This window comes from Cryptomeria japonica, chromosome 1, assembly GCF_030272615.1.
Source record: "Cryptomeria japonica chromosome 1, Sugi_1.0, whole genome shotgun sequence".
Taxonomy (NCBI): domain Eukaryota; kingdom Viridiplantae; phylum Streptophyta; class Pinopsida; order Cupressales; family Cupressaceae; genus Cryptomeria; species Cryptomeria japonica.
Window position 1 is genome coordinate 564,366,127 of NC_081405.1, and position 144,179 is coordinate 564,510,305.

The following is a 144,179-nucleotide window of genomic DNA, read 5'->3' on the forward strand; positions in this document are numbered from 1 at the left end:
GGTGAAAAGGGGGAGTGGCCTTTGTGGTCTATATGAAAACTATTGTTTTTGTTATTGGGTTATCTTTGGAGTCCTACAAATATGAATTTAAGAGGTTCTTTAAGTCAAGAGAAGGTATCTCGAGACTACATAATGAGCATAACATAGAAGACATACCCGAGGTTTGAAAGGATTCAAGAATCATGCTTATGAAGTACTTCATGCTAGATGGTACATTCAAAAGATTCCACACCCAACTATTTCCCATGCTGAATCATCTAAGGTATGACATTAAATAAATTTCCCATTCTAGGTTTGTTCATATCCCAGTCAGTTTCTAAGGATAAATCTAAGAATTATCCCCCCCTCCACCAATAAATAATCATGAGGCTCTACAATTTTTACCTGTCTTTTACCCTGTCTAGTAAGACCCCTTTGTTATCCCCTGACCTCTTGTCGGATTCTAACCTAGTTGTGGAGATTTCTATCTCCCCTTTTTTGAAGTTGGACCCCAATTTGGCTTCCTCATCTAAGACCAAAATTTTCCCTACAAGATTCAACCCTATTCATGGGGCAAAAAGAAAAATCCCCTTGCCCCCCTTCTAAGGATGTTGAGTTAATGGACTATGAAGAGGATGTGGATTTAGAGGATTCTGATTCCTCCTTGGCAACAAGTTCTAATTGGTCCTCTGCTAGGTCTAAGGAGAGAGTTACCCCACTATTAGTGTCCACTTCACTGGCCCATGGTGTTTCTATCCCCAAACTTGACTCCACTGCTCTAGCGGAGAAAGTGTCTAAGCTAGTTGAGGTAGTTGATAGACAAGATGCAGAGGCTCATGGCAACAACTGGGAATTGAGTGAAAGGGATGAGAGCGTTTGGAAGGTCACCAATGATAGGGTTGGGAAATTGGAAAAATGAGAGTATTTGGAGGAAAAGATAAAGGATCTTGATGCAAAAATTTCTTAGAGGGATGAGAGGAGAGATGTGGTTGAGCTAAAGGAAAATCGTGTGGCGCTAAAAATAAAGGTTGAGGAAAAGATTGCTTTGAGTCAAGAAATTGCAAGGAACAAATCAACCTCTCTACATGCTATCTAGGAGGAAATTGAATAAAGGAAGGCAAAGAGGAAGAGACACCTGGAGTCTCCTTCTGTGGTGATGGACCCCCTCACCTCTATTATCAAGGCTACTTTGGATTCAGTCACTCTAGCCTCTAGGAAATATTAAAACAAAAAGTTGTCTTTTTTTTTCCCGATAAAGTTAAAGTTTTGTGCTATGAATGGTAGGATGATAATGCCCCCAATTAGTAGACCATTCCTTTGTGTATTTAGCGGGTGGTTGGACGTTGTTTATTTTTTGGTTTTGTGTTCAGTGGTTCTATCCTGCTCATCTGGTGGGTTTCAACGTGTTTTGGTCTTTTGTGTTTTTTGACTAGTTGTGCACTCCTCATGTGCCCCAAGTAGTTACTCTTTAGTAGATATGTAAAGGTTCAGATCCATCTCGCTTTAATTAATCTGAACAAGCTCAAAGGTGTTCTAGACAAGATGATCTCCCAGAACCAAAAAGGATTTGTTAAGGGAAGACATATCCTTGATGTTGTTCTCACAAAACATAAAATAATACATTCTATGGAGTCTAATAAGAAGCCTAGGATGATGCTAAAACTTGACATATCAAAATTTTATGATAAAGTCTCTTGGTCATTCTTAATTGAGGTGCTTAAGAAATATGGGTTTGAAGGAAGGTTTTTAAAAATGTTAATTGCTTGCTTTACTACTCCCTCCTATTCTATAATGGTCAACAATTCTCCTAGGTGATACTTCTCTTGTGATAGGGGTCTAAGATAGGGTGACTCTCTATCTTCGTATATTTTCATAATTATGGCTAAAGTCCTCAGAATAAATATTAAAAAAAAAGGGATTTAAGACTACTAAAAGGAGTGAAAGCTTCTTTTTATCTTCCTTCATCCTCTCATCAGTAGTTTGTTGATGATACTATGATTTTTGGAGAATCCTCTATTATTGAAGCCAAGTGCTGGAAGGAAATATTAGATGATTATGCTAAGGCTTGAAAACAGTATAACAACTATAATAAGATAAATTTATCTATTCAATGTGGATCCCCTTATCAAATAAAGAGTTATAAATACTCTTGGTTGTTATGCTTTGTTGGCAACAACAATGAAGGAAAACTGAGAGGGGGGAGTAAATCAGCGTTCACCGGATCAACATACTTAACCTAAAATACAAATTTGATTAATTGTAGCAACAACAAAGATAGGCAAATTGATAACACAACACACAACACCAATATTTTGAAATGGAAAACCCGATTAAGGGAAAAAACATGGTGGAAACCTACCCATAATAAGATGATACTCTGCAATAGTATGTGAAAATAATTACAACGAGGAATGCACATGTATTCAGGCTCACTGCTCAAAATACAATAACCCAGAAGGCTACAACCCTCATGGAAGGCTCGCTACCTTACAAGGAAGTCTCACTAACTTACAAAATATTCAGACAACAATCCAGAATCAAATGAACTGGAAGAATAGCATCTGCAAATGCCTGATGACAGTTCCAGTTAAGCACATTTGTCTGCTTTACAACACTTCAATCTCTGCTCAATCACAATGACGAAGGATATATTTTCTTGTTCGCACCTTTACCACTCTCTGATAATGCAAACACACCACTGATACCAAATTTACATGACTATATCGCCTATTTATACAATTCATCAACCTTGACTACGAGGTCGGCCAAACCCTCAACTCACAATTACAAAATTACATCATACGATACAAAGATCGACCACTAGACAACTAATATGATATGCATGACATAACATGGACCTAAACCAAATGCTCAAACACACAACACTGCCATAAATTACGATAAGACCAACTGCAACACGCTACACCACCAAGAATACTGCATAACACAAAGAATATCACAGTTCAACAAAATCACCAAGAACACACACAAGGATCAATTCAAACCACCAAAACAAATAGGACACAATTAGGAAACACCAGCAAACACATTAGAATAATAGCTACACGAATACCACTTATCAAATCTTCATCGATCAACATCTGAAACTCAAGAACATTCAAACAACAACAACTATCACGAGGAAAGATAACCTGCAGAGCACCAAATCACGAACCATCTTAAATGAAGATACACAAGAACATTCCAAACATTGTCCCAAAATCTTAACTAAATATCTAATCACATCGGAAAACACCAAAGGAAATACAAACCAAATTGTAAACTAGATCATATGATATGATCAATTAAGCTTTCGGATCACTGAAACCAATACCAAAAGATATAATGATACTAGAAATACTCCATACACCGAACCATGATCTCAATAAACCAATCGACAACCATCGAAGCAATAAATCATAGGAATATGTTGACATCAATGACAACAACATATCCTAGTAGCAACAATGTCCAACATGCTCTTGATTTATCGACTTCTTATCCGGGTCTATCACTTATTTCAAAGAGACTAAGCAGTAACTACTAGAACCACATAATAGAAATGATACAGAAGAAATTGGCTGGATGGAATGGTAAGCTCCTTAGTCAGGCAAGAAAACTACAACTTTTGAAATTTTCTTTGCAGAATATCCCTATATATTATCTCTCACTCTTTAAGATCCCTGCTTTCCTTGGTGACCAGATTGAGCAATTTAGAAGGAAATTTTTATGGACCAAAATAGATGAAAGGACAAGAATTGATTTGGTTAATTGGGATAAAGCGTGCATGCCTAAGAAGAATGGTGGACTTGGGATAAGAAAAATAAAGCTTTTCAATAAAGCCCTGTTGGCTAAAGTTGGATGGAAATTTGTGGAAGGAACTAGAGATTAGGTCAACATTATGAAAGCTAAATACCTAAGAAATGATCACTCTAGTCAGTTCATTTTTTACTTGGATTTATGTTATAGGTTAGTTGTTTGGAATAAACTTGCTTAAAATCATAAATATTGTTAGGCAAGGAGGAATGAAGTTGGTTGGAAATGTCAAGAACACATTGTTCTAGGCAGATGTGTGGAATAAGGAAGTTGCCTTATCTTCAATAAATAGTTTGAGCCTTTTACAAGATAATCTAATAAGGAGGAATGACACATTTCTTTGTAATTATGTGAATTGGGAAGGGATCAACCTAAATGTAAGGATTTTGGAGATTAATTTTCCCAAATTAAAGGCATGTGCAATGGAAGGCAACATAGATGGGAGAATGATCTTCAAGTTCTTCATCAGAGATTACAGAACTGATGCTTCTTCTCTGAAGATAAAGAGGATGAGTGGATCTGGAGGTATCTCCCCTTGGGGAAATTTTTAGTTAAGTCTGCTTACTATTCTCTATAGTATGCTACCCAAGATAAATTGGATTGCTAAACTTATACCTAAATTTAACTGTTTCTAGTGGGTTGGTGTCCATAATAATATTCTTACTATTGATAACCTGAATACAAGAGGTTTTCTCTTTGTCAATGGATACTTGTTGTATTGTGAAAAATCTTAAAGCATTGATCGCTTGTTGTTTCATTGTCCTTATGTATGGGGAGTTTGGTTTATTGTTATGTCATCCTTATCTATTAGTTGTGTTTTTTCAGGCAATAAAGGCAATTATGAAAAATTGGAGTTTCTACTCATTTAACCACCCTATTATAGTGGACTTATGGAGACAAGTTCCAGATTTGTGTCTTCGAAGTTATGGAAAAAGTGAAATAACTACATCTTTCAGGATCAAATGAGGAACATTTTGGAGCTCTTCATGACTCTAAAACAACAAATATAAGAGAATAGTAATGTTGCTTCATATGGTTATTCCAAAAAAATGCCAAAGTACCAGGAGTTGAGGAATAAACAAGTATGGGGGATCAAACAAGAGTTAACTAGAATAAATTGGTCTAATATCTTGAATAGAAAATCATGAAGATGGCACCCCCTTGATGAAGGATGGGTTAAATTCAATTTTGATAGATGTTCTAAGGGCAACCCTGGTCTCTTTGGAGTTTGCAGAGTCATAAGGGACAACAATGGGAGGCTTTTAGAATGTTGTGGTAACAATCTTGGAGTATGCTCTAATAACAAGGTAGAAGCCACGACTGCTTGGTGGAGCATAGAGAGACTTAAAGCTCTAAATAACTAGAAAATAATTTTAGAAGGGGGCTCAAAATTAATTGTGAATATTTTAAATGGCAAAGTTGAAAGTCCTTGGGAAATTAGGAGGGTGATGGATGAGATAAGGCTACTCTTAGGATTTTCCTTCAATCCAAAGTGGTGCATATATTTATAGAGAAACTAATCAATGACTGACCTCATGTCGAACTTAGCCTTAAATCATCATGATTGAAATTATTTGATCTATAGTCAATTTCCAAGGAAGGTAAAGGAAAATTTGACTGACAAAATATTGAGGGCTTATCAATCTTAAAATTTAAAGACCAAAGTTTAAACCTGTTCTTGGGTTATAATGATGACAATTGCAAGGATGTTTTATTTTACTTTTACTTACCTCATAATGATGAATCGGCTCGGTGATTTATTTGATTGTCATCTTGACACAAGTTCTAAGGACACATTGATGATGACAACACACACTTTGAAAGCCTAGTTTGACAACTTTTTTAATGCTAATTTAAATAAGTTGATATGAGATGAAGGCAAAATGGTTATAGCTTGTGGTGGCAGCAAAAAATTATTGTTTCTTGTGACAATTGGGTTTTTCATACTAGAGAAATCAATCATCGAAAAGGGAGAAGATGGTATAATCTAAAAACATAACAACAATTCTTTTCTATTGTTGTTATTTCTCCTATGTGTCATAGAGTTATTTGGGTAAGTATAGTTCAAGAACAAGGTAAAAAAGTGAGATGGGTGGTGCAAGGAAGAATTGTGAGCCTCAAACCTTTGATACTTTGAGGTAGAATGAGGAACTGTGGAACCTGTTTGATAGGGTTGTTTTGGTTCCTTGCTTCCATTGCATGCAAAAGTATAATGTTGTCTCAACTTCCAAATTATACAACTCCAGGAAGAAGGGAGAAGTCACCATTGGTAGCATTCAATTCGGGGATTATTACCAGTTCATTAAGAAATTATTTGAGAAAGGTGAAAAGGATATGAAACCTTAAAATGGGTATGATGGCTCTATTATACCTCCTTCTCGTGCTTTATTTAGTTAGCATTTTATGAGGTATTTTACCCTAGAAGGAAGGAACACGACCGTGCATGGCTACCACTTTCCCATTTTAAATTATATTGGGCATGTAGAATGCACTAATGTTCCTTTCTACTTATTCCCCTCACTTTGCATCAATATTGAGAAAGGGGTGTCAACTTCCCTACACCTCAGCCTAGTCATGGCTATGTACAAGATTGTGTTTGTGCAAAGCCCATGTGCCAGTAGGATGCTTATCTAGAATAATTCCCCTACTAAACCTAGTATTTATGTAAAAATTAAACTCATTGAAAGAAAACCCAATTCTCATGATAAATCCAAAGCCTCTGGGAGTAAAAAAAATAAAGCTAAGAAAAACCCTACCATTATAGCAGAAGAAATTGATCTCCTATAAGCTACCCCTAAAAAATAAAAATATTTTGCTACTAAACTGGGGCCTTCAAAAGCTAGGAAGGTGGACTCTAGAGCTACGAAGAGCAAAAACATCACTATCAATTTAGAGGACCCAAACATGGTCGACAAAGATGAGGAGAAAAACAAGTAGGGAAAAGTTAAACAAGAGGTTAGCCTTGGTGGTCGCAAGTCGACTCGACTAAAGAAAAAGATAACAAGGATAAAGAACCTTTGATTGAAGACAAGGAAGTTGAGATTTACTCTGACGAAGAGTATACTCCTGGAACTAAGTATAACAGTGAGGATTTAGAGTATAAGGAGTGTGGTAAATAGGAAGAGGAGATAGAGAAAGTTAGTGGGGATAATGTAATAGTGGAAGAAGAGGACAAAGCTATTTCAAGGAACAAGCACAAAAAGATATAAAGATCTTTAGAGAAAAGGATTTTAATACCAGTGATATTAACAAGGTTATCCTCGAGATAACTAATGTTAATGACATGGATAATGACTTGGTAGTCAATCTGAAAGTGCAAGTGATAGACCCATAAATTAAGATGATGGATGTGGAGGAGAAGGTGGAGGACTCCAGAGTAAATAAGAAGCATTTTGAAAATGATATAAAAGTCCTCACCTCTATCATTGATGATGTCTGCCTTCCCAATTGGAACAATAACTTGACTTAAAACCTAAACTCAGGGATTGGACATCTATCATGAATAGATATCATTTCTATGGTGGAGGTTTCATTTACATGTCAACCCAAGGACGTATTACTTGAAATGGGCCAACACAGTTTATGCACTACGTTCCAATAAAAGCCATTCTATTCTATTGCAATAAAGGAAATTACTGAAATTAACCTGGAAAAATGTAATGACTAAAATACTATAGGAAATCTTAATGCTGAAAGGTAATTCAAGCAACTAACTACCACTAATGTTCTAAGCTGACAAACAAGAACTACTCTATTCGCCTTTGGCTGCAGGAACAGTCATAGGTTTTGGTTCTAGTGGTTGTACGAATAGTCAAATGCTAGAACAATAAGTACAAAAAAATAAAACTAACGTAACAAAAGACACAAGATTTCTCACCAAGTGGGCCCCCTTGGATGAGCATGTCTAGAATTCAAGTAGTCTTATATGCTTAAAACACCATCACTTTATTTCGCATTTCATAAGCTATTACATACCATGGAAACAAAGAGAATAATGTCTAACTCTGAAAACTCTGTCTAACCCCCGCGAGGATGTCCAAATCTTTATTTATAGGAAAGTTGTAACAAACTACTAACTACCTAACCACGCCCAAGAGAATAGGTGGAAGTTTTATTACAACAAAGAAAGAGTCGACCACAAAGATTGTGGGACTTTCATCATTCATAACCAAGAATTATTCCGCTATTCTTCAGTTGCTTGGTTACCACCTTTCTCATTGCTTTTAATGGTTACAACTGCCTTGACTCTGGCTTTAATTGGCTTGAATGTCATGATCCTCCTTTCTGGCATGGTTTGATCGCTTCTGCAACTACCTAAATGTTCATGCATCATGAGTTAAAGAACACAAACACATACGTATCCGTTTCCTATCAACCATAAGATTCATTCATCCACATATAAAATTATCATAGTAATTTGCATAACTGCAGGAATATATTTAGCCAAAACAATACAAAGTTTGAAAGGTTCGGTTAATGTTCATCATGCATAGGATCAAAAACTTCTAACACATCCTATACTCTAAACATTGTCTAATTACACAACTTAAACCATGAAAAACATAACAAACATGGATACAAAAAGAGTTATTATTTCAATGCATTAGATGGTATAGTGAGAAAGGTAGTTATGGGTATGTTGACTGACCAAACTAAAAACAAAAAACAAAAAACTTAGAATAAATAAGGGGACTAGCAAGGATTAGATGAAAGATGCTAAAGGAAACACTTTTTATCAAGGAGACTGGAAAGAGAACCTGCAAGATATTGCTAAGAACTGGGGCTTCATCTTGGATCCCAACCACTAAATCTTTATGTTCTCTATGTCATTTTTGTTGTTCCTTGGTTGGTGGCGGCTAGTGTGCCATCTCAGTATCTAAGGCAAGTTTTATCTTTTTGTTTAAATATAGACTGTGACGTTTTTAAGACCTTATTCAAGCCTGGGTGCCCTAACTTATATAGTTCAAGTAGGTATTTTGATAGTTTATATATGATGTTAAAAGACATGTTGGCTACGGTGGTTATCTTGCTTAGGTTAATCATGATGGTTTTTATCATGTAAGGGCGGGTTATGTTGTGTTTATTGTCTGAACAATTTGTTTCCTTTTTGTGGTTGTTTTTTCTCTTGGGTGTTAATTTGATTTGTTGTTTCTTGTAATATATTAGGGCCCTCTCCCTACTTATATAATAAAAAATAATCAATATTATGTTATTTACATAGATAAATTTACAATATAACATTATTTATTATATTTATATTTACACTATTATTATATATTATACTATACATTATACAAATAATATATGTGTAGATCAAATCTTTTCTCCCAATTGGGAACCTCATTGAAGGATCCCAACCCAAAAAGAACCTCGATAAGGTTTCCTATCCATTAAAGATCTACAATAGGAGGGGAAAATGCTCTTAAAGAAAGAACCCATTAGAGATTTTCAAGGTTTTGGGTTGGAAACTGTGACCTAATTCCTAAGGAACCCTTGAACTTCAACAAATTAAAGAGTTTAGAGGGCCAAGATAAGAGAAAGGTGACAGCGGTGCAAGGAAGATAAGAATAAGATGTTGGGGTTTAGAGGTTCTTAATTCCTAAGGTAACTCTAATGTTTGGCAAAATAGAAGAGATTGGCAAGAGGATAAAGAGAAGGAGTATTCAAGGAAGAAAATAAAACATCATTCCTAAAGAACCCCTAGCCTTTGACAAGATAAAAATAGTTGATAAAGGGAGAATAAGATAAAAGAAATTAAAGAAAATAAGTTAGAGGGTTCCTATGTTTTGGGAACCTAAGGAACTTTTGATAGGTTTTGAGTTCCTCTCCAAGCCTTGATGATTTTATCTAGCAACTGTTTGGGGTTTCCCAATCCATCGAGAACTTTTCAATCCTCAGTAACTCACAAACTTTTAAGTGTCATATATAGTTTTTTCATAATAGGAAGTTGAACAAGAACTATCAAGAACCTACATATATTTGTCTTTTATTGGTGCTTCCATCCTCATTTGGAACTTCATAATTTATCTTCATTTATTTGTTTCTTGTCAAAATTCCACCTTGAATAGGAACTAAAAGCTCTTTAGCATTATCAAGGGTTCTAAAGGAATTCCAAACTCTTTGTTGGCGCTTCCTAAACCATTAGGAATTTTGTGGTTTTTTTCCAAATGTAACTTCATCAAAGCTTTATTTGGAACTAATCATCTATTTACAAGTTTTGATGTTCCGTGAAATTCTTATGGTTCTAACTTCCTTTATATTGAGACTCCATCGACAATTTGAGTATTATTCAAAACCAGGTTATAATAGAGGTAGGAACTAAAACTTGTTGGGTACCTGATTAGGAACTAGGAATTGTATCGATTTCGATGGTTCACGAAAGTGGGTCCAAACCTTTTACTAGTTGATGATGATGCCTAAACCTCTGATTGGTCACAACTTAGACAATTTTGGTTCAAGTTTCACCAAATTGAAGCATGCATACCCATTAAGCCCTTTAGTAAGGTTCCATAAAAATTTGTGTAAAATTTTAATCTAAAAGTTACATCTCAAAGAAAACACCAAATCAATTATAAATACAACAAAATTGAACCATAAGAAAAAATATAACCTAATTTTTTTTGGGCAATGTAGGATCACCAATGGACTTAGATGCTTCATAATCATGTGAAATCTCAATGTTATAAATAAGCATTAATACCAACACTCTCATCATCATCTTGTTACAAGTTTGATACTTGACTGTTATAACAATACTAGATATTTTATACTTGATTCTTAATAATGAAACTATAAGTCTCACCTTGTCTTCCTTGCTTGATTTGTCTGACAATTAATTTCAACTTGAAAAATAGATATTTTCAATGGATAAATACCAGTCATTAATTTGTTGTCACTTGTATCATCAGATTCTCATAAAACTAATACTTTAATGTAATGTTTAATAATGAAACTCAAATTCTCTCTTATCTTTGCTCATTTCTTTTTGTGACAATGAATTCTAGTCCATGACCAAATATTTATAAGGAATACATGTTAGGATTAAGGTGAAATCAACCTTGTAAATCCTATGTTATGTTAAATAATCTTCCAAATGCTAGATATCATAAGATCTATAAGCAATTGTCGGGTTTCCACAAACAATGAGCACATAATAACTCCAAATAGTATTATGCAAGAGATAATTGTATGAACATAGAAGGCTTGCTTATTGCAATGGACGAAAAAATAGGAACTAGGGTTTCACTAAGTAAATCCACTAAATATCCCAATTAACTCAATTAAATTAAAAGAGGGTTGAACCCAATAGATCTAGGCTCAATCCCAATGGGAAAGAGACTAAAATTCTGATTGGAATAAAATGGTTGGTTACGATTGTTGGCAAGGGACACTACATAGATGATCTAATGTTGTCATTGATGGCAAATAATGTTAATGCACCCATCCACATAGCTCAATTTTTTCATACCAGACGAGTGATTAATTTTGGTTAAGTCAGACAAACTGAAAAACAAAGTATTTGACAGAGAATAGTTTGATCGATTTGTACTTCAATACAAGTTTATATATTGTGTTGTGTATCTTAGGGAAGCATTATGGATGTGTTATCTACCATATTCCAGGTTTGTGGCATCCGATGTTGACTCATGGTTGAGTTAGATAATCTGGTGTGTTGGTTCTTAGTTTGATAAAGCAATTTAGCAGTATTATGTAAATAATCTTTGTGCGAATTATGTGGATTGATTTTGGTGCTCAGTTATGTGATCATGGCGTGTTGTTAGACAATTTTGGTAGTGTGTAGACAATTATTTTTGGTCCACGTATGCATTGGAGTTCGAATTGAGCCGACTTGGTATACACGGTTCATTATTTGGATAGTGTTCTTGAAGTCAACATGTAGAAGATCTAATTTCATGTTGTGGATATAAAATATCATTGAATATGATCATTTTTATATCGATGTGTGTGTGTGTGTGTGTGTGTGTGTGTGTGTGTGTGTGTGTGTGTGTGTGTGTGTGTGTGTGTGTGTGTGTGTGTGTGTGTGTGTGTGTGTGTGTGTGTGTGTGTGTGTGTGTGTGTGTGTGAAAAGTGTTTGTGATCGATTGTACGCAGTTTCACATGTGCAAGTGAAAGATTTCTGCTCCAGAATATTGAAGAACAATGTAACAGAGCAGCAGAGAAGAGCAGTGTGAGATCAAGAGTTTTGTGCTTAATCGGAACTATACCCTGACATTTGTAGATGCTATTTTTCCATTTAGACATGTTCCAATTATCTTTTGTAAAAGAAATGGTAACACAGTGAGCGTTCCGGGGTTGTAGCCCTTATTATTTTGAGCAATGAGCTCTAGGCAGTGTGCCTGAATGCATGTGCATTCCCCTATGTAATATTTTTTATACTTTTGCATAGTATATTTATATTGTGGGTCTCATCCCCACCATGGTTTTTCCCTTAACCAGGTTTTCCATGTATAAAATTTGGTGTTATGGTGTTGTTGTTGATTATTTTGTGTTCCTACATCTTTCATTCATTCATTTGCATTAAGTGGTTATCAAGACAAGTTAATAAGGTTTAAAACTGTGGAACACTGATTCACCCCCTCCCTCTCAGTGTTACTTGATTCCAACAATTAGCATCGGAGCCCGGTTCCTCAAAAGAAGCCTAATAGCTTGACGAGGATCTGGGAAGGTGAATTGATGGATTCTAGTAGTGTTCAACATTAGCTTATTATGGCACTTGAGGATCTTGATAAATCCCAAGATGAGGTCCGACGTATGAAAGCGAATCTTAGTGATGCTGAAAACTTCATCCAATTATTGAAAGATTAGTTGAACAAGTAAAGAGAAAAGAGAAAGGAACTTGTTGATAAGCTAAAGAAGAAAGAAAGCCAAAGCATTGATGACCAAGCCTTGAAAGATAATATAGAGGAATGTGAGAAGCTTGCAAGAGAGAATGCAACCCCAAAACATGAAATGGAATCTATAGTGATGAAATTGACCAAGGAGATTGAGGAAAGAAAGAAGAATGACAAGAATATTAATCAGTCCTTGAAATAAAGATCTGATGAATGCAACAGACTTGGTTGTGAGAATGGTCCACTAGAGCATGATTTGCATGAAACCAAAGAAAAACTTGGAAAGCAGATTCTTCTTCTTAGATATGATCTTGAAGTTGCGAATGAGTACAAGGAGAAGTTCAGGATCAACAAAGCCAAACTTAATGAGATGCTTGAAAGCCAAAAGGATGTTGATGACAAAAGAGGTCTTGGATTTGAGATAGGTGAAAGCTCTAGATTTGTTCAAAGCGATCCTAAGTCTCGAACTCAGAAGAACAAAGCTAAAAGGTCTCAAACTCAAAAGAACAAAGCAACAAATTTGGTCATATGGCTAGTCAATGTAGAAATAGAATGAATAAGAATGGTCTATCGTTCTCTAGTCAATGTTTTAAATACAACGAGTATAGGCACAAGACAAATGAATGTACAAGTATGATAAATAACTTTCAAAATAGAAGAAATGTCAGATGTTATGCATGTGGTAGGTTTGGACATGTTTCTAATCAGTGTAGATCAAGAGGAAATCAAGGGAATTTCAGGCCTAGATAAGGAAATGTGGTAATGCTATAATTGCAATAAATCTTATCATATTGTAAGATTCTACAAAATTAGAAATGTGAATATGAATGGTTTGGTAGACAAGAATAAGAATGTGTTGTAAGATGAGAAAGGGAAACTAAAAGCGGAGGAGATCAAAGATCAGATGAAGAAGACATGGGTTAAGAAGAGTGACTTAGATACTAGAAACGAGCCTGCACCTGATTCTGGTGTTGGAACTTCATCTGGTAACTAAGCTAAGGCATCCAACCTTGGGGGAGTTTTCATGAAAATATTATTACCCCCTGTTTGAGATCAGTGCCTGATTTCGACAGGTTGCAGAAGTTGTATTTGATGATTAATGATCTATTGAAAGGATTTCCAAAAGTGCTTGAGTAATGTTGAAGGTTCACAGAAGATTTTTGTGGAGCAAGTCTATGTATATAGGGTATCCTGAAGTATTAGGGAAAAGTGCATTTATTATACCTAAAAGTTAGGTATCTAGAAGATTAAAAGCGACTTAGTCACTTCATTTCCCACTTTGCATTCGAGAGAAGAAGAGAAGAGAGGTCTCTAAGCAAAATTTTTAGAGATCAAAGCGTGAAGAAGATTTGTCGCTCAAATTTCCTAATCCAATGGTCAATGTATTTTTTGATGAAACCTTTTAAGTTTGAAGTTTGAATTTATGAAATGGCTGCTTCTAGTATGAAAAATCCTCTAGTCGTAGACAAAACTGAAAGAGCTCGACCAAACTTCAAGAAACATCCATTTATATCCATGGAAGACGATCCGAAGAGTGCACTTTCATCAGTTGCACATAGCGTTTTGCATATTGAGGATGTCAGGGTTTTCACACATTGCAATATTGAAGAGCTTGGAAGTGCACAAATGTTGAATTTATACACCAAGCAGATGATAGATGGGGTTGGTAGTTTGAAACCTGAATTTAAAGCTGTGGAGGAAAAGGGTTTTGCGCAGTATGTCAAATTTCTGATATTCGATGAACTCGAATGGGTTTGGTATATACTTAGTAGGATGCATGATGAATTTATGTGGTTGAACAAGTCGTACAAGATCATAAAGAATGCTATTAGGGTTGCTACCAGTCTGTGCTCAACCGATGACTTACCCACATTTAAGGTTGTGAAGAACCAAATGGTTACGAATGCAACCAGATCAAAATTTGGCTAGAGAGCCATGACAATCAACAATATTCTAGAGTATGATGTTAAGTTTTCTTCTATGGTGATAGGGTATAAGATATACGACTCTGACAGGGATAAATCTGTGTCCAAAACAACTATTTATGTTGCATATGAAATGATTAAGGAGAACAAGAAATATGACTTGTGTGAACTACTCCGGAGTGAGTTGATAAAGAACCCGAAGTAGATCAAGTAGGACAAGAAGCACACATTCAAGTATGACACCTTTATCCTATGCCTATACTTTTACTTCATGAATGGAGTTTCGGGAGTAGGTCAGGTCGAATGGGTATATGAGAGACCTCTGACAGTGCAGATCAAAGAGTATTTGTATAACATTGGTGATGCCAAGGTCTGGAATGGTACTCTCTGGGGTTATATCAAAAACTTTCAGAGTGCAATGCATGATAGGAAAAGGATCCCTAAGAAAATAGTTGAGAAATACCAAGATACAATTTGCTTCATGGTAGACACAGTTCAATGCTTAATGGAAGCTATGGAACCTAGAACTTCTTGGATCATGCCCATGGGGTATGAAGTGGAGAAAGAAATTATTGAGCTACATTTGCTTAGCAAACCGGTGGACACTTTTGAAGAGAGGTTTAGAACCTATGCTGAGAAGAGCCTTAAACTGCATAAACAATTCAACAAGCCAGAAATCTAGAAGAGAGTAAGGAAGGAGGTTGAAGCGTATGCTGAAAACATTGGGATCACCAAGGAGGTGGTCCAAGAGGCGAGGAAAAGAAATATCCTATCTGAAGAGAAGATTGTTAAGGAAAATAAAGTTAAATCAAAAGCTTCTGCTCCAAAACCAAGGCAATCAAGGAGCTCTTCACCCTCCTTCGATCCTGCCAAATCATCTAAATCATCAGCCATGCCATCTGACAAAGGAGAGAAGAGGAAGACAGTAAGATTCATGACTGCGAAAGACAATGAGGAGACAGTCCGAGGATGTAGCTAAGGAGGTAAAGGGCAAATTAGCTAAGGCCACTAAAGTTGCTAAGGAGAAGCCATCCAGTGGAGACAAGCCTAGTAAGAAACCAAAAACCTCTGGAATAGATACAATAATTAAGCAAGTAAGATTCACAATCAAACCTCCTATGTCGTTAGATGAAATTGTAGATGAGGTTGTAAAGATTTGAAATTTGAAGCCAATGTTTCAATGGTATGATAATTTTGATGATAATGGAAAAAGGACTTTAGAGGAAGCTATCGTTAACTATTTAAATGTGTATAGTAGATCTCTAATAGAAATAATGTCTGAAATACCTAAGAGCTTGTATGATATTTTGGAAATGAGGAGGAGAACTACAAATAAGGAAGAAGAAAGATTAAGGGAATATGTGTTGGTAGAAATCTGCTCTGTAATTGCAAACGAAGAGATTGCAAGAATTCTCAAGGAGGCCAAGAATGAGTTTAGGAGAAAGACTAGAGTAAATAAGATCATGATTGGCAAGACTGAAGAAGTTATCAAGGATACAAAAAGGATCTTGTGTAAGTATTGTTTCAAGACCAGCATGAGGTTATCCCTGAGAAAATTCAGGATGATGCTCCTAAATCTGGTCTAGAAACTCTTAGCATGCCATCCCAAGGTGATCAATCAAAGGGTGATACTCCATCTATTCCAGAAGTGTAGACAGTTGAGGTGAATGATCCAGAAGATGCTAGAGATGAGGATGTGGTGGATAAGGGTGAATGAGAAGCAGGAAAAGGAAATAAGCGTGACGACACACACAATCCTCTGAATCAACCCATGGATACAAAGCCCTTAGTTGATAATCAAGCTCTGGTGGTTGATGATGCAGGACTCTAAGAGGTCAAGATAGAAATTAATTCAGATGATAAAAAGGATGTAGCAAGAGACACTATAGGGACAGTGAAAGGTAAGTAGATCATTGATGATCCAAATTTTGTCTAAGGGCCAATCAACCTTACCACTTTGTCCCCTACTCAAAAGCTTCAATTAGCTTCATTTTCTTAGGCCAAGGCAAGTGAGGATTTGCTGAAGTCTCACACCGAATACAATGAACTACTTACCCTTGCATCTGGTACTCTTGAAAAGTAATGCCCACATTTCAGAAGACACACATCTGACACTCCATCCAAACATCTAAAGAGTTTGATCAACTCGATGGATACTCATTTTGAGTCTATGGAGAAATTTACTAATGTAAAGCTCCATAATGAATTTAATGCAAAAAGGCTCAGGACATTAAAGAGGATGATTGTTGATGATAGAGCTACATTAAATGCTTGTGTCAAGAATATACAAGATGGATTATTCGAAGGTGGCAACATTTACAAATCACGCCTATCATTGTCAAAGTTCACTAAGGATATTGGGGAGAAGTCCAAGGAGCATGACGATCAATTAGCCCAAATATCTCAATCACTCGATCCTTTGTCAGTTTCTAGGAGTAGTCAAGAAGATCAAGTAATATCCCTAATTGAAAAAATCAGGAGTTTGAACCATGACAGGAAGAGGATTATTGGCAGAGTTGGTGAATTTCGGAGTCATATCACTCCCAAGTAAGACACTATGCTTAATGCTTTAAAGGATGCTCAAGATGTTTAGGTTGCCAATGAACCCTCAAATCTTAAATTAGGAGAGACGCGAGCCTATTTGTTCATTGGTCTCATATCTATCTTGGAGAGTCTCAAGAAGGGCTGGGATAGTTATTTGGATTCATTGAAGAACACTTTTGCAGATATCTTTAAGTTTTTGTAAGTTAGGTCTATGTGTATATATGCCCTTGTATAGAATTTTGTGCAAAATTTTACTTTCTAGAACCCCATCTTTAAAATTAATGTCAAAGGGGGGGTGTAGGACAATGATAAATGTTGATCTTAGGGGGATTTTTTGGCTTTTGGAGTCTGGTTGTTAGATTTTTGGTTGCAGTGTATAGTGTTTTGGTTTTGGTTCTGACACGGTCATTTTTCACTAAGTGTTGCCATCAATGCCAAAGGGGGAGATCGTTAGCAAGAGAGACTGCATAGATGATCCAATATTTTCATTAGTGGCAACTAATGCTAATGCACCAATCCACATAGCTCATTTTGTTCACACCAGAAGAGTGATTGATTTTGGTTAAGTCCGACAAATTGGAAAACAAAGTATTTGACAGAGAATAGGTTGATCGATCCGTACTTCAATACAGGTTTATATCTTGTGTTGTGGATCTTAGGGAAGCATTATGGATGTGTTATCTACCATATTTTAGGTTTGTGGCATCCGATGTTTACTCATAGTTAAGTTAGATAATCTGATGTGTTGGTTCTCAGTTTGTCATAGCAGTTTAGCAATACTATATAAATAATCATTGTGTGGATTATATGGATTGATTTTTCTATTCAGTTATGTAATTGTGGCATGTTGTTAGACAATTTTGGTAGCATGTGGACAATTCTTTTCAGTCTGCATATGCATTGGAGTTCGAATCAAGCCGACTTGGTATACACATTTCATTATTTAGATATTGTTCTTGAAGTCGACATGTAGAAGATCTAGTTTCATGTTGCGGATATAAAAGACCATTGAATATGATCATTTTTTATATGTGTGTGTGTGAGAGAGAGAGAGAAAAGTGTTTGTGATCAATTATGTGCAGTTTCACGTGCGCAAGTGAAAGATTTTTGCTTCAGAATATTGAAGAACAACAGAACAGAGTAGCAGAGCAAAGCAATGTGAGATCAAGAGTTTTGTGCTTAACCAGAACTATACCTTGGCATTTGTAAATGTTATTTTTTAGTTCAGACATTCCAATTATCTTTTGTAAAAGATATTGTAAGGCAGTGAGCCTTTTGGGGTTGTAGCCCTTATTCTTTTTAACAGCGAGCTCTAGGCAGTGTGCATGAATGCATGTGCATTCCCCTATGTAATATTTTTATACTTCTACAAAGTATATTTATATTGTGGGTCTCATTCCCACTGTGGTTTTTCCCTTAATCGAGGATTCCACATATAAAATCTGGTGTTATGGTGTTATTGTTGATTATTTTGTGTTCTTGCATCTTTCTTTCATTCATTTGCATTAAATGATTAAAAGGACAAGTTAATAAGGTTAAAAATTGCAGAACACTGATTCACCCCCCCTCTCAGTGTTCCTTGATTCCAAAAATGATTAGCCTCTTTCTTAATTGAATTGTAATGTGATTTATGAAATTAGGGTAAAATGAGGGATTATTGAAGCATCCTAACAAAAATAATAAGCTACAAATGTCCCATGGAGCCACCAACCTAGATCTGAGCAAAATGAGATGTTTAAAACTTGTCCTCTGAAGTTCGTCCTAATTTTTCAAAACCAGGTAGCACAAATCTGCCTTGGTCCTCCAAATTTTCTGTCGTCAAAAGTTGCCCTGTTCATCACTATGGACTCTACTAGATTCCCCAAGTACACCTCTACACCTATTTCCTGCATATAGAAGTAAAGGGAAAGATGCTGGGAATAGGGGTTTTCCTATGTCAAACTCCAGATTTGGAATTAACCATGAATGAAATAATGCAAATATTGAAATAAATGTTAGGGATATATACTTCAAATCTGCAATTGTTGATGAAGATGTAATGCTCTTTGAATGTAATGAAATGAAAAACATATGAACATGAAAAACCCCAATCACACACACACATGCTTGCATGAACATTGATGTAACTTTGCTCCACAATGATTGAATGATGAATATGTAACCTTGAATCTTCGAAGATCCTTGATGATGAATGCTTCATGGATGCACAAATACTTTAGGTAGCTTATGGATCTCAAAAAAAATTGATAGGATGTCTTTATATAAGGATCCCTAGGTAATTTATTGATTGGGCTGATCTCCAACGATTTGTGTAGCCTTGAGGATCAAATGTCGCCAGGGAGATATAACACCTACCCAATTTTAAATTGGGGCCCCTTTGAGAGGGACCAATATGTTTTGGGGTGCCCTAGTCCTTATACAAATAGGACCAAAACAAGCAGCTAGAGGGGAGGGCATCCCATAGTGGAACCCACCAAAGGGTGTACATGACATTAAAGTTGGATAATCGGGCTTGCACAAAACTAAAGAGGGGATGAGGATAGGACACGCTAAAGTGGGAACACAAACATGAGGTGTAAATTGGAGTGGTGATGATTTACAATGCTACATTTAGCCCCCACTTTAATGGGAGTGTGAGACTATGCACATACTCACAATAAAGTAGAATGACGAGAAATAGGAGCACTTAGGAGCGAAATCACAAGGAGATAAGACATCACTAATTCAGAGGAACCAAGCCCCCAATCTTAAAATCTTAACTCACACAATCTTATACAAGGACACACAAAACAAGACAAAGACAAAAAGGAAAACAAAGGAAAAAGACACACAACACAAAAGCTAAAATAAACAAAACAAGACCTCAAGTCAACTAGTCGAAGAGACCCCGATAATATAAAATGTCTCAACCACTAATATGATTCTTAAAATGCCATCACAAGGACACAAGCAATCAGATAAAAAGAGCAAGATCATGCATCAAACCATGAACCACAAATAGCAAAGTTATGAGCTCATGGGGAGATGAAAGTGGAACATGGATGTCATGAGCTAGTTATATTTTGCTAGGTGATCCTTGAGAAGAAGAGCAAGAGAAGACATGGATACCACAGGCTAGCTGTGTTTTGCTAGGTGATCCATGTTGGGGAGGAGAGTCATAATAGTCTAGCCGTGTTTTACTAGTTCCACTCTTGATGTATATGCAATTGTCTAGTTTTAGGAGTTAAGCATCTTGTATAAGAATTTGTTTTGTTTGGTTTCGAGCATACAATAACCTGTATAAGACATGAAATGAAAATGAAAATGTGTGTTTGGTTTCAAGCATGAAGCATCTCGTGTAAGACTTTGTTTTGTCTAGTTTCGAGAATTGAACACCCCGTGTGAGACAAATATATGCTTCGTTTCGTGAACATCTCATGCAATACTTTGTTTTGTCTGGTTTCAAGAATGTCTAACCCCGTATAAGATATATACAAATGTTGCATCTAGTTTCAAGCACGAAGCATCTCATGTAAGATGTTTTGTCTGATTTGAAGAATGAATAACCCATACAAGACATGCAAAAATATGGTAAAAAGAGGGCGATATGCAATGCCCCCTAGCCCCCACCCCCCTCAGCACACCCTCTCACCCCTTAAGATGTCAACATAGCCCTATGTTGATGTCTTAAGGAAGCTAGAAACAAGGATATGCATCTTCAACACCAAGGAGATATCCTTTTAGGCAACAAGAAAGGATAAGATAGTTGAAAAAGAGATATCTTGCAACAAGTGTAAGGGGAATCCTTGGAGGAGTAGAGATCTTTTCTCAAAGACATCTACCTCCAAGAGGAGTTTCTTGAACAAAAATATCATCATTGGCCAAAAGAAAGGAAGGAGAACAAGAATATATACCTTTCCCCTATTGCTAAGTGAAATGGATTCTTTATGAAGGATGACACACTTTTGACCCAAAGTGAGGGGTTTGTTTATAATAGATATACGTTTCCAATAAAAGAGGTTGTAGTCAAGGATACACACCTCTTGCATAAGAGAGAATCCTTGAGAAAACAACAACTTCACACAAGGAATGACATTGTATTGTAAGCAAACACCACTCAACAAAAGAAAAGTGGATCCTTATTCTAAGAATAGGAGAAAGATCAATGCCCCCTGAGTGTAGGGACAATGAGAAGAATTACACAACATCCCTAGTAAGTGTCTCTAAACACTTATGATGTATTGAGAAAATAACTTGTAATATTTATAGTTGTCATTGCTTGTAGTACATTAATAAGGGATGATGGGTTCTACTAGCAACGATAAAGGTGACTTGTGAACACGAATATTTAATTAATTTTTTCATGCATGTGGATGCCTAAAATGAGATGGTAAAAAACAAGTGAAGTGGACAAATGAGTTACTTTTGGGCTTCTCCAAGTGGGCACTTGGAAAGAGGCAACACATGTCTTTCGGTATTCTATATTTTGTGACATTAAATGTAATGTTTAATTTCCAAGTTTGGGTGCCCAAGTTGGAGGGAAAGTATCAGAACCAAAATTGATATCCATTTGTATTTTGAGGAGGCAATCCAATGGTTGGAAGGCTTGGAATGAAGAGTCATCTTTTGGTACCAAGTTTGGTGCTAAATACCTCTTTACAAATTTATAAAATCAGCACTTTAAATAGTAGAAACTAAGAGGAATAGTTGAATGCAAAGCTACTTTATAGGAACAAAGATAGGTTAAGACATAAAAAGATTGTTCACATAGGTGCTACCATGTTAGAAGCAATTAGGCTAATATAAGTGAATGCATTGTAATCTCATTTATTTGAAAATAATGCATGTTGACATCTTTGTTTGGTGGAGGTTTTTTTTGCAAGGGTTTCTCCACGTAAATCTCATGTTATGTGGTACCTTTTACATTACTAATTATATCTCATTGTTGTTATCTTATGGTGATGTTTTGCTTTATTTATTGCCATTAACTTCACATAAGATAGTGTTATTAAGCATGATATGTTGACTAATTTTTAATATTATAAAAAAAATGAATCTAACCATGATATGTTAAGTGATTTATAAATAAAAAATGAATCTAACCATAATACATTAACTAATTTTTAACATCATAAAGAAGATGAATCTAATCATAATAATTTCATATTAAACTCACTTAATTATAAATTTAAATATAAATTAAAATTTCCCTAACAGTTTGTAATGGTCCTATTCAATTCTTCCATTGGTACAAATATAAATACTTCCCACTAGACACCTAGCATTTATTCAAGATAAAAACAAAGAGAGGCTTTTATTTTCGTAACATTGTAGGTGATTGTAATTTTATTCACTCAAACATTTAATTAACAGAGGCTACTTAGATGGTTAAAAAAAATAAATGATTTCACCCGTTCACAAGATCGAACTCGATATCCAAGAAACAGAGAAGTACATTTTTTTGTCCCCCAACCATTATGGTGGCTTTTAACACGTGCTACAGTTAATCTTCTTCTTTTCCATTTTTTTCTAACGTTTTTATCTCTTCCCCACAAATTCCTTTTCACGGAGTTCTTTGCTGTGGCGTCAAGGTTTTGCGGATCAAATTTTACCGTTTCCCGACGGACTTCCGCAGAGATTTCTCATCGGCGGAGCCCTGAATGCATTTTGAGGTACGTGAAATCTTATTCTCCACATCGTCAAAGTTCGAAGGAGTTGTTGGCGGTGTAAATGAGCAAAATGTGGTTTTTAAAAACTAAAAAACTGTGCAAAATCAGGGGTTTTATCTTGGCAATGCATCGAAATGTGAATATAATGCGGCATGTTGATATCACTTGAAAAACTGCTCTTATTTTGGTAATTATGCTATCTTGAGCTATATATTGTTTGTTGTTTTGAGTGATCTGATCTTTGAGGGTTTTAAGTTTCTGTTTGAATAAAAACAGACTGAATTTTTGTTTGTGTTTTTTTAACGAGTAACGTTGATTTGCTGGGATCCGTTTATTTTCAACGGCAGGGGTTTTGACTTCTAAGATAAATAGGGTAGCAAATTAGTTAAACGTAGTAAATAATATTCTTGTCAAGGGTGTTTGGCTTTGAGGTGACAATTTGTGGCAAATTAAAATACAATGGTATGTATCACTTATCAGTGAGACGTAATTTGCACGGCGTTCTTGTATTGGTAGTACACGTGTTTGGAGAGGCACATATCAATCCCAACAGTTTCTTTTGTTTTTTGAATTATGAGGTGCTGCTGCAACTTTTATAGGGCAATTTGCTTTATTGGATCGAACATATTGAAACATATTGAACTTTTGAAATTCCCCGTGACGAGTTAGTTGCTTTTTACTCTCGAAACATCTAGGGCAGGAGACCTCCAATGAGGTGAAAGACATTTAAGATTGCTTGCCATCCAACGAAGATTGAGATTTTTGCAGCCTGCTGATTTTGTAGGTGGCTGAATACATCTATTATTTTTATAGTTACAGAGATTGCGGACGATTAATAGTGGTGTTGGACTACAATGTAGGGCGTGAATTAGATTTAGGTTGTGGTTTGATGATTGGAAAATGTAAATGATGCCTTAAATTCACCTGGACTGCCACATAAAACACCAAGGGCAGTTGTGGTAGTTGCCAGTGCAAAATTTTGGTTGATGATGTAGGAATAGGTATAAGTGACTGCAAAAAGGTGAGCATGCTTTGACTTTTTATTAGTGTTCCTTGAATTGCAAAAAAAGATTAAATCTCACAGGTCAAGAGAGATTGATATCAGTTGAGAAATGCTTGAGGACTACGCCTGGCTTTGGGTGTGGGATAAATTTCACTAGCACGAAAAGAAGGCCTTAAAAGAAGGGAAAGGTTATTTTAGATTGCATTTGGAGCAGAATCATTGATCAGAATTCTGTACGAGGTAAAGATGGTATTCAACGATTGGTTAGCCTTGTAAATCTCTAAGTACCAATGAGAATCCAGTTTCGATGCAGAAAATGTCGAGTAAAAAATGTGTCAGAGACTAGACATTGTATGGTTGGTGTTTATTGTATGCCTTCTATTGTGAAAAATTTGCCAATAGAAGAGGGTCAAAATTCAGGCAAAAAAGAAACCTCTTATGGTCTAGATATAGATTACATCATGTTAAAGAGTGCATGTTTAAGTTTAATGACAGGAGCAAGCACAATAGATATTGGAACAACTCCAGCAAGCATGTTTTGTGGTATTGAAATTGAAAAGCAATATATAGTTTGAGAAAATAGGAATTTGCATGGGACGTATATGTTTCATGGTTTTGGTATCAGTACTCAAGGTTGTGATCATATTAGATTGAAAACTCAAAATTTTAATTGCTTAAGAACTAATAGAATATTTCTTGGCCAGTTTTTGGAGACATAATTAAAATATCTAGTATTTGTGTTTCTTGATTTTGCATTTTATGCATTTTCTCTTGACAGCTGTCACTACCTATTTCAGCTTACCAAACTCACACTTTGCATTACGTAGCTTAACTTTAATTCCTTTCTTTATTTTCTTACTGAACTCAATGAGCTGAATCGTGTTTGCATTTTTGGTGTGCTGAAAAGAAATTGTGATCTATAAATTTGTGTTGAATCGTGTTTGCATTTTTGGTGTGCTGAAAAGAAATTGTGTTTTTATATAGTGAAAAGGAGTTATTTGTGACAAAGGTCATGTTTTTTATGAGGCCAAGTAAATGTTGCTCTAATTAAATATGTCACGTGGAGACATGCCCACATTGTAGATAGGTTGTGCATGGAACTACTTTTTGTTGTTTGTAATTAGGGCTGGCGGATTCCAATTGCCTTGGGCAACATTGGAATCCGCCCCCCCCTTTATAGGGCCAGGCCCGATACCTCTCGGCCCTCAACTAAAGAAACCTCCACGCTTCACTCAACTCACACGCCTTCTTGATAGGGTTGGCTCCATCAATTAAAAGGAAATTAATACTTAATTGTTTAATGGTAAGGAGGCCGACATGGTTGAGAAGTTATATGTCCCCTATAAATGCAGCGCATACTTCTCATTATCAAACCAAGTTATTAGCTGATGACATTATATTCTGTAAAGAGCGAATTGATACAAAGGCATTTGGAATAGCAAACAGTAGACAGCGAACTCCACAAGAGGCAGCAGACCGAGAGGAAGAAGATCCAAATTGGAGAGGGAACTAGATCAAACAGTTGCAGATCCCAAACAGTAGACAGCGAACTAGGAAGAAGATCCAAATTGGAGAGCGAACTAGATCAAATAGTAGCAGATCCCAAACAGTAGACAGCGAACTCCACAAGAGGCAGCAATCCATCTCCAAAGCATAGAAGACTTCTTTAATGAACTGTGATTAGATGAGGAGGACTGCAAGCTGATTGAAGAGTATTTCATCTCCTTCACATAGTGACTGCAACTCCAGATAAGTGTGTAATGTTCGGTTGTATTCTAAATCATAAATCAGATCTGAGGATCCTTTGGCTGGGTTTTTCCTCTTAGGAGGTTTTCTCAGGGTAACTGTGCATTGTCCTTAGCATTTCATTTCTCTTATTATGCTTAAAAGTATAGAAAACAGTAAATTAATTAACCTAATTCAATCTGAAAGTACCAAAAACAACATGGTATCAGAGCTTATTGGTTAGATCAATCTTCAGATTTAAAATTCAGTACTCCTTTATTTCAGTTTGCTGTAGCTTTTGTAAATCAGGTCAATGGGGCTGAAAGTTGAAGATAGGCTTGATGGGAATCTAAATTTTACTGCATGGAAAGTTAGAATCAAGTTGGCTCTTGAGGAAGAAGACCTTCTTCAATTCATAGAAGAAAAGGAGCAAATTGAGCCTTCAGATGCAGCTGAGTTGAAACAATTCAAAAAGGATGCTATCAAGGCCAGGAAGATTCTTATTGATTCAGTCAAAGACCACCTCATCACCTCTATCGCCTCATTCACCACTGCTAGGGAAATGTTCAACCATCTACAAGGTACATACGAAGTTAATAATCTTAGTAGGGCAATTACATTAAGACAACAACTACTTAATATAAAAATGGCTAAGGAAGATTCTATGATTTCCTACTTCATGAAAATTTCAGAACTAAAGATTCAGCTAGGTTTAATTGGTCATAGCATGGAAGACAAAGACCTTGTCATGATTGCCTTTAATGGTCTACCTCTCTCATGGGAGTCATTTATCCAAACCATAAGTGGTCGGTCTGAGTTACCTTCTCTTGATCGCCTTAAGAATGATTGCATCCAAGAAGAGTCTCGCCTCATATCAAGAGGTCAATCCAAGAGCCCCCATGTAGATGACCATCACATGCTTGCAGCTCAATGCAAGAAAAGGGGAAATTGGAAGCAGCCTTATCCTAAAAGAAATAGGGAATCTAGATCTTTTAGTTCCCAACACCGTTGGAAGAAACCAAGAGATACTTCACGTGTGCGATGTTTTAGATGTGACAAATTCGGTCACTATGCTAAGGAATGTCAGTTTAACCCTAACCAAAGTGAAGCAAACCTAAATGAAGTCTCAGAACAAAATGATGACTTCTTATTCATCTCCGCTCTATCTAGCAGTGTTCCCTCAGATAGCAATACATGGTTGATTGACAGTGGTGCCTCCAGACACATCACAGGTTACTGTGATCATCTTTCAGGCCTAGTAGAAAAGGATACCAGCCTTCACGTGGTAATTGGTGATGACACACGTTATTCGGTAAGAGGTTCTGGCTCTACTTCTCTAAAATTAGATTCTGGTATTTCCTTGCATCTCAGTGATATATTGTTTGTTCTTGGAATTAAAAGAAACCTAATTTCCATTTCTGCTCTAGAAGATAAAGGTTATCAAATTGCATTTTCTGAAGGAAAAGTTCTTGCTTGGTCTAAGAAAGATAGTTTTAAATCTGCTCGTATAATTGGACATAGATATGATAGTCTTTATAAGCTCTCTAATAACCCTATTCAAGCACTCATTAATGAGGCTCCGGAATCCTGTGAGTTATGGCATAGAAGACTTGGACATCTACATTATCAAGCCCTTCCATCTCTTGAAAGGATAGTTAAAGGTATGCCTAAACTTAGTCAAATTCATGATAACACTTGTAAAGGTTGTGCTACTGGTAAGAATGTTAAAAGTCCATTTCATAAAAGTGAAAATAGAGCTAAAGATAAACTAGAACTTGTTCACTCTAATTTATGTGGTCCTATGTCTGTAGCATCTCCTAGTGGATTCCTTTATTATTTTATCTTCATAGATGATTTCTCTAGGAAAACTTGGATCTGCTTCTTGAAATCTAAAGAATCTGATGAAGTCTTAAGTAAATTTAAGGAGTTTAAAGCATTAACTGAAAACTTCTCTGGTAAAAGAATCAAATGTTTAAGATCTGACAATGGAGGTGAGTACACCTCCGGTAGCTTTCATGATTTTTGTGTTGAGTCAGGAATTAAGAGAGAGTTTTGTGTTCCATACAATCCTCAACAAAATGGTGTTGCTGAAAGAAAGAATAGGACCATTGTGGAGGCTGCAAAGGCTATGATCCACGATCAAGACTTGCAGACCTTCCTATGGGCTGAGGCTTCTAGAACAGCAGTATACATACAGAACAGATGTCCTCATCGTGCTCTAAAGAACATGACCCCGGAAGAAGCCTTCACAGGATCCAAACTAGACATTAGTCACCTCAGAATCTTTGGAAGTCCAGTCTATATTCATGTGCCCAAGGAAAAACGATCAAAGTTGGAACCCTCCGGAAAGAAAGGCATGCTAGTCGGATACAGTGAATCCTCCAAGGCATTCAGGATTTACATCCCAAGTCAAAGGTACGTTGAGGTAAGTAGGGATGTTAAATTTGAAGAAGACATTGCTTTTAAGAAATCGAAAGGTTCTTGTGTTATTGATGAATCTAATGATAATCAAAATATAGACGTTGATACTAACCCTGAGATTCAGAGGGAGCAAGTTGAACCTCCACCTCAAGACAATCATGATGATCCTCCAGAACCCATGAATCCCACTGATATTCCTAGTGACATTGTCGTTACCAAAAAGAGGCCTCTCTGGGTAAGAAACACCATTCAAGAAGCTGAGAGATTTGCTGCTCCAAGTGGCACCTTCCGTGAAACTAAGAGACCTCAGGTATTTTCCAACTACGTTTCTTTAATGTGTAATCTCATTGAAACTGAACCTTGCAATGTTGAAGAAGCCTTAAGTCATCATGCCTGGAAGCTTGCTATGGATGAAGAATATCAGTCAATCATCAAGAATGATGTGTGGGACCTTGTGCCCAGACCCAAAGGTAAATCTGTTGTTTCATCTAAATGGTTATTTAAAATTAGACATAATGCTGATGGTAGTGTTGAAAAATATAAGGCTAGATTTGTAGCGCGTGGCTTTTCCCAAAAGGAAGGCATAGACTATGAAGAAACATTTGCTCCTGTTGCTAGATATACTTCCATTAGAACATAATTGCTATTGCTGCCTCTAAGGGTTGGAAACTACATCAGATGGATGTTAAGACTGCCTTTCTCAATGGTGTCATTGAGGAAGAAGTCTATATTGAGCAACCTGAGGGATATGAGATTCATGATAAATTAACCCATGTGTGCAGGTTAAAGAAAGCGTTGTATGGTCTTAAACAAGCTCCTCGTGCTTGGTATGAAAGAATTGATAAATACTTGCTAAGTCTAGGTTTTTTGTAAAAATGATGCTGACCCTAACATTTACTTTAAAGTAGCCAATGATGAAATGCTAATTCTAGTTCTTTATGTGGATGACTTATTTCTTGCTGGTAAAGATGAACTTATTATTAAATGCAAGAAAGAACTAGCTTCAGAATTTGACATGAAAGATTTAGGTCGAATGCATTATTTCCTAGGTCTAGAAGTATGGCAAAGATCTAACGAAATCTTTCTAAGTCAAGGGAAGTATACTATTGACATTTTGAAAAGATTTAGAATGATGGATTGTAAACCAATGGCTACTCCTATGGAATCTAACTTAAAGAAGTTAAGTGTTTCTGCAGCTAACTCTGAATTTGCAGATCCATCCGAGTACCGACAGTTGATTGGATCACTGATGTATCTAGTTAACACTAGACCAGACATATGTTTTGCTGTAAATGCTCTCAGCCAGTTCATGAGCTTGCCCAAGCATGTTCACCTTGTTGCAGCCAAGCATATTCTAAGATACTTGCGAGGCACAGTTGGTTTTGGGCTGAAGTATCCACTTAACACTCCAATAACCTTGGAAGGTTATTCTGATGTAGACTGGGCTGGAAGCGTCAAAGACAGGAAAAGCACCTCTGGTATTTGCTTTAGCTTGGGTTCTGCAGTGATCTCTTGGGCTTGCAGAAAACAATCCTCAGTGGCATTGAGTCCTGCTGAAGCTGAGTATATTGCAGCAAGTTTAGCATCCAGAGAAGCAGTATGGCTTTGTAAGCTTCTTGCTAGATTGTTTGGTCAGCCATGGGATCCTACAGTTATTCACTGTGATAATCAGAGTTGTATTAAAATGTCTATCAATCCAGTGTTTCATGACAGGTCAAAACATGTGGAAACCCATTATCATTTTATTCGGGACATGGTGCAAAGAGGAGCTATTCAGCTGAAGTATGTCAGCACTGATGAGCAGGTTGCAGATATCCTCACCAAGCCTCTATCCAAAGTGAAGTTTGTGTACTTCAGGGATAGACTTGGTATTGTGGAAAATGAAACTCCGATTGAGAGGGAGTCTAAATTTCAGTGATACTTTGTAAGATGGTGTTGTAAATGTTAACCACCCTCTGCGGGCAATGTAAGGTGGTATTGTAAACTTCTCAGGGAGTTGTGTAATTATTAACCATCCTCTGTGGGCAATGTAAGATGGTATTGTAAATATTAAACCACCCTCTGCGGGCAATGTAAGGTGGTATTGTAAACTTCTCAGGGAGAAGTATAATATTAACCATCCTCTGCGGGCAATGTAAGATGGTATTGTAAAAGGAAGTGTAAATTGTTAAACCATCCTCTGCGGGCAAGGTAAGATGGTAGTAAAGGATCCTCTCCACCCTCTGTGAGCAATGCAAGGTGGATCCAGTCTATGCTTGTGTGCAAGCTGGAAGATTATGATTATGATTCTATTCCCTAATTAAGAGGGAGTGTTGTTTGTAATTAGGGCTGGCGGATTCCAATTGCCTTGGGCAACATTGGAATCCGCCCCCCCCCCTTTATAGGGCCAGGCCCAATACCTCTCGGCCCTCAACTAAAGAAACCTCCACGCTTCACTCAACTCACACGCCTCCTTGATAGGGTCGGCTCCATCAATTAAAAGGAAATTAATACTTAATTGTTTAATGGTAAGGAGGCCGACATGGTTGTGAAGTTATATGCCCCCTATAAATGCAGCGCATACTTCTCATTATCAAACCAAGTTATTAGCTGATGACATTATATTCTGTAAAGAGCGAATTGATACAAATGCATTTGGAATAGCAAACAGTAGACATCGAACTCCACAAGAGGCAGCAGACCGAGAGGAAGAAGATCCAAATTGGAGAGCGAACTAGATCAAACAATTGCAGATCCCAAATAGTAGACAGCGAACTAGGAAGAAGATCCAAATTGGAGAGCGAACTAGATCAAACAGTAGCAGATCCCAAACAGTAGACAGCGAACTCCACAAGAGGCAGCAATCCATCTCCAAAGCATAGAAGACTTCTTTAATGAACTGTGATTAGATGAGGAGGACTGCAAGCTGATTGAAGAGTATTTCATCTCCTTCACATAGTGACTGCAACTCCAGATAAGTGTGTAATGTTCGGTTGTATTCTAAATCATAAATCAGATCTGAGGATCCTTTGGTTGGGTTTTTCCTCTTAGGAGGTTTTCCCAGGGTAACTGTGCATTGTCCTTAGCATTTCATTTCTTATTATGCTTAAAAGTATAGAAAACAGTATATTAATTAACCTAATTCAATCTGAAAGTACCAAAAACAACACTTTTAAGTACATTATATCTAGACTCTAGTCAATATGACAATGTAGGTGAGTTGTTTGAGAGGTTAGTCATTTTGTTTTAATCAAAGGTTTATGCCTCTCCATCTAGTAAATCTATTTCAATATCAAAGTCAGTCTTTGTTTGAAAGTTTGAACATGACTGTTGGAAAAGAGTACTTTCTCGCACTCAGGGCTGGCATATGAGTGCACTCTATCTCTTATGGAATAAAAGGATCTACGTGGTGTGGAGGGCAAAAGCATTGCTCAAGCATTGGATGAAGGTGAATTGTTCTTTTGTTGAAAATTTGATTCAATGGTGTTTTCAGTGGATGGTGACCCATGATGGTTTGAACTAGGATATAGCCAACACAAGTTGTTGTTTGGATCACCCTTTAAAATGCTGTAGATTCTAATATACTGTGTTATACAAAGCCCAACTTTCAGCTCAAGCATTCAATTAAGCTTCTGTTTCTGTATTCAATTCATGAAATGTTGAAATACGTGTGTTTCATTACTCTTATGAGTTATTGAGAGGGAATGAAGCTACGGTATTGCTTGCAGTCGTTTTACATCTACAGAACACACAAGTTCAGTTAAAAAATAGAAATGCGGGGCACTTGCACACCAAGAAAAAGAATTGCCCTCACAGTTGCAATCCTTTGAGAAAGCATTTTCCTCCAAGAGTTGTTGAAAAGCATAATGTTAACATTGAAATAGAATGATTAACTAGAGATGGCTTGATGCACATATATAACAAAAAGGGTAGCTTCTTGCGCAAGCCACAACATTAACACATTGACAACAAACGTTTTAAGAGCTTCTCATACAAGATATCTACTAGGAGGGTATGACCCGCACACATAACATATCTGATATGCTGGGTGGTATACAATTCCTTATTTAACATCACAACAAATATGAGTTTTAACTTTTATAGCAAATAACTCATTTATATTGGATGACAAAATTATTGTGTTTAAGTACACGATGATGTTCTATACTTGAATTTGTATTGGGTGGAAGAGGTTGATGAACATTGTTCCTGTTATTGAATCCTCAGTTTCCCTTTGTGAAGATTCAACGTATTGTTAGACCATTCACTCCAAAGTTGAATCTTCTAAGAATTGATAGACATTGGCTCATCAACAGTTTCGCTTTTGTTTGGGTACTTAAATAAAGTATATCATGATTTTCCTTATTTGTCATTACTATTATTTATGTTAATGTTTGTAGCTTCAGTCAAATGATCATTTAGAATACATATAATATATGTTGATTAATGATAATATATTATTATGTTATATTATTATATTATTATTAATCATATAAAATTTAATATTCAATATTAATCTATTATATTATTCTAAATTAATAATTAATTGATGAAACATTATAATATTGATTAAATTATCATAATTAAAGGAGAGACGTGTCCGTTCAAGGACATGCCTCTCCAAAGGAATATATATAGTATAATGTTATTCAATTTGAGAACACATAGAATTCCAAGAATGCAAGTATCAGATCGAATCAGATATATACATTAAAATACATTCCAATAAAACCTGGGAAAATCAACATGGTATCAGAGCTTAGGCCTGTGAAGTTTAATTTGGAGGTTGGAGAGGGTTGGAGAATTCAGTTTTTTTTTAGAATTTTCAGTCTGAAACATGCCATTGTACGGCTCTTGGTTGGCCTCAAAATGAGGACTATAATGTATGGATGGAAAGATCTGTGTTTCTAGTTTTCAAATATGTTTATCTCATCAAATTTGATTCAGTTTTGTGCAAGATATGAGGACTTTGGTGCAGGTAACTTGAAACCCTACCTAGGGTTAGCAGTTTTGGGAAAAATGTCATAACTTTTGTTTTAACTGTTGGATCTGGCTATAACTTGGAGGAAATGTTTGTAATTAGATTTTCTAACATCTCACCGAAGAGATTGGATAAATTTGGTAAATTGCAAAAGTTATTAACGACTGTGTGTGGCAGATCATAATGAAAGTGTTGATCAAAATTATGAAAATGTTCTACATCATTCAAAGGGAATTATGATGAGAGATGATTCATGCGTGATATTTCTTATATGGGCTCACCTTATGAAAGGAAATGTTTTAAACTTAAGATAAGTATTCCATGTTTTATTAAGGCACATGAATTATTGAGTTTGTAATTTATGCTATAATATTGGCTAGTAAAATCTTGTATGCTTCTATCATTGGTATTTCTGTTCGAGATAATTTAGTTTATGAGCTATTTGTAATCTCTCTCTGACATGCCTTCAGGACGGAAGCACAATAAAATTGAATTAAAGGGAGAAATAAATTGATGCTTATAAACGAATTGATGATTGAGATCAGATGCAGAGGGAATTTGACCTTTCAAAAGAGGACAAGAGGTTGATACAAGAACTTGAGCTTCAGAGGGAGCAGATGGTTCACTCAACTTGTGACAATTTCGATCATAGTGATTGAGAGGGATTTTCACTATTGAAGGTGAAACACTTATGAGGTAAAACTTGATTCAATTGATTATTATACTGATGAAATCATTTAATGCCATATGGGCCCTGTGTAAATCATAAGGAAGTGACGACTTCCAAATGATTTCCACTTGTATTTTTGAGGTTATTGGAAGGTGCCGATCTTACAATAACTTGAACTTGTGGATAGAATCGCTGACTGAGGCAATCCACGTAAGAGCTCGTGGATAGAATCGCCGACTGAGGCAATCCACGTAAGAGCTTGTGGATAGAATTGCCGACTGAGGCAATCCACGTGAGAGCTCATGGATAGAATCGCCGACTGAGGTAATCCATGTCAGAGCTTGTGGATAGAATCGCCGACTGAGGCAATCCATGTGAGAGCTCATGGATAGAATCGCCGATTGAGGCAATCCACATAAGAGCTTGTGGATAGAATCGCCGACTGAGGCAATCCACGTGAGAGCTCATGGATAGAATCGCCGACTGAGGCAATCCATGTAAGAGCTTGTGGATAGAATCGTCGACTGAGGCAATCCACGTGAGAGCTCATGGATAGAATCGCCGACTGAGGCAATCCACACAAGAGCTTATGGATAGAATCGCCGACAGAGGCAATCCACACAAGAGCTTGTGAATAGAATCGTGGACGGAGGCAAATTCACACCTTGAGACTATGGTCCCTTGTGATGAGCATCATATGGTTGATGCAAATACTCCCAATATCATGAGATGATATTTTTGAGTTATGGTGAATATCACGTGCCTTGATATTCTTGTTTATACCATACTTCCTGATATCGTACTGAGGTAATATTTTCTCTATTCCATAATTAATCTAGACTTAATGCATTTGCATTGATTTTATCTTCCCTAGCTAAGAGGGAGTGTTAATTATGTTTTGTGTAGCTATGGTGAGGGCCATAAGTGTTGACATGGGAGATCACTACACATTCTGTGTGATCATCCTCCCTAGCTAAGAGGGAGTGTTAATGTTTGTAGCTTCAGTCGAATGATCATTTAGAATACATATAATATATGTTGATTAATAATAATATATTATTATGTTATATTATTATATTATTATTAATCATATAAAATTTAATATTCAATATTAATCTATTATATTATTCTAAATTAATAATTGATTGATGAAACATTATAATATTGATTAAATTATTATAATTAAAGGAGAGACGTGTCCGTTCAAGGACATGCCTCTCCAAAGGAATATATATAGTATAATGTTATTCAATTTGAGAACACATAGAATTCCAAGAATGCAAGTATCAGATTGAATCAGATATATACATTAAAATACATCCAATAAAACCTGGGAAAATCATCAATTTACATGAGACTTTTCTACACACATTGAATGTGCTTTAGGCTTTCCAGTGGCCAGCCTTTTTTTCTGCTTGAGTGCTATGGTTCAATGGTAGACATTAATGGCTTAGACATCATTTGTCATAGGTTTGAGTCACTCACAGTGGCTAGAAAGCCAATAATTTTTGCACTATTTTCTTGAAGCTTGTTACAATATAAAAAACACTATCTTTTTTAAGTGCCAATGCTTCTCCGGTATTATTAACCAATTCATATCAAATAAAATTCTAAATTTTTAAATATATGTCAAGTACCTAAGTCACAGAATACAGCGATTTTCATGGGTGAGGTTCGAATTTAATCGAATTTCAAACTTTTATAAAAAAATCGTTTAAATTCGTCCATACATTCGGCAACTGCTGGGTCGCAGGTGTCTGCAGAAACGTTCGTGTAAAATTCGTATGGCAGAAACGTTAGCATTTTTTAGGGTATATGTGTCGAGGTTTTGACGGATTTTTCAGAGGTTTGAAGGTCGCCGAATACTCCCCGCTTAGCCACGTCTGTCCGAATTTTTTCGTGCTTTGTGAGTGTGAACCCCTGCCCCGTCACCGCTGTTTCCCTCCCACCCAGGGCCGCCATCGAAGCTCTTTGTCCCTCGCAAACTCGACTGGTAATGCTTTCAACGCAAGAAGGCATATTAAATTTACTTTTGTGATTTTGGTTCTTAAGATTTCATATTAAATGTATGTCATTTTAATTATTAATATTAAATAGATTAAAGTTTCATATTAAATTTATGTCATTTTAATTTTCTTATTATTATTAAATAGATTTAGATTTATTGATTATATTAGCATTTTTATTTTAAATAAAAATATTATATATTTAAGTTAATATTTCACATTAAATGTATGTTATTTTAATTTACTTATTAATATTAAATAGATTAAAGATTTCATATTATATATATGTTATTTTAATTTACTCTTTATTATTAAATAGATTTAGATTTAGTTATTGTTTTATCATTTTTATTTATATTGAATAAAAATATTAAATATTTAAAAATAATAGTAATTTATATAAGGCGAATTTTATCCGATTTTTTTTTTTTCGAATTTTTCCAGGTCGAATTTCATCTGAATTTCATGGCTGTCGAATTCGAATTCGAACCTTGTGACTTAGTCAAGTACTATGTTAGGCAGACTTGATGTTGGTTATTACAATCGTTGTAGTTAAATATCAATACCATCTATTTCTCTGCAACATTTCAATTGAATCTGCCTCTAATTGAGAACCATTCCCTTATATAGCATCTTTGTATCATAGTCAATGCATGGAGATCAAGTGTGTAGTAAAGCACACAATTGCTGGACAAGCAAGCTCCTTTTAGTATCAATATATTATTCATTAAGTTGAGGACCTGCTTATGCTTGTGAGTGTATCTGTTATTGCTTTTGCCCTGTCCACAGTTGAATTGAGCTATCTAAATTTCACAAAGTCCTTTAGAACCATGCATATATGCTAGACAAGGAGTCCAGAAATAGTGGTGTTGTCCTTGAAGCCTTCTGATGGCAAGAAAATTTGAAGCATAATCAGTAAGAACATGAACAACATCGCCCATCCCCAAGTGATTGACTATTTGCAAGATGACTAGACATTTTTCGTTGTTTAATGTTTAGTGAAATAAACTTGAGTGGCATGGCACCCCTATCAGACAAGAGGCAGGGAAATTAAAAAAACCCTATCAGACAAGAGGCGGGAAATTAAAATTTACTTTAGTTTTTAAACCACTCCCTCCAATAGACGATATAGTGTATCTTTTTTGTTGTCCAGAAAGCTTGATGGTCAGTAAGTATTGCACATATATCTTGGTGATGCTGAGTCAAAATACTTCCTCTAAAGAGCCTTGGAACTAGAGGCTTTTAAACGCATAGCTCAAAATAGGAATCATGTAGAACATTTCTTGCCAAGTTGGAGATCTTTCAGTATTCTCTCAGATAGGCTCTTCTTAGAGACAGATTAGAGGATGAGAGGATATGTTGATTGTCTTATATTAAAGAGCTGGAAATCGAAGAGTGCTTTTTTTGTTAGATGTATAGCATATTACAAGATCAAGGTAAGCTGTTATTGTTTGTTCAAATGTTTCTTAGTAAACTTCTTAATGTTCTTATGTCTTGACGAGGGGTGTGTTACTCAACTTGATCTGAAATAGACAATTTAATTTTAAAAAGAAGAAACAAAATATTTTTAAAAAAAAGATAAAAAGGGCCATTCAATGTTGATAACAGTAAAAAGTTGGTCTGGGTAGAAGTTCAATACACAGGCCTCTTCAGCATGTGCTAGCCCTAAGTGAAATTTGGTCAAGAAGTGGTAGCTTTTTGTGGGATCAAGAGAGATGCTTGCCAAGTCTAGTGAGTATTTGAAAGGGAAAGGTGATGAAATATGTTTGGTTCTGGGTGGACACAACGAATTTTTAATGGGAAATATGATGAAACATGTTTGGTTTTGGGTTGACACAATGAATGAAAATAAAGCGAAAAAGAAAAATTGTGTCAAATTGACTAAAGCCATCGTTCAGTGTTTGCCTAAGTGGTAATTATTATAAATCCATGAAACTGGAAGTAATTTAAGGTGCCAATTGGGATGCTGTATTGTTGCCACAACAGCAAAGAGATAAGAGTACTATTTGACTGTCAAAAATATTTAGTAGTTTAATGGGACAAGGAATTAAAGTGAATCTTGAATTGTTCTGTAAGGCTATAACATTTTCAGATTTTCTCTTAACGTGGGATCACTGTTTAACTGTTTATGTGAAAAGAACTCTGTATCTCTGTTGTAAATATTTCAGAAGGAATAAACAGAAATTCATTTTTTTGACTGTGGTATCTTCAACCCCAAGAGAGTTTCTCAACACTAAATATTTCATTATGCAATGGTTTATCAGGATTTAATTGCATAGTTTCAAGTCAATCTTCATTGACCTGGAGTAGTACTGGGATGGACAACCTCTCTGGAAGTCTTGTTGCTTCACCCCTGTGAACATCACCAAGATGCAATAAGTGTTAAGTGGACCCATAGTGGTCATTACTTGTGGTAGATGGGTTCGGGTGAACATAACTCATTAATTACGGGACAATGAAGATTGATCCAGATCTATGCTTCTGAGTCTTTTTAAATCATCACATTATTTTATATACTGTGGAAACATGACTTGAAAAGTTAAATATTTAATTTTTTGTCTTTTGTACAGATGAATGCTTTAATATATTTTTGTTCAGTGGCTTTTCTAACTGTTTTCCTACACAAAAAAATTAAATAATTCCTGATTTCTGATCAGTATGATTTCTAGTCGCTTTCCTTTTTATAGAAACTTTAGATTTTGGAGCCATAGAAATTGAATTTTATTTTAAATGTATGAAAATAATTTATTATGGTGAATTATGATCATTTTTAGAAGAGCCAATTACAGATTAAAGTCACCCTTCCTAGAAGATGCTGCGACATTCAGATGTGGGTTGCTGCAAGGATCATCTAGCCTTATCAGGTTAATCACAGTTTTGATTCACCTGATCTTACTAAGGGTTGTGACTAAATTCTCTCAAACTCCAGCCAATATTGGTTCACAAAGTAGGATATCAGTAAGTCAGTGTACTAGTGATGCTTAACAGAAGTTTATCTGCAATCTGAAATCCAATAGCTGAGATATGGGAGCAGCCAAATTTGATTGCATTCAGTCTGGATCTCAGGGGCAGACAAGTATCGTTGGTTTTGTGTCCTCCTCCAGGATCTCTTTGGCCTCCGATGTTAGGCCAGTGGAAAGTAACATACAACCTTCGAGGATACCTTCACCAGCCCTTCTGAGTTCAGGCAAGTTCTTTAATAACATTATTGGATCGTGCATTGTGAATTTCAGTGTGATTATTAATTCTACGGTTTCATTACTTGAGGATGACACTAATGACTTACAGTCTTCTGAGATTGTAATTCTAGGGATGCTTTTGTATTTTAGTTTAAATTATACTAGGAATTTTGTTTTATCTGCCATTTAGTAAGAAATCAAGGGTTGGATGAGCTTGAACTGAAGAAAAGATGGTTCGCAAGTGAACCTTGGTTGATTGTTGTGTTGAAAAATTTGCCTCAGAGACTGATAATTATAAATAGTCACTTTAAGATGTGTGCTAAAATGCCATTAAATGTACCCTAAACTTCTTTTTTGAACTAGTTCATGCTTTCTTGTATGTCTTCCAGACAACTTCCATATGCAGTTTTTGTGGATGAATTATAAATCTACTTTGTTATATCAGTATTGCATTGGAATAGCCATTAACATGTTGTGGTTCCTATTGAATTTTCTTTACCTCAAATGATCACTTATCCCTTAAAATTTTTAATTATATGTATGTGGTCTTCCCAGGAATTTTAAACTATGCATCTGTGAGAGGCCATGCTAGAGGCATGTAGTTCTAAAGTCAAGATTTAAACATGCATTTGTATGCCAATGTTTTTAACATAAACTTCATTTTCTCTCTAGGTGCTGACTTCTTAACAAATGCTCATATTGAAGGGTTACTAGATTAGTGTCAAATTGTCACACAATGTATGTTTGTTGAAGGGCTAGTGACCAACCATGGAGTTTGTTTTGTTTCTACTTGATGAAAAGGAGAAAGAAGAACTGTGTCTTATAAAAAGCTAATAAATCTAATAGTTGTTGACCTTGAAATCAACATGGAAGAGCTTTCAGCTAACAACATACTGATATGGTGTGTCAAATGCTTGTCAAATGGGAGTTAAAGACTCTTAAGAGTGTTGGCTATATGGTGTTAAATAGTTGGGTCAACTGCTTGTAGAGTTGGTGTTAAGAGTTTTTGCTATGTGGTGGTAAATGGTGGAGAATAATCAAATGGAAATACATGATTAAATACTAGTGAGCAGTTATGAAGTTTCTTTTTATTCACATGAATAAAAATAATCAAACCAGGTTTGTTTACAAGTAGCCATGAAACAAACTTAACTGTTTACAGATGGTGAAGGTCATGAAGTTGGAGGATTAGTGTGCAGGTATGAAATACACTTTTATGGCTGGACTTCCAAGTCTGTAAGGCTAAAGAAACATTTTCAACTGACTGTTTAAATTATTGTCAATTGCTGAACTATTGCCAATATGTATATATTAAAGAGCCACTTTATAACAACATAAATATAAATTAATAACACAAATGGACATTTCCATTATGTTTGATAACTTAGAGTCTTTTCCCATGTTCCATGAAGTCTTGAGACGGGGATGTGGGGATGGTGGTAGGGTGGAGGTTTTTGGTGTTGAGCCCCTACCTAGTGGGGTTGAGGAGTGATGCCCCTTGTTGGGGTTTGTGGGCTTCGACCCTGGTTGGATTGATGGGCAAAGCCCCTTGCAGGGTTATAGGGCAGCCTTCAAAACCATGCAAATATTCATGGTGCCTGCCATTTCAACAATTTAAGAAAAAGGAACTTTTCCTTTATTCTGCTTTAGGGAATTCTTGGAATTCATTTCAACATTGGAGGTCCTTGAGACGATTGGGAGATTACTGAGAGTTCCTTGGACATCTTGAGGATGTCCCAGAAATATCCTTGGGTCTTGAATGTTAGTTGTGGGACAGTGGGGAGACATACCCTCCAAGTTACTGTGTCTTGTGGACGCCCCTATCCTGAAAATTGGGGATTTGGGGGCGCTGTGTGTACCTCTGGAACTATGGTCTTTTCCTCAGCTTCTTTGAATTGAGCACATGATTAATTATGGCAATTTTGTTTTACGGAATGAGCCTCCCTAAATTTGAGGCTTGTATGGAAATGGAAGCTAGATTATCAAATAGAGGCAATGATTGAGGGATATGTCTAGAGCATATTTAGAAGTTTAATTAGAGCTATATGCAGCAGTCTAAGTCACCAGGTTCGGCCGAATTTCATCCTTGAAGTTCGAAATTCGCCGAACAAAAAAAAAAAAAAAATTCGTTGAAATTCGCCGAACTTTTAAATTTTTTTTGGTTGGGTTATAAATTTTTGGCCTTCTGTTAATATTTTTTAAACACATCTTCAGTCTGTCGTGAGTCGTGGCCTGCAAGAGAAGTAGTTGCGGACCCGTGATAGTCGCTGCCTGCAGGAGAAGTTCGCCTGCAATTTTTGCCTATCGTTCGTGCCCTAGCATATGTTTCCTATGGTTTATATTTTATAAATGTCATCTTTTTGTAATGATTTCAAACCTATTTATCAATGTTAAACTATTTAGGCAATTTTATAGATATATTCCATATATTTATTAAAACAATTTAAAAATTACATATGGCGAATTTAATTCGAATTTTATACATTTCGAATTTTTCCCTCGTCGAACTTCATTTGAATTTCAAAGTTGTCGAACTTCGAATTCGAATTCGAACCTGGTGACTTAGGTAGCAGTAATGGGAAAATATGCATTTTAGGAAGCATGTTTAATATGATAAGTACATTTTAATACAAATAAAGAAGGCTTTGAAAATTATCATTTTTTCACCTTACAACATTTATTTTAATCAGTGAGGATTTGTGTAGCTTTTCTAACATAGTGAATTTGCTGCAGCAACTGTACAAGAATGTCCTATTGGCAAAGACCTGTTTTCTTCTACTTCAGAGATGCCAGAGAAGAAGGCCAAGCAAGAAGTGACCAGAGAAAAAGGAAAGCATATGTTTCACAAGGTTGTTACTGGCAGCAGTCCAGAAAATCTAAAATCTGAAAGCTTTAGTCATATAAATAGTAATGAAAGCTTGTTGAAGGAGTTACCCAACGATGGCTTGTTTGGTGACAATGGAGTTCCTTTGACTGAAATTCTGGACGGGCTTGCAAGGTAATAAAATTATCTCTATTTTTTAAGTATGTTCTCAGCATCTGTCTAAAGAGTCTAAACCAGTCAACCTCATCAAGATGAGAGACAAAATTTTATGTTTTCTGGAAGAAGCCAAATAAGATTTCTGATCGATATGTTTAAGTATACCTGACTGTATTCTTTTAATCTTTAATATGTATTTGCTCTCGCTTCTTTTTGTTTGTTCACTGCCCTTCCAAGTTTCAGGAACAATGATGTTACTTGACTCCAAAGTGATTTCTTATAGGAAAAAATGTTAATGCTTAATTGTTACAACTGATTTAACGTTTGTAGTTTTGCCTTGTATATCTTTTCATGATAGCATCAATACCATAACATTATATATACAGTTTACTGGTGAGGTTTGCCCAAATACACTGGAGTCAATGGTTGAGCAGAAAGGTTAACAATGCAAATACGTTTGTGCATCTTGACAATGGAGCAATAATTGTTTATTAAGGTAGCACTAGTGCTATGATGACCATTGTGCATAAGTTCTTAGCTGAGATGTAATTCTCTTGATTTTTCCTTAAACAAATTTCAAAATGTCACATTTGTTAGCAGTCAGAAAGAATTATTGTTTTTTAAGGAAACATTAGTGCTAAGATGATTTGTACGTAAAGTCTAAGTGGGATATTGTTATCCAAAATTTTTCTAAAATAAATTTCAAAATATTACATCTGTTAGCAATTGCTATGAAGAACTGTTAGACATTAGAATAGTCATTGTAGAGTTTACTCAAGACTTGAGCTTTGTGTCTAGCTCAGTGCCTCTGACATCTTAATAAAATGTTAGAAATAGTTACTTCTCAATAAATGTTTTTTTTTTAAAGATATTGTGTAATGTTATTGCATAAGTTGGTATTAGTCTCTTTTTGCAAATTTTGAACAATGGATATTTAGTAAAAGCTCTTGGTTGAAAATCTAGGATGTTTCATGACTAAAATGTAGGGATGCTTTTGTGTTCCTCAACAAATTGGTTCATCACATGTGTGAATTTTAGTACTTTCAGATTGAATAAAACTCAGAAAATCAGAATTAGTTTTAACTAGGTTAATTAAATTTATTGTTTTCCAGATTTAAGCATGGTAAAGGAAATGAATGCATAAAGACAAAGCACAGTTACCCTGGGAAAACCTCCTAGGAGGAAAAACCCAGCTAGAAAAGATCCTCAGATCTGATTATGGTTTTGAATTCAACTGATAATTACACACTTATCTGGAGTATAGATGTTGCAGTCACAAGGAAGATGAGATAGAAGTCTTCACAATTAGTTCGCTAATGGAGATCATGATTTGCAGTCCTCCTAATCAGACTTGCTGTGTGTAACAAGGGTAGCAGCACCTTTAAAGTAATTTGCAGTCCTTCTATAGGGTTTGTTTGGGCCTTCAATGGAGTTCTCTATCTCTTGGTGGTGATCTGCTGCCTTTGATGAAGTTCACTGTCTTCTATTAGTGATCTGCTGCACTTTAATGTAGTTCGCTGTTATCAACTGCGTTGAATATATATTTTGCTTCCTTAGTATATATTTCGCACCTTCTTGCAAAACTGAATGAATGATGTTATGTGAAGTATATGCTTTATTTATAGGAGTAGTGATACTTCTTAATCATGTCGGCCTTCTTTGCAAATTAAACATATTAATTTATTTAATTCCTTTTAAGCGAATTGGATAGGGTCGGCCCAATCATGGAGGCGAGTTGGGTTTGGATGTAGCGTGGAGACCTTTTAGGTGGAGCCGAGAGGTATTGGGCCTGGCCCTATATGTTGGAGGCGGATTCCAATGTTGCCCAAGGCAATTGGAATCCGCCAGCCCTAATAACAAACAACAACATGTAGTTGGCAGTCTGATTTGAATGCACGCTCCATGATTTTTTTCATGATTTTATATATTGTACTGGTTCAAATTCTGATGTATCAGCTTTTCTCTACATCATTTACCAATGTTTTTAATGGTGGGTCTCTGCCTTGTGTCAAGTATATATATATATATATATATATATATATAGAGTACTGACATTAGAAGGTAGATCCTCATGTGAGGGAATATTGAATGTGGAGGAGTGGGTTTTCATTTCAGGGATGACGGGCTTAATGCATCTGATGTGTCACATAAAAGCCTTAGAAGAATGGATACTTGTTAAAACTTGGTCATTGCTCAAATAAATCTTGAGAAAGTTTTGAGTAAAATTGGTTTTAAGCTCCATTTTGCAATTTGTGAAAAATTAAAGTTTAACTGAAAATTTTAGTTTGCAAATCTAGGATATTTCAATTACTAATATGTAAAGTTGATTTTGCATGTCTGGAGCAGTCTGGATCAGAATGGGTTTTTCTCCAATCCCATGGATAATTCTTTTGCAGTGGACTGTTCAAAGATTAACAATGCCTGCTTTTCAGTTATGCGAGAAAAAATCCAGTCTAAATATTACAAAACATGGAGATCATTTGTGGTATGCTCCTTTTCATTTGTCCGCTATTTTTTTTTCTTTTCCTTTAAAGTATTCTATTATTTAAAAGTTGATATATTTATGCAGGATGATTTTGAGGACATCTGTCATAATGCAATGAGTTATCAAGAGAAAGGCTCTATGATTTGGGAAGCTGCAAGCACTTTATTGGACAAAGGTAAAAGGTATTTAGATCAGTATGCAAATAGAGCAATTAAATTTTTTGGTCTTCACACGAAATTGGAGCACAGGAGCCCTTGTGATCATGGAGCTTCTAGCAATGGCCATTATAAAATAGAAACTATGGTTCATCAAGAAGGAGAATCTAGTTTTTTAAAAAGTAGCAAAGAACATGGTGCTGTATTACATGGGAAATGCAATAATCTTCCCAATCAGAATTCTGTCAATGTACTTGGAAACAGTGACATGACTGATCCCCATCTAGATGAGAGTTTCCAAAATTTCCCTGGATCTACTTTGTTGTGTACACAAAATATGATATCTGTTCAAGAGCAAGATGAATGCAGATCAAATGCTGAAGCTACATTTGATATGATTGAGGCTAACACACAAGTAGATGACTTAAACGTGGAAATCTTGGATTGCACTGGAGATGGAAACAGATTCAATCCTATCAATCAAGCCACTGAATGTTCAAGTTCTTTTGGAGGTACAGAAGTTGACATTGCTGATGATGATGATTCAGGATGTAAGATGTATGATGCTGCTGAAATAGAGTCAGACTTGCGGAATGGGAATGGAGCGGCAATTGCTCCAGAATATGATTCAGGTGGATTCCAAAAGAGGTACTTAAGCCGCTTCCAATCTCAATTTGGGTTTGATTTCATTTTTATTGAATTGGAAAGTTTTGGTTGAATTTGATGAGTCTTTAAATGGGGGATTTATTTGAAGATGCAGAAGTATTTCAGCATCTTATGCTTAATATGTTGAAATTTCTTTTAGTAAGCTTCTAATCTCTTTATAAAGAAAATGAGGAACTGATTAGTAAAACCATTTATGCTATGTTGGAAATTAGGAAATCAAGCATAATTCATTTTTCAAATCATAAATATGCTGAGCAGTAAATGCATATTGGCTTTTGTATATGAAAATACTTGAGCAAGCTGAAGGACACCATCTGATACAAAAGCAATAAAAGTTGGAGAATGTTGAAGATTTAATTTGAGATGAATTCATGCAGTAATAGAAGCAAAGCTCATCTCAAAGGAAGGAGGCAGTGCAGCTAGGCTTTAGTTAGTTTGACAAGGTTAACTAAGAAATTCTTATGGAGTATGGAATACAAAAAATTAAGATTTGTCAGCATATGCTATAATGACTATAAATTGTATATGCACTAGCAACATAAGCCTATGTAGAGCACACAGAAAGAATAAAGGTATATTTATGTGAATAATGGTTTGCAAACCTGCTTAAGTGAATGAGTCTGTAATCACTGAAGGCACAGTTTCAGTAGAATACTTATAACTGTTCACACATATAAATCTTATGTGTTGTTTTTATCTTCAATTATAATCAGTCTACAAATAAAATTTTTAAATTTACATTTGTTTGTGCTGTCTTTACTTTTGTCAGGAAAAAGGCATTAAGAGATGATTGGAAACATAATAGGCGGTGTATTCAATGGCGGTGCCAATGGCTGGAATTACGGGTTAAGGAGGTTCTGTCCCGAGCTTCAAATTATGACCGCTTATTGGCAGATGTGCAGGCTAAGAAGCAACAGAAAGGAGGAGGACAAGCTATGGATGCAATGACAACAATAACTTCCCCTCAAATAGATCAGAAATACAGACATCAAGTCTTTCAGCGCAAACGGAGAAAGAAAGTTGAAAGCATGGTGGAATTGTCTGCATATATGTCCCACCACCCCTTGTTTTCCTTTTATGGTATTATTGTGTTGTTATTTCAATTTAAAATAAGAAATAAAAAATTCTGAGTAAGCTTATTTGCAGGGCATCTCAATTGTTCTCTTATCTTGCTTGTAGAGAAGAAAAGGCTGGATGCAGAGGCAGTTCCACTGGATGATGATTGCTACAGCATACTAAGTAAGCAGATCATGGAATGCATATTTTCCAATTTTTTTTGATGTTATAAGAATGCTTACTTTTATAATCCTGATGATGGTATTTTTGTTTATGTATGTACACATAAACATACCATACTAGCATGACACAAACACACATACAATGACAAAGCATGGATATTTATTCTTTCTTCAGCTTCCTTTCAATATCCTCACTCACGTTTGGATGAAGCACATTTTATTCAATAGAATGTCATTTGTTTGGAAAGTTTTGATTTTAACCATACAATTCCCAGGATTGACTACCATGAGGTTGACTTTTTTTGAAAGTAACAGGAGCTGTGCTTGGCATGTTTAAAAAATGTTTTAACTCTTTTCAGACAAGTTTATCAGAAATGTGGAAGCAGGTCGGGAACAAATGGGTCATGGGGTGGATGGAACTGACACTCAATTTAGGAAGTGCTGTGGGAAACAGCATTATAATACTTTTCAGAAAACTATAATATTTATACATAAAAATTTTGCAACAAAAAATAAATTGAAACAAAATTGAATATCAAACTAAGACTTCATTAATAACTATTTTATTATTGAGCTTACACAGAATATAAGATCTCCATTTTAGATCACAATGCATAACCATCTGGCTAAATTTCAAATTATAAAAAGAAACTTGGATAATTAGGTGCTATCTTGCTAATGAATCATCTGTATTCATCACACATGTTACCAAATGTAGACAAGTCACGACAAATGCTGATTAAGAGTTAAAAATAGGGGAATATTAAATATAGAACGAGCAATCAAAATGGATCAGAACTACTAGTGATTCAAGGAGCAACATAATAAAAGTCAGCAAAGGAAAGATGCTCAAATGGCATTTCTAGCATAAGGATATTTCTTACTTCTAAGAAATGGTCTGTACTGTTAGAAACATTTAGGCATTTGTGGCTTTCTGGAAGGTTTTCTTGAGGCTATGAATGATGTCTGGCGGAAAACACATTTCCAAATGATATTTGCAATCTGTACTGGCATTTCTTTGTTTCATGGATAACCTAGTGTGTTGATTGATTGGCTTCTGACCTTGTGTCAATATTCTGTTGTCAGATGTTAGCTGATTTCAGATACAAGCACATCTTTTGTGACTAATTATTGTGTTCATCCATTGCTTATAATTTTTATAGGAAAATGATTTATCCACAGAGAAGGATGTTAGGGTAAAGAGTCTTTTATGTTTTTTATGTCTGAATAAAATTAAAAATATAAAAGGTAGCTGCTAACTGCAGTTAAATAGTGCAACTATGAATGAAGGAAGGCTAAACTTGATATTGCTGAAAATGCTTAAGGCAGTTTGAAACTTCAGTCTAGAGACTTCATGTTTAGTCCAAAGGTTGTTTTTTTGAATCTACTTGATTTGTTCAGAACTTCTTGAGACTATCTGCTGCCATTTCCATTCCATATATAAGCATTAAAACAGGATCATAAGAGAACACAATAACATCATAAAAGCATGTCATATCAAAGAGCATGTTGATAGAGGTTTGGTTATTGTCTTCTCTGTTATTCATTCAGGACTGCCTAAAATTATTCTTCCATTAATGTGTAGCATGTCTTTCTGCTATATATTTTCATGCATCTCCTAATTGATTATGTAATTACTGAGTTTTGCAACCAACGACAAAGCAGAATGGATTAAAATATCCTTTTGCATGGAGCACGGGAATTGCACCATTTTGGAACAGTTGGGATTGGAGCACTGCACCTTCAGGCACAGAACATGGGCAGAGAAGGCAGATCCTTGGCGAAAGACATGAGAAACAGACACGGGAGAATGGGCACAAAAGAGGGAAAAAAGCAGCAGTGAGGGCCGCAGAGTTCTTTTGGTGGCCATGACTTTGGGTCCAGGTAGAGGGCACAAGCCCGAAAAGCTGAGCACCTTTCAAGCAGATAGGTAGGGCCCTCTGAGCAAGCAGGGGGTTCAGAGGTGGGATCTCAAATGGTCTCAGGTTCATGTATTGAAGATTTTTATAATTAAATAGTTTTTTTTCTATTTGCTTTGTAAAAATTGTCTTTTTTGAGCAAACATCAGCTGCTAAGCAGTTAATGGTAAAACATTCCCCACTTATGTGTCAAAACCTTACTTTGGTAAACTGGCAAACTGTAACCTTGGGTCTCATGCAACAAAGACATAGTGGGGGTGAAGGGATCACTGGGGAGAGCGAAATGACTCCCAAAACAAACAGGTTTATTCCATATGGCATACAGTATACCTCAATGGACCCCCTTAGTTATTTGTTTGTTACAGTAGGGGCCTTTAAAGCCATTCTGTTTCACTTGTGAAAGCAGAAACACATGCAAGCCAAGTTAATGGATTCAGGTGCAAACCTGACCTATGTGAATGCCAAATAGTATAAGAGGATCTTACAGTGCAGGCAGGTCAAGATAATAAGGAAATTAAAATAGGTAGGAGGCAAAAAATTTCTAGCCACTATCAAAATCAACCTGCAATGCTTAAGCAACAACAAAGGTGAGCATAACGCCAGAACTAAAAACCACTAGTTGGGCAATAAAAACATCTTGGAGCTATGTTTTAATAGGAAGTGGAGGCAGAGCAGCAGGGGGGTGCAAGAAATGCCTTGAAGCCAATGTAGAGGGGTAGGCTGAGAATCTGGACAGCCAGGATCTATATAGCCCCATATCAACACCTCTAATGTGGTCCTTAGAGTTGTATGCCAAGGAGTTAATGGGACTGAAAGGGAGACTGAATAAATTAGACATGTAAGAACAGATGAAAGATATCAAGCTTCAAGAGATCATTAAAGTCAACATGAAGTTAACACAGGAAATAAGATACGCAAGGGTCAACCAAACGGATTGCAAAACATGGGGGAATAGGACAGAAGGAGATTTGGCACTGAAGAACGATTAAAACCAAGCCAAGGGTAGGATCATAGCCCAAGTAGGAGAAGAAAGAGGTTTTCTGCATTTCAAAGAGATTCAATCAGCAATAGCAAACATGGAGGTCAAAGAAACTAAATCGATGGAGAAATTAGAAGAGGTCATGTCATGGATGCAAGTGGTAAAAGAACCAACAGAGACACAAAAAGAGATCATAAAGAACCAAATCAGGTTGCAAATGTAGGAGGAAAAGGACTGGCAAGATAGGGCAGAAAGTATACTGATTAAAGGGATGAAAGAGCACAGGGAAGGAGAAAATACCAGTAGGATAGTATACTTCTTATTAGATAATTTGCAATGGGCAAGGCACATCCTCTAAGCAAACATAATGGGAAAAATGGTAAGGAGAGAAAGGAATGGAAACATAAGAGTAACCTTAATATATGTAGAAGATAAGTATAAAACTTCAAAGATTCAGTTTTATATAGGCGAAGACCTAACTCCAACACAACTAGAAGAAAGAAAGAAAGAATGGGATAAAGTTACAGCAGGAAGAATTATGACAAATGTTGCGTGGCTATATGGGGGTGAGCACAAATAAATGACAACAAGACTCAGAGTGAATAGGAAAGCAGGTGCCCCCAAGACCATCTTACAATGGTAACCTGGAATTTCAAAGGCTACCCTTGGAGGAGGGTTCCTGGTTTAGGGCCCATAGCAGAGGGAAAGGACATCATTGTTTTTGTTTAAACACACGGGTATGGGGGCTGCAAGGTATACTAGAATTTGGAGGTTTTAAAAAGGTCCTAATTTGGAACGAGTTAATGAAAATTGGCAAGGGGCATGACGGGTGATAAGTCTTGTTAAGGGAAACATGGCAAGGAATCATAGTAAATAGGAAACAGGTGTTCCCAGCATCATCTTACTATGGTAACTTGAAATTTAAAAGGCTACTCTTGGAGGTGGGGTCCTAGGGCCCATAGCAGAGGGAAAGGACATCATTGTTCTTGTTTAAAACTTTAAACACACGGGCATGAGGGATTCAAGGTGCTAGAAGACGAATGTTATTAAAAGGTCTCAGTTTGGAAGGAGTTAAAGAAAAGTGACAAGGGGCATGGAGGAGTGATAGTCTTGGTAAGTGAAACATGGCAACAAATCATATAAGTGGACAATAATGAGTCAAATATCTAGTACATATGGATGAGGATAACAGATAATAAATCTTCTATTTAGGTTACTCTTTGTTGCTTTGCCCCAAATGGCTTTAAAACGTACAAGGAAAAATTTCTAGACAAGGAAAACTCTTATGAATCATTATAATGGACATAACAAAATATTGTTCCATGGTCAAGTTAATTGTTATAGGGTATTTTAATGCAAGAACAACAAATAACCAAGCAATATGCCTTAAGGAAGAGGACCCAAATAACAATCCACCATGGTTAGGAGGAAATTCAAAGTGGGAACGGTCTCTTAGGACAAAAAATGAGGTATTTCACAAGATGAAGTTGAATTGTTGGGTAAATGCAGCTTTCACAATTTGATCATACATAATGGCACAAGGGCATGGCCGAGGTCTGGGAACATCACATGTTAAACCTGTAGTGGGCAAAGTGTTGCTAATTATGTCATTTGTTTGCAGAATATTGTAATATCCCTACATATGTTGGTCCAAATTTGTGGACTTTCCTTAGTGTGATTTTGTCAAACAGTTGTTTGTATGCTTAAGTTTGCAAATGGGAACATTACATGTTAAACCTATAGTGGACAAAGTGTTGCTGATTATGTCATTTGTTCGCAGAATATTGTAATATCCCTACCATAGTTGAACTACTCGCCAAAAGCAAAAACTCGCCAAGGCCTGAAAAAGCACTTAGCAAAAACTCGACAACTTAAAAATTTGTTTAAATTTAATTAGAAATGCATTTTTTTTTTTGCAAAATTCAATGAGTAGATGCATCCAACGAGTCAATAAATGAGTACATAAAAGAAACAAGCCGAGTCTAGATATATTTGATTGATTTAAATGCAAACTGGGTACAAAATGGCATCCTCATGTGGAATGCTGATGGCTGATAGTCTGAAACAAAATGAAATAGCAAATTGTTTTTGTAAAACTAAAAGTAAATACTACATCAAAACATTTTACATCTTCCTCTTCCCAGCTCTAGTGAAAACTAAGGGAGAGGTAGAACTAGAGGGTCTAGTCCTAGGAGTCCAATGTGATTCCACCTCACCAAAACAAAGTTGAGGGTAGCACCCTGTTGTGACGTTTTCACACATCGCCCCATTGCAAATGGGGACCCATGTTTTTTTGCTCGTTTTGTTCGTTTTCGCTTTGCTTTTTCTAGGGTTTTGTTAGTTTGTTAGTTGTCTGGATTTAGGGTCAAGCCTTAGGGTTCTAATTACCGTCTTTTCGGACCAAAATCCAGTCGTTTTTGAGGGCTTTTGAGTTTCCTTTTCTAGAATGCAAATTTTGAATGAAATGAATTCGCCAGAATGGTCTAATTTTCAATTGGAATGTTGATGCAGAGCTTAAATTTGCCTAAGTGTTGAAGATGAAATGTGAATTTTTGTCCAATTGAATATTTTTGACCAAATTTTGACATTTTTTATTTTTGATCCTAGGCATTTCAAATGATTTGTTTTCGCCTTGTGAAGTGTTAAAATGTGTAAAATCATGTTATTTTGGCCTGTAGGAGCAAAATCGCTCCTGTCCCTTAGTGAAGGACGGGAGCTCGTTTTCAAATATCTTACTATTCTTGCAGGGTCAAGATGAATTACGAATTGGAAGTGATGGAGAAAGGCGAGATCTTTCCATTGAATATAAATTGAAGATTTTCATGAGCACAGAAATGCCTCCAGGAGCAAAATCGCTCCTGTCCCTCAGTGAAGGACCGGAGCTTAAAATCAAATATTGCTTTGTCCTTGCAGGATTTTAACGTCTTGACGATGTGAAAAGGTCCAAAGAGGTACATTTTATCAAATGAATATAACTTGAAGTGCTGTCGGGGAGATCACATGGATAAGCAAGTCCGGCTTGAGTGAGGTCCTGATCCTGAAATTTGGCTAAGTCTGGAATGCCCTGATCCTGAAATTTGACTAAGTCTGGAAACTGAAAAAACCTCCAAAAACTAGATTTTGCAATATAACTCCTGGAGGTCTGAAACCACTCTCAAACATCCTGAAAGTATATATGGAATATAACTTAAAGTATAAGAAAGAAGAAACATAGAAGGAAATGTCACTTATACTTAAATGTTATATTCCATTAAAATTATCCTGATAAAGAGTGCGAAAAGTCAAATTTCGCTCGTGTCCTTCTCCAAGGGTCCAGAGCGAAAAGCGCTCCTGTCCCTCTCCAAGGGACCAAGGCGAATCGCTCGTGTCCCTCACCAAGGGACCAGAGCGAAAATGCTTAGTTGAGCCATTCCTGACCTTGTTTGGACGAATCGAGACATCAAAGGCTTGGTGAAGGACGAAATGAGCATGATAGAGCATCCAGACTTGATCAAAAACAACGAAATGATGAAGTTTTTGCCTAGAGGGTCAAATTCGCTCCTGTCCCTCACTGAAGGACCAGAGCGAAATTCTTCATAAGGTACGATCTGGGCAAAGATCAAGCAAATTTTATGTTCGAAGGCAAGAAAGGAGGTCAATCGAACCCGTTGAAGACAAATTGAAGATTATCAAACGTCAACAAAGGACCAAAATGCTTAAGTTCGCTCCTGTCCCTCTCCAAGGGACCAGAGCGATTTTTGTTGTAGATGATTTTCTCGCCAAATTTCAACCGATCTCAAGGCATGAATGAATGAAAGGAGGCATTGCGAATCCGTTGAATATAATTTTCGAAGGTGATGAAGTGAAATGAGGCCCACAAGAGCAAAATCGCTCCTGTCCCTCTCCAAGGGACCAGGGCGAGGTACCTTGTAGCTCTTGTCCCTCTCCCAGGGACCAGAGCGATTTCCTTCATTAGACAGAATCCAGGCAAATGTCAAGACAAGTGTACGTTCAAAAGCAAGGAAGAACATGAGATGGACGCATTGAATACAAAATGAAGATTTTTTGGACGTCCACAAAGGTCCTAAATGTCTAGTTCGCTCCTGTCCCTCAGGAAGGGACCAGAGCGATTTTTGATATAATTGATTTTCTTGCAAAGTTACAAACAATGTCAAGGCATGAACGAATGGAGTGAAGAAAGACGAATCCGTTGAATATAGACTTGGAACTTGACAAAGTGAGATAAAGGCTACAAAAGGAGGATCGCTCCTGTCCCTCTCCAAGGGACCAGGGCGATACAATGGTGATGTTACTTCCTATGCAAGTTCAAGGTCGATCCAAGTCAAGACAAGGTGGCGAGGGACATTTCAAGGCGTCTTTAGCAAGCACAAACATTAAAAGGTCGTCACAATGATGAAATTCGCATCCTAGGACATAGATCGCTCCTGTCCCTCTCCAAGGGACTAGGGCGATGTTAGATGCATTGGTCATTTTGTGCAAGATTTACGTAAGAACAAGATTTCATAAGGTAATGCAAGGTCTAAGGCATCGTTTGAAGATAACATACAAGAATTTTGAACGTCCAAACATTGCTAATCAAGGTAAAAAGCTCACATCGCTCCTGTCCTTTGGACAAGGACCAGGGCGATCCTATCAAGAGCACTCATATTCCTTCAAGATCAAAGCAAGGTGAGGTTAAGCGAGGCAAGGGACGACGTTTGGAGGACATCACAATGAAGATCGAAGATAAAAGGATGCATATTGAACGTGGAAATTTGAAGATCGCTCCTGTCCTTTGGACGAGGACCAGGGCGATGAACATCCAAAGACACTCATGAACGCATGCAAGGCAATCAAATTCGAAGAGCTCATCATGATGATTAATGTTGAACGTGGAGATGAAGGAGTTGAACGTGAAAAATGCAAAAATCAAGACAAAATCATGGATCGCTCCTGTCCCTCTCCAAGGGACCAGGGCGATGAGGTACGTCCCTCTCATTTTCATAGTTTTGGCGCCAAATAAGCAATTCAAATTTTCCTTAAATGCTAAGTTCGATAAAAAATTGAAAATCCTATTTAATTTGGCATTTAATGTGGCGTTGATCTTTTATTAATTATTTTGCCTTTATTAAAAATCGAAATTTGCAAATTAAAAACGTAAGGCATTAATAATTAATTAATTAATTAATAAAAATCGAATTTGAAGCGCTACAAAGGGAGGTCGGCCTTGCTAAATCATTTAAAAATCATTTAAAAAATTGTTTTATATCCTCAAGTCGGCCTAAGGGATAAATGCAATCCAAGCGCTATATATGGGGAGTGGAAGATTTCATTTTCACATCATCATTTTATCCTTCTACATGCGAATTAAGGAAGACAAGGGAGAAGTGCGATTTGGAGTTTACTAATAAAGGTGGTGCGATATCTTGGAGACTTCGTTGGAGCGAATTTGTCAAGGATTGAAGACCACGTCAAAGGTGCGAGACTAGGAGGATTTGTTAAGGCGAACTTGAAGATCCATTTGAGCGAATTGTCAAAGAGGCAAGACTTGAAGATCACGTTGAAATCCAAAGGTGGTGAAATTGATCTTTTGAGGAGATAACATTGAAGACTATTTATACCTCAATTTCGCCTAGGCGAATTTTATTCATTTTGCATTTTAGAGTTAAGCTCTCAAGTAAGGTATGGCAAGATCTCTTGTTTTAATTTCGAATTTTGATTGTCATAGCTTGAATTTTGAAATTTTGTTTTTTCCTTAGCTCAGTCTTTTTTAGGAAATGATTAATAAAGGACTTATCATTAAGTTTCCTAAAAATTGCTCTCTAATTTATGTTATGTATTGCAAAATCATGGTACTAATTTTGAAATGTTGTGTAGGCATCAAATGGAGGTCTCTTCAAGGAAAATCAAGCCGGATCAAGGACGGTCTTCGCCGGGACGGTCTTAGCCAGGATGGGCGACCTCTTTCAATCCAGCGTTCCAAGGCGAGGTACATCATCTTCCTGCACATCAAGGATGCAAGGAGTTAGAACAAGGGCTCGTTGAAGAAGCAAAATAGTTCTAGATGAATTAATTAAAGAAAGCTTCTCAACAACATCAAGTTGAATATTTACCAAAGTTACAAGTGTCAGATGAGGTGGCATCCTAGTCATCATTTCTCCAATCAGTGAGGTCCATCTCAGCATGTCCAGATTCAATGTACTTAACTCATGGAAGGTGGCACAAACTCCGATGTACCTACCCCGGCTATCCATTGGTCGATTTTTCTAAAAGGGACATGTGTCCAAGCAATACAATTTTATCATTGGTCAAACATTAAATGTTATGTAATGGTTGTAACAAACCCTAATTAGGGTTTTCATTGTTGAATCTTGGCCATTGATCTTGAATTGATCTAAGCCATCAAATTGTATTGTGGGCACTATATAAGCCCAGACATTTCATTTTGTAAAGGTAAATTTTAGATAATTAGAGAGGATTAGAGAGAGTTGTAAATAGTTGGAAGAGTTAGAATATAGTTGATAGAATAGCAATTAGAGTAGAATAGGAGGACAAGGCAAGAAATTGTTGCCATTGATTGTAAACAAACTCCATTTTCATTGAAGTAATGGTGAAATATGTCGTTTTTCTTGCAATTTGCATGGTTTCTTGTTGAGTCTTCAATCTTAGATGGTAGATGATTAGATGAATGGAGGAAATGTGATTGATTGATGGTGGAATTCGTACATCCATACTACTAGCAGTTTGTTGATTGCAGACTTGCCTTGCGTAGTCAACTGGAATCGTTCAGCCTAAGCTCAATTTCAATTTGTCGCCTCTTCATTGATATGCATCAACTTGGATGGTATCTATGCCTGCGGTGATGATTTGAACATCATAAAGCTTCCCTAGAAGATCGCACTAGTCTTGTGTAGATGTTCCATTGATGTTAAAACAAGATCTAGTTAGAGTTTTGTCAAAGATCAATCATTGCTCCTACATTCTTAGTATTAGGATTAGATCCTCTCTTCGCCCTTATCCTTTTTCCATTTTTTCCAAATCTAAGTTAGTAAGAGCCTGTGTCCAGCAAAGCAGATCGGAAGTTCAATGTAAGTCCCCTTGTGATTCCAGCAAATCACATCATACCACTGGAGCTTGTCCACACGTGGAGACCCCACTAAAAGAACCTTGGAGTCTACCTAACTGATCCTTTACGCGAATCTTCAGCAGTTAGAGACTATTTTCTCAAGAGAGGATAAGATGCCTTTAGGTATTTTATTCTGTGTATGATTGTGTACAAAATACACGTCAACACACCCCTCGCAGGAGTCTGAAGGTGAGAGAGAGAGGTAGAGAGATGGGTCTAGATCTTGGGGGAGAGAGGAGAGAGTGAGATAGAGAGTGGTAGAGAGAGGGGATAGAGGAAGAGTGATTGTGAGATAGATAGGTCTAGAATTTGGGGTAGATAAAGTGAGTGAGATAGAGAGAGCGAGAGAATTCTGATAGGAGCCTACTGATTACTGAAATTTGACTAAGTCTGAAAATTTAAAAGATCTTCTCAAACCTAGAAGTTGCATTATAACTCCTAGAGATCTGAAACCTCTCAAACATCCTGCCATTATATTAATATACATGAAATATAACTTAAAGTATAAGAAAGGAATACTTAAATGTTATATTTCATGTATAAATTTTGATGAAGAGAATGAGACTGACTTGGAAAAAATTGAAATGTTGGGGCCTCTTTGTTTTATGCAGCTGAGTTTTTGCTAGAGACTTGCGAGTTTATCGTGTAAATACTCTCCAAGCATAAAAACTTGCAAGTTTTTCAAGACTTGCCAAGTACTCTGCGAGTCTTCCATCTATGATCCCTACAGATATTTGTCCAAATTGGCAGACTTTCCTCAGTCTGATTTTGTCAAACAGTTGTTTATATGCTTGAGTTTGCATAGTGATAGTATGTGTTGCTGGATTTGTTTACTCATAAATGATTGAATACATTCATGAATTGGTATTGTGTTTACATTTATAATATTGGAAGCAGTAAATCAAGTATATTCATTTGATACAACTCAAACAGATTGAAAGAGGCTGCTAATGTTCATCTGACAATGCATTTGATATGAATTCCCATTTCAGAAAATTACAGAGATAAGAATTTCAATTTCTGACCTGTTTCTTGGTTAAGACAGATTGTCACATCTGACTTTACTATTATCATACAATCTCAGATCAGCTCTTTAGTGTATGGCAGCAATCTGGAAGTATCTCTAAGGACCCACGAGCTTGCTGGAAACCAGAAACTCCCTAAATGAAATGCACAGTTTGGAGGACACAGTTGGCCAGAACTGAACTGTTTAAATGCTTGTAGCCAGCATTAGCACTCATTCATTTGCCTATCAATTGCTTGTTTCTTCTAAACCCAGATGAGATAGAAGTGAGAATGGCTTATACCCCTGCACCAACTCAAATTCTCATGACTGAAGGAAAATATCTATGCTGCGTGGTAATCTGAAAGGTTTGATCTTGTGCAAGAACTCCTGACCCTTCCTGTTCTTCATTCACTGTCCACACTTATCTTCGACAATGACAAGTAGAACAGTCATCACGACAGATAAGAGAAAGGGACTCTTACAGCTCAGAGGATATGAATCATACCCAAGACTTGTAGAAGAAATCACTCAGAGGATATGAATCACTACCCAAGACTTGTAGAAGAAATCGGGTCTCTACACCAAAACTATGGAAGCTCATACTTTGTCTAAAGTAAACATACAGCAGTGCTATTATTATAGATGCCCACATGCCAAGAAATGCTTCATGGCAAATATAGAAGAGCCATGCCTTTATTCTCAGAATTAATATCACCAGCAAATCGCAGTAACTGGAAAGCCTCATCAATATGAAATGGTATTGATTAGCAGGGAAGGTGAGACGACACCACTTTATGAGTATTTTCTTCATAAATTCCACAACGAGATTCACACCCTGTCAGATATGATTCGAATGTCCAGGTTGATAATGTAAAGGCGGCAGCTTTCATGACCAGGAAATAATATTCTCCACTTTTCCAATATTCACACTTCAACTATAATGAGTTTTGATTTCCCAAAATTACTTTAATTCAAATCCGTCACTAAAATCTATACCGTCAGCTTCACCTAGTGAATTAACTATGCTTTTCCTTAATCCATGAATTACATTCTATATACAAGGCGTGAAAATAATGAGGAGATATAATTAATTATAATTTATTCCCATAGGTTGTTGGTGCCCCACAGAGAGTTGAAAGCTTCAATAAAAATAAGATCACAGAATTGCATAAATTTCCAAAACAGTGTTTACACCACTATCAAACAAATCTTCACAATAAATAACTTCTTCAGACCCTTGATTCTTAGGAATATGCAGTTCAATATTATTAAAACTTCTCAATATTACAACACATTCACACCATTATTTCTGAATACTAGAAATATGCTAAATTGGAAAAATAATAAGATACCATAGAAAATTGGTCTTCAAAGAAGACTGCCAATTTTGGAATCAATCATCATACTCCAATGCGAAATCTGATCAACTCCAATTATCAGCTAGGGAGGAATCTTTCACCCCCGAAATTGATATTCCCAAGAGGCTTTGTGTCCTTAAGAGGCTGTCATGGAACGAATTCCAACAACATTACCACAGGGGTTTCAAGTAGAGAAAAGAACAAACTCAACATGTTTCAAATGAGCCTCTCACCGCTCTTTTATAACCCACTAGAGAAACTTTTCTATTTCTTCTTTTCACATTTTCCTCTCTTTTTTATATTTCCCTCTATTTTTAATTTTGAACTTTAAATTGGGAACTAATTATCTTATGATCTTACTAAATGATTAAAATTAGTTGTGATTAAGTTTACATATTTTTGACCTCATCCTGCAATCTTGAGTAAAATCCTGAAACCATGTGTACTGGTGGGATTTTTATCTGCAAGGTTTCAGTGATTAATATCGTCTTTGAACTCAAAATCTTACCGTCTCTGCTGGTGCATAATTTCTATTTGAAAAAATTAACAAGTTTAAATTCTTGTTTGCTTCCTCGCTTTTGTAAAATTGATTCAAACCATTGTTTTTTTTTTGTTTATCTGACATCCAAAGTATTTAGAATTATGAACCCTGAAGTTGCACCCAAGCTGTATTTCTTGTATAGTTGCACATAATGCTTGAGAGTTTTTTCCATCTGTTGGAATACCCTTTCCACACCCTCATTCTTTGATTGACTATGTTAATTTCTGAACAATTTGCAGATCGTCCTGATCTTTTTTTTTTAAAAGAACGCGGTAAACACTTTTGACTTGGGGCTATGAACTGGTGAGGTCACAAATGGGGGACCCCATCCCCAATATAATCACTTAACAACACACCAACAGGGTTTGAACCTTTATGGCAAGAACAACACCACGACAACATGACTATCATAGCATGCCAATACTGACTTTGCAGATCTTTCCTAATTATAGTCATAGCATGTGCTGATTGTTTTGAAGTATCAAATATAATGTGCCTGTCTAACCTGGATTACCTCAGGCTTTCTGTTTTGCAAGAATGTATTACATCAATGCTCATCTTAAGTCTGTTTCTATCATGACCCGTCAGGAATAGCACTGTTGACAATTGTATTGCTTAGGATCTATCTAAGAAGAACATTCTTGTTGGCTGACTAAGAAATATAATACGAACCTTGTTCACGGGCCAACCAATGATGTTAAGGCTAAAGATAAATATGGCTGGCTGGTGCAAGTCAAGCAGAAATGAGAAGAACATCGATTATCAAGGCAGTGATTACTGTGTTAAGTAAAGACGAGGAATTATAATTGTGATTAAAACAAGCGATTGTTTTTGCAATAACTATAGAGAGGCAGTGATTAAGCCTGAGATTCCTAAACAAATGGTCACGTCTATTTAGAAGGACGTCTCAATTCAAAGGGATGCCTCCCTTCACATAAAGGCATACAGATATTAAGATGGGGAGTTGAAAAGAAAAAGGGGGGACACACGGGCAGAACAGGCAGAGGAGAAAGAGGCATCAAATAGAAGAAGATCAGCAATCATCGAACAATACAAATTCAGATCAACAAAACATCAGTATTCAGAAATTGCAACCTCAGCAACATTGGCTAATAAATAGCAATCAGCAATCCATAAGCAGGCTTAGCAACCGTATATTTAGCAGAGATAATCGATCAGATTCTCATTGACTGATTGAGAGCTGCTATAGTTCATATCTAACAATATGAGTAATTATGTTGTGGTATATATATTTACTTTGCATTAATTGTCAATATCTATTTCTTGTATAGGTATATTTGTATGCTGGAAATTGCATATGTTTGATTTAATACATCTGTATGTAAACGCCCCCCATTAGGTATGGAAGGAAGGAGGCATATGGGAGAAGGGATTGCCATCTAGCTAGGGACACTGGATGGATGCCCATGTTGCCTGCCAGTGGGGCCAAGAGGGCCAAAATTTCGCTCTTGGGCTTAGATGGGTCAATCAAGGAACCCCCATAAGATCTCCTCTTGGACTTGCAGTGATGGATAATAACCTTAGAAGATGAAGTATGGATAGGGAAAGCAGGTACAAACACCCCACTCGGCAAGGATCCTGAGTGGATGTCCATGTTGCCTGCCATTGGGGCCAAGAGGTCCAAAGTTTCGCTCTTAGGCTCAGTGTGGGATGGCTTCAGGCGGACCTACCATACTTCTTCTCCTGTACCTAATGTTTTTTGGGCTAACCCAAATAATGGATATATATTATATTTGTGTATATGTTTCTTATGTTATGATTGTAGGATTCGATTCTAGGATCACATTTTTTTAAAGATATATTTACTTGGTAAGATGTAACCCTAACCCAAATTTCTTGCATTTGCAATCCTAGGGCAAATTCTAGGGCAAATTCTAGGGCAAATTAGAAAGGGGACATTACAGTTTCAGATTATCAGTTGAGGTTGAAGGGTTCTGGAATTAGTCTATGTTGTAAATATCTATATATTGGTATCTTAACAGATCACTGTCTTTTTGGATCTTTGCTGCAATTAGTCTTGTGCTATTGCTTGAATTCTGGAAATATTACAGAATACATCAATAGCATTCCTCTATCAGAAATCTCTCTTTTTTTAGTGCTAGGATCACTTGAGACGACTCCAAGGTTAACAATGTCAGTGTAATGTCCCTTCTCGAACGATGGGTCTTGAAAATGAACTTTTCCTAGCCTTTACATTCCCGGGGTTTAGGAGAAAATTAATTGAATAAGAGAGAATAAGTGAATAAGTAAAAATTAAAGATGGAGCCCAAAAAGCTCAAGTCCTAAACAATTATGTTCTAAATATTCTTTATGACTAATAAAGGGGCCAATTTAAGTCATAATGTTATTTATCCTAGGCGAATTCACCATGGGGCCATTTAATTATTATAACAAATATTAATGCCAAGACAAGTCACCTAAGTTTCGAGTCTCAAGGCATTGATAGCTTTTTGAGGAGATATAAAGAGGGGTTGAGAGGCTTTGGTTATTCATTCTATCATCAACTTCATTTCATGAATTTAATTCTCTGCAAAGGGAGATCAAAAAGCAGGACAAAACCCCTGTCTTGGCAGTTCTGGACGTAGCCCCAGGCTTGCACTAATGTCTAATTCAGTTCTGAAAGCAATTCTGGTGCTTTTCTACTCAGCCATATCTAACAGAGGGAGCTGTTGCAAGTGTTAGGAGTAGATTTCATTCTCTTCTGGGCTTAAAAAGAATTGATCAGCTTCAGAAATTTAAGAGAATCACAGCCAGTAAGGTGGTTTGGAGAATTGCTGCATGATTGAGGGTTGTAGATGTCAAAAAGCAACATTCTGAAGGACTGAACAAACAAGTCAGAGACATCTCTCTTATCAGAAAAATCAGGTCTAATATCTTCAGCAAATCTGGGACAATCATAGCTGATCTCAATCAGCAATCAGTGGCCTGAGTGCATGCACAAACCCTAGTGATCAGAATTGGCACGAATTGCAGTAAACTGGAAGCGGTCTACTTAAGTCGATTTCCAGATTTTGTCTAAAAACTTCTGTAGCAGCAGCAGTTTGGGTATGTTTTCCTTGATAGTTGTGAATACTGTTTATCTTCAGCAATAATAAATAGTTTCATTTTGTCCTTCTTGTGAGTTTCCTTTAATTCTATTCCTATCAAAATACAATATTGCATGCACAAGTACCTCTTTGCGACAAAATAAACCAAACAAAACAAATCAGAAATTCAAACAAACCCAAAAACTTTGACAAATTCAGAGGAAAGAATATTTCAGTCAGGTCTTGACGTGTTGGATAGCTTCAATGGTTGATGTGTTTGTTCTCCTCCAAAGGGACTTAATTGTTCTTCAAAGAGATGGAAATTCTCAATCACAAGGAATGCTATCCTTACGAATGATGTTGCAATGAAGTGCTTTCTACAATTACTAATAATCACTTGATAAAAAAGTGTAAAAAGGGATGATGGTTTAGGAATGCTAAACTAACACTAAGAATGCAAGAATAATGGATGACTTCAAGTGAGGCTCAACTAAACGTTGCTTTAACATGCTAAGAACATCTCCACAAAGTTAGTGTGATCTTCAAAGGATAGCTAATGGTATTCAAATCACCACTTACGAACATAGATGCCAAGTAGTAATTGAAGTTAAGCTTGGCTAAAATTAGTTCAGTTGACTACACAAGATACTTCAGCATTGATGAAATGCTAGTAGTATGAAGTTTGAACAATAGGAGCTTCACTTTTAATTATGCATATAAGTTTTTCATTCATTTAATTACTTAAGCAAATTATACTTTATCTTTTTATTTTTTTAATTTTTATATTTTAAGTTGTCTCATAAAAGGATGAAGAAACAAGCAAATGCTCCAAAACACAATAAGTCACCAACACTTCTATGATTTTATTATTTTTGGCACCATCAAAACAACAATCTTTCAAATTTTAGTAATCGATCCCCTACAAATGAAATGAGTGGAGCTTATATAGTGTTCTCAAGTACAATGAGTGGCTGAGATTGAATCAAAATTAAGGGTCAAGATCTTGCCAGCTAAACCCTAATTAGGGTTTGTGTAGGAACCTTAAAAGGCCCTCAATTGAGACAACTGACGTTTAACTGAACCTGTTGTGTTTCAAGTGTGTTCTTTGCAAATTTGTAACAGCAATTATAATTTTGACAAACTTAAGCACAAAAAAGCAATTATGGGAATTTGCTGGAAATCAATTTATAACTCAACAATACTGATCAAACCCTTATTACATCTGTTCATCATTTATTAATGCTCAATACATAAACAAACAAAGCTAGAGAAGAACTGATAAATACTAGGACATTCTGTTAAAACCCTTATTTCCTTATTGCTGGTCACATACACAGTTTTTATAGCAGCAAGCTATAATTTATTCCCAATTGACCCGAATCACTTGCATGTTAGCCCGATGGAGAGATATAGGCAAGGCGTCCCTTCTGCTATTCTTTTATATTTTTTTGGTTCCTCCAATATGAAAATCGCAGCCCTTCTGGTGTTTGGCGCTACTTTCCAGGCAGCCGTACAGCCACTGATAAAAATCTCTCCTGGATGCCTCTGTTTCCCTCTTGCTGGAGAAAAAGCGGTGCCTCTCTGATTAATAAGCACAAACTTGGCTCCTGAATGAAACCAACTGGAAGAGCAAGATCAGCTGATATTTCACAACCTCTGATGCTATTGCACAAGAACCCTTGTTTTCCTGTACCGATACCTCTGATCATTGCAGAAGAATCTTCTACTGAAACCCTAGGCCAAAACTCCTCTCAGAGCTCCAAAGCAAATTATCCAAAACTTAGCATAATGAAAAGAAGGCCTAAAATCTTCTTTAATCTTCTCCATTTAGGGTTGGCGCAATTTCCAAGAAAGGTGCGATTTGGCCTTTAATGATGTCTTAACTTTTATTATTTATTTTTGGCTATTGAAGTGTCAAAAATAAATCATCTTCCATTTAATATAAAAACTGGCCCCATCTGATGAGAAATAGACCCTCACTTAAGTTATAACTTAAAGTGACTTTTAAAACATTAAAGTTTGCCATTTAATATTTAATTAAAAATAATTAAATATTAATATCTCTCTAAGTATTCATCAGAAATGCCATCTGTCTGAACTGGAGACTGCCAAACCATAATCTGTCCTTGCCCAACTTACTGGCTATAAATAGCAGGACTTCTAAAAATAGAAAGTATCTTAAACGGAGTCCTGGAGACCTCAAACGAAGACCAAACCTGGAGTGCTTGGTCTGAAGGTGGTGAATCAAACTCTGGAGGACCCTCTACCCAACCTCATCAGCCTACGAGGGTCAGTGATAGGCTAATCTACTCAGCTGACAGATGTCAACTAGAAGGGGACATCACAGTTTGTTATAACAATTACCTAACTTATTGCAAATTATAAAAATCAGCCAATGGGAATGTGACATCCATTTGGCACAAACTTCGAGAAAAATCCTCCAATGAGAAAAAAGATGCCACATGGGATCATAACAAACTCTCTTCTAGAAGTTTGTTTCCCTTATCCATTTCTTTTGTTGCAAACTCGACAAATCTGGATACTGTAATATCAATCTTGTTTATTGGAGTAGTAGGCAAGCTTTTCAATTGATCTTCCATGAAGCTCACCTCGTCTAAGGCAGAAGCAAAGGTTTTCTCCCATCATGGCGCAAAATCCTTAGTCTTGCTAGCAAGTACCATGAATGAGTGTATGTCTTCCAATTGCTTCTCTGAAGGTGATCTGGTTGTCCCAAAGAATATGACTTTTACTCTCTCAATCAGCTTGTGATGTCCCCTTCTAGTTGACATTTGTCAGCTGAGTAGATTAGCCTATCACTGACCCTCGTAGGCTGATGAGGTTGGTTAGAGGGTCCTTCGGAGTTTGTTCTTCATCTTCAGAGTAAGCACTCCAGGACTGGCTTTCGTTTGGGGTCTCCAGGACTTCGGTTGAGATACTTTCTATTTTTAGCAGTCCTGCTATTTATAGCCAGTGAGTTGGGCAGGGGCAGAGTATGGTTTGGCAGTCTCCAGTTCTGACGGCAGGCAATTCTGATGGATACTTAGAGAGATATTAAATATTTAATTACTTTAATTAAATATTAAATGGCAAACTTTAATGTTTTAATGTTTTAAAAGTCACTTTAAGTTATAACTTAAGTGAGGGTCTATTTCTCATCAGATGGGGCCAACTTTTATATTAAATTGAAAGTGATTTATTTTTGATATTTCAATAGTAAAAAATAAATAATAAAAGTTAAGAATTTCATTTAATGCCAAAATCGTACCTTTCTTGAAAATCGCGCCAAACCTTAAGAGGAGGAGATAAAAGAAGATTTTTGGTCTTCTTTTCATTATGCTAAGTTTTGATAATTTGATTTGGAGCTCTGAGAGGAGTTTTGGCCAAGGGTTTCAGCAGAAGATTCTTCTGCAGTGATCAGAGGTATCGGTACAGGAAAACGTGGGATTCTTGTGCAACAACATCAGAAGTTGTGAAATATCAGCTGATCTTGCTCTTCCAGTTGGTTTCATTCAGGAGCCAAGTTTGTGCTTATTAATCAGAGAGGCACCGTCTTTTCTCCAGTATCGGGCAGCAGCAGCAAGAGGGGAATAGAGGCATCCATGGGAGATTTCTATTAGTGGCTGTACGGCTGCCTAGGAAGTAGCGCCAAACACCAGAGGGGCTACGATTTTCATATTGGAGGAACCAGAAAAAATATAAAAAAAATAGCAGAAGGGACGCCTTGCCTATGTCTCTCCATCGGGCTAACATGTAAGTGTTTCGAGTCAATTGGGAATAAATTATAGCTTTCTGTCATAAAAATCTGTGTATGACCAGCAATAAGGAAATAAGGGTTATAACAGAATGTCCTGGTATTTATCAATTCTTCTCTAGCTTTGTTTGTTTATGTATTGAGTATTAATAAATGATGAACAAATGTAATAAGGGTTTGATCAGTATTGTTGAGTTATAAATTGATTTCCAGCAAATACCCATAGTTGTTTTTTTGTGCTTAAGATTGTCAAAATTATATTTGTTGTTACAAATTTGCAAAGAACACACTTGAAACGCAACAAGTTCAGTTAAACGTCAGTTGTCTCAGTTTAGGGCCTTTTAAGATTCTTACACAACTGATCGGTATCTATATGGGTTCCTTCATTCATCTCTTTCTCTAGTATGATTTCAGCTACTTCCACGATTTTATCATGTATCACATTTATTGCATTCCACTGCTGATATCTTCAAACATGATCTTCCTCATTCGGAGCAAGTTATACCAATGCTGGAAATCATGTGATTGTCCTTCTTTCAACACTCCTCTGTTCACCAAAGTCTACTTAGGTAAGATCTTCATTGCTTGTAGTCTTTGCATGGTGTAATCTTTGGTGAAAGTAAAAACATCATAAGCTGCCATGAGGACTTGAGTCTTGTTAAGAACACTTAAAACCTTATCAAATATCTTCACTAGCTCCTTTATGAATGCATTTGCCTTTTTAAAAGACTTATTTATCCAATTCTCCATCATATGAGCTGAAATCCTCATTTTCTCTAAATTATCAACTAAGTCTAGAGGAAGCAGCGATGGAGGTGTGTTTGAAAGATCATGTTGCCTTTTCGGTTCTTTGAATTGTTGTAGTTCCTCAATGCTTTCACTTCTTTCTTGAGCCTCTTGTTTTTCTCTACCTCAAGCTTCAGCATATCATGAATTGTCTTCACTGTGTCATTCAAGTCTTCCATTGCCTGCTCAGTGGTGGGAGGGCCTAAGTCAGTAGTCTCCAAGTCGTATTCCTTTGCTATGATCTTATCTTCAAGCTTGTGTACTCTTGGAGTAGCAATTTGTATTGCTCGAGATCTTGTATTGTCCTTTTTAATTTTAGATGTCTTCGTGGCTTTCTTCTTTTCAACTATCTCTTGACCTTTATTTAGGATGCTGTTCAAATCGTCTATAGGCTCTTCTTCTATCACTATGACTTCCTTTGCTAATCTCTCCTTAAGCCGTGCTGGGATAGCGGATCTTTCTTGTACCTCCTTGAGCTGTGGATCTTCTTGGGGTGGAGAGGTTACTTCATCATCTTCTTTCTCTATTTCAACATACTCATCTTCGGCTGCCTTATTGCTAGCTTGCTCTTGTGGTGTTGAATTGTTTTGTACCTGGGATTGCTTCCCTCCATCTGTCTTCTCACATCTATTGTCTTGAATTGTAGACTCCATGGATTCGTTCACACCATGATCTATGCTTCCTCTGGGTGGTTGACTCTCCTTGCCAGCTATTTGATTCATCTCTATTTCTTGTATGGATGAAGTACTAATAGAAGGATGGCTTAAATTTGATTTATGCCTCTTGTGTGATGACCCTTCCCTATGACTTTATTTCCTCTTTGAGCCTCTGGAATGAGCTGATTGAGTTGCACCTTCACTAACATTTATACTTTCTGTATCATCATCAAATGAGTTTGAATCTCCCATCAAATCAAATGTTAGTTGTGCATTTTGGCCTTTCAACTTTTGAGTTTGAATGTCTACTGATCGTCATGTTTATGACAAGACTGGTTTCATCAAGTCTTTCAAATCAGTGATCTCGACATCAATCCAATTGATCTCTACCTTCTTGTCTTTCTCTCGTTCATATACAGGTTGGAGGCATTTTCCACTCTCTTGTGCTTGATTTGGAATGTTGAAAACTTACACATCCTGACAATGTCAGTTGGTAGCCTTGAACACATCTTCCTTCTTATTTCTAAATCATCTTGGGCATTCATCCAATAGTCTTCTAATTGCAGCTTGCTCTTGTGTCTTCGGTATGTGGAAGGCTTCACTGATGGCTGTTTCAGAAAGTTAGGCAAGTACGTTGCCATCAGGTGCTAATATCGTTCTTGTGTTGGCATCATAGTGTTTGACACATTCAACTATCAACTCCTTGCATTGGATGGCCGGAAGGAAGCCTGTTGCTTGTATTATTCCGCTCTCGATCATCTTCTTTTGAATTCTGGAAGGCCTGCTTGTGTATAGGGTACCCTGGAACTTCTTCATGTTGATTTGACCTAGGTTGGTATCTCCTACATTGCTCCATAATGATGCGATCTTCGACTCGAACATCACTCCCTTCAAATCCTCCTTGATGAGAGTTTGTCTTGTGACTGCTATTGCCTTCGGGGCTGCCATGCTCTACCTGAAAGAGTTGTCTAAGTTAGGGTATTAAAGTTTACAAGCTGAAATTTGTCATCTAAATTGGCAGTTTTGTTGCCTAAGGCTGATAATTCATTAAAATTTTCAATACTGCTAAAACCTTAGGCTGTAAAATCTGATTCTTCTTGAACGTAATTATCAAATCATCCTAGATTTTGCATTAAAACACGTCAAATGATCAATTCAAGTGTTTTAAAGCATGATATAAAAGAGATCTTATGACTGGGATTTCTCAAAAGCTTAGCCCTGTAGCTGCATCAGCAGTAAATTTAGGTCTGATCTTAATAAAAATGATAAAAAATTGATTCAGACCTGCAAATGGATATCTAGCTCTCTGATTATCTCAAATGAGCGTTCAATTTGGCAAAATTATCCTTAATTCTCAGCGAATTGACAAGGGTTTATCAGTTGAATGACAAAATTCGCTGATTTTTGCTTGTACTACTTGATCAAATCACTGTGATTCTGATGTTGAAGATTGCTGATTGTTAATGCTGATCACTGCCTTTGATGATGAATTCGCTGTTCCTGATGTAGAGATGAGTTGCTGCAACAATGGTGAAATGGCTGGGTGAATAGCAATTTGCTGTTGTTTGATGAAGTCGCCTTTGACGAAAACTGCTGCCTGAAAAAGAATTCATTGCTCTTCAAAAGACAAATCTCTGTGATTATTGATTATTGATCAAATGAAATGATCAACCTTATCTTTATTGGCATTGAAATGGGGTGTCTTTTGATCTAACTATGCCGACTTGTTTCCTTTTATTTAATTGCTTTACAATTTCAAATTTCGTTTCTCAATGCATAGAAGCTGACTTTGTTTTTGCCTTGAAATTTTGAATTAAAACTTTCATCTCAAGCGGGCTCCTCTCTAACATTAGTGCTCAAACTCATACCTTCCCCCCTTGTGGATTATCACCCTTGACTGGAAGTTCACTGATTTTGGGAGGTATAGAAAGTGGTCAGGTTTTTGAGGCCTCATTAACTGTGGTCGGGCTTTTAGAGCCTCACTGGAAGTTATCGGTTTTCATCCCTCATTGGAAGTTCATGGAATTTGGGGGGCACTTGTTATCACAAAAAGTGATTGTGCTTTTCACCCTTCACTGGCAGAATCATTAGGGAGATTGTGCTTTTAGGTAGGCATTGACAATGCCTTGATCGTGGCTAAAGCCTTTAGGTGGAAGCAAAGACTTCCAATTTCCATCATATACATGCCTTCAAACTTCGTTGATTATTCATTTGATCCCTCCTATCTTTTTTTGACATATTGAATCTGCCTTCCTCTTGCCTTCTACATGCTTTAATTATCGCCCTTTGATCTTTCACTTGATCAACTTTAAGAAATCGCTCTCTTTCACCTTAGATCGGGCTTCTCAAGCCTCACTGGAAGTACATTCAGCATGGTCGGACCTTTTGACCCCAACTGGCAATGGTAGTGATAGGTCGTGGATTCAAGCCCTCACTAATTGGTCGTGGATTTGACCCTGAACTGGAAGTCATGCTATAAGGTCATGGATTTGATGGTTCATTGACAGTGGTCAGGGTTTTCACCCCTCACTGATAGTTGTCGTGGATCCTAGGGTGCACTGATAGTGACTTAAAGATGTCAATTTTGCTCGCTCAATCACTTTGTTTAAAGCATTTCAAGCCATTGCTAGAAGATTTCATTCATGTCAATCATCACTATCAAGCATCTACTTCAAGAAATCTTCATCTCGCCAAGTAAAAAGACTTCCTCCCATTGGTCGGGCTTTTGATGGGTCACGGGAAATGCCCTTTAGAGCAGGTCAGACTTTTGAGGCGTCACTGACAGCAGGGTGAGGTAGGTTGGGGTTTTGGGGGGTCATTTACAGTGACCTCCCTTGCTTAATTTTGTGAGTAGTGGCATTCACCTCACTCACTCTAAGGGTCTGACATCATCAACAAAGCCTTTCATGGTTGTTTAGGCCTTCGTCTTGATTGCCTCAAATCTAACATCTCAATTCCTATGACTGACCTTCACACTTGCATTCATTGTTTCCATCTCTGATGATGTTGATCAAAGGAAATGATCATCATATATCGTTCATTGCGAAGGTGTTGAGGACTAAATCAACTCTAACCTTGTTCAAACTAAGGGATCTGACTGCCACTAAACTAGCCTAAGACCTAAAACTGAAAGCAAAAGAGGGGTCCCCATTTGTGATGGGGTGATGTGAAATGGTCACAACAGACCCGTAACTTCCCTCTTGTGAATATATCGCATTGATTTTTATTAAAAAATAAACTTTTTTGAGCTCTTACAACCTACATCTATATATTGGAGCCAAATCAAGTTCTGTTTATAAATGTTGCAATCTTGAAAATGTGTTGGATAGTTCGTTTTGTTTAATCTTGTTTCTCTCAGCATTTAATTGATGCAAAAGTGCAATTTTTTGATTTGTGGAGCTCGTTTGGTTCTTGAATGTCTCTTTTAATTCATCTTCAGCTCACCAAATATAGGTTGTTTGGCTGGTGGCAGTTGTCTTGTATGACCTCTGGGCAGCAGTTTTCTTTTCTAATCATGGGGTGCCATTAAATTGATTGGAATGTTTGTGTGGCACTGCTTGGAAACATTGTCTCTTTACACATGTAATTCATTCAATAGTGTATTTAGTTGCTGTGGCATATTGTGCACTCCATCTTGTAATCATTGAGTGGCAACAATGTTTTGTGTTTGCCGGTGGCTGCTGTCTTATGCATTGAATGCTGTTTCCTTTCTTGATGATTGCCATTTTGCAATGGTTAAGGTTGGCTGCTGTCTGATGAATATAATTTTTGTACTTTATGCGGCTTCAGTTGAAGTTCACTTGGTGCAATTGTACTTTGAGATTTGTGATTGGCTCTGGTTATCCAGATCAACAGGTGACAACCAATCCTCTTCTTTGTTCTGCTTCTTGTTGAGTTTCTGAATTTGCTTCACCTCAATCCAATTTACACAAACATCCCCTTGGTTTGGTATTTTTGTTTCAATTTTAATGCATTTATCATATTTGCATGTTGTTTCATATACATCTGCTGAACAATTCATGGATGAATACATTTAAATTATAATGTACCTTCCCACAGCTTTTTTAATTGATGTCATTTTGTAGTTAGTTTATCAAAATGAACATACCTGGTTTTGAATTGCATTTTCTTTACATGTTGGTCATGCTACTTCCCAGTAGTTTCGTCTTTGCTGTTTGGTTTGAACTGACCAATGAGCTGAAATGCTTTCTTCATCAAGTTTAGTCATTTGAATAGTCTATCTTGCATGCTTTATTAATTTTTCAACCAGTTCTACACAGCCTGGTACAAGGAGTTCAATTGGCATCACAACCTCATGTCTGCAAATTAAATTAAAATACTGTAAACCCAGTTATTGATTTAAATGATGTATTATAAGCCAATGATGCAGATGGCAACTTTTCAAACCAATCCTGTTTTTTAGCAGCACATATTCCATGAATGATGACTATAATTGATCTATTTGAGGTTTCCTGTTGCTCATTCTGGCTTGGACAATAAGGTGTTGGCTTACTAATAACCATGCTTTATTTGTAGAATTTCCAATTTTTCACCAATCTCATTTATAGTTTCCCCCTATAATTGTTTTTGTTCACAAATCTGGTTATGAATGCGCGATTTATTCACATATGAAACTTGTTGTACTGTTAGTAGTTTTTTCTGGTAATATGCTTTAGACTCTGCTCATTTCAATATCCTGTAATTTAACTGGTAGAGCTCTTCGTATGTGCTTAGTATGTGTTCACATAACATATGTGTGTAATGTCCCCTAATTAGTTATACTTTAAATTAACCGAAATTTTCCCAAATCTAAAATAGGTAATTAAGTTTATGGGAGTACCTTTGTATAATGTTTTCTTGCAACACAAAATTAGAGAACACATATGAAGTAATACTTATAAACTGAAACATATACTAATGAATTAGATTGAGTGATAAAATTCCATTTTATGTATTAATTACCTTTAGTATTATATTTGTTAGATAAAACCAGATTGTAGGTTAGTTGCCATTTCCATTCCGTAGCGCACTAGGGTAGGCTAGCTGGATAGGGTGTCCAAGAGACCCTCCACCCTAGACCCAAGAGCAGATGCTACATCCTCTTGTCTCCATGTGGCTGGTGTTAAGCATCCATCATGGAGTGGCAATCACCACCTCTCTTAAGCCCAAGAGCAGATGCTACACCCCTCTCGGACCCATGTGGCAGGGTTTAGGCATCCACTATGGAGTGGCTTGCTTAAGAGAGAGTCCCTCATATGCAATGAACCATTTGTGATATTCTCAGCTCATTACAATAATCAATTATACTTGACATAGTTATTACAATTCCATTATATCACATTAGTGCCTTATATTAGATTGTCATCAATGCTTTCTGTTGTTTTTACTTTGTATCAGTATTGATCACTATTTGTCATTATTCCATTACAGTCACTACACTGTTTCTTATATTATTAACACTATATGAAGTATAACAATCTGTGCAAACTGAATTTGATTGCCTTATTCCAAGGTTACCAGGAGATGGGGGTACTTGGGTACTTTGGAGACGGGCACTGGGCAAATTTTCAAAAATAGGAGACGGGGTACTTGGAGACGGCGTACTTGGAGACGGCAAATTACTTTTTTAATATAATTTAATATTTTTCAGTAAATATCATAACATAAAATTTTGAAAACAAGAATAATGGGAAAGTTTAACAAATCAATATTAACTTTCAAGTTTAAATACACAAATGTCAAATGTCATTGTGTCAATAAGACTGAAAAGTTCAAAACTCACACTACATATCTGATATTTCATATTAGGTAGCAGCATCATTACAAATTGAAATTCAAAAACATTGATAGTTTGATGCTGATACACAAACGAAAAAACAAAAACCAGAAATCTATCATCTACTCTGCTATGTTTGGATCAACCATATGAAGGTCCTCAGCTAGGATGGTCTCCAGATACTCATCACTCTCTAACTCAGGTTCCTCTGATGGTAGTAGAACTGGGGGCAATTCAGTAAGGCCATCTGGTTCAACCGCTTCATCCCATAGGGCTGCAACTCCTCCATCAGGTGCAATTTGGTCCCATTTTGCTGAAGGACCCTCCATGTAACCAGGATTAACACGAGAGAGAAGACAAAGTGAGCTACGAATGGAGACCAAGTTCTCTGCTTTCTTTGACCCCAATCGGTTCCTCTTTTGTGAATGAATAAAACCATAACTGCTCCAATTCCTCTCACAAGATGAAGAGCTAGCTACTTCTTAGAGCAATCCGATTGCAAATGATTGCAATTAGGGGTTTCACCTCCATGGTTCCACCACCACTCTAAAGGATCTTTCTTTGTCCGCATATCATATAAAGCTTCCACTGAAGAGAAATCACCTTGCCCACGTGAAAACTTATTCCATTGAGTCCTTATGATTGAGGCATCCTCACGTTGACCATAAATCTTTTTTACTGCAGCCCAAAATCTTTTCATTACCTCTCTATGCACATGTGGAGCCCTCTTTTTGGTCTCTTCTGTATTATGCCATTTAGGATTTAAGACATGGGTAGCACAATGAAGGGGTGTGTTTAGTTTGTTCCATCTTCCATGTAACTTTTCTTCTATCAAAGGATATAAAGAAGGATCTTTTGCATCAGTTAATTTTTTGCCTCTTTTACACATGGAATTTATTTCTTCATAAACTTCCCCCAAACATGGCTTGTTTGAGTCTGTTTATTTAATCACCTCACATATGGTTCTAATAAAATCCACAACAAATCTCACATCAGCCCAAACGGTCATCAAGGACCAAACCTCTCACCTCAACTGCAGTATCTGATGTAGATTGCCTCCAAGATGGCCATGCATCACTAACAACTGTGGAACACAAAGCTCCTTTGACTTCACAAAGGCGGTCAAGAAGAATAAAATAGGAAGCAAATTGTGTATCAGCTAGTTTGAGAAGTTCCACTTTGGCAAACGTACGATAAATGGCTTGTGTGTGGTGATGGTTACATATGAACATCTGTATTTTTCTGCCCTTTTCTACGAAGTCTGAAACCCACTGGAACTTGCCAATATCTTTGAGTGCATTGTTCAATGAATGCACACAACATGGTGTCTAAAATATATGCTTGTACTTGGTTTACACCATCATACCTGCTGCTTTACAAATAGGGGCAGCATCGGTAATAACTTGGACTACATGTGATGCCCCCACCTCCTCAATGCTGTCACATAGCTGGTTATGAAGAAAATCTGCATTCTTTTCTTGCCTTGAATAGTATATTGCCTTCAAAAAATAAGACCCTTTGCTACATGTCACCATGACATTAAGTAGTGGACGATTTCTAGCATCTGTCCACCTGTCCATCACTATACTGCAACCTTCTGTAGACCACACTCTCTTCATTGGTGCAGTTTGTTGCTCTAATTGAGTTTTTCCCTTGTCAATTACAGTTGTGTCAAGCTTTTCAGACCTAGGTGGTTTATACCCAGCTGGTCCATTATTGATAGCTTGGACCATCTCTACATAGAAAGTTGAGCGAGCATCATTAAATGGTATTCCATTTGCATAAAAGAAGTGTGCAATTGCTGCATCAACTGCTTCTCGACCTTGCACATCAAATAGCCTTCCAATGACGTTCGAGATGCTAGTATGTGGTCTCTTGTGAGACTCAGACTGGTGTGCTCCTACAACACTAGAAGACACATCTACTTCTGGCTCTCTAGTTGCCCCTGTGGTTGAAGCATTAGAGAAGCTCATATTGTAAACTTTCCCATCAGCCCTTTCTTGCTCCCTCACAGCCTCATATCGTTCTGACTCATTTGTACAAATTTCAACACCGTTTCCTGGAAGGTGAAGGAAATGAGCCTTCACCCTCGTGTAGGTACCTTTCCATCCCAATGGACAAAGTTTACATTTAATAGCGGCTGTTCCCTGTGTTCCTTTTGGCCCTAGAACATGGTCAACATACTTCCATAAGGGGTACAAGCCTTGTTCCCGCCCTGCCCCCCCTGACATTCTGCAATCTGCAAAACAAAATAAAAATTCAAAAATTATTACCAGGTCTGATGTTTTAAATTTATCGGACTGTTGAAATTGTACAATAATAAGACTGTTAAAAGAATTTAAAGTTGTTATTTTAATTTATATCAGACAGTTATACAACTGTTAAAATTTGTATCAGATAGTTAGAATAAAAAAATGTATCATAATCATACTTCTAAATTTATAAAATTATAAAATTTATATCAGACTGTTAAATTAAAAATTTGTATTAGACTGTTAATTTGTTAAATTTGTATCAGTCTGATATAAATTTAATAGTCTGATATTAATTTTTAATTTTATAATAGTAGTTTAATTTGTTAAATTTGTATCAGTCTGATATAAATTTAACAGTTTGATATTAATTTTTAATTTTATAATAGTAGTTTGAAATTTGTATCAGTCTGATATAAATTTAACAGTTTGATATTAATTTTTAATTTTATAATAGTAGTTTGAAAATTGAAATTAAAATTGTTAATTTTATAATTTCAATTTATTAAATTTTAAATTTTTTTTTTAATTTTTAATAAGTATACTGTATTAGTATTAGTAATTGCTAATACACTTATACAGTAATACTGCATTAGTATTTTTAATAAGTAATATTAAAATAGTATTACTTATTAAATAGTAACATAGTAATATACTACGTCACTATTTATTAAGTAATACTGTATAAATAATAAAACTAAAAACTGTATTACTATTCAAAATTTCAAATATGAAAACAATAAAAACTAAATCGAGAAATCAGAAAAATAAAAAACCCAGAAAAACGCAAATGAAAACTACAAATCGAAACTGAAATGAAATGGAAATCTACCTGGATCGATGGGAAATTGCAACAAAACTGGACAGTGATAGTTTTCCACCTGCCACGTGATTTTTCCCAATTGGGTCACATTTTTTTCCTCCTGCGATTTGTGATTTAGGTTTACTGTTTAGCACTGCGAGTTTTGTGAGCTGCGATATACGTTTTGCGATTTGGTTATTGTTAGGTGTTTAAATCAACAAAAGCAACTCGCGATTTTTAGGTTTTCGTCGTCTTTTTTATGACGCGACTGTGATGCGATCGGGCGTGGTTTTTAAAATAATCGTTTTAAAGTGTTTTTTTCACGGGAGACTCCATATTTCCTGACAGGAGACGCAGGAGATATATCTCCAATGAATCCTTCTTAGAATGGTGCCTCCAGAGACGTTTTGGAGATGAGAGACGTGTATCAGTCTTCGAGACGCGTCTCCCAGTAACGCTGCTTTATTCATTCTTGGATTCATTAACACACACACACACACACACACACATATTTATATGTATTATGTCTAACAGTAATGTCATGTGTAATCATTTTAATGCTGTTTGAATTCTTATATATTTTTGGCTTATTCAGCTTTATATCGTATTAATGCTGCTAATTTAATTAAGATCATACGCAACAGTTTATATTTAATACTGGCTGTTATATCCCAATATTAAATCAGGAACCCTTTATATACGTACCTGTCACTGAGCTCTTCCTCTTTCTTATCCTTGCTTGCAGTCTTTATAATTTCCTCTATGTTTTATGAATATATGTGAAAATAAGTATGACTGCTATACATATTGCAGTCTATATTAATTACTACTAAATTCTGCATAACAACATTATCAGGCTTCATATATTAAGCATACATATTCAGCACATCCCAATGCATATCACCAAGAACCAAAGAAACGGGACTCGGACTCGGCTCGGACTCGGCAAGGCCGACTCGGACTTGGACTCGGGACTCGGCGTCAGACTTGGCTCTAGACTCGGCTGGACTCGGGAAAGTGAAAAACTCAAGAAATTTAGAGATTTTTAAAGATTTAAAACTTGTTTCAGACACCCTTTATTGAATACACCTTAAAGACACAAAAACATCATCAAACTCGGCTCATTTGATTACATACACAAGTATACATCAATCACATAAGCATAAACGCAAATTGTAGCTGAAGAAAATAACAAGCATAGATATATAAATATTGTCAAATGTATACAATATTACAAAACTCATGGAATAAAAAATCCATGTCATCATATGATCATCATCAAATGTTTCATACAAATACCAAAGGTAAATAGTAAATGCTAAATACAACTACAAGTGTTCAAGCCTATGGCTCAGAGGGCCGTGCAACTGAACCCTCTCGCCCTGGCCCCCTGCGAAGGCATTTAAAGTAGGTCCTGGATGATTCAGCAGCCATAGTCGCTCCCCGTGACACCATGCCATGCTCACCAACATCAGGAACAACTGTGTCATGCTCGCCAACATCAGGAACAACTGTGTCACTCTGAGTCTCAGTATTTCCCGTCTCCGCTCGTGCTCTCTACTCCTCCTCTGCCATGGCTACAGCCTCAGCCTCTATATCTATTTGGTCAATCCAATCAATGTCATCATCACTAAATACAGCTGCAGGAGTCCCAGGAGCTGTCTGATTCTCATTGGCCCACTTTGCTTCAAGATCAACCTCATCTAGAATGATAGGAGACATGTCAACTGTTGCATTCTTTCTCATTCTTAGGCGGAGGTTGTAGTGAACAAAGACGAGATCATTCATCTTCTCCACAAATAATCTATTGCGCCTCTTGGAGTGTATGTGCTCAAACATACTCCAATTGCGCTCACAACCTGATGCGCTGCATGGTTGGCTCAAGATGCGAATGGCCAACTTCTGAATATTTGGTGTCTCTGGGCCAAAAAAGTTCCACCAATGATCTGAGTTTGAAATGAGAAAAATAAATAAAATCAGGCTCACTCATGAACTCATTTAACAAGTTACAATATAGTATTGAATAAAACTAAAATTAAGCCTAACAATTTATTTTTACCTGGCATCATAGTTGTCCTACCGTCTTTGGCGACAGGACGAGAGAAGGTCTCCCCTTGTGCATCTAAGAACATCTGTAGCTCTCGAAAAAGGTCTATCTGAGAAGTACCAGCAGGTCCCATCTTCTCCATGATTGCATATAGCCCATTAAGGACCTCCACATCAGCCTTGAAAGAAGGGATAAAACTGAATGCCGGATTCAGATAATAGGCTGCCGCATGGATGGGCCTATGAAGCTGATGATGCCATTTCCTATCAATGATCTCCCAAATGGGACCATACTTGCTCTCATCTGCTCCATAGACGAATCTGATGGCCTCCTTCGCCCTATCCATGCCCTCATATATATAGCCCATTGCGGGCTTATCTCCATCTGCAACTCGCAACAAAACCACCAAGGGCTCAACAAACTGCAAAATTGAAAATATTGTGTAATTTAGAAAAATGAGCAAATAAGAGAATACAGAAACTGAACAGCAATGTACAATGCAAATATAAAAGAAGTACCAGCATAAGCTTTCCATTAATGTCAAAGGATGTTCATATTATATCCGTCGTTCACAATACATTACATCTGACACGGCTAACATTACATACCACAACACCCGGAGGTGATACAATATATGATTGCCGAAGGGGTGCGACCCAACCGTCGCGACTCCAACTACCTACCCGTCGGCTAACTAACTATTGATAATTAACATTACTAACTATACACTTTTTCCCGATAACATCATCCCCCCCAAGAAAAGAAGTCGACTCCGACGACTTAATACAAAATAGAGATGAATGGCAGGAACTACTGACGCTAGTCGGGCCCAGATCTTATACACTTGCTGCGTCCTCGCCTGAAAACCTTTTCTGCTACCAGCCAATGCTCAAGTGCGGATTTCACCAATATGGCTTCCTTGGCCATCACAATCCTCCTATGCCTAACCCAAACTTGTCTGCAAAACACGTTTTTCAGTCTCAGCTTCCACCCACTGCTACTCAATTGATATGGTCTCCCTAGCCAATTTGTCCTCGATAGCCACCCGTGCTGCTCTCCCGGCATCCAACTCCTGGGTACGCTGAACTAAGTCTCACACGACTATTGCCTCCAACCTGGTGGTCAGCTCCTCCCGAGCCCTCTATGCATCCACCACGGCAACCTCACGTCCCGCCGAGACATCCTCCGAGTCCCTCAAAGCGTACCAGTCATGCCTGGAGGTGACCACAATCCGCTGGCACAAATGTTAGGAGACACCTCAAATCCGCCATCACACTCCCCAAAGGCTAAAAACTGAACTGAATAACTCCCTGGTGTCATACAACTGTGCGGACCTGCAATGCCTTCCCTCAAACTCTGTTTGTTCCCAACTCCAAATCCGTCTCCCTCTACGGCTTATGGCATTCCCGCCAATGCTTAGCTGCAGGCTTCCTTCTCACAGTACGGACAAGCACAACACTTCCCGTGGTATTCTGTAGCTCCAAAATAAACTGGGGGTCTGGGGGCAACGCCCCCAGCGGGGTCGAGGGGCAGCGCCCCCGCGGGGTCGAGGGGCAGCGCCCCTCGCGGGGTCCTGGGGCAGCGCCCCAGGTGCGCTCCCTGTCGCAGTACAGGGCGGGGTCGAGGGGCAGCGCCCCCGCCGCCAACACCAATTTACAACCTTCAGAACCCCATGAAAGTCCATGGCGCACTGCATTTCTGTGATATTTTATGATGTCAAAAACCCTTCTTCTACACTCCAATATTTTCAGTGTCCAGGCTCCAGATGTCATCGAATCATTTTTCAATCCGTCGTCGTTTTTTTTTTTTTTTTTTTTTTTTTTTTTAATTTTATACCACACGCTGTTCTTCCTTCTACCGCACGGTAGCTCCTTCTTCGCCCAAAATTCGACTTCCTTCCTTCTATCGCACGGTAGCTTCTTTCTCTTCACGCTATTCGGCTGGTACATCGGATTGGGTTCACCTTCTGTTCGCCCATACAAGTAATTAATCCTTCATTTCAATTTTTTTTTTTGGCGTTTGACTTCCTTCATTCCCCCGCGGCATCTCCTTCGTGCGGCGTTCTTAGCGTGCGGTGTCGTCTTCCACGCCTTTATCTCCCACGGCCTTCGGTTTCCACCGCACGGTGGCTTCTTCTTCTTTCCCTCCCTTCGGCGGCTCTTGTTTTCCCTTATCGCGTGGTGGCGTGGTGGTGCGGGGTTCTTCTTCCTTCCCTGCGTGTCCTGTGTTTCCTTTGCGCTGCGTTCGAATGACCTTTTTTATGCGGCTTTCCCTTCGGTGGGCGGCTTTCCCTTCGGTAGGCGGCTTTATGCTCCACGGCTTCCACCGCACGGTGGCTTCCACCGGTGGTTTCCACCGCACGGTGGCTTCCACCTTCGGTGGTCCCACCGCACGGTGGCTTCCACCTTCGGTGGTCCCACCGCACGGTGGTGTCCACCGTTGGTGGTGCCACCGCACGGTGGTGTCCACCGTGGTGGTGCCACCGCACGGTGGTATCCACTACGTGGCCACCGTACGGTGGTCCCTTTTCTTTTTTTTTTTTTTTTTTTTCTTTTTTCTTTTTGACTGTACGGTCACTTGTCATACGACCGTACGTTTTTTTTTTTTTTTTTTCATCTCTTAATTTAGATGTCTTAGAGAGTCGTCTGTTCAAGTCCCGTGTCTCTGGGATTGCCCTTCATCCTTCTCGGTTTTCCTCGCTCGACAGTCTCCTGTTTTGGTCCTATACCTGGTGAGTCGCCTGCCCGGCCTCTCGAGTCTCCTTCCATCCTCTCGGGTCCCCCTCCGGACTCTCGAGTGTCTGTCTGGCCTCTCGGGTCCCCTGCGCGCTTCGCGTGGTAAGGTTTCAATTTGTACCCATTGGTGGCCAATCTATTTTCATTGGTCATTGAAAGACCTGGAACCACAAATTCTACAGGGACCACGACCTCCTTCCCGTACATAAGAAGAAGAAGGATAATAAAGATTTTGAAGGCTGCGGCCTTCCACACAGGGTTCCAATTGGTGCCGACACTCTTCGGATTATTTACGTCGCCAGGGTTTGGGGCGTCTCCCTTCCAATATTCTTTGTATTCCGGCAGGTACACCTCTGTTGGTTGCTCTGGTTCCTCTACTTCGAGCCTGTAGCTTTGGAACATTTCGTAATCTTCCATCTGCCAATGGAAGAGCCCGTTAAGTGAGCATCTCTCATCTTCAGAACATCCCTCCAATTCTAGCACCCCTTCACTGTTCGGCTCCATCGCGTTCTTGCCCTTACTTTCATCGGGACCCCCTTCCCCTTTATTAGAGTCCTCCGAGTCGGAAGAGGCGAGCTCTTCGCCGACATTTTGGGTGTGTAGGTCAATGGTATATTTTCGCCCTCCCTTCTCCATGGAAAGTGTATTTTTCTTCCAGTTGTGGTTTACCCTTGCGTTGATCAACCACACTCTCCCCAGGATGGCGTCATAGCCTTTCTTCTTCGAGGGAATGACCACGAAATCTAACAAGAATGGTTGCGTACCAATTGTCACTTGCTGGGCCATCAACAGGCCGAGTGGCTTAATGCCGTGTTGGTCCGCTCCCACCAGGTTGAATGTGGGTGGCCACAGGGTGGGCTTCCCCAGCCGCTTCCATGTTTCTTCTGGTAGTACATTCACCCCAGATCCACCGTCCACAATGGTGTCCTTCAGAATGGTCCCACAGATACCCATTTCTACCACAGCTGGGTGTCTACCACTGCTCAAGGCTAGTAACATCGGGTCAGTCGAAGGGCTGACGGAAACCTCCACCTGTGGTGTACTCTTCGTAGCAGTGGCGAGAACCCCTACCTGTGGTGTACTCTTCGTAGCAGTGGCGAGAACCCCTACCTGTGGTGCACTCGACAATGCGGTGCTTTGCACATTGGTGAGGATGGCAGTCCTCAATTGTGGCATAGAGTCTAGAAGGTCTTTTACCTTTATCGGCACCTCCATCTGCAATATTTGCCCAATGATGTTTTTTTCCACTTCCGTACGGAATGATGTACTCGCCACCTCGTTGTCCCGTCGTTCAGTTGTCATCTCACGTTCAATATTGGCCTTTGCCTCCCGTAATCTCTCCTTCTCCGTACGGAGGTCGGGATAAGTGGCTTTTTTCGTCTGGGCGCGGGTGATCGCCAATACTTCTTTCTCACCAGTCTTCTCAGCCTTCTCAATGTTGAGGAGATTCACCCCTGCCTGCGGGCAATTTGCGTCCTCATGGTCGCCTGGCCCACACCAACGGCAGAGGTGCTGAGGGGTGGCTTCCTTCGTGCAATCACGGGCGAAGTGCCCCCACTGATTACAGGCCCTACATTGGATAATTGGCCGGCCCTTGGCGTCATACTGGAGACGGCTTCCGTTATTGGTATTGTTGCTATTCCTTCCACCACCGCGTCTGTTGTCCCGGTATCCTCCAGATGATGCATTATTGTTTGCCTCCGATGTGGATGGCTGCTCCTGCGCAAAGAGCACTTGCTGGTTACGTGCCTTCAGATTGTATGGACATTCCTTCGTAGAATGCCCCATAATCTGGCAGATGTCGCAGAATGCCTTCTTGGGACAGGCACCTTTCGTGTGGCCGCTCTCCTTACACTCCGTGCACCATAGTTCCTCGTCCTTACTTGTAGTCCCCTTCATTGTCTTAAATTCTTTTAACATCCTTTCCATATCTTTTTGAAGGGCTGTGACTTTCTTCCTCGGCTTCTCGTCACTACTACTCTCTTCTTCCGATGTGTCATCATCTTCAGATGATGATGATCTATTCTTCTTCTTTTTGGCCGTCTTATTTTCACTTTCCAGGTCCATGGCCCGGTTGTATGCGTCGTCGTAGGATGTTGGAGGCACAATTTTCATCTTTCGTCGTAGCTTAGGGTTCAAACCCTCGACAAACCACCTCTTCTTCAAGCCATCGGCCGGTTGGCTTTCCATTTTCCCGACTAACTCTTTTAGTCGGCGCCCGTACGCCCGTACGGTCTCCTTCTTTCCTTGCTTTGTTCCGTAGATTTCGGAAACTATCTCGTTATCATCTCGGAGAAGCCGGAATTCCTTCTCGAATGCCTTCTTCAATTCATCCCACGTAGTTACACTGGTTTTATCCAAGTCTGCATACCAGTCAATAGCCACTCCTCTCAGTGTGGCGGGGAACTGCTTCATCCATTCATCCTGGTCAGTCACCCCGTTGGCTGTCCAGATGGTTTCGCATGTACGGCAATGCCGTGCGGGATCATCTTTGCTATCCCCGTTGAATTTGGGTAACTTCTGTTTGGTCGCCATTGATGGAAATCGTCTACTTGGAGGTGGTTGTGGCTGTGTCTGCCCTCCGGTGCTGCTCCCTCCGATGCCGCTAATGCCTCCTGTGGTGGTGACCAAAGGTACGGTGTTCTGCCTTGTACCTACCGTGCGGTTACTTCCTCCGATGCCGCTGATGTCTCCTGTGGTGGTGACCGAAGGTACAGTGTTCTGCCTTATACCTACCGTGCGGTTAACTTCCCCTTCGTCGTCACCCGTGCCAGGCTCCCTTCGGTGATCCTCCCTTTGTGGCACTTCGTCGTCACCCGTGCCCGGCTCCCTTCGGTGATCCTCCCTTTGTGGCGTGAGAGATAAGTTTTTGAACCGATCTCGAGTCTCTTCAACTAGTTCTCTCCGTAACCTAGTTTCCTCCAGAAACTCTTCAAGGCTTCTCGCTCTACCGTAGTCTGGCGACGCGTAGAAATTCCCCTCGGCTTCTGCACCTTCCGTGACACCTCCTTGGTTCCCTTCGGGCAACCCTTCGGCAGGTCGTCCTTCGGCAAGTTGCCTTAGCCTCCGTCTACGTTCTACACGTTGTTCCAGAATCAAAGCCTTCTGCGCAGCCTCCCACTCGTCGGTTTCTAATTTCTTATTTCTGTCTTTATTCAGTAAATTGGGCATTAATTGTGGTACAATTTCATGTTTCTCAACACATAAATCAAAACACAACACGTCTTTATTAATTCATTCTTTTGTATACAATCAACATAATTCTTCTGCTTCTAACAGTGTTCTTTATTTCTCACAATTTAAGGATTATTTGTCCTTTGTCGGTCTTCCCTACGTTCGTCATCCTGGCGCTCATGAAATTCTCGTAAAATTTGCTGTCGTCGGTTCTCCGGGTTTACTTCACCAACGGGTAGGCCCATTGTGTCTGTGCGCCATCCGTGTCTTCCATTCCTGAGTTCGTCTAGGCAACGGCGCCAAATGTTTACCTCACTGGGTAAACAGGAAGAATACAGAAACTGAACAGCAATGTACAATGCAAATATAAAAGAAGTACCAGCATAAGCTTTCCATTAATGTCAAAGGATGTTCATATTATATCCGTCGTTCACAATACATTACATCTGACACGGCTAACATTACATACCACAACACCCGGAGGTGATACAATATATGATTGCCGAAGGGGTGCGACCCAACCGTCGCGACTCCAACTACCTACCCGTCGGCTAACTAACTATTGATAATTAACATTACTAACTATACACTTTTTCCCGATAACATGCAACTCGCAACAAAACCACCAAGGGCTCAACAAACTGCAAAATTGAAAATATTGTGTAATTTAGAAAAATGAGCAAATAAGAGAATACATATAATAAGTTATAAAACATGAAGTTAAATTGTAGAATTTATAAAAAAATTACCTTCACTATCTCATCACAAGGGACCCAAAAGCCTTGCTCATCAAAAATGCAGTCTGCCATCTCTATCCCTGCAGGGGTGGTAGCATAGGATGAGGAAGACCACTCCTCACCAACAATCATACGTCTCAAGGCAGACTTAGACCTAAGCATGGACTGCAATGTGAGGAAGTTTGTGGCAAATCTTGTGATTCCTGGACGAGCTAACTCCTTCTGCTTGGTGTATTGTCTCATAAGAGCCAACACCCATGAATGATTATATACAAATTTGCAGACATTTCTTGCCCTTTCTACACATCTCTTGACCCATGGGATTTTTCCAATATCCTCCAACATGAGGTCAATGCAACGAGCAACACATGGAGTCCAAACTATAGATGGGTGCCTCTCCATCAATAGTCTACCTGCAGCAACATAATTTGTTGCATTGTAAATTGTAATTAATAGAGGTACAAACTACAAGATAGTAATTAATTTGCAAACAAAATTAGTTTGTAATCAAAAGTTTACCCGCAGCAACATAATTTGCTGCATTGTCGGTCACCACCTGTACCACGTTCTCCTCACCCACATCTTCAATCACCTCCTCTATCTGCTCACATAGGTAGGTGGCATTCTTGCAATGGGCGGAGGCATCAATGGACTTGATAAAAACGGTGCCCCCCGAAATAAAAAAATAAAGCTAGGTCAATGATCATTCAATAAACCATTAGATAAAAAATAAAAAATTAAAGACTTTATGAAACTAAAATTAATCAATCACTTGCGGAAGAAACAAGAAAATTAAGGAGAGTTCTATTTCTCCTATCCGTCCAACCATCAGTCATGATGGTGCAACCTTTAGTGCTCCATATGTGGCGTTGTTCATCTAAATCCTTTTTCACATCATCCACCATTTGAGACAAAATGGGTCCCCTCAAATCACTCTCACTAGGGGCTTTGAACCCCGCCCCGCATATGGTAATGGCATCAACCATTTGTTGCCAATAAGGAGACCTGTCGCAAAGAAACTCAATGAGATAAGATAAGTATAAAAATTAAAACAATCAATGAGACCTGTCGCAAAGAAATTCAATGAGATAAGTTAAGTATAAAAATTAAAACAATCAAAGTTATCAAACATAAAAGTGAGTAAAACATTCACCTGGCTACAAAGAATGGAATACAGCTGTAGCTCCAAAACCTGCCAACTGCCATTTTAGCAGCATCATGGACCTCCTTGTTCCAACCCATGCCACTCAAGCGACGGTTGGGACCCAGAAGTAGTGCGAGGCACAAAGAAGGAATCCAACCTAGATTTACGAATCCTAGGTCCAATGGTAACATTCCCACTACAACTACTAGTGGTAGGAGCATGAGAAGTGGCGGTGGCACTGCCACTTATAGAAGCAGAAGCAAAAATGGAAGCACCAGTAGTAGCAAACTGAGTGGGACGATATGGAGGTAAGGAAGAAGGGCCTCCAACACAACCTGACTGTGTCCCTCTTCCTAAAACTGTCTCTCTCCCAGTGGTTGCTCGATCCTCCTTTTGTTTCTTTTTTCTTTCAATCTCCTCAACCATTACATAACAATCACGTACGGCCTCAGGGACTGCTTTTAGGCATGGTTCGGCATCATTTCCACGCACACCAGCAATATGGTATTTCAGCCTGTATATACCTCCATGGAATATTGTTTTGCAAAACATACATTTTGTTTGCCCCTTTCCTTGCCCTGGAAAATCCTCATGATATTTCCAAGCAGGGTCCTTTCTAATGGGGGGTCTAGAAGCTGAAGTAGACATTTTAGGATAGTTTTGTGAAACTTGAAGTTGAGGCAAATAATAAAGTGAAGTTTGCTGCAATAAAACATTACAAATACAAAATAAAATTAATACATACATTCAAAAAAACTAAAGTAGGGTTTGTAAATTTTTAAAAAAAAAATTGTAGGGTTTGTCAAACCCTACTTTTAAAAAAAAAAATTTACAAACCCTACATACAACCCTACATAGTACAACTACATACTACATGCTACATACAAATTACAAACATACAAAAGATCTTGCATACAATAAAATGTAAAACTTTCAAAATAAATGAATAGAAAATGAAATTTTTGCATACAAGAAACAAAATAATGTTCAAAAAAACAATCTTACCTCTTACAAGAAGCTTGAAATGAGCTGCAAACCCTTCCTATCCAACTCTTGATGCACCAAATCGAAACACAATGCAGCTCCAATGTGACAAATTGAAGAAAACTTGAGCTTCCTCCTTGCTGGTTTTTCTTCTATGCACCCTTGTTTTTCTTCTCAACTCACTTTGCTCTTCCTTTTTTTGCAAGTGAATGAAATGAAAGTCACTTTTAGGGATAGAAGACAATTAACATAATAAAACGGATTTAAAAAAACTTTGCAAACTAATTTTTTTTTGTGTTTTAAAGTATGCCCACGCCGGCCGAGTCCAGGGCTCGGGACTCGCCGAGTTTGGTGAGTTTGGGCCAAACTCGCCAACTCGGCGAGTCCGAGTTCAAGCCCCTGGGACTCGGCAGGCCTGACTCGGACTCGGACTCGCCGAGTCTGGGCGAGTCCCGTTTCTCTGCCAAGAACAAAGATGCTACTGCCTGTACCTTAATAACAGTTCTGATCTGATCCAATCCATGGTGATGGTGCTGGATGCTTTGATTCCCTTCCTTGATATCTCTAAATGTAAGGGAGAGGTCACATCTCTTCATCATGCATGCCCTTTGGCAAGAGACACCCTTTCACCATTAGCACCTTTTGAAAGAGTGCAACTCTTCATTATTTCTGCCCTTTAAAAGGGACATAACCTTTCATAATCAGGTCTGCACTTCTTATTTAAATCAGATGTGCACTTCCCATTTCCAAATCATTCTCCTCTCAAATGAGGTTCTCTTCTCCCTTTTATATCTCATTGTTGAGGGAGTCACAACTTTTTCCTTCCATGTCTTTTGACCATTCATTAACTTAATTAAATTTTAATTAATTATATTTAATTATATTCTTTTATATTATAATTTAATTTTAAAAATTTAAATTTCATTATTAGTATTTATTATTAAGTTCTATTTCAAAGTGGGGACATTACAATGTGGCACTCTTTTCAAGTCTTTATCTTTCCATGCAAACACATATTGTTGGTATGTCTTAGTATGTGTTCACATAACATTTGCATCACTCTTTCTAAGTATTTTATCTGTCCATGCAAACACTTACTATGTACTCAGCATGCTCTTGGTATGTGCTAGTATGTGTTCACATAAAATTTGTGGCACTCTTTTCAAGTCTGTATCTGTTTGTGCAAACACTAACTTGTGCTTGGTAAAAGTCTGGTAGCTGCTCTTATCAATTCTGTATCTAACTCCTGCTCATATGGCAACTGTTTTCATTGTCCTTGTTTGCCCAAGTTTCTGTTTGTATGGCTGCTCCTGCATATTGAACTTTTTATTCATATGGAAAACCATATGCATGTTGCATATGTAGTTTAGTATCACCAGTTTGGTAGTCCCTAAAATATGCAGGGTAACTTATTATCAAGGTTGAAAAACTCGGACTCGGCAAGCCCATATTTTTTTTAAAACTTGGGACTCGCAAAAACTCGGGAAAAAAAATCGGCAATAACTCGGCAAATTTATCGAACATTTGAAAAAATAAAGAAATAAAAAATATATATTATAATTAAATATATTAATTCAAATTAATATATGTATTAAAAATTTAATATATACGTTATAAATTAATTAAAAATAAGTATAGTTATAATATTTATTTTATAATGTTATGATGTATATAAATATGCAAGTTTTTAAGTTGTAATTTTTAAATTCTTTGATAATATCAATTATTAATTATATATTAAATATAAATAAAATTATAGATATAAATGAAAACTAGTATTTGCTTAGCGTCATAGTTTTTTATAACCACTTATTTATTTATTAAAATTTTGATTCCCGTCATAATTTTATTATAAATATGTAAATAAATAAACTATAGTTTTCGATCTAAATATAATAAAATTATTACTGTAACTACAACTTCAGACGTCTTATCCCATTTTCGTCAGTTCAGTTCGTGTCAAAAAAACGTGCCCTCGCGTGTCCAAAATGAAGGCAGCGTCATTAATGAAGGTCGGGGAAAAAAATTAGGGTTTGACGGAAATGACTGGGTGTTGACTTCCGGCGATTTTTTGGCCGAGTTAAAGTGTTTTTTCGCGATTTTTAGGGTAAAAATCACAGCGAGATTAACCTAAAACTCATCTGCAAGTATACTCGCGAGTGACTCGCGACCATTTCTGGCTTGTGAGTTCCGCGATAACTTTGCGAGTTTTTCAACCATGCTTATTATCATCTTGATAAATTGGAACATAAGATATGTGCAATCTGGAAGTGCGTTAGAGAACTTTTGTGCTGAAAGTCTCTAAATAGTATATTTTCTGCATTGTATAACACTATGTCCTTATCCCTCATTGGTGGTGTCCTTCAACCTTATCCATCATTTATGCTATTGGTTGACGACCTTTGATTTCTTTAATTGCAGTCCGGTGAAGGTGACTGTTGTACCGTTGCCTTCTTAGGGTTTAGGCAGACCAGAGCAATAAACAATTATAAATTATATATATAATGTACACAATAACACATATTTAATGTAATTCACCCAATGTGAGCTATATCCACAGGGAAACAACCGTCCACTTTCCTTGTATCATCCAGAAAAGAGCAAATTACAATCTAATGATGCTTCACATTACACCACTTATTTATCTAATGATGCCCTTTTCTGTAGTTTACAAAGGTTGGTTTACATACCAAAATAATAGCTGACTTTATTTTGCTTTGGGGGTGTGTTGTGACCATTTCACACATCGCCCCATTGCAAATGGGGACCCCCTCTTTTTGCTCGTTTTTTTCGCTCGCTTTTCGCTTCGCTTTTAGGGTTTTGTTAGTCAGTCAATTGTCTGGATTTAGGGTCAAGCCTTAGGGTTTTAATTGCCGTCTTTTCAGGCCAGAATCCAGTCAGTTTTGAGAGCTTTTGAGCTTCCTTTCGAAGGATGCAAATTTTGAATGAAATGAATTCGCCAGAATGGTCTATTTTCAATTGGAATTTTGAGTGCAGAGCTTAAATTTGTCTAAGTGTTGATGATGAAATGTGAATTTTTGTTCGATTGAATATTTTGACCAGATTTTGAGTTCTTTGATTTTTGATCCTAGGCATTGTAAATGATTTGTTTTTGCCTCGGGAATTGATTAAACTTGTAAAATCATGATATTTTGGCCTGTAGGAGCAGAATCGCTCCTGTCCCTCAGTGAAGGACCGGAGCTCGTTTTCGAATATCTTACTGTCCTTGCAGGGTCAAGGTGAATTTCGAGTTGGAAATGATAGAGAAAGGCGTGATCTTTCTGTTGAATATAAATTGAAGATTTTCACAAGCACAGAGGTGCCTGTAGGAGCAAAATCGCTCCTGTCCCTCAGTGAAGGACCGGAGCTACAAATCAAATATTGCTTTGTCCTTGCAGGATTTCAACGACTTGACGATTTGAAGATGTCCAAGGGGATATGTTTTATCGAATGAATATAACTTGAAGAGCAAACATGAAGAAAAATGGTCCAAAATGCCAAAATCGCTCCTGTCCCTCTCCAAGGGACTAGGGCGAAGTACATTGTAGCTCCTGTCCCTCTCCAAGGGACCAGAGCGATATTCTTCATAGGGCGAGATTCAGGCAAAGATCAAGTCAAGTTTATGTTTGAAGGCAAGGAAGGAGGTAAAATGAACTCATTGAAGATAAATTGAAGATTGCCAAATGCCAACAAAGGACCAAAATGCTTAAGTTCGCTCCTGTCCCTCAGGAAGGGACCAGAGCTATTTTTGTTATAGATGATTTTCTTGCCAAGTTACAACCGATCTCAAGGCATGGATGAATGGAATGGGACATTGCGAATCCGTTGAATATAAGTTTTGAAGATGACGAAATGAAATGAGGCCTACAGAGCTAGAATCGCTCCTGTCCCTCAGGAAGGGACCAGGGCGATACAATGAGTATGTTGCCTTTTCCTCAAGTTCAAAACAGTTCCAAGTCAAGATGAAGGGTGGTAAAGGCGTTTCGAAGTGTCCCAATGAAGAACGAAGTATCCAAAGTTGCTAAATTGAATGGATTTACACTAAGACCCCTAGTTCGCTCCTGTCCCTCTCCAAGGGACCAGAGCGAAATTTGCATAAAGGCATAAATTTTGAAAGTTTGTCAAGCATCAAGCGATTAAGGAGGGTCAAGGGACGTCATATCACACATTGAAGGTAATGGCAAGCTGAAGAACGCAAGAACAAACTCAAAACCTTGAAGTTCGCTCCTGTCCCTTGGGAAGGGACCAGAGCGATGTTTACTATATTGGCTAATTCATGCAAAAATCACGTAAGGTCAAGACTTCACAAGGTTGTAAAAGGTTTAAGGCGTCTTTTGAAGGAGATATACAAAAACTTCAAACGTAAAATGATCGTCAAATTGAATACAAAAGCTATATCGCTCCTGTCCCTCTCCAAGGGACCAGGGCGATTTATATGGAATCATTCATTTTCCTTCAAGTTCATGCCAAGTCAAGGTCTTTCGGGATCACACAATGTATAAGGTGTCATTTGAAGATGATTTACAAAGGTTTCGAACGTCAAAATGTTATCAAATGAGCTATAGAGCCTATATCGCTCCTGTCCTTTGGACAAGGACCAAAGCGATTTTTTTACAAAAACACTCATGCTCCTTCAAAATCAAGACAATGCAAGGTTTGGCGAAGTAAAGGATGTCCTTTGGAAGACAATGAACGAAGAACAAAGATCAAAAGTTTGCAAATTTGAGCCAGGACACATGGATCGCTCCTGTCCCTCTCCAAGGGACCGGGGCGATATTTGCCAAAACACTTATAATCCTTTGAAGACCACGTCAAAACAAAGTTGTACAAGGTTTTAAACATCATTTGGAAGGCGATACAAAGGGAAATGGACGTTAAATATTACCAATTTGAGCTTAAAATGGAGAAAAGACAAGGATCGCTCCTGTCCCTCTCCAAGGGACAAGGGCGATGATCCTCTAAACATCAAAAATGCCTTGTAAAAAGCAAGTGATGCAAGCGTGGGGTAAAGAGACGATGTTATTTTTCACCTTACAATGAAAACTCGAGATCAAAGATGCAAGATCGAGAAAGGACAAGGGAGATCGCTCCTGTCCCTCTTCAAGGGACCAGGGCGATGAGGTACGTATACTTCATTTTCAAAAAATTTGGCGCTCAAGCAAATATTTTTTTTTTTTAATTTATTTTAAATGCTAAGATCGATAAATTTGAAAATCCTATTAAATTAGCATTTAAATATTGCGCTTAATATTTATTAATTATTTTGCCTTTATAAAAATCGAAATTTATTTATTTAAATAATAAAGGCATTTAATTAATTATTTATTAATTAATAAAAATCAAGAGGAGCGCTTAGAAATGGAGGTCGGCCTTTATTATTTAATTAAAAATCGTTTGAAAATTGCTTTATATCACAAAAGTCGGCCTTAGGGTGAATGGTGAGAAGCGCTTATAAAGAGAGGTGAAAACCATCATTTTTACATCATCATTTTACCATTCAAGTGCGAGCTTTCATTCCAAGCAAGGTGGTGTGAACTATCAATCAAAGGAAAGTGCGAATTGATATCCAAAGGTGGCGCTAATATCATTCAAGGTGGTGCGAAATTTGGAGATTCATTTGTGCGAACTTGAAGATCTATTGTGCGAACTTGTCAAGCATTGGAGATCACGTCAAAGATTTCAAGGGTGGTGAAATAGATCACGTTGAAGACTATAGGCGATTTTGTTCTTTTTGCATTCTAGAGTTAGCTCTTGATTTGAGGTATGGCGATTTGGTTTTATTGTTTTATTTGTTGATCGTCATATTTTGAATTTTGAATTTTTTGAAATTTTAAATTCCTAGCTCAATCGTTTTATTTTAGGAAATGATAACTCAAGACTTATCATGAAGTTTCCTAAAATTTATTCTCTAATCTATGTTATTTATTGCAAAATCTAGCTTCTCATTATGAAATGTTGTGTAGGTATGGCAACCCCGAAGGCGGGAGCATCCACCAGTCGTTCAGCTCTCATGAAAGAAGATCAGAAGACCGAAGAAGTGGAGACCAAGATCGTGTCGAAGTGGAGCCACATTGGAGATACAAATTTAGGCAACTTTAGCACGAAGAAGTTTCGAGAGATCCCTTATATTGGCAAGCCATCGCCTGTCGCCCGGAGAATAATAGAGAGTGGCATCATTAAGGCGGCCGACTTTCCTCCAGCTGTTCAGTGCCATGAGTTGATGATCGAGTGTGCTCGTCATTATGATCCACAGTCCAGAACGATCGTGTCCAAAGAGGGAAACACTTTGGCGTACCTTTCAGAGGAAGCTATAAGTGAAGCTTTCCATCTTCCAGAGCACAGGGACATGATATACAAGAGCATAGAAGGAGCCAGATCAATGTACGAAGATGATCCAGATGCTTGTCTAAGCATTATCAATAAGAACTGGCTACTTAAGAGCCGTCCCCGTCTGAGCAAGGTCCCGAACACACCGCACAGGATTGATTTCCAAGAGGAGTACAGAGATTTGATTACCATGCTCAACCGAGTTACAGGAGCCCCTCATGCCTTCTATTTTGAGAAGTGGATGTTTTACTTCATCCAGGTGATCGTTCAGGGAAAAGGTACGATACATTGGGCTAGGATGATTAGCCATTGCTTGGACGTACAGTTGAGGAGACTCAAGGCTACTAAGTCCTTCCACATGAGTTCATATGTCATTTATGCCTTGATTAGGAGTGTTGAGTACGCAGGACTACCTCACAGAGGAGTGATTGGAAGAGGACCCAGCGAGGTCAGAGCTTGTGATTCCTATGCCTACTTGCATCATCCGCCAGGGAGCAACTATAGGTTGGTTAATGATACTTTCACGATGAACATCACAAGGACGTTGCAAGGTGGAATTCACAACAGGTTATCTCAGGATGCCCAGGAATTCATAAAGAGGTACGGTGCTTGGTTCATTCAGTTTCCCAAGTTCACTTATATTAGGGTGCATGGATGTCCTTTACCTCCATACATGTTGCCGAGATATCCGACAGACAGAATTGTGTTACTTGAAGTAACAAGACAGTTGGCAGCATATGTGAAGGCATTCAGACACAGACATCAGAATGGAGTTCCAGTACCTATCATTTTGGGTAATTCAGTTGAGGTATGTCCTAATGCTTCAGCCATGGATGATGCAGAGAAGGAGTTAGCCTTGTATTCTTTTTCATCTTTTGCTCTAAGAGAAAGCTTTGATCCACATGGACATTTAGAGGAGACAGTCGGCAGGAAGTTTAGACATGAGTATCAGATTGAAGATTTTATGATGAATCTCTTAGATGATCTTGAAGTGAAACGAAAAATGCATTCTAGATTACCTTTGGATTTCATCAGGAAATGCAGGATTTACGGAGTGGCCGACCAAGCTCAGGACAGTGGCAGACATATTCAGTCTTCCTATGATCGAGAAAGCAAAACAATAAGGTTGGATTGGAATGAGCTCGAAGTCGTGGATTTAGATGCTTTGATGGCACCAGTCTTGTCTTATACTCGCAGATGGGTTGACGTTCAGCATCAGAAGTTGAGAGAACAAGGCATAGCTATGACTTTCACTTTGGAAGAGAAACCAGCCGAAGGTGGAGCTAGTGTGAGTGAAGGCAATCCTAATCCTAGAAATTCAGGTGAAGGAAACCTTCGATGTGCCAGTGAGGGCAATCTCCATCCAAGAGGTTTGAAGAGGAAAGAGAGACCTGGAAAGGGAGAATCTTCCAAGAGGAAACAAGAGGCTAACAGAGATCGATCATCCGGTACTTCTTCTAGACCTGAGAAGAGAACAATTCAAGTGGAAGAATCCATGGAGTCTATGGTACAGAACGACAGGCAGGAAGGAGGACAGGCACAGCAAGGGTCACCAGATGGATCTCTCCAGGACTATGAGTTAGGAGAAGATAATGAAATGACATCTCCTCCTAGAGAAGAAGAAGTGGTACATAAAGAAATACAAGTTCAAGAGACAAGATCGAATATCCCAGATTGGTTGAAGGAAAGATTAACTAAGGTGATCGTAGTAGAGGACGAGGACAATGCAATTGATTTAGAGAGCCTTGTTGGACGCTCACACGAAGTAACAGAGAAGAAGAAGGCTACCAAGATGTCCAAGATGATTCGAGATGAAACTGGATCCAGGAAACTGCAGATAGCTACACCGGCAGTAGACAAATATGAGGGTGAGATCCTGGCAGAGGAATATGATATACAGACTTTTGAGTTAGGACCATCCACAGCAGAGCAGACTTTAGATGATGCTACCGACTCATTTGAGGCATTGAAAGACAAGCTTAGAGAAGAAATGGAGAAGAATAGAAAGCTTGAGAGAGAGGTCGGTGCATGGAGGACGTATTTCAGTCACATCAATGAACCTTTGGGACGTCAGGATCCAGCTAGATCACCAGTGCAAGCACTTCCACTTCAATCAATCAGTGAGGCAGAGAGATTCAGGAACATGGTCCAACGTACAAGTAATTGGATGGATAGATCTCATACAGTGGCCATAGAGTTTGTAACAAGGATGATGAAGATTATTCATCAAGCTATCCAAGTTCTTGAGATAATCCACAATTTGATGATAACAGTAGCTGCATTTGCCCATACCAAAGATGTCATCATTCCTGTTTTGAAGGTAACTAGACACACATCAAGGAAAGTTTTAGCGCAAGAGAAGATCTTGGATGGAGAATCTCACAGTTTGTTTCAGTGGTCAACCTTACTCCATATGAAGAGTGTTTTCTTCGAGGACATCAGTGTTAGATGTGGCCAAGTTGAGGGGGTGATCAATCCGATCCAGGACAGAGTATTTGAGGTACTTCGTACCATTCTTGGCAGAAGGATCGAGGTCGAGACAGATGTGGATATGCAAGAGTTAGAGGATAGAATCAAGGTCATCTTTTGCAAGGACGCAAATGTTACAGATGAGCAATATGATCAAATGTTTGCCACCATGCTCCTGATTGAAAGAACGAAAGAACTTGAAGCTTCATGGGATGCAGCTCTCCTAGATGCATTCGATCAGGTCATCCACTTGGAAGAGAGTATGAAGAATCTTCCCGAGATTCCAATTGCAGAAATTGAAGGAATCGTGACAAGATTCATTGCATATGCCAAAAAAGAACATTGGAAAGGGAATAAGATTCTAGATGAAAGGTTGTTATAGATGACATGGCATCTTATTTGTCATTGGTTTATGTCTCCTAGGTTTTTGTGCCAAATTTAATATTTGGCTATGTATTTAATATTGTTTAGTAAAAAGGAGGCCATTTGTAACAAACCCTAATTAGGGTTTAGGTGTCATGATCTTGACCGTTGATCTACTTTCAATCTGGACCTTTCATTGTAATTGGGGATGCTATTTATACCCCCATTTTTCATTTCATTTGGTAATGGTGTAATAGTAAATAGTTGATGTAATAGAGAAGAGAGATTAGAGTTAGAAGCAATTTTATTTTGTAGCAAGATTGAGTTTTGAAGAGAGAAATTCAAGCAAATTGTTGTATATGATGATTTGGAAATCAATGAAATATTGAAGTTATGGTGTTTCGTTGCAACTTTCTTAAGTTATCTTCATGGTTGTTTGATTTACTTGAATCATGCTCAATCAAATAGCTTGTTAATTTGAAGGACATAGTGTGAGACTTGATTTTTGGTAGGATTCGTAATCCAAACCACTAGCTTCTTGCTGATTGTAGGAACGCCTTGCGTGGTCGACTGGAGAATACCTTGAACCCCTTAATCTTCAATCATTATTGTATCTTGGATATGTACCTTCGTGGTAGTGTCCATGATCTTTGATGCATTGAATATCATTTTATTACCTTAGAAGATCGCACTAATTTCAATTGAGTTGTTATCTTATGGCAAAATTGAAGTTGGTTGAATCTCGCCAAGTCTTGTCCATGCTAAGTTATTCATAGGGTTAGACTAGATTAGACCTCTTTCAAACCCTACTCTTTTGTTATTTTTGAATAGTTTCTTAGTTTAGCAAATCTTGAACTTTCGGAATACGTAAGGCCCCTTGGAGGAAACAGCAAATCACATCATACCGCTGGAAGCTTGTCCACACGTAGAGACCCTACTAAAAGAACCTTGGAGTCTACCTAACTGATCCTTTATGCGAATCTTTAGTAGTTAGAGACTATTTTCTCAAGAGAGGATAAGATGCCTATTGGTATTTTATTCTGTGTATGATGGTGTACAAAATACACGTCAACAGGGTGCTACCCCCAGCAGGCTTTATTGGGGGCGTTGCCCCTAAACCCACCCTTACTGTGGGCTCTGCTCCCCTGCACTCCTCGGTAACTGATCTGGGGGAAAACACAGTTGACAAAGTCACCAAAATTTAAGCCCAACAGCATGATCAGTCACCACATACCAACAAACTCCCACTCGGAGACTGATTGGAGTCCACATCAAACAATCTCCCACTTGGAGACTGATTTTATAGCAACATCAATACACGTGGAGCTCCCACTGGGTTGACACACCTGGACTTGGCTTGTTTCCCATTCCAAGGAGGAAGAGATGATGAAATAGAACTCATTCAAGCCACAAGAAATCATGAAAACTTGTACCTTATACTGTTACAGCCTTGGTAAGTACTAGAATATTAGAAATTGTATGGCAAAGCTAGAGTCTTTTACCACCAAATTGAGCAGTCTGATGAGAATTTGCTGGCTGTGTTGGAGGAGATGCCAATCTTCCAACTGAGGAGAAATTCTGTATAATGCTTGTGAAGGAAAATGAGGAAAGAGACTGAGAGTAACAAGGAGGAAGAGTATACATCGAATCGGAGGAACAATATCCCTATAATTATGGGTTGGGCCTTGGTATTGGAGATGATTTTCCTGTGGAGAATGGTCAGAATTTGATCATTGATAGTTTGAGCCAATGAACATTGCCTTGCCATCTTTTGAATGAGATTTTCCCATCTATGAAGCATATTGGAAACACTACAATGTGAACAGCATGTTGAATACGAAGGATTACATTTTTTGAGTTGCCTCTTTTGATGTTTGTTCTTCCATTTTGGTGCCATGGGAGGATAGACAAAAGTGATAAAATGCAAAAACATGAAGTTTTGGGTGTTGGCTCTTGTAACTTTAATCTTTAATGTTCATAGTATACAGGATAGGGATTTCAGTGTTGCAGAGGCACGTTACAGGTTTGTAGTAGTATCGTTATCAAGACTCCTTATTGTACCAAGGGCACGCTAAAACATCTGTAGCTGACTACTGATTGGAATAGAGAGTGATTTGCTCTCTAGAGGTGGGGTTTTCATCCAACCAGGGATTCTCTAGCGTAAGATGTTGCAGTCATGGTGTTGTGATCTTTTGCATGTTTTTAATCTGTGTTTCGTGGTTTTTAGTAACTTATAATGGTAAAGAACATATGTGGTTGCCATTGCAGTCATCTCGGAGGGACTTAATGGTGCGTATCCATTGTTAGTGAGCTTTACAAAAACATCTCAAAAGACTATAAGGATCAACTAAAAATTGAGTTTGAAGGTTGTTTGAGGTATTTTTAATGGCCTATTACCATGTCTATAACATATTCTTCTACCTTACATATTTTATATGAAACTTCTATATGTATGGTTATGGTAGTTTCTAGTAGTTTAATATATGCTAGTAAGGTCTTTCTTAGGTGAGCCTCAAGAATAGATTTTAGAATTATATAGTTTCCGCTAAGAATGCCAGATGTTATCTTCCTTTTTGTGAGAATGTAAGATCTCTAGGGAGTATGGTCTTTGAAATGCGCTCTTTTAAGGTGTTGTTAAATTTTATTTCTTGTTGTGTGAAGGATGTGGCCCGTGTAATGCTGAGAGTTGATGATTTAATGATTGTGCACCTGTTCTAATCTTATATTTAGATTGTCCATATTTATAGTATTGGGTCCTTGATCATTGTTACATGGGCGGGAGGTTTGGACATTTTTGAACTCTTGTTGTATGTTCTGTAGATGTTGATAGCTTAAATTTTTGGAGAAATGAAGTTTCTTTGTTGTGTTTTTTTGAAGATACTCCATTTATTGTTTTTGCAATTTCTGGAGTTTTCAGATGAGTTCTGTGTTGCTAAAGACTATCATTTTCTTATTGTGGGATACTGTTCTGAGTGAATTCCTGTTTATTGTCTTATTCTCAAAATCTTATCTTACTTTCTGTGCATGCTTCTTTTTAGTTTCAAGGGTTTTCTTTGGGCGACTGGAAGTGGAACATTCTAATTAAAATCCAACTATGTGCAATGCTGTGCTGAACTATCTTTTTTTCATCAAGCTCTATGTTAGTTGCGTAAGTTTATGAGTTGAAATGGATTGTGACTTGTCATTTTTCCTATCATGCTTCAATTTAAATCAAGCCAAAGTTCATAGATTACAGTAGAAGTCTCAGTTGTTTCTCTGGGCGTTTTTTCCCATATATTGATTTTCATTATCTATTTTTAGCTTAAGGTTCCTGAATACATCTTGTTTACTTTTTAAGTACTTTTGAAGGGAGTAACAGGTTTATAAAATCACCATCACTTTTTTGTTTGCTTGTAAATTAATGATGGTCTGTTCATTTGAGATCTAAGTTGCCAGTTCGGGTTCAGGTTCGAAGAACTGGTATGCCGGTACGGCAAAATTTTGAAAGGGGGTTTGGGTTCGTTAGTACAAAAACATGTAAATTATATATATATATATATATATATATATATATATATATATGCAGCCTATAAGCATGAATTAAGATTAGCATGTCACATAGCATCATATGAACAACAAAATCAACATAAACTTGTAATCATAGCATCATGATCATACCATAACAGCATCATATACCTCAAGTTTAATATCAAAATGATAAAATATTCAAGTATCATTGTTTAAACTTTCAACAATTTAAAGTTTGATCATCAAATGAATTCTCTAATTCATGATCCTCATTCTCCTTCTCCTCATTATTGACATTGACATTAGATGAATCAATGCCAATGCCAATGTCGTTTACACTTGCACTTGTACTTTAAGTGTGCTCGCTATCTGAGTCATCAAATGCAACACGCTGAGAAGTGAAAGCATCCAAATCAGTATGCTCTGGCTCTATATCCCACATCTTTGTTTCCCCTTGCTTGTAGTCATGTTGCTTGTGTGAAATGAGCCAAGTTAATGTTTTAAAACTCACTTTTAGGGTTATATTTTAATTTTTTATGTGGTGGAATTAAAAAAATTAAATTTTGCAAAAAAAAAAAACCATTTTTGGGCTGTCAGACCCCTCGGTTCGACCTGGGTGCTCTTGGGTTCAACCTGGTCCGAACCAGGCCTGTGAATCACGGACCCTGTCTGGATCACAGGCAGACTGGACTAGAACCCCGGACCAGGACTGGACTGGACCAGTACCAGGGGTCTAGGGGGCGGAACCCGGTAACCTAGTTTGAGATATAGACTGGTAATAGCAGGACTCTAGGATACATATTACGTAGGACATATGCTTTGGCATGCCAATTGCAGATGCCCAGTATTTTTACTGCCTTCATTGAATTCTTACGGTTGTTTGCATTTTTGTTTTTGAGCTTCCTTATGCTAGAGGCTTTTTTCATTTGTATATTGGAAAGTCAAAGAAATGATGGCGTTTCTTTAATGGATGGTGCAGATTGGAAAATGGCCCTGTTATTGATACAAGAAGGGGTAAACATTCTTTTGAGGGGGTATCTATTATTGTGGGTTTTTGTGCCGAGGGCAATCTTTTTCGTATTAATATGTCGTCACAATTTTGATTTTATACCATCCACGCTAATATCAAATGAGAATATTCAACATATAGGCACAGGTTTTGATTTATATCTACTTTTGCAGTGCTTTTTCATGTCATTTGTATATTTTGGATGGGGCATTCTGGACCTTGGTGCCTACAAATGAATTGCAGATAGATGTTAATGATTAATCTAATGAGATGAAAGGGATGTTAAGAATACTTGATATCAGGTTCATTATGAAGACTCCATTGAAATTGGAGAAGATAGATGCTATACAATATTTGGAAGGGGTTGGAAAGGGGCAAGCTCTCATGATACTATGTTGAAATCCTTGAGGGATGGTATTTCCTTTTTGGCCTAGATGGCTCTGTATGTTTACTACTAGTGAGGGATGCTACGTTGCTCTCTGGTGATTGTCATAAACCTTGTTTCTATTACCTGGAGTGCATGTGAGGAAAGTTGGAAACATAAACTATTAGTATTATTGCATGATGCATTCATGGGAAATTGGTACTCAGAAATTATAGAGACTCTGACGCATAAAGTCTTTAATTGGCCTTGCAAGTAGGCATGGATTTGATGGTTATCAGTTTATCATTGATTGCAACAATCGCCAGGGAAACAGATGCATGCCATTGGAGATAAAAAAAATTGAGTTCATTTTGTATTGGACAAGAATTTAAGCTTTATTATTATTTTGTTTGATCTGCAATTTTGAGAAATTTGCTTCTTCCATATATATTTGCATACAGTTGATCATTTTCAGTTACTCTTAATAAGTTTAATGTCTACTTATTGCCCTTTTGTCCTGTTTGACATCAGGTGCAGGTGAGGTCAATGATGCAGGTTTAAATGAGAATGATTATGAGGGCCCTATGGCCGGGCAAGAATATAAAAATGGAGACAATTCTTTAGAACATATGCTGGTGCACATTGAAACTTTACAGTCACGAATACTAAAACTGAAAAACCAGCTCAGCAAATTTTGTTCTGGAAAAGTCGGAACAGTCTTTCCTGGAAACATTTCAAGCAGTTTCTTGACTGCTGGCTCCTCAAAATGTGTGTTGCAAAGCACTGCTCCTACCTTAGGTGATTCATCTAGGATACAGACAACGGTTGGGGGAGGCTCAAAGTTGAACACAGGGCCCAATATTTCTTACCAACAGAATTCTGATTCTGAATTTTGTCACTCAGTTATGCCTTGTAACCCAACATCATCTTATGTTGAATTAGCTCAGCATGAGTTTATTGAAACTCCTGACTGGCGATTTTTAGTCAGTGATGCAATTTTAGATCTGCCTGAGAAGGAAGACTCCAGTGATGAGGTAATTTACCATGCTTTTCCTAGGCTACCATTTGAGTTAGATCTGTTCAAGCTGTAGAATATTGAATCAGATTCTGACCTTTTTTTCTGATAGACAGGTCACAGATGAAGAAGCTTACAAGCAACATCATGCACTTATGGAGGTAAAAGAAAAAAAGCACCGGGACTTTCCTTTACGAGGTACAAAACGTTTTGAAGGTGAGAGCATTCTTGGCAAAGGGACATCTCACCAGCAGACAACAGAGGCAATCGAAAGCGAGGTTGGTCAAACAGGAGGAGAAAACATATCAAACATCTGCTTGCCCTTTGATTTGTTTGTTCCTAAATGCAAGAGGAAGAAAGCTCACTCCAGGTCGTCTTCTCTTCAAAAGGTTGAAGGTTTACATGCTGTAAGTGTAGAAGATCCGAATTCCTCTTCTTTACAGGACCATGATATGAATGAAGTAAAAATGGAAAACAAGGAAGGTACTGTGGGTGATGAAAATAGACATGATTTATGAGCAGTTAGCTGAAGATTGGGTTTAGCATAGTTGAACGGAACCTGTCAAAATGCTGTGTACGTTTTAGCAAAGGTAGGCTCACATGTGCCATTGTTTGTAGGCAATGCTCGGCTTAAGCAAGTTTTGAAAGAATTATGTAATTGCTCTGCAAAGGCTTATTTTTGCCATTTGCAATCATGATAGGTGTCTGGTGTTTTTGGATTTAGGAACCCTGTGATTTGAGAAGGGTTCTTGTATAATAACTAATAAGCGATGCATTCATGTTTCTACCAGATACCAGAGGATATGTAGGCAACGATGATAATTCAAAGGTCAAACATAATTGCAAATGCAATAAGGTTGAGAAATTTAAAAAAAATCTCAACATAACTTTTGCATTTGCTGTTTGTATTTTATGTGGAGTGAGGCACAATGACGCTTGTATTTTTCATAAGTATCACAGATGTACCACTAATATTTCAAATTTTACATTTCTTAAAGCCTCACAGGTACTATTAATTTGACAAATTTTGCTAAAAAGTGAATATTAATCAATTATATCATTTAAGGAACATTGATGAACTTGCTAGAATATCATTCTTTAATGAAACCTGGGAGACTAGTTTTCCATGACTGTTACTTATTTTCATCATTACATGGAAGAGTTAATTGAGGACTGCTTACAAGCTGAAAGTTATCACTTGCACTGTTTGAATTTCACAGTTGAAATTCTTGGAGGATGCAGTATCATTTTGATAAAATAGCATACCAGGTTGTGACTATAATATCCTTTTATAAGGCCTTATGTTAGCATGCACAGAGACAACACAATTCTTCAAAGACGTTATATCATTTGTTGTCAAGCTACTTCTCACTGTGCAGTTGGCAAGCATCGCATCTTCACATACACACAATACAACTGAACATGATATAAGTTGAGATCCGAGATATCCAATCACCGTTAAAATACATATCTACTTCATAGGGAGCTGCTACAGGAGCCAACCTCATATTTCATCAGCACCGGCCAAGATAACTAGTCAGCCTCAAGTTTATTTAGGAAACGACATAGCATACAGAATTTTAGCAATGTTTGTATTTTCACAAATAAAACCTTGATAGCTGTAACTCAAGGAGAAGACACATTTAAGGTCCTCAAGTAGGTACTTAAATGTCAGTGATTGTTTGTTCTATAGAGTCACGATGTAGCCGAGGGTTGATGCACTGTATATTGATACGATTTCATAGCATTAACTAGGCATGCGTTTTTCTTTTAAATTCATATCCATTGAAGTTGCAGTCTCACAAGGCATTAAAATAACACATGACCTGAAATGAACAGCAAGGTGGATGATGATTTGTATGTATTTAAGCTCCTAAAGGGCTGTGTCAGATCTCTAAATTTCAATGTTGCAATAAATCTGGAGATTGTATTCCATATCGTTACATCTTTCACTCGGTAGAACCAATCCACATGAAATATTTCTGGAGGCAACTTTCTGAATGTTGTTTGAATCCCATAGTTCTGGCATTCAAATAAATATACTTGAACTGAGTTACACAATTATGTAGTTGGGGAATTATCATATGCTTTCAACCCTCTTAAGGAGCTGTTCGCTCTCTTCATTCAATGCAACGATGAATATCAAAGATTTAAGCAATCCTTAATGGCGAGTATTGTAGAGCACATACATTTTAGAAGTTTCGATGGTTTGACAAGTTTCTATAGGATATTTATGAAAAAATCATTGGAATATGTGCAACTCTCACACAATGCATGCATAAAGGAGGATTTGGGTTAATAGTTGCTATTATAAGCGTTTTAAACTCTTAAAGAAAAAGATAACATCAATGCATGTACTATCTCTTTTAGATTTTGAGAAAAAAAATCGATTTGATTGTGACACTAGTGGTAAAGGTATTGGTGTTGTATTTTGTCAAGAGCGTAATCGTATTGTTTAATGTAGCAAAATTGAATGAAAGCAAGCAAAAATTTGCAGTTGATCAACAAGAAACAAGCTTTGTTTAAGTGAATACATTACTTGTTGCCAAATGTTTTAACTCTATATATTGGTTAGCAAGCATTGAGATTCACTAATACTTGGGCAAACTAGAGCCTAGTACTTATTAGGTTGTAGACTATGTAGTTTATTCCTTTATTAGGTTGTAGACTATTAGTTAATTCCTTTATTCTTAAGCAAGAGTAGGTACCACAAACAAATTCATATAAGACGAGCTTTGAATGGAAGAAAAGCATTGTTATCTACTATGACAATTGAATTGGTAGGAATGGATGATGATGAAAAATTTGTATGTAATAGATCAAGAGTTTGAAGATGGAAAACTTGCATAACCCCTAGGTCAAAGGAAAATGTTCATTTGAAGATTATTTTTTCCTTGAAAGATATATTTTCATCAAAAAACAATTATGTATGACACAAAGTTCCATTAGATAATCTCATTAGAGAATTGCCTAATGGAGGACTTGTAGGACAATTTAGCATTGAAAAAACATTAGCTATGTTGGAATAAAGGTAGTAGTAACATGGACCAGCTAGGACTCGAACCTAGGACCTTCCATACGCTGCTGGAGTGCTCTACCACTGAGCTACTGGCCTCTCTTGGACCAGTCCATTATCGGTTCGGATGTGGCTTATTTGCAACACCAAGTACAGAGCCAGGTCCAGGCTAGGAGCCCCAAGCACACAAGAGGTGTGGCTTAAGGGGGGGTGTTGGTGTTGCAAATAAGCCACATTTGGACCAATGATGGACTGGTCCAAGAGGGGCCAGTAGCTCAGTGGTAGAGCACTCCAGCAACGTATGGAAGGTCCTAGGTTCGAGTCCTAGCTGGTCCATGTCTCAACATCTGAACTTCCAGGCTGAAAAATCATCGCCACCTCCGAGTCTGTCTTCGAATCTGATAGCGCTAGCCATTGGAGAAATGTGATGTAGTATATAACCTTGTTCTTAATTTGTTCACGAAATTGAATAGCCTCAAGTTCGATCAACTTGGCTTTGATACCATGGCCCCGATAGTATATTAATGCCGATTAGTTATTGTTTACTTAGACACCGATTCATTATCGGGTGTGCTTATATCGATCCATTATAATCTGCTGTGACACCGATTCATTATCGGGTGTGTTTATATCGATCCATTATAATCTGCTTTGACACCGATTCATTATCGGGTGTGTTTATGTCGATCTGTTAACATATACAAATGGCACCTTGATTTGTTATCATAAAACACCAAAGTTAATCGGTAGACAGTCACGACCAAGTGACATCTTGGTCGAACATGTCTAGAAGACATGTCCGATCAAGGTGCCACTTGATCGTGGCTGCCTTGATATATATACATCATTCAAAAGAAAAGGAATGACATTGAAATCGATACATGTTCATCCTTCAGACCTGCATAAAAGAAATACAATAATATTATTGTCATAGTAATAATACCAAAATTGTAAATACACAATCTAGCATATAACTTGTTCATTAAATTGGAAATTGCAATAACATTTACAGTAGCTAGGATTCATCAAGATGCCAAAAAAAATTCAAACTGCTGAAGGAGTTGCCACAATATGGGGTTCTATAAACCATTTCCAATATTAGAGAACTCCTGACAATAAATTTACATAGTTTTTCTCATTGTACAATAAAAAACTCAATTTCATATCTGAAAATAGATTTTTTAAAATAGTTCTTTCCAAATGTTGGATGGTGCATTTAGGATTTGTACATTTGTTCTTGGAAGTAGTTAGATTAAATGGGGTTGTTAAAAAGTATACTTTAGATGTACTAATTTCTTAAGTAATTTTGGCAGTACATCAAGGAAGAATATGGGTACACAATTGAGTTACAACCTCTCAAATTTATTTTCAAACTAAGGCTGGCTAATCTCTTAAGAAGTTTGGTAGAAAAGAAACACTACACAATGGGATTTTATATTAAAAAAAACTGAACTTTCATTAAATAACTCAATAAACAAGTCTACTAGAAAAGTACCATGCATTATTATGCAAGGGACCTCTTAAGGTGTTACAAATCTATTAAAGTTTATAAATGATAAGTGCACAACTGCAAGAGTTAAAGAATTTGGATAGCACATGGAAGAAGTGAATGCATAAGTCGATAGTTAGAGAAGAGTACTACCAGGGATAAAACTAGTGCAACTAAACATATGAGAATTTAAATTTAGAGGGATTGGGAGTCTTGGAATGTTTGAGAGAGGAAGGAACTTCAAGGGAAACTTATAAGAAGATTTAAACCAATAAGATTGGTTCACGTGGAGTTTTGGGCTTTTTTAAAATGCTAATGAAATAAATCACTTGAAGAATTGGATATCAACGTTAGTAATACATATTTTTATCATGGATCTCAAATATTTGTACTCACACATCATTATTGTAGGGATTTGATTGGAAGCAACAAGTGTTTATCACGTCACAAAGGTCATCTTGCTTCAGACTGCTCTGTTTCACGTCACAAAGGTGTTACCACCTGGTGGAAGGACGCTACTGCTGATCACTTGACTCTTTATGTTGCTGATCCTGATTCAGATGGCTCCTCTCAGGGGGATAAGGTGCCCCTTACTGCTGTTGATGCTACTTTTGAAGCTCCTTTGGTGGACTCATCTTCCGCCCCTGTGGTTTCTACTCCGGTCACTCTAGTTTTGCTGCGATGATCTACTCCTGCTAGTTCTGCTTCTACTACTGTTTTGCTACAGCCCGCTGTTGCTCTGCAACAACCCCTGCTGTGTTGTTGCAACACTCTGTTGACTCTTCTGAGTGTAATCCTGCGGGGTCCCTCCTGTTTGATCTCTCTTTTGATGGTCCTAATGACAACATCGCTTGGACTGTTGTTTCTCGCAAGCGGAAGGGGAAGTCTTCTCCCCTCCCCAAACCCTCCTTTGTCTGGGTTTGGGTGTCTCTCCCATTCCTTGATTGGGGTTTTGGTTTTTTTCTGGTTTTACAGGGTTCTCTTTGGCCTGTCCGACTTTGTTTTTTTAACTGCTTTCGGGTTGTTCTTGTTGCCAACATCATGATTTTTGATGCTGTTTGTATGCGGTTGATAGTTTTTGACTATGTCAAGGGTCAACGCCCTAGTTCATGTTGCTTTACTAATAAAAAACAAGTGTATCAAAACTTTTGCCAGTTGTAGATCTTTCACTCTTTTAGTGCATAGTGGTTATCAAAATATGGGTGGGGATTTGAAACATGTGGAGCCAATGGATTGCATAGTGCTGAAAAATAACAAAACCATCTGGCGAATCTTGGAGAAAGGTGGTTTCACCACCTACATTGAAAAATTGCATGGGGTCAAAGCCAAGGTGATGAGAGGGTTTGTTAAAAATTACAATAAGGGATAGGTCACCCTTCTTGGAAGGGAAATCGCAGTTAATGAGGATCTCATTGTTGAAGTTACTGGTCTCTCAATTGATGGAGCAAAGTTTTACAAAGATAGAAAATTCTCTGATAAGACGGTAAAGCTTTTCCCAAAAAAAGAGAAGGAGAAGAAAGACCCGGTGAGAGACGGGACTACTAGCTATAACACTGCGAAGATAAAGACTATTTGGGACGATGTCTTGAAGGTGCTAATGAAGTATGTCACTCTTGATGGATGGTACACTAGAGCCTTTGCTTACCACTTTGTGCTCCTCAACCACTTTCGGCACAAGGTGAGAATTTCTTTTCCCTTCTTCCTTGCGTCCTCGTTGAATGCTAGTCTTGCTGGACATAAGAAGGATCCTGCCAAAAACCCTATCTTGCATGAAGGTTTAATCCTTCTTATTTTCGAGCATGTTAATTCTCTGCTGCCTGTGTCTACCTCCCCCCCTAAGGTTAATATTGACTCGAATGATTCTCAACCCTTCACAGATTATTACAATATTGATACTGATGATGAGGATTTTTCTCCTTTGGCATCTCCCCCTAAAGCTAAGGGTAAAGCCACTGTTGTTAATAGCCCTAAATCTAAAAAACATTGTAGCTCTAGTCACTTGGGCCCTAAGTCTGTTGGTGTTTTGGATGATAACCTTTTGAGCCGGGGCAAGCTTCCCTCTCCTTCGGCTTCTAATGAATCCCTTCTTGACCAAAATATTGAGAGCTGTCCGCCCTTTCCGAATACCCTTTGACCCTTCCTCACACTTTCTTAGTTTTGAGAAGGAGTCTGCTACTGATGTCCTGACCTTAGCCAGACATGGGGCAGTGGATACCTTTAAGATCTTTAAGTGGATTTTTCATGAGATCAAAGATATCCAGTTGAAACAAAGAGCTAACAACAGTAACTTGGAGGTTGTTAAAGATAAGGTTAAGAAAATGGATAAAGTGCAGGTATTTGATGAGAATAGCCCCTAGTCTGAGAAGGAGAAGGCCTCTGTCATCAATTGCCTTAATACCACTATGAAGGCTTTTGATAAATTAAAAAAAGACTATGAAGTTAGCATTACAACTTAGGAAGAACAAATTGAAAAAATAATGGAATCCATCAAAGCTGTTGTTAAAACTAGTTGTGGTGTAATTGGTGCCACAGTGGAAAGCTTTAAGAATATGATTAGCAGTCTTCAAGAGAAGCTCTAATTGAAAGATGTGGTGAATGTGGACATAAATAATGATCTGGATATCTCCTTGGGCCCCAACAAAAGGACTAGAGGCACCCTAAAGAGAAAGCAGTGGGACCTCCTCTTGACTTTCAAAAGCTTAAGAAGATCACTGACACCATGATTGAGATTGAAAAAGAGATGGCACAGACTATGAAACTGCTGTACTAGTGCTGGTGTTTTGTTTTTCTTGTGCTAGTTTTGGTTCTGCTGGTCTTTTTGTTGTCCGGTTTTATCTGCTGGTTTCTGGTCGTTCTTATTATGGCATGTTTAATATATGCCCCTTCGTTGTATTGATGCTTAATGATTTTCTATGGGGCTATTTGGATTTTGTGGTTTTTTGGCTTAATGCTTTGTTAAGTCTGGACTACTCTGTGCTTTTTTGTTAAAGGGTTTCAGGTCCCTTTAAAACCTGTTTTTGCTTTAATAAAAAATAAGTGTTTAAATTATTGAGAAGCATAAATGCATGGTTTAGATATATGTAGAAGAAAAAGCAATTGAGAGAAATGAATACACAGACTATGTTTTTAGATGAAAGGGAAGATGATTAGAGGAAGACACACATGTTTTTAAAGTAGTTGGCAAATCAATTCTCCTCACATCCTTAATTTTGAGTGCTCACTTCAAAATAATGTTACTTGAGGTGTCTAATGTAAGAGCATCTCAATGATTGAGCAATCTTGTATCATCAATCTTTTTAATGTCTATCTTTTGTAGATTTTTTAGTTGCTACAATTGTTTGGTTCATGTTGCATGTTCTTTTTTCATGTCACAATCTTTTGATAGAGTACATAAAATAAAAACTAGTTATTCCACTATATAGGATTGCATATTCTTTGTAAAATTGTCAGATTGTGACTAGAGCATCTTATGGGTACCATAAATATGTTTGTTTGCCCAAATATGCATTTATTGATATATTATATGACGTGATGCGTTATTATTGTAAAAGAGCTCCTAATTGGTCCATGTGCCAAACTATTTGAACTTCATATCAAAATATAGGGTCACCTAAATAAGTATTAATCACACGGAGGTTTATGATTGAGGATACATTATCTTAAAATGCTTACATCTTGTCACAATTATTAAGGGATTTTTTTATATGTTTCAAAACTACACATCTAGATCTAAAGTAAAATTATTAGATAAATCATTTAATAATGAACCCACGATCCTTATTCCATGTGTGTAGGGCATTGTGCTATGGTTTTTAGTCATCATTTACTTACTACATCAAGTTATTTCTATAGGATGTGGAAAATCATCTGAAAAATGCATTAAGAGTGGGAACAAATTGAAGATAAGATCTCAAAGTGGAGACATCAAAGAAATGATGCACTTGTTTATTATAAATAATTTTTGTATACTAGCTTTTGCAATTTGTGTTAATTCAAATACACACATTCTATTATTTTGTGCCATTTTGTTATCCTTTTTGTAACTCTTGTTTGAAGAATCAAGCTTTTGTTGTGTACTCTTGCACATGTTTATTATTAGTAATTCAACTCTTATTGGTTTGCATTTTTTGTATCTATGTTTATGAATAAATCTTGAACTATAATTCCGACCATAGATTGTATCAAGTGAATATGACTCAATAATTTGTTGATATGCAATGACTGATCATGCAAGTACTATACACTCGTTATGTATCCTGTTCATTGAAAAAAATCGACATTGAAAAAACCGTAAAAATAATCGAATTTGAGTGTTGCTGTGAAAATTGCTTGTTATAAGTGGCATGAATGTAAAAAGGCAATGTAATGGCATTGTATTGATTTATTGGATAATAAGAAAAGATTGGACGACTGTGTTTTGTCGATGTAGCCCATCTTGTGTGAACCACGTTAAATCTTTGTGTTATCTGTGTTATGCATTCTTTCTTTATCTTTTGTGTTTGTATCTGCATATAATTGTTAATTTGTATTTGTTCCAGATCTACCTAAACGATAACATAATTAACCTTCTTGGTCATTTAAATATTTTGATTAGTGGATGTAGAGTCATTAATATAAAAATAACCCTTAGTTTGATTATATTGATAAACATTGTCTCCAATCAGGATGTTTTTGAAAGAGTTAAAAACTCCATTAGGGCATACATTGATGGTTGTATGGACATATATTCACCTTTTTCCCATAAAATAAAATCTATTTAGAAATATTGTGCGCAATGAAAGAGGAGGTTTTGGATAGACTATCACCATACCATCATATGACGTGGATTTCTTATCTTAATAAATAATAGTATTAGTGGATTGGAAACTAATAAGTTATTTCATTTAATAACTATTTACTTTTGGAGGGTTTTAAAGGATATATAGACTTTACAACTTCAACTTGAGGTCATTTGGAGACATTATGAAATTAGGGTTTTCAACAATTTCACTCCTAAGACTATAAATCAACAAATTTTCTTCTAATTTTAGGAGGGATGATCAAGGACATATTAAAAATAATACAATAAATATCTAAATTCAATTGAACTATATTTGTGGATATTATAATGAAAGTAGGGTTTCAACCAAATTCTCTTTCAAGGTTGTAATCAACAAATTTCTTAGAAGTTTATTTAGAAATTGTGAGTGCTAGGCTTTAGTAAGGTACAATAACTTTTCTAGATTATATTAGTTTTTCTTCATTAATTTTTTGTTAAAACTATTTTTGTGGCATCATCACAAGTGCTTTAATAAAAGACAAAAATAATACATTCATTCTTGCAAGTGTTTGGATTAGGATGTCTCAACGTTTGCGAGTCCTAATATTTAATTTGATATTCAGGTGTTTGTTTTATGATAATGTTTATTGCCTACTTATGTCAAGTCATATTGTGGGACCTATTGGCTTAGGTTGCATTCTACATGACAACGATTGTATTACATAGCAAAAATTGTGGAAGTAGGCAATCCCAGTTGGTGGACCCTATCATGTAGTTGATTTGGTGGCATTTATCATGTCTTGTAAGTGTTATGATATAATTATTGACAAATTGAATTATGAGTGATTTATAAAGGATGGAAGAATTAGGATGATAGATTGTGAGTTTACAATGATAGCCCCCCCCGCAAAATTGTGTTGCTTATGAATGCAAGATGTTTACAATAACACAAGCACATTATATGTTGAGGGGTACTATTGTGAGGAGATATGCATTGGAGTTATAAAAAAAAGTGAATCTTGTGGATCTTGCATATATGACAATGCATTTCGTATAAGGATGTTGGATGCATGCAAGTGCCGTGCATGTCGAGAAGATTCAATACAATGTATTCATGTGATGGATGTGTTGAATGTGGCAATCTTGGCATCCATATTCTCTTCATGGAATTGCATATATCTATTACTTAGTCATTTTGTATGTAGTACAAGTTAAAGAATTTTAGAGATATTGAGATTATGTTGCCAAATTGCTCTAGAATCCCACCATTGTTTGAAGACTCCTATTAATGATATTTTATCTAGAGATTGAACCATATTTTTATTTTTGATAGTACAAAAGGTTGTGCTTTTGGAGTGTGGAGTTTTTCTCTCGAAAGGGTTCTCCCCACATATATCTAGTGTTATGGTATACTTCTTTATTGCATGTTTATTTTATTTTTTGAATGTGCACCTAATAATTGTAATTCTATAAGGGTGTAAGAAAATTTTCCTCTATCTCCCTCACTTAGATTAGTGTAGGAAGTTACTTTCATGTAATTGGCTTCCTTTTAGTTGGTATCAAAGTCATGCCAAGCTAGGAGCCCCAATCACCTAAAATGGCTTAAGGAGGAGGTGTTTGTAACAAGACAAACTTGAAAACAGATGGGTTGGTTATATAGGGCGTAGTAGCTTAGTTGGTAGAGAACTCCAACAAGAATTGAAGATCCTTAGTTTGAGTCCCCAGTTGGTCCATTGGAAAAAAATGACATTAAAAAAACCGTAAAAAATTATCGGCTTTGAGTGTTGCCCTAAAAATTGCTGGTTATAAGCGTCTGGAATGTAAAAAGGCAATGTAATGGTGTCGTATTGATTTATTGGATAATAAGAAAATATTGGATGACTGTGTTTTGTGGACATAGCCCATCTTGGGTGAACCACGTTAAATCTTTGTGTTATCAGTGTTATGCATTTTTTCTTCATCTTTTGTGTTTGTATCTGCATATAATTGTTAATTTGTATTTGTTCCAGATCTACCTAAACCCTAACATAATTAACCTTCTTGGTCATTTAATTTTTTTGATTAGTGGATGTAGAGTCATTAGTATAAAAATAACCCTTAGTTTGATTATATTAATAGACATTGTCCCCAATTAGGATATTTTTGAAAGAGTTAAAAAACTCCATTAGGGCATACATTGATGGTTGTATGTACATATATTCACCTTTTTCCCATAAACTAAAATCTATTTAGAAATATTGTGCGCAATGAAAGAGGAGGTTTTGGATAGACTATCACCGTACCATCATATGGAGTGGATTTCTTATCTTAATAAGTAATAGTATTATTGGATTGGAAACTAATAAGTTATTTCATTTAAAAATTATTTACTTTTGGAGGGTTTAAAAGGATATATAGACTTTACTACAACTTCAACTTGAGGTCATTTGGAGACATTATGAAATTAGGGTTTTCAACAATTTCACTCCCAAGACTATTAATTAATAGATTTTCTTCTAATTTCTGGAGCGATGATCAAGGACATATTAAAAATAGTACAATAAATATCTAAATTCAATTGGACTATATTTGTGGATATTATAATGAAAGTAGGGTTTCAACCAAATTCTCTTTCAAGGTTGTAAGTCAACAAATTTCTTGGAGGTTTATTTAGAAATTGTGAGTTCTAGGCTTTAGTAAGGTACAATAATTTTTTTAGATTATATTAGTTTTTGTTCATTAATTTATTGTTAAAACTATTTTTATGGCATCATCACAAGTGCTTTAATAAAAGGCAAAAATAATCACTAATACATTTGGCCTCAAATTCCGACGAGCATTTCTGACGATCGATGGGATTTCTTTTGCTTTGTCAGATTGATTTGTTTTGTTATGTCTCCTCAGCATAGGCTTTGACCCTATGTCATCTTAATCTTTGCCGATGCTTTTTACTTTTGCCAGTTTCCATCGGGAAAAGTCTTACCGATGGCATCATCGACTATCGACTATACAAGATCTCTGCTTTGCTGCTAGTGTGCGTTATGCCAATGGACTTCTCCGGTGTATTATATCTCGATGACATGCTTCTACTTGTGTTATCATCGGGTTGAATTTTGCCAATAGTGAAAATTTTGTATTTCATGTCGGAATTCCGACAAATACGTGGTATTTTTTTAAAAAAAGTAACTATGCGCCATCATTATACGCAGGCTCATCAGGGTGCGAAAATTGGGAGGAAACGGGCATAATAGATGGTGATGAAGAATTCACCCATGGCAACAACAAGCGACCTTTTCTCGTTCACAATCCACTCTTTCTCTTTCTCATGAGTCCTTGTTGAGAATCAAATGTGGAACCTCTTCCTTGCAAATTCACCCCCACGCATGGGAAGCAACCCATTGGAGCTGGAAACCGTAAACCCTATGCAATTCACTCTACTTTTACTCAACAAATTCAAATTAAAGAAAATTGTAGCAGCAGACGATGGTGCCATTGACACAACAACCATCACCATTATTGTTACTACCTCTTACCTCCTGCGCTTCATGTTGTGTAATGTACAAGAAGTTGGTCCTTTAGTTCTTGTCATCAAATTTTTTTTGCAAGTTCCTTTGCTTTCCTTGCATTCTCTTGTTCACTTTGTTTAATGGTATCGACTTTGGAAAAATATGGATCCTCAACCTCCTTTACCTCTCCATTTTGCGGCTGCCAGTTATAAAGACAAGTCGCTGGACATACCAATCACCCTAGTTATGATTCTCTATTTTTCTGTCATCAAAATCTTTAGGTCTTGATTCAGTTATAATTTGATCTTGTGTAACGAGAATCCCAAACAAAAGTCCATAATTGAACATGTTGTTTCTCCCCTTGGCTGTTTTTGACGTTAAGCCTCAATTCCTCGGGCCACATACCCCTAAAACGTCCACATAATAAGATTAAATGCATCAATAAAGAGTAAAACTTAAAATTAGGGTACAATTACTGCAGATAAATGCTCGACAACAACTGTACAAGAGGTTGGTCCTTTCGTTCTTGTCATCAAGATTTTTTGCAAGTTCCTTTTCTTTCCTTGTATTCTCTTGTTCACTTTGCTTAATGGTATCCACTTTAGCAAAATATGGGTCCTCAAATTCCTTAACCTATCCATTTCGTGTCTGCCAGTTATAAAGACAAGTTGTTTCATAGCTTCTAGAGGGGTGAACAATTCTCTGCAACTGTAAACCCTTCCAACCCTCAAAATAGCCCTTTGAATGGAAGCAACTTTTCTATGTCCAAGGGTAGCTACAAATTGCAGAGGAGAAAACATCCATTCATGTGATCCTGCTAGGTTTATGTCAACACCAATTTGGTTGGTTACTGTAACCATTACCTGTTCGACAATTCTCTATGACTGTAAACCCTTCCAACCCTCATAATAGCCCTTTGTATGGAAGCAACTTTTATACGATTATTTAGGACTCTATGGGAAGTTGGTTGTACAATTTTCCCCACTGAAAGGGTCTCTTCATTTTCTCCACTTAGCAGATAAAATTCCTCATCCTGGGATGGCTCTTTATATCATAGTAGCACAAATAATTTGGGGAAAAAATCGGCAAACCAAAAGTTTTAGATTTTTTTTGAAAAAATTGGGAAAAAATCAAATAAAAAAAAACATAACAAATTGTAGGCATAGAGACAAAAACTATTTAAAAAAAACAACTTAAGGGCATTTCCATAGCATAGAGATATAAAGAGCAACTAAAATAGAGTTTAACTGATGAATTGTAGAATTTTTGTTGTTTATTTTCATATTGCTGATTCAATCTTTATGTTAGCAAGAGTTTCCCGCTTTTTATTGGATGTCCGTTGTTCCACATTTCTAGCATATTCATCAATATCAAGGGCCTTTAACACATGGGGATATTTTTTGACATGTTCAACTACCATTTCTTATGTTTCCTCATCCATATCATCTATATCATGTCTTGCATCTTCATAGTATACATCCTCAGCCATTTTCTTGGCTAGTTCATGTGCATCAATAAAAATTGGAAAAAAATCAGATTTAAAAAAAACATAACAAATTGTAGGCATAGAGACAAAAACTATTTAAAAAAAAACTTAAGGGCATTTCCATAGCATAGAGATATAAAGAGCAACTAAAATAGAGTTTAACCCATGAATTGTAGAAAATTAATTTTTGTTGTTTACATTCATATTGCCGATTCAATCTTTATGTCAGCAAGAGTTTCCCATTTTTTATTGGATGTCTGTTGTTCCACATTTCTAGCATATTCATCAATATCAAGGGCCTTTAACACACGGGGATATTTTTTGACATGTTCAACTGCCATTTGTTGTGTTTCCTCATCCATATCATCTATATCCTGTCTTGCATCTTCATAGTATACATCCTTAGCCATTTTCTTGGCTAGTTCATGTGCATCAATAAAAATCGGAAAAAAATCAGATTAAAAAAAAACATAACAAATTGTAGGCATAGAGACAACAACTATTTAAAAAAAAAAACTTAAGGGCATTTCCATAGCATAGAGATATAAAGAGCAACTAAAATAGAGTTTAACCCATGAGTTGTAGAAAATTAATTTTTGTTGTTTACATTCATATTGCCGATTCAATCTTTATGTCAGCAAGAGTTTCTTTCTTTTTATTGGATGTCCGTTGTTCCACACTTCTAACATATTCATCAATATCAAGGGCCTTTAACACATGGGGATATTTTTTGACATGTTCATCTGCCATTTCTTGTGTTTCCTCATCCATATAATCTATATCATGTCTTGCATCTTCACAATATACATCCTCATCCATTTTCTTGTCTAGTTCATGTACATCAATAAAAATCGGAAAAAAATCAGATTTAAAAAAAAAAAAAACATAAGAAATTGTAGGCATAGAGACAAAAACTATTTAAAAAAAAAACTTAAGGGCATTTCCATAGCATAGAGATATAAAGAGCAACTAAAATAGAGTTTAACCCATGAATTGTAGAAAATTAATTTTTGTTGTTTACATTCATATTGCTAATTCAATCTTTATGTCAACAAGAGTTTCCCGCTTTTTATTGGATGTCTGTTGTTCCACATTTCTATCATATTCATCAATATCAAGGGCCTTTAACACATGGGGATATTTTTTGACACATTCAACTTCCATTTCTTGTGTTTCCTTATCCATATCATCTATATCCTGTCTTGCATCTTCATAGTATACATCCTCAGCCATTTTTTTGGCTAGTTCATATGACACAAGTTTTGGAAGAAATATCATAACTTTCATTTTAACTGTTGGATCTTTCTATAAATTGGAGGATAAGTCTGTAACAATGATATCAAGAGACTGACCGAAGCGATTGGCTTCATTACAAGGTAAGGGAAGCCTTTGTCATGTTTGTCTTCCTCAAAGTATGGTTAGTGTCTATTAAGTTGTTGTCTTGTAAGGGTGTTTTGAAGATTGAGAAGAGACTTTTGATGGGTATTAATCCCATTGTTGTCGAGTATGCCTGATTGGAATTGAATGTTTCCAAGGTTTATGTGCATTAGAGGGCAAATGCTTCCTGAGATTGTCACTTCAATTAAATAATTACTGAAAATTTTGAATTGCTTGCTTGTAAATGAATGCTTTAAATAAAAGGTTACTTTATCATAAGTATGATTTCTTAATTGAGATTACTATGAAAAAACCTGATTAAATTATCTTCAAACAGTAGTAGACTAGTGCCTTCACCCCTGACATAATGTTGCTGTCAGTCTTACTGAATTTAACTTTTCTCTAAAAGACCAATAAGACAGAATGAAGCTTGACATCCAATCCATCAAACTGAAACTTAACCCAAACTATAATAACATAGGATAGCACATTGAAATAATCTAAATGGATAGATTTATCACATGGAGCTAATCAAATAATTAAAAAGATAAATACCATAAGAGATGAAAAATACTTGATCTTTGTATTGAAATAAACATAAGATAATCAACTGATTACATATAGCACAATGTTTTTTCACCAGTTTAGCATTTCTAGAAAATAAACCAAGATCATCACGTCAAAGACATCTATATGAGTTGTAATGAAAATATAATATGCAGTTAGTCTTATTGAATTTAACTTTACTCTGAAAGACCAATAAGACAATTTGAAGCTTGCCAACCAATCCTTTAAATTGATATTCAAACTGAAAATTAATCTCAATCACAATAACATAATATAGCGCATTGAAGCAATCTAATTGAATAGATTTATCACAGGGAACTAATCAATCAATTGAAAAAGTAGATACCATCAAAGATGAATTACACTTGATCTTTATATTGAAAATAGATTGTTGGTGTAAATAATTATTCGTCTTGGATATTATTACACTTAAGTTTACTTAGGAAATGCATTTCATAGGAGTTTGGGTATGAGACACTTGGGTGTTTGTGCTACATTGGGATAGTGTGTGTAGGAGAATTTCCACCTTTTATGGTGTTGATCTTGTTGTTACACTCCACATCCAGTGGGTGATCCACCTCATGTGGACTATTATATTATTTCTCCTACCTACCCACACCTATTTCCTACCTACCCTTGTTTACATGTCATGTTTGTGTGCTCACATATCCCTAGCCTTGCCTATATAAGCAAGCTCATCTACATTGTATGTAATTGATTCTATTGATCATTTTCTATTGATGATAATACAGTTTATTCTTGTCCTATATTTTGTTTCTATTGTACTTTTCATTGAGCTCTTGATCTTGGAAAAATCTCACATGGTATCAGAGCCATTAGAGTGTCATTGGTTTGCCAATTAAGAGAAATTTGATGCTATTTGGGGTTTGTATTTTGTATCTTTCTATTGCAGGTTATTATTGAAGCTTGATGGATCAAATCCAAGGTTACCATTGGATTGAGGAGGTCCAAGAAAGTCAGTTTTGCCTTTTGTTTCATCCAAATCGGACTTCGGAGGCCAAATCTAGAGGCATTTGAAGTTTGAAGCCGCGACGGTAATTTTCTAGAAATTATAATTTTGCAGGTGATTTTCAAATAGCGATATCTCACTCATCCGAACTCCTTTTTTCAAGCAATTTTTTTTGTTTTGGGGTAAAATTTCACGATCTATACAGTGGTGCAGGATTTTTCTAATTTTTGGATACAGGTTTTTTAGAAATTGTGAAATCTAGATTTTTACAACTTTGGAGGCTTCGTTTGGGCTCATATGGACTCCTTTTCAGGTGCTGTTTTTTTTTGAAAGTACATATTTTTTCATCTACTTTCATAATCTGCCATCTGTTTGCAGTGATTTTAAGTAGAAATTGTACTTTCAGTATTTGGTCTTATTTGGCCAATTTGGCATTTGTATTGCATAGATCTATCTTTCTGATCATTTGCTTTGATGTTCTCAGCCTATTGGGGTAGTTGTAAAACAAAATCAGAATTCCACCTTGCCATTGTTTGCAAGTGGCATATTGTACACGCACTACATATAAAGTGCCAAAATCATCATTTTTGGGGGGTACTTTGATTGAGTGAATTTGGGGGGTGTCTCTTGTGCTTTTGTGCTCTTGTGTTCCTTCCTTTCTGCTACCATGAGTTCTTCTAAGTTTCCTCTATTAACTCCTCATAATTATGCTACTTGGAAAATTGATGCATAGAGTAAACTTATGGAAAAAGGACTCACTCATTACATTGATGGAACTATTGTTGCTCCCGTTGATCCTAAGGTTGATCCAGTTGGTCACTTGGATTGGCTCACTAAAAATATCATGGCAATTGGTACCTTAAGAAAGTATGTATCAAAGGATCTCATTTTTCATATTGAGAAGTGTACTCTAATCAAGGATGCTTGGAAAAAGTTTCAAGACTTGTATGGTCAAGTTGATGAGATTAGGGGATATCAAATTGATAGTGATCTCACCATGTTAGATCCCAAGAACTTTGATACTATACAAGATTATGTCACTAAGGCAAATGAGTTGAGGGCACAACTCAAAGATTGTGGCATTGATAAGAAGGATACTCAATTGATATTCAACTTGATAGGCAAGCTTCTACAAGAATATGCAACATTTGTTTGTAGTTTCCAAACCCACAGGATGACAATGGGTTCAAGCTACACAATGCCTACTTTTGATGCTTTCAATGAAATGTTGATGATGGAACCAACTAAGTTGATAAGCATGGGCATTCTTAAGGCTTCTAAGTCTCAAGCATTAGTGGCAAATCAAGGGAACAAAGGAAATCAAGGAAAGGACAACTCAAGCAAGAAGAAATGGCAATCAAAGCCTAAGGACAAAGCATCATCTTCTCCACAACAAGGAGATTCATCCTCTTCCAAGAGAGACAATTCACCAAAGAGGGAGAGACCTACTTGTGCCTATTGTAAAAAGGTTGGTCATGAGGAGCATCATTGCCATTCTAAGAAGATTGATGAGCTCACACATATCCTCAAAAAGCATAACATTGATTTGCCTAAAGTCTACAAGAAGGATGATTCATCAACTTCCACTTCCTCACATTCAAAACGAAAAGGGCAAGCATTCATGGCTTCTACAAGTGGGAAGACTCACTCTTTTGGAACAAGAAAAGGAAAAGCTCTATGTGCTACTATTAGTCATGATTCAGAGAGATGGCTTCTAGATTTAGGGGCTTCTCATCATATGGCATCTTCGCAATCTATGTTCTCTACATTTGAGCCTTGCACCATGCCGCAGATTTTGATGGGCAATCATACATACATGGATGTGATTGGGAAAGGCTCTATTGACATTGGGGATAACTCCTTCAATGATGTGTTGTGTGTACCCCACTTGACAAACAATCTCCTTTCTATCTATCAAATCACACATGGAGAGTTGTGGAGTTCACACCTGAGTTAGTTTTTATTAGAGACTTGGAGACTAGAGCTATCATTGCGACTGGGGTGGTTGATCATGAATCTCGGTTATACTCTTTTTCAGATTTTGTTGATGATGACGATTTCACATTTGATGATTCTACACATGTTGATCACACTTCTTGTGATGGTTTAGATTTTGAGAACTTTGGCCACTTGAACATGGGGATTCTCACATGTGACCTCGTTCTTGAGCCTTGTAGTCCATCTACTCATATTGATATCACATCACCTATTGCACCTGATGATGCAAATAGTGCGACAGTTTTGCCGACATGTGATTCAGTGCAGCAGGATATTCATTGTCTTCCAACTTCAAATTCATGGGATGATTACTTGACAAACATTGCAGGTTTGTTTGTGGAATCCTACATTGCAGATTTGGGAGACATCATTGATGACATTCATCTTCTCTTTGATGAAGATGATCCTTCTTCGATTGTTGCGAGGGAACACTCTGACCCTCTTGTTCATTCTCTACATGATCATTCTTTTGAGGTTGACATGATTGTGGATACTTATGTACAACAATTGGAGGAGGTCTCTTTATGTTTTGAGGAGACATGTGAGTCTTTGGGACATGTTCTACATCCATCTCCACTAGATCTTGGAGTACCTTTTTCAGCAGTGTGGCACAGTTTACCACCTTTGGAGGGGGTATCTTTCAGCATCGACATGGGGACACTTGAGCAGTTTTCAGAGATTCCTTTCATCGTGAGTTTCTTTTATACATCTTCCCTTCATGATTGGGGAGACTTCATGGATACACCTTTGGTTTTGTTTCTTCCTAAGGGGAGGAATGTTGTTTGACGTTTGTGGAGTAGTTTCTTCATACATCGAGCTTCTATCATTGGTGCAGATTCCACATTGAGGGGGGGCTTCCTAGCTTCTCTTCTTCTCTCATATGGGGGGAACTTTTTCCTCACATGGGGTTTTGTCCTTCACATTCTTCTATGAGAGTTCACTTGTATGTTTTTCATCTCTCTTTTGGGGGAGGGTTTTTTCCCATTGGGTTTTTCTCTCTTTCCCAACTTTGTGAGAGATTTCATTGCATTGGTTTGCATGCATTTGCATCTGTACATGGGTACCTAACATGGCCCAGTAGCCGGGACCCATCTTGCATTGCTTAGTTGCATTGTAGACTTAAGTGCATTCCCCTAAGTTGCACTTAAGGGGGGGTGTTGGTGTAAATAATTATTCATCTTGGATATTATTACACTTACTTAAGTTTACTTAGGAAATGCATTTCATAGTAGTTTGGGTATGAGACACTTGGGTGTTTGTGCTACATTGGGATAGTGTGTGTAGGAGAATTTCCACCTTTTATGGTGTTGATCTTGTTGTTACACTCCACATTCAGTGGGTGATCCACCTCATGTGGACTATTATATTATTTCTCCTACTTACCCACACCTATTTCCTACCTACCCTTGTTTCTTATTGAGCCACATGTCATGTTTGTGTGCTCACATATCCCTAGCCTTGCCTATATAAGCAGGCTAATCTACATTGTATGTAATTGATTCTATTGATCATTTTCTATTGATGAGAATACAATTTATTCTTGTCCTATATTTTGTCTCTATTGTACTTTTCATTGAGCTCTTGATCTTGGCAAAATCTCACATAGATAATAAAACCAATTGATTTCAATAAATGTTGTCATCCGCCAACTTGATACTGTCTTTCTTAAAAAACAAATTGCAAAAGTGCCGCATAAAATATTATCTTGACAGAGTAAAAAATATAGATGGGATTCGGTTACACAATGAAAGGTCATACCCTTTCATTTGGAATTAAACTTAACTAAGACTAACTAAAGACTAACTACCTAAAAACTGACATTTCCTTGAGACATTTTTAAAAATCAAGTCTCATCGCCCAACATCTTGCCGCATTTTTGAATGTGCTCCAAGTATTTTGCCGACTTGTATGTATCTGCGTCATGAATTATGTCTCTGATGATGATCTCCAGTTTGACAAAATTCTCCATTTGTTCTATAGTCTTTTTTAATTCAATTACATCAGTCTGAGCAATATCAAGGGCGACATTGAGAAGACTCTGGCATTCTAAGATCCATTTATCCTTATCTTTAATCTCACCTTTCTGATCAACCAATTCTGGGAAACCATCGTGAGTTATGTGCTTGCACTCATCATACTCAATATGTAACTATTCATCAAATTTGTTGTGTGTTGCCAACAACTTCTTTATCTTTTCAATCTCCTCGGTTTTTGCTTTGGCTACTGTTCTATCATGCAATCTAGTCCCCAATCTGTTTTGAACCCTGTTGTGTGAGACTGCATTATTCATGTTCCTCTGAAAAACTATCCAAAACTCTTCCAGAAAGCCTTGCAAAGTCTCAAATCTTTTGGTTAGCAATACAAAGGCAGTATCTGTCCTCACACTTTGCATCCGTTTAAGCATCTTCTTGTTTTCTTGTTGCAATTCCTCACACTTTTTCTTCCACTGCGAGTTATCAAGAGAAAGAACCATTGGCGCTGGTTGCCCACTTGTTCTCAACATTTCTTCATACAATCCTTTATATTGGTTTCTTTCTCTTACTGTCCTGACCATTTCTGCCTTGTTAAACTTTGAGATATCTACTCCAATATCTGCTGAAATGATGGGATCAATATCCCCAACGTTAAGCTTCATCATATGGCCAAAGGCCTTATCAACATCAATAATATTAGGTCTTTTATTAGGAGGATATAAATCCCATAACAATAAGGCTTTCTCATCTTAATCGAACCTTGACCCAATGAACACATCATTTACACCCTGTATATCTAATTTAAGCTCCTTGTTCTCTGAATGCAATAAACTATCAAAAATAAATGAAGCATTAAGATCCCATCAAGGAAATAAGATCACTCTAGCCTCTGTAAGTAGTTGTTTCCCCTTTTGAGGAGTCATTGTGGCCAATTCAACATCTATTTGTTCTTTTAACTTCCTCAACAGTTCAACTTCATTTTTTGGTGTAATGTTGGGAATAGAATCCCTCAACTTCTTTCCTTTGAAATTGTACAAAAATGATTTAAACTCTTTTGATTGTATAAAGACATCATCTGCAACAAAGGCAGAATATTCCTCCAACCTGGAATCAACATGAACCTACAATTTTATCACAATTTTCTCTTGCACATTGGGATCTTCTTCCCTATCTGGTACTTGATACCTAGAGATGGCTGCATTTTCATCTGATTCACTTTCCGCTACCTCCTCCCCAGTTTCTATTTCCTGCAATCTTTGTCTGTTTTCTACCAATTCTCTGTTTAGTCTATCAATTACCTCTTGGGCTTTTGCATCCTCCATATTCCTAAACATATCTTTAGCCTCCAGACTTGAGTGTAGATAATCTCCCAAGTTTTTCTTTTTCTTGCAAGAATGAATATAACCTTTAGGATCATAATTCTTCCTGGCAAAGTGCTCAAATAAGTTGTATTCTTCCATAAATTTTCTATCAACTATATCATAATCTTTAGTAGACACTATTGTAAAATCTCCAAAACTTAGTGTTCCAGGCAGGAAGGCTTGTTTCCACTGATGCACAAAATGTTTAGCATTTGACACACTCAACTGCCTTACAATCTCTAAGTAGGCTATTTTGTCTGGAACTAATTTAGGCAACATATAAGGGATTCCCTCAAATCCATATATTCTGAAACATGTGAAATCTTTGTTTACAAACCAATCTCCCCAGTTATGGTCAACAATTCACCTTTCATCACAATCGTTAGGCCTTAAAAATATCTTAATTCGATCAGAGATAGATCCTTCATATGGAACCCCATATATCTTGTAGAGTGGTTTCACTATAAGTTCTTCAAAATTAATATAATTGGATCTCATATACCAAGAATCCCAAAGAGATGTCCATAATTGTATGGGTTGTTCTTCACCTTCCCTATTTGTTGTATTCAATTTTAAATCTTCTGGCCACTAACCCTTCACACGTCCATAAAACAAAGCCAAATGCATTAACAGTGAATAAAATTTGAAGGTAGGGTTCCTATTATCTTTAAGGTTTATAAAATCTTCATGTAACTTCTCTACCAGATATGCAGCATAGTCAAAAGGCCTAGGCTCATACATTTGTATGTCAGAAGCTAAAACCAATGGCCCGGTACTCGCCAAATCAGGCACCTCGACTCTTCCTACTTGCCCTCATGACATGTATGTATACTGGAAGTAGTGTCTAAATAAATCAATGCTAAATGGTGGCCCATCTTCCTCAGTCAATTTCCCTGGCTGCATTTTATGGATAGCAATTTTCCAACCAGTGTATGTAGTATCCATCCTAAGATATTCTTCCTCTAACTCCCCAAAGGACAAGGGTTTGTCGGGGTTGGGATCTAAATTGAAAACTTCATTCATAATACCTGTGAAAAACCTAATGAATGCATCACCATTTGGGAATTGAATGTATCTCTTCAAGAAATTGTAATTTCTAACCATAACCTCTAGCAACATTATGTTCACAAAGACATTTGGGACAATTAACTTACCCAAATTTATCATCCAAGGATTACAAAATGACATTTCCTTGTTTCTTCTCAGATAATGGAACAGGAACAATTCGTGTCCCCTTACCTTAGTCCAGACATCCCCGACCTCTTTGTATCTAGCTTCCAACTGGTCCCTTCCAGGTAGGTGTGGCTTCAACCTTCTGGACTTCAGGCCAGGTGCTTGCATTTGCTGAATCATGTCTTGATTTAGTCTTCTAATAGGAGGCACATCCTCTATCTTAGTCTTCTTTCCCTTAGATTCTGAGCTCTTTGCTTCCCTTTTCTTTCCAGTTGAACTTGAAGTGTCTATCTCTATAATCACAATTCTTCGCTCTAGTTTTAAAAAACTCAATGTATTCTCTCTGTGAATTATCTTTCGCTTGTGTGACACTCAGATTAGGCAATTTTAGTTTATCTTCCCAATGCATCTATATATAGATTTTCATTGATGCGTTTCTCATAAAATTGCCTCGTGTGAACCATAGATGTACCTGCTGCAAGCATTAAATAAGAAATCACTATTTCAGTTTTGAATTCAGATATGTCAATGGCTCGACGACATGTGTCTCTTTGATGTATACTTCCTTTTGGCACCACCTGCAAAACCCTTCTTTTATTTTGGTACTTTACTCTCCTTTATCGGGATATCCTTAGCCAATAACTCATCTTCTGCTGTATCAGTGTAAGTCAACCTGATACTCCCATCGGGCGTCGGGTTAGATCATTAGATGTCATAGCGATGAACATTGTTTCCCTGATGACTTTCTCCTTTGGCCCAACTCTTCCCATTGTAGTCGGTTCCATCGTCATAGGTCTTCCCGATGACATCCTCGTTCCACTTAATCAACCAACTCTTCCATCGGGTATAGGGATAGCTTGGAATGAATTACAATGCTAGGCAAATATTTCCCGATGACGTATGTTCCATCGGTACATGCTTTCCCAATGTCTTTTTCGGGCATCGGGGTAACTCAAAATAACACATCCCGATCCCTTTGGTTATGCCGATGGCCTTCTTTTCGTTATAACCTTTGCCGATGGATTTTCTTAGTTGCCTTTATCGGTATATGATACCCTCATCAAATGTTGGTCTTTTTTGTTCAAGTGTTCTTATCGGGATAACTTAACCCGATAATGCAATTTTTAATTATTTGCAACTTTTACTTCTTCTTAGGAATACGAATATTAATAATCTTCTTAATGGATTCAATATAAACTGAACAAAACCTCCAACATACATAGGAGCTTTGCTTTTTCTCATTATGTTCCCTGAGATGCTTTTGAAATATATATTTTGCCATGACTTGTCAAAGTGAAAGCTTATCCATGTCAACCATCACATAAAACCTAATAGTAACTATTGTTATGATAGAAAGTGTTCAATGTATAAAATCAAAAGAAAAAATATAAGAGAATAACATTTTTAAGAGCATAATTGATTTGAAAAATTATGTGCTATCAGATCTTATCAGAGTGCTTTGACATTATTGTAATATAGCTGCTGCTCTTGTGATCTGCAATGACTGTTGTTCATGATGTTATTGTGTTGAATGTTCAATGGTTTTGGTTCGTTTTACAATTTTTCTATGTTTAAGTATTTCAATTTAGTATATTATATTGAAACATCATTTCATAACTAACATTTCAAGTTCTTTATAACTAGTTCTAAGAAGACTTCCATACTTGCGACATCATTTTGCTTAGTTTGTGAAGGTTATAGACCGAAGTTTTGTAATATGAGTATGGAATGTGAGTCTACGAAAAGACTTAGTAAGGGCCCTTTATATCCCTTGATACTTCTCTAAATTTCTAATCCTCCAAATGTACCAAATAATTTCACATGAAAGCACAATCTAGAACTGATTAGTATCTTTTTTAAGTCCTTTAATAAAACCAGATACAACATCAAGTATGCTAATATGCCAAGGAATAATAAACCCAAACAACTTCCAAAAATCCTTAGCTATAAAGAAGTCAAAGAAAATATGTCTAAATGTCTCTTTAACTTTGGAAATGTTACACAAATCATCATTGGAATGTTTAGATCTGATAGTAACTTATCAAGTAGAAGCAACCATTTAAAAGCTTTCTTTTTAGGAGCAACAAGAGAGTTCCAAATATTCTTAAACAACTTGCCCCATTGAGCAGGGGATGAATTAGAATACCAAACAATATTAACATGATTAACAATACTCTCATTATACATCAAAGAATTATAAATAGAAATAGATTTAATATCACATCTTTTGGTTAACTGCAAGAAGATCATACAATTTTAACCATTTGCCCCCTTGATTTTTGGTAAATTTGCAGTTTATAAATATGGACTATGCCTGCCGTGGGATGAAATTGTTTACTCATTTTGTTAGGAACCTGGGTTCTGATTATTTTTTCATTTTGTCCAATATCATGGCATTTACCTCTGGAGGACTTGAATCAAATAAATTGCGAAGGTGAAAAGGCCCTTTATTCAAATTGAAAATTTAGTTAGCAATTACATACTAGATATAAAAGAGACACCACATGACAAGGACATAATGCAAGTGATTTACCTTGTGGAAAACTGAATTAGGAAAAAAATCTAGGAAATAATCTATTATCATCAATATACTAGTAAGATATTCTCTAGGAAGAAACTCTAGACACCTTATAAAATTCAAACGTGTCCTCACTTCTCCAAGTAATTTTGTCTTACTTGTAACATAGTGAATTACAAAAATTATTTGTTCATTCTATTCTCAGGGATCACTATGAACACTTTAAGGCACCCTCTCACTTATATGGAAGGTGATAATTTTCGTGATCAGAAGTAATAATAAAACTCAGAAATAAACAATACAAGCAAAAACACAAGACAACACACACAAATTACCCTGGGAAAACCTCCAGATTGGAGGAAAAACCCAACATTAAGTTTAAATCAAAGATTTCAATATAATGTTTAGATTGCATGAGCAGATATCAGATATAATTATTGGATTGGTGACTAATAACACTCACTAACTAAAGTTTAATGTGAAGCCCTACGTTCAATGCCTAATCCAACGAATGCAAATCTGACTGTTGAATGAGCTGTCCTCAACGAATCTTCCTGATTCACTCAAGTTGACTGCACTCAGAATAATTCCAATGCACAATTGATGGTGCTTATAATGATCTCACTCCAACTGTTCGTGTCCTTAAGTATTTTTTTAGATGCCATGATGAGGGCAGTTCTGTTGATGCCATTTAGCATCTGCACTCAACATCTTTTGTTGGGAGGGAGAGAAAGAGGGAGGGAGGAAGAGTTGGTGGGAGAGAAAAAATAATTTATGTTGAACATCTAATGATTGAACATCTATCTCAAAAGAATTTGTGACCACTAGCTACATTAAATACGTTCTCTATTAAGTTCAATGTTTTAAGATAAAAAAGAAGAGTTAAATGATTTTGGTTCGATTTGCAATTTTTCCATAGCCTATTTTTTTTGCCTGTGAAGAAAGACTATGCTAGACAATATCAGCGAAGAACAAAGTAAGGAGACAATTGCTAGATTGTGGTCTAACTTGAAAAGAAAAGGTGATGGAAAATGTTATTGTCCCTGCAAAATTTGTAAGGGCTTAAAGACTAGAAGACTTCTAATAAAAAAAAAAAAGAAACATTGTAGGAAGCATGGTCACATTGAAGGGGGACATGATTATCATCCATTGGTAAGTTGTTCATTATATCGTTTTAACAATTTATATACATAAGAAATCACTTGATGATGAGATCATGATCATGGTTTATTTATGTTGATCAGTTTTATATAGGTCGAGCACCCTATGCACATGATATGGACCAACACAACTTGAAGAATATGGTTTTAGAAGTGGAGGAACATGGAGGTGTGAATATCAAAGCCGAAGATAATGATCCCATGGAAGATGACAATCGTGCGCTAGAAAACACAATTGAAGATGATGGTACAAATACATTGATCCATGACACATTTAGTACTGGCACAGGTGACCATGATGATCAAGATGACCTCGATGTTGTTCATGATTTACCTCTACTTGAGAAGGCATATGAGGCCCTTTACGAAGGCTCTCAAACAACTCTTCTCTCCACTGTATTGTTGTTTGTGAACTTGAAGGTTACGAATGGTTCATCCAACATAACAATCTCACGTACGTTAAGGTATGTCGTATATGTCATTATAGTTAATAAATGGCGAATCATGTAGCATTAATATTCTTTATATTAACAAATTATATTTTTTGCTTTAGATTGATAGGTGAGTTTTTGTTACCACCATCAAATATTCTACCTCGCTCATACCAAGAATTATCTGCCATTATGAAAGATATTGGAATGGAGTATCAAGCAATAGATGCTTGTCCCAATGATCATATTATATATCATAAACAATATGAATTTGGAACAAAAATGCCCTGAATGTCATATCAGTAGATATCAAACATATCAAATAACAAAAAAGGTGCCTCGCAAGGTTCTTCGTTATATTCCCATTATTCCACGTATCCAACGATTATTCAGGTGTACTAGCTTGGCACAATTTATGGATTACCATGCACGCAATAGAAGTAGAGATGACATTATTCGAATGCCTATGGATGGTTCAACATTTATGGTCATACAGGAAAAGTGACCACACTTTAAAGAAGAACCTCATAATATCAGGCTTTCATTGGCAGCAGACTGTGTCAATCCATTGGAGAGTTGAGATCTATTTACTCGGTGTGGCTTGTTTTTGTTATCAACAATAAAATTCCTCCATGGATGTCAATAAAGAGGGAGCACATAATGTTGGCAATGATTGTTCCAGGTATTTTCTCATTTAATAGTCATCTACATTTAATTATAAATATTGGAGTAAAATGGTCATAATAATTATGTAATGTTTTTGTTCATTCAACTAGGTAGGTACCAAGTTAAAGATATGAATGTATATATTGAGCCTCTTATCGACGAGCTGCTGGATTTATGGAATGGTGTCACCATGTATGACGTCTCTAGACCAATAGAAAAAAAAACAATTTCAATTCCATGCAATGCTTGTATGGACAATACATGATGCCCCAGGGCTAACACATTTTTGTGGTATGTTATAGTGTTTAAGTTGCGCATGATAATTATAATTATAAAATTTTACATATTTAATCGAATTATACATTATCTTCTAGGTCTTCGAACAAAGGGAAAATTTGCATGTCCAGTTTGTGGTCCAAAGATGAAATCTCGTCATTCAAAAAGTTTAGGAAAGTAGGTGTTTGATGAGTATAGGCACTTCCTCCACAAAAATCATAAGTATCGGAATACTGAAAAATATCTTTTCAATGGGAAAGAAGAGACTACATCAAAGCCACAAAGAATGACACCTCACCTATGGAAGTTGGAATATAATATAATTAATTGTCAAGGTAATGTCATTCCATCTAATGGTTTATGTTTGGAATTTGTATTTTTCTATTGTGTTTTTTTACTGATGATGTAATTGATGATTGTGAAGGTTGTCAAGGCATGGATGGGCACCTTCCAAAGGGACTAAAAAGTTATCCCAGACAATTTAGTAGGCTGCCCTACTATGAGTAGCTACAAATTGTGCATTTGTTTGATACTATGCATATTGGAAATAATATAACAGAGACACTATGGAAAATATTGGATGGAAGGCGTGACAAAGAAAAAATTGTCAAAATTTGTAGTGACATTCAGGAATCCAACCATTGAATGAAAAATGTCATTCAATCAAATAGAAATGGAGACCAGATTAATATAAGTGCCCTTCTTTGGTTATTAATAGAGCAACAAAACAATGCTATAAACAAAGTCATACGAAAAATTTGATTTCCCACATGATTTGCTACGAACATAAACAATCTCATATCAAAGAAAAGTGAATTTGGGCCAGGGATGAAAACACATGATTGACATACCTTCATTAAGGTAATTCATGTTCTTGTGTATTTACTATATATTTGTATACTGCGCATGTACTTTTCATTGTATTATATCAGAAAACAATGAAAAGATCATTTTATAATTGTTGCAGTACGTTCTACCTCTATCTCTCCTAGACCACTTCGACAATAATGTCAAGTCATATATGATCTTGGAAAATACATGAGGTAAGTAGTGATGTTTGTTCAATTTATTGTATATATATTATATTTGTGATTTATTTTACTTGTTATGTAATATATTGTATATTATTTTGTTAAGTCTCGTTTATATATTTTTGCGTCTTGAATCTCTTGTAGATGGTTGTCATCTAAAGAAATCCACAAAGAAGATATTAAATATTGGAAGAGAAAAATTCCTCATCTAATGTGTGAAATGCAAAAGTTTCGACCTTCAACTTTTTTTAATGCACAAGAACACTACCTCATACACCAAGTTGAGGAGATTGAATTGTGTGGACCTGTACACACTAGGTCAATGTAGATGGTTGAGAGGCACTTGAAATTTTTGAAGGCTTTGGTTCGACAAAGAGCACATCCTGAGGGTTCTATGGTGGAGGGATATATGGTATACTAGACTATGGTTTACATTACTGAATATATTCCTAAGTTTGCATCAAATATCCACGCAGATCACATTTGGAATCCCAACCCCATTAACAAATTTGAAGGGGAGTACTTGATGGGGAAAGGTAGATTGAAGAAAGTGAGAGGTTATTATAAGATATTATTGTAGTTAACTAATTCTTAATCTTCAAAATAAATTGGTTGTAATTCGTCTATTTATTTTTTGTACACTTGGTCGAGAGTGGGATGCACTACATTTGTATATTGCAAACAATCTTGATTGGATGACGGTATGGATTGAATGATGTCAACAATCTGGTCGCACATTAACATGAGAAGGTCTATCTTCATTGGTTAAAGAAGCTCATTGTAATGGAGATTCCAATGTTACACAAATGGAAATTGATTTAGCATATGGTTTAAGAGATAAATAGGTATGTATAAATTTATTAATCACCCATATGTTTATCAATTCACGATACAATAATTTTTACATGTTTGACATATTGCAGGTCAAACACCACAACGCTATGTGTTTCAATGGTCATAAATTTCGCATCAAAAAGTTGGATGACATGAAGAAAACTTGTGATTCTGGGATAATTGCAGTCTTTGAGGTGACCTATATTTCATCTAGAAATGACATACATCCTCAAGAGTCTCAAAATCGATACTATGACATTTTGGATGATACACTTGAGTGTGACTTTAATTCCTTCAAATTAGTTGTATTCGTCATCAAATGGTACATGCTACGATTGAATAAAAATGATCCTGATAGAACTATTATTGAACATGATAATGGATTTATAATGGTCAATACAAGGTCATTTGAGCCAGTTGGGGATGAGCCCTATGTTCTTCCAAGCCAATGTGAGCAGGTATTTTACTTAGAGGTTCCACATAATCCGGGTTGGTCATTTGTCATTAGACATGATCCAAGAGAAAGGTCGATAAAGTATAATGTGATGGAAAAAAAAGATACCGAAGAAGTAGAAGATAATGTAGATGATGATCACGATCAACAGTTAGTCGATGATGTTCCTGATGGAAATATTCACGAAGAAGAAGAAGAAGCTGATGATGATGATGATGATGCTGTTGCTCCTGGTGATGGTGATGGTGATGGTGATGGTGATGGTGATGGTGATGGTGATGATGGTGATGACGATGACGATGACGACGATGATTATGATGGTGATGATGATGATGATGATGATGGCGATGATGATTATGATGGTTATGATGATGAGTTGGATGAAGAAGAAGATCAATGACATGAATGAAATGTATGAGGTATGCGATTAGTATATTATCTATTTAATATTGATTTCTTGATAGAAATTTATTTGACTTATATGGTTACATAATTAATTAATTATGTGAACTGATTATTAGCTATGTGATGGATGGTGATTTATGATATATATTTGATGGATTACATGTTTATGATGATACATATGTGATGCTTATAATGCTCAATTACATATATGATGATACATATGTGATGCTTATGATACATATGTATTTATTGTTTACCAAATTACAAATGTAATGCTTATGATGCTCAATTATTGGTGCTAATTTCATGTATATATTTTGTGTGATGCTTCCACCCTTGGTGGAAATAGGTAATTGACTACAAACATCATCAACCCTTTACTTGAGGATCCTGCACAGTCTACATAAAGTAAAGCTAAGGAATAAAAAAATATACAATGATTATGATGACTGCATATTGTTCATGTTGTGTACTATGTAATTTTTATTATACGTATCATGTAATTTTTAGCTATCATAAGATAATTGAATTACATATGTAGGAACCTGAACCCCTTTGATGAGGATCATAGGCATAAGTCAATATACCTTATAGAAATAGTTTATTTTTAAAAAATACTACGAAAACAAACTTCCTCAGTTTTTCAAACCTCGACATTTGCAACAAATCTAATACAGTTATCAACACTTGAGGCCCCAGTTGGACTTATTCAAATTTTAATCTCAACATCAACTTTAGGGCCGACTTCTTCATCAACATTACCCTCATTTGCAAAATATCTCTCTCATTACCAACTAACTCTCTCATTTGATGGAGTGCAGGTATCACCAAATAGGTATTTGTCAGATGTGTCTTCCTCGAGTGAGGGAAATGCAAGAATAGAAGATGAGAGTGAGATATGTAGTAGATCTAAAATAGGGAGATCAACTAGAGGTCAAAAGATTAGAAGAAAATTTAATAAATGCATGAAATTTTTCCTTTCTCAAGGGGGGTCATGTTATGATGATGAGACCAAAGGCGACATCGATGTGCCCTTGAGGTACAAATATCTACAAAAACAATGGGTACCCAAGGAACTTCCTCCAATAAACACTGATTTTTGTGTTAACGAGAGGATATATCACATAACATCTTCGTCGTTACATGATTTGGGCCTTTTTTCCATGGATGACTTAAAGACCAGTTACAAAAAAGTTGCTGAATTGATGGAGTTTGTCGGATCTTGTTACAATTACAAAAATTGGATGTAGATTGTTCGATATAAAAAAAGTATGTTTAGGTTTGCACTCTCAACAAATTATATACAACATAAAGATAATGATCAAAGTAAACGAGTGGCTATATACATTGATGGAAGGTCAAAAGCAATAGGGAATAATGCTGGTTTTATAAATAGTACGCGACCTGGGTCAACTAATAAGCAACCCAATTGCACATTTGAGGCGTGTGAGGGAAATCGTGTATTCATATGTGCAATAAAATCAATAAGTGTAGGGGAAGAGCTCCTAATCGATTACAATTTGAATCATATAGATACAAACAAAGTTACTATCACGGGGGTGGTATGTACTATATACCATTTAAACCAACCTCTAATTAATAACTCCAATATACCATTTTATTATTAAGTTTTTTTGCTAAGTTTATTGGTTTCATTCGCTAATGTTTTTATATTTTTTATTTTTCATAGGGCGACATGGATTTGTCACATAAAACAAACATGGATGTAGGTCCCGACACTTATGCTGAGTAGGTAAACCTCATTGTAATTGTACAATTTAGATAGAAGCAAACTGTTACATTATTATGTTATTTTCTTGAGTGTTTTGGAGTAATTTTGACATTGTTAATAATATTCTTGTCACAGATAGATGTTCAGGGAAAGGGAAAGGGACCTGCAGTACCTTAGCACCTCTATAGGGATGTGGACTCAACAGTATTATGCGATGATGACATCACATTTACCACAAACCCTATAGAAATGATGAAAAAGTCTGTTAGAAAAATTAATAGAGAGATTCTTGCTTTGGCATCCATGAGCCCTCAGACCGATGAAATAAAAGAGAGGGTGCAACAATTGATGTAGACAACACATAACTTGCAAATAAGAAGTAATGAAAGCTTTTATTATAACAAAAGTTCAATAATGGTTTATATTTTATTCTCTTTTATGTAATTAACTAAAATATGTACATGTTGTTTTTACAACATTTTATGTGTCCTCATCAACCTGGTGGCCATGATCAGGGTATTGCAGGTAGTTTAGGTGATGACCATGTTCTATACATTAAAACTACTCATTCTTTGGACTTGTGAACTTGCTTTTTTAATGCTAGTGTTATTGATCATATATTTTTTATGCAGTTGATGCAGAGAGATCTAGTTGATGCTCTTCATGAATATTCATTCATACCTTAGGGAGAAAAACTCCCTTTCACATCCCTTCACTTGTTCTCAACAAACCCCCAACACATCCTTTTTCTATATCCTTGACTTGGATCAACCTCTCACTTCATCACATAATTTTTGAGAGCTTCATACTGTGATTTGTTATTCACTGCCAACTCGCCTCTCACTATATTATACTATCTCATTTTAAAGCTTGTCACATTCTACTTGAGCTCAACTTCCAACAAGACAAGTTACATGTTCAAGCAACTCCATGTTAGCCTTAACATTGTGAAAATACCAAGTATTTCAACCATCATACCTTAAAATATACTTATCCTTGTTCTCCATGAGCGTTCTTTCACTATCCTCATCTCATTAATGTCTTCTCCAACTAACCAAGAACTCATAATCTACACTTACTCATAGAATCCTTACAAATTCCAAAACTGCAAAATAAGGAACCCAAACTACCATTCAATGTGACTGACATGATCAAACAAGTAGATTGAATCTTTCTTGGTTTATCGATGTCGATCATATTGGGGAAGGTTATTTAGAGTTGTTACAACCTTATTTAATCAACATAGTCCTATTTCAACCCATTGAACATCACTCAACAAAACAATACGGTTTGCTGTCCCAAAACAGGGAAAACTCTGTCTCAGTCTGCTAGGGCACTAGTTTTCTTGACATTTATACAACCATTCAACACAAGAAAAATTAAATATGAAAGATACTTGAGTTGACAATAGGAATCCAAAATTTGAGAAGTTTTCAATGACTACATCAATGGATATTAACAAACCCTTGTGACTGACCCAAAACTGAAGGTTTTGGACAGTTTAGAGAAAAACAATTCAAACTCTCCTCATTCTTCATGACCATTGCTCTAACTTAGCACAAAACAAAGTTAATTCATTACACTTCACCCTCCAATACTTGATTAGATATTTTTAATCTATTTTCTTGATGAGAAGAAACTTGAAACAGTGCGTGAAACATGACTGTCATGGAAAATTGCAATTAACAAGTTCCAAAACATAAAATTTCATTGATTTTATCAAACCATAATACATTACAGTGTTCTTCAAGGTGTATCCTTCCTTCTTCCCTTACACTGCCCTCTTGTCACAAATTTACCTACCTTTTTCCTCCTTCATACTGTTCTATCATTAAGATTAGCATCAAACACTTAATAAAGGTTCATCTTTCTTTACAATTCTTAATAAAGGTTCATCCTTGTTTACAATTCTTGCAGTTTTCATATATTTAATGTATTATTCTTCAGGTGCTGTCAATGTTCCTGTGCAAATGCTGCCTCATCTGAGGTTAGCCCCACCTGTATTGCCGACTGCAATGTCGACAACACGCAACATGCAAACATCATCTACTGCACGTCATGTTGACCTGCCCACTATTGGTAGATCCCTCTTTCTCTCTCTCTTTCATTATGTGTTTATTTCCCTTGAAGAGTTCTTTCTTGGGGGAATTTCATAGTGGATTCATTTTTTGTTGTAGGAGATGCACATGAGGATGCACCAAAGGCGACTACTGCTGATAACATACCATCTGATGCTCTGCAAAAAAGGATGTTAGGAAGACACACAAACACAAGGAGCAATTCAAATGTTAGTGTTAGTGTCAGAAATCATAAATGAAAGACTATCCTAAGCAAGTATATTAAGAGAGATACCAAACATAAAATGAAAAGCTTAACAAAACGAAGGAATGCAATGAAACATCCCCAAATGCCCTCTAACATGCTTGTAGCTGCTCCTCCCTTGTTCCTCTCCTCTCCAAGTTCCAAATGAGTGTAGCTCTCAGTAGCTTTTTGCACTATTTTGGATGTCTTATGGAGATTCAAGATTGAAAATTATTAATTATGCCAATGCAAGTATAAAACAAGCTAAATATGAGATGTTATTTAATTAACTAATGTTAATTTTAGCCAAAAGACAAATGTAGATTATGCTAAAACGCTCTCCTAAATTCACTATAACTTAGATGCATGCAAGATTTTTGGATCCAAATTATGAAGAAATGAGCTCTATTTATAAGAAAAATGGAGCAATGGATGGTTGAGATTAAGTAATCTCAACAAGGGTCAGAATTGGTGGGTTTATGATCCATGTGAGGGCTTTCAACCCAATCCCAGAATGACAAATGTTAACATGAGATGACTTGAGAGGAGATGGAAGAAGTATTAAATGCTTGAGATGAATTGAGGGTTACCTTAGGAGTTAAGGTTTAAGTTGGGTTGAATGAATAAAGCCTTTATCCAATAAAGAATGCCTTTATCCAATGGATAAACTCTTGTGCAAGAGTTAGTGGGAATAACCATGGTCAAAGCAATGAATGCTTGAGAAGACATATGGGTTACATGGAGGTTGAGTTAGAGGTTAAACCTCTAACCATGTGGGCAAGTGGAATTAACCATAAATGGTTATGTAAGAGCCATTAATGGCCATGTAAGAGCCATTAGTGGTTTGGAAGACTTTAGGGGTTAGCTTGTTGAACACATAAAGCATTAAATGCTTTTCAAAGATTTTTGAGGCTTTGAGAAGTGACTTCAAGTTGCTTAGGAACATGACAATATTTAGGATATGGATTAGGCTAATTATGAATGGTTAGAAGAACTTAGAAAGTGGTTAGAAGAGTCTAGAAGAGGATTTAGGATTGCAAGTGGGTTTGGTGGGCGAGGGAAAATAGGATTTTATTTAAAATAAATTACTTTATTTCAACAAAATAGGTGCAACTTGCATTTGTAGGAGAATGCAAGTGGGGGGAATTTGTTTAGTGATTTAAATAAATATTTATTTATTTATTTAAAAGAAGAAAGTGGTTTAAATTAAATAAATATGTTTTATTCATTTAATTGGTTTAGAAGTGTGGTTTAATGAATTAATTTAAATAAATTGGATAATTTATTTAGTTAATAGCAAAAGAGTGTAAGGATGAATTAATTAAATATTAATTTAATTAACTGTTGGCTAGTGGATTTAATAATCAAATAAATAGTAAATATTCATTTAATTAAATAGACAAATTTATGTGACTACGTTTGCCCCTCTTTGAGATGGTGTAGTTTATCGCGTTGTTTCAAAGAAAGAAAAATAGGCGTGAAGAAATATGCCCCATAAATGCTAATTTAATGGGTGGTATGCCCCTTCGAGAGATGGGTCGATTTATTTAAAAAAATTGGGCGATCTCTCGAAAAAGAACGAGAAGTGGAGGGGAGGTATAATAGAAGAAATTAGCAATAATGGTGAAAGAATGGAAGAAATCGGAGTTAAAACGGAGAAATGAGAGATGTTGGAAGTTCACGGGGACCACGACGTTGAGCGAGGTGAAATTAGGTTTAGGGCGGATGGGGTATATATTGAGGGGAAGGGGTAAAATAGCCTCATTTGCATCTATCTCCCATGCGGCTTTGAGCTCTGATAGTGACCTTTTGGGAAGGAGCGAGCAACAATCATCATGCCTATACCTATAACAGATCATCGGCTATAGGTATCCGTCGATTCTAGAGACCAGATGACTACGGACCAACGATACACAAATTTGAATTTTTTCTTTTGATGCTTTTTGGATATGTTTTTGCAAGCGTCAAAGTCCAACGAAGACAATAGCGCTAAAACTGTGTTTTAGCACTTTTGCCAGCCAAAATAGCGCTTTTGTGCTGCTATGGCGCTATTGAGTGGTAGTTTTAGCATGATCGATAGGGTTAGCGCTTGTATAGTAGTAATAGCGCAGTCGTTAGTATAGTGCAATTGTAGCATAGTGTTAGCGCTATTGCCAGGTAATAACACAATTAATTAGTGGTTTTAGCACTTTTGCTGTTTTAGCGCACGCGTGTCCCAGTTGTAGTGCTGTTGGATACATGTTGTAGCGCTATTGTTGTTTTAGCGCTTTTATACACAAATTGTAGTATGATTGTTAGCTAAATAGTGTGTATTGTGATAAAAATGCCCCAGTGTTAGGAAAAAATTATCTCCGGATGCCTATGTTGCGTGGATGGATGGATGAGTTGTTTTGAATCATAGCAGCCCCGTTGAGACTAGGTCATTATGATAAATGCCTGTTGTAGTCTAGGTTTTCCATGATCACTTACCTGTTGAGACCCGAAGATACTTGATCAAAGTATCTGTTGATAGTCTAGGTTTAAACTTAAAAAAGTTTGAAACAAAACAACTGATGATGTGTTGATATGTGTGTGTAGGAGGATCTTCCCATTCTACAGATGTGGGAGCGGCATCCTGCCACGCAGCAGCTGCGAGGGTAGTTTACTAAGGCCGATATCGATTGTGTTGTTGTATGAGGTTGTATACAGGGAGCTGCATGAGGTTGTATACTGAGAGACAAGTTCTCTAGGGGTTGGGATTACCTTACTACACATCTGGGCATGGGAGCACCTGCCAGTGACACAACCAGTTTGTCTGAGATTTAGGGCGACATATCAGCCCTATGTGTACATGTATGGAGGTATGATGAGTCAACCCCACTTAGGGAAGTTGGAGTGGTGGTGGCGGGTATTGGATGATTTGGATATAGTGATATGGAGGCCATATATTGAGTGTGAGCCCTGGGAGGATGATGCAGAGGCCTTGCCATATGTATTTATGACACAATTTTTGATTGGTAGGACAACCTATAGTATAGAGAGACAGGTACCAGGTAGAGTGATGAGATAGTTTGGACGGAGGCAAGGGCTACTGAGGGGATCAGGGGAGTATGCACGAACCATTTAGGAGAGATTCTAGTGGGGGCCAATGTTACCGTATGATCAGGCTCGAGTTGAGTTCCGGACCTTACAGGTGAGACTATGGCATATGAGGCTGGAGATTGTGGATGCAGGGGTGACATAGGAGTACACGCAGTATCATACCGCGCATCGTATTCCACACATTTCAGATCCAACTGATCTAATGTCATCCTTTGAGGATGACAGGAGACAACAACGAAGGAGGAGAGGAGGCCGAGGAGGAGGAGGAGATGGAGGTGATGGAGGAGGAGGAGGAGATGGAGGTTGTGGAGGAGGGTTTGGAGGAGAAGGAGGAGGTGGAGGGGATGGGGGTGGTGGATTTGGGGGTGGGGGTGGATTTGGAGGTGGAGGTGGTGGAGGAGGACAATTACAGAGGAGAGGTCGAGGGGGACAACCTTTGCGACTATCATAGGGTCCTTTGATACAGAGGGAAGCCAAAGTAGGAGGCATGGATATTGGGGAGGGAGAGGCGCCTATGGAGATGGGAGAGGGAGCTATAGGTGGAGGACATGATCCTATGGGGATGGGAGGGGGAGACCTACGTGAGAATATGATAGTATATTTGTAGACTCGTTTGACAACGACCTAGGTAGAGCTGAAGGATATGGAGGTAGAGGTTGCAGCTAGAGATGTCTAGCTTTTTTCACGGGAGTCAGAGTTGACAGTAGTGAGGTGAGAGCAGGATGATGTGGTTGATAGGGTGATCCAGATGCATGAGAGAGTTTGGGTCTTGAAGGGAGTACATGGATAGATTCCATTGACTGATTCATTGGCGAGGGAGCTACGATGGGCAGGTGGAGAGATTGAGTATTGGCAGGGTTTATATGAGTAGGTGGTTCCATCTAGCTAGTGGGAATTGAGCTATTCATAGATGCATCGGGAAAGATCATAGCGGTCTCAAAGGATGTAGAGTAGTGGTGGTGTGATGGGTCCTCCACAGGGAGATAGTGCGGGTGGAGAAGGGGGTAGTGGTGGAGCAGGGGGTGATGGTGGTGCAACATCTAGCCAGAGTGCTATTTGAGAGAGATTTTTATGTACTTGTTACATTTGTTATGTTGAACTGTGACTTGGATGGCTCTTTGGTAGCCAATTTTTGTAGACATCATTGAACTCTGATACATGTATTCTTTATGATGCGATATGATGATATATGATGAGATCTCATTTTTGATGAGGATATGAGATGTATGTGATGTTATGCATGTGTTTATGTATGAGGATGATTATGAGTTATGCTTTATATGCATGAGATGTTTTTACTTGCTAGATGTATATGTTCATGAGATGATTTCAATATGCATGTTTTATGGATGATGTGCTGACATGTGTATGCAGGTTACCAGATGGATAATGCGAATATGTGTATACAGATTACATGTGTATATTTTATGGATGATTTTGTATTTTTCTATGCATATGATGGAATGATAATGATGTATGTTAATATAATGAATAATAATGATGATCTGAGTGATGAGTAAATGATGTATGTGTTTAATATGAATCTAGATGAATGTATTTATGTATGTTTTGAGATGAATGTGTTGTAAATGGATGAAGTGTTAATGCATATGGAATGTATGTTTCTAGATGAATGCAACTAAGGATTAGAATGTTCTTTTTAAGGAATAAATGCATGTTTAAATGACTCCTAACATGTATGTAAGTAATCAACTAAATGGTGGAAATGATCGAGAATGTGAAAATGAATCTAAACACATGATCATGATTTTGAATAGATCTAATGGAAAATGATTAACTGCACCTTAATGCAATTAAAAAAGGAAAATATATGCATCTTAATGAATCCGGATGAAACTTTAAGATGAGAATGAAATGAATGAGTATAAGAATACACTGGATGGATAGATGAATACACTTGACTAATAAATGCAAAGGAATGCAACTAAATGAATCTAAATGAATGTACTTTAAACAAACTTAAATGATGATGAATGATATTTAATGATTTAAGATACAACTAATTGTACCTAGATGACTAAATGAATGTACGTTAATGTCTAACAATGGAAGTAAATGAAATGATTGGAAATTCATCTAAATGAATCTAAATGCCCTTAATGCAATGATGAAATGATGCAATGATGATAATGTAAGTAAATGATAATGAATGCAATTAAATGATATTAGATGCACTTAAATGAATATCTAAATGGATGTAATGAATCTACATGCAAGTAAATGATAATGAACTAGATGCATTTAAATGCAACTAAATGTAATGGAATGATAATGCCATGCGTTCATGATATATGAATGTAAGTTGGTGAGAAATTGCGGATGTGGAATGCATATGTGACATGATGTATCAGAGAACTCTGTCATGATTGTATCCAAGACCAATTTATATTAAATAACCTCTCGTATTTTAACTTGCTTACACTTGTATACAAACCATAAATATGAATAATGAATGATTAAAATGGATGGGCGATATGCAACAGAATGCAATATAAATAGATGAGATGGAATGATGATCCATAGTGCTATATTTTTCATCATTGAGCATGGTAGTATCAATCTTGGATGAGGCAGTAGGAACCAATTTTGGAGCATTGTACCTGTAAGCAAGCAGTATAGATAAAGAATATGGACCCTCCATTCTGGTTCATGTGCATATGGTTGAGGTATACGCTGTAGTCAGTAAGCCATAGTGATCCATGACTGTACTTTGCATATGATCACGTAGCTTAGTGAACTTCCCATGTAGACACCATTAGTACATGCCCCAAAACTTCATTGGAACAAATCGCAGACAATAAAACAAAACGATACTTAGGAACCATCCCGACTACTCTAATCACTTGTGGATATCCCAGAATAGCGTAGGAACCTGATATAAATGAATAAATAACTAACAAACCAACCAAGGACTTGATAGCTTAAACAAAATTTTATTGTCAAAGAAAATGTTATCATGTCTTTGTGTTGGTAAGGAAGGATACATCCTCGTTAAGACAATTTGTGTGCAATTTTTTTGATTGGTTGATTTGATAAGTGATCATTGTTTGAGTATCTCAAAATGTTTGTTTGATGTCTATTGTGATGTATATGTACAAAGGGTTTTATGCGTTGCCATGTTTTTGATTGATTTTTGATGTTTTATCATGTTTTTTTTTTGATTTTTAGTGTTTTGAATCTTTTTGGATTTTGTGAGTGTTTTTGAATGTTTTAGTATTATTGCCAGACAATTTTGAATGAAGAACTCAATGGATCACAAGTAATGTAGAATCTACTTCCATCAATATGTTAAGAGAATTGCCCCTAGTTTAGACGTTACTATGAAAAGGAGGATGCAAGACGCATGAAGTACTAACCCTAATCGCAGATCAATAACAAGCCATGGTTTGAATGATGGATGAATGGATGCAATGAATGTGATCGCAACAAGTCTGAAAGAAAATGGATCCATAGGCTTTATGAATGGTGCCTGTTTGCCAGGTTTTCACCATCGCACTTACCCAAGGTGCC

The 144,179-nt window shown here is 37.0% G+C and overlaps 2 protein-coding genes across 6 annotated transcripts; one reads left to right on the forward strand and one right to left on the reverse strand.

Annotated features, from left to right (window-relative positions):
- The first annotated feature begins 22,543 nt into the window (after positions 1–22,543).
- On the forward strand, positions 22,544–103,108 carry LOC131043949 (uncharacterized). Of its 5 annotated transcripts, none has more exons than XM_057977203.2 (10): positions 22,544–22,767; positions 38,324–38,736; positions 41,462–41,726; positions 44,055–44,193; positions 44,278–44,996; positions 45,784–46,094; positions 46,194–46,253; positions 71,190–71,255; positions 101,622–102,124; positions 102,222–103,108. In XM_057977203.2, exons 2-10 carry the CDS (start codon positions 38,574–38,576, stop codon positions 102,621–102,623), a joined length of 2,628 nt encoding a protein of 875 aa, XP_057833186.1. In that variant the 5' UTR covers positions 22,544–22,767; positions 38,324–38,573; the 3' UTR covers positions 102,624–103,108. The 5 variants fall into 5 exon arrangements, with proteins under 5 accessions (XP_057833186.1, XP_057833188.1, XP_057833187.1 ...); XM_057977205.2 differs by having other exon boundaries at positions 38,327–38,736; XM_057977204.2 differs by having other exon boundaries at positions 38,339–38,736.
- LOC131875504 (uncharacterized) lies at positions 77,449–78,683 on the reverse strand. The gene is made up of 2 exons (XM_059220016.1): positions 78,290–78,683; positions 77,449–78,176 (listed from the first exon to the last, which is right to left on the reverse strand). The coding sequence occupies exons 1-2, from the start codon at positions 78,642–78,644 to the stop codon at positions 77,788–77,790; spliced, it is 744 nt and encodes a 247-aa protein (XP_059075999.1). The 5' UTR covers positions 78,645–78,683; the 3' UTR covers positions 77,449–77,787.
- Positions 103,109–144,179: the final 41,071 nt, after the last annotated feature.

Bases quoted from the DNA above. Each gene is read 5' to 3' on its own strand.
- LOC131043949 (XM_057977203.2), top strand. From the start codon at position 38,574: ATGGGAGCAGCCAAATTTGATTGCATTCAGTCTGGATCTCAGGGGCAG. The intron at 38,737-41,461 runs GCAAGTTCTTTA...AATTTGCTGCAG, and splicing joins ACCAGCCCTTCTGAGTTCAG to CAACTGTACAAGAATGTCCT. The intron at 46,254-71,189 runs GTAAGCAGATCA...ATGCGGCTTCAG, and splicing joins TGATTGCTACAGCATACTAA to TTGAAGTTCACTTGGTGCAA.
- LOC131875504 (XM_059220016.1), bottom strand. From the start codon at position 78,644: ATGGGCTATATATATGAGGGCATGGATAGGGCGAAGGAGGCCATCAGA. The intron at 78,177-78,289 runs GTAAAAATAAAT...TTTCAAACTCAG, and splicing joins TAGGACAACTATGATGCCAG to ATCATTGGTGGAACTTTTTT.